The following is a 123,589-nucleotide window of genomic DNA, read 5'->3' as shown; positions in this document are numbered from 1 at the left end:
TAGCGCCTGTCCCAGATGGAGCGATCCCCCATCTGCTGGAGAGCCGGGATCGGTGGCTGTGTTTACGGGTGCTGGTAGCGGTGAGGACGAGGGGCAGTCGGCGGAGCCACTCGATCTGCTTTTCCCGGTCGGTGGCAGCCTCTCCGTGCGGGCTGCGGCCCCTCTACAGCGGTGAAACCCTGGCGGATCCTGGGGCGGGTGCGCGGCTCGGTGCAGTTTTCTCTCTGCCGGAGCCGGGCAGAGACACCGGGGCGCGGGCTCAGGATTGGGCTGCAAGAGGGGCCTTCGGCGGAACTGCCCAGGCCGTCCGTATCCCGACACTGCCGCGATAGCCGCTTGGGGCAGCCTCCCGCCTTGGACTGAATCTCCTCCAAGCCTCTCTGAGAGCCCGGGCCCTCGGCGCGGTCCTGGCGGCTCTTCCCTGCCATCGGCTGCTGTCCTTGGGTGTCTCCCCGGGGCCAGCGCTGGCCGAAGGGGAGGGCAGGCTCACCTGGGGTGGGCAGCTTTCCCGGGGGCCGGGGCCGGGCAGCGGCGCTCGGAGGGACTGGACCCGGTGATGGTTGTAGCAGTTTATCAGCGCCGCAGGAGCCCTGTCCGGACCAGGCTCACAGGCGGCCGCATTGCCTGGGCGCTGCTGATTCCTCATCACCGCCGGCTTCTTTCCTTTCCTGCCGGTTCGCACGGGCATTGGCTGCGGCTCCCGGGCACCGAGTGGCTTGCCCTATCGCTTCCCGGCCGCTGTGCCTGCAAGCCGCCCCAGGATGCCGCCGGGCTGTTTCCCTGTCAGCCCCTCGCTCCGGCCCCCCTTGCTGTCATTTTGCTTTCCCCGGTCTCGGGCACCCCGCAGGTGAGCACTCGGCAGCACGGGCTGGGGACGAGCTCTCTGTTCCCAAAGCCAACAGCCGCCGTGACACCGGAGGAAATGCTTTGGGTTTGGTTTTGCTCTGCCGGGCGTGTCGGCGGTCCTCCTGCCCAAAGGAGTGCTCCAGATGCAGCAGTCCCTTGGCAGATACGGGAGGACTGACATTTATTTGGCCCGATCCGAAGCTCTTGTCTCTTTTTTCTTCTTCTTATTTTTTTTTTAATAACTATTTCCCTCCGACAATCCCAACACTTTCCTTCCTGGAAAACACGAAACTTTTGGACAGCAGAATCTGGACCCCAGTGCACTTAAGGAGGTAAAGAGGTGCCACTGCTGCCCCGCGGTTTGCTTTTTCCTGGCCCCTGGGGACGTTTGTCTGCCTGCAGCCCCGTACAAGGCACTGAGCCGCTGACTCCCATCTCCGGTTCGATGGTACAGCCAAGCTTGATCCCTCCCCTATTTGTCCCACTGCAGACAGTGGGGGATGCTAAACAGAAAAGCAGAGGTGTCGGGACTGCAGAGCCCCCTCCTCACAGCCTTTGCCGGGAGGTAGGTTTTACACAGCAGAGGGATGTTACCTGACGTGTCTGGGATTATGCATCTTTAGATTTTAGTGCTGCAGATAAAGGGAAGCTGATTCGTTTTGACTTCTTTGGGACTATTTTGTGTGAAATATGGCACAGTGATGCAAACTGAAAGGTACAGCTCACACCAGCGGAGGTTTTGTCCCCGGCGGGGGTGGCTTCTGGCAAAATCGGCTGTGGTTCTATCGGGCCCCTTGTTTGAGGGAGCAGACTATCTCTAAGACTAATTTTTTTCCCCCTTTGGTCACTGTGTTGTATTATTTTGATTTGTGCTTGCTAACAAATGCCGTGCTCTAGGGAATCTCCTGATATAAAAGGGAAGTGAGTGTTATTAGAGATTCCTTGGGTTGTAACACTGGGTAACAGACTCAAAATAAAGCGTCAAGCTAATTTCCTATGAACCAGGTAAAACTAACATGCATTTTACTCGAGATAGAAGTTGCTGGAAAAGATGATCCAAATAAAGTTGCTCGGAATTTCAGTATTGGTGTTTAATAACGAACATTTATGCATTGACAGTGTCCTTTTTTGACGTTGACAAAATCTGATACTTGAGAAACGTCAATATGTGATACTGGGAAAATTTAATCGATAATTTAATGGAGTTTTTCTGGAATTTGAGGCATTTCTATTCCTGTTTTTTCATAATAATTTTGATTAAGAAAATATAAAGCAAACTCTCTGCATCCTTTAGATTTTCTTAATGGCAAAATCTCCAGTAACACTCATGTAACTGTACTGAGGCCAATGGAATTACTCCGTATTTTTGGCTCTTAAGGTATCAGCAGAACCTGGACTCTAATACGCTCTCTTCACACACCCTCAGACACACATTCAGCTCAACAGCACATACACGGCTGCTACGTAAAAATAATCTCCCTGACGATGTGTTCCAATTTCGGTCTCTCTCACAAATCCTGAACCGTACAGGGGCCGTGGGAATCATTTTCCATCTGACCGTGGGCAAGCTGTAGTCTTAAAAAAAAATTCTTGCAAAGACAAGGGGGAGAAGGGGGAAATACCGCAGCTCCAAGAAATTCGATTGTTGAAATGTAATGTAAATTGTGTATATCTTTGCATATGTCTCCATTGGCGCTTGTGTTTGTGTATTAAACAGTCGCACAGGCGCAGAGTCCAGCTCTGCAGACGGGAGGCTGCCTATATTTAGCTACCTCCCGCTCGCTCGCAGGGTAATAAAACAGGAAACCACGTTGCTTTGCCCCCCTCTCTGCACACACACACACAAACACACTCAGGTAGAAATCAGCGACACTTTCCCGGCAGGAGGAGAAGCAGCAGAAGAGCCCGGGGCACAGCAGCCCCCCCGGCCGTGCAGCACCTGCCCAGCCTCCCAGGGGCTCCCGGGAGCAGGGGCCAAAGGTGGCCCGAGGTTAAGGGCCTCTCCCCGGCAGGCCTTGGCAGGCTTTTTCCGCTCCCCTGCTGCTGTCAGTGGGACGGCGACGAGGCCCGAGGGGAATCCCGGCCGCCTTTCCAGCGGCTCTCCCGGGGCTGCAGCACCAAACCACGGGAGCAGCCACTCCTCTGGAACGTCTCCGAAGACAAGGAGAGGGGTGCTGGAAAGCCACATGGAAAGCGGGCTCTGGAGATCCAGGGCGCTGCCAGTGGTGTCTCCATCGAGCAGCCTGGCTATTCCCAAGGTGATGGGAGACATAAAGGGCAGGTCCTTTTGTCCCGGCCACATAATCAAGGATATTACCCCTCCCAACCTTTCTGAAAGCCGCAACAAAGTGGACTATTCCTTCGCGTTGTCCGCTGCTGCGGGAAACAGAGTGATTAACCGGGGAGCAAGGTGAACCAGGGAGCAAATGGCGCGTTTCCCAAGCGGGTGTCACGGCGGTCAGTGCCAGGACACCGCACCGCTCCGGGACAGGCAGCACACCCTCCTCCGGGGCCGAGCAGAGGCTCGGGTGGGCCGGCAGGCTCCGCCCGGGGCTCCCGGCCCCGCTGGGGCGGCTGCCGGCGGGACCCGCTCCGCTCCGCGCCCGGGCAGCCGCGCTGCCCCGCACCGGCGCTGGCCCGCTCCTTGCCGAGGGACCGCGGGACAGGGAGGACTCCTACCCACAGGTGGGGCTTGCCATTTTCCTAGAACACGTCTAATATTTGTGGTGTGGGATTTTTGTTTTGTTTTGGGTTTTGTTCGTTGTTTTTTTTAAGGGAGGGACGGAGCGGAGAGAGAGGGCGAGTTCACGGCCGGGCCGGCCCAGGAGGGGCTGCGGCGGTGACTGGGGCAGGCCAGGGACAGAGCTGCCCTCCTCCACCCGCAGCCGCAGACACCTCCCTGGCTCCCTCCTAGGCAGGTCCTACGGCCCACAGAGGAAAGCCCTGGCAGAGCCTGAGGGGTTGGCTCCTCGGTCCGAGGCCCTTGGGGTGACCGAAGAACCATCCCCGGCTCTTTCTCCGGTGTTTCCCCAGACTGCTGCCCCATTGCGGAACCGACAGAGGTGTTTGGCATCCCAAGTGATGCTGGCGATAGTCAGCGTGATCCTCGAAAAAAATTAGAGTAGAGCTGCAGGTTAAGCCCTTTTGTGGTTCTCAGGTGCGCCTGTGGCTTCTTGCCTAAAATCTGACTAGGTAGTTAAGAGGCCACGGCTTGGGCTCCCGAAGGACAGGGATGGCAGCCAGCAAACATATCCTCTGCTGAAACAGAAACTAGCCAGGGAAATCTCTCCCGCAGCAGTGGCTCGGCGCTGCGAGAGACAGAAAGGGGATCGGAAGGCAACCCGCCTTCCAGAACTGGATAACGATGTCCTTCCCACCAGAGTAGGGACACTTAGTAATAGTAATAGTAATAGTAATAGTAATAGTAATAGTAGTAGTAGTAGTAATAGTAATAGTAATAGTAGTAGTAATAAATGGATTTAAATACTCATAGGTTTTAAAATATTTTTTTCTTTATTAAAAAAAAGAAAGGAAGGAAGGAAAAAAGAAAAGAATCATGGGAGCTAGGAAGGCCACACGCAATCTTTTCTTGCACGGCCGATTGACAAGTAAAACAGTGCTTTCACACCGAACAAGAATGGTAGAAAACCATAAAACGGGTGAAAAGGAGAAGACGGGTGTGATTTTCAGCTCTCCGGGTCTGGAGGGTATCGGCTTGCGAGGGGCTCCGGCGGCCGGGGGTGGTCGCAGGCCGGGGCCGGCCCTGGGGGAGCGCTCACGGCACAGGAGCCGCTGCTCGGGACAGGGCGCGGGTTACGGCGTTGTTCCCTAAATTGCTCTGTGGTGAAAGCAAATCCTGCGGGCGGAGACGGCTCTGAACGACACCTCTGCCCGCTGCTTCAGAGCCCGACCCTGCCTGTGGGCTCCGGCGGTCTGAGGAGCCCGCTCAGCAGCGGTGATCCGCCCCCGGCTAGAGCCGACCGACAGCGGCTTCTCTCCCGGGCCGGGGTAAATCACTCTGCCCACGGATCTGCTCCGCGCTTCAACTGGCCAGAGAAACGATTTGTGTCGCAAAGGACTCGAGCGATAATTAGGGATGAAATGCGCGTGGAGAGGACTAATATTATTTTTGGCTTGTGCGGGAATAATACGGATTTGCAAACTGTACGAATAAAGCTGGGAAGGCTGAAAGGGGAGGGAGGGAAGGTGGTCCTGCCGGCAGAGCCAGGACTCGGTGGCGGGGTTTGTGCCGGCTCCTCTGTTCAGGGGACGAAAGCGAGGGACAGGTCGTGTTTGGGAGTTGCCTTCAGGCACTCGACTGCGGTACCGGGCGGCGGCAAGGGGGCGGCGGCCGGGGGAGCCCTGAAGGCACCGCCGAAAAGCCACGGGGACGTTTCACTTCGTGTCGTGCGCGGATTTACGGAGGCAGCGGCATTGCCACTCTGTTCTGCACCGTGGCACAGCACTTAAAATGACCACATCAGACAAATAGTCTTTACTTGACTTATTAATATAATTCTAATTATTCATAACAGTAATAGACTATTTGAGATTCTCTTTATTCAGTAAAGAGTGAAAAATGGTGGCAAAGGGGGAACTTCTATGGACGTAATATATTTTCCCAGAAGAAAAAAAGAGCACGTGCTCATTTGCTGGTTATAAACCCCACTCTGCAGGGGTGCAGATTGTGATTTTGTCAAGCAACTGTGAAGCTTCCTTTAATTTGTCTGAAATTTTACTAAGTTCCCGAGTCAAAAAAAAAAAAAAAAAAAAAAAAAAGTCTGGAAGAAGCAGACCGGTTTCCTCGGTCTTCGAGAAGATATTTTGCTTTTTTGCTGCGCGGATTCGCGGCCACTGGGAAGTTGTGTTTAGGTGTCCATGTCAGGTCGTGGCTCGTGGGAACACAATAACTTAGTTTTACCCAAAATGCCTCCAAAAGATATTGAAATAACCACTTCGTTTTTGCGAACAAATTATTTCACTAAAAAGGAACAGAAAAGAAGGTGCAAAAAAAAAAATCTATGGCAAGCCCTTTTACGGGGCGAACTTTAAAAGGAAAACCCCGACATTTTTATCTTAGAAAATAATATATGCAAGATTTGCAATATAGAAACTACTTGTAAACCGATCTCGCTTCGGGAAGATTGTTGTTTTCAGTGGGGTGCAAAGCCCTCGGCCAGGCAGGCATGGCGGGGGTGAGCGGGGGAAGCGGCTCAGGGATGGAGAGCGCGGAGGGGCCAGGGTGCTGCACCCGCGGGACAGAGACAGCGGGTCCCCGGACATCCCCTCACACCAAGGACAGGAGCAGCTACGCGGAATGCAGCGTGTGCCTGGCAGAAGACATATTCCAGAAGCTCTCCCCATCTTTTCTCTCCTGCACCTCCGGGAGGTGCCTGCTGGCTGCTCGGGACAGCCTCCCATCGCTGCCGCATCCCGCCCGCCTCTCTGCTCCTTGCCTCCCACTCTCTGCAAAGCCTTCTCTGACTGATCGAGCGCCTGTCGCCTGTGCCCTGGCCATGAGCAGGGCCATGCAAGCTCTCGTCCCCGGCCGTGGCAGGCAGCGGGGCGGGAGCTCGGGCGGCCCGGCCCCGGCAGCGCGGCGGTCCCAGCGCCTTTCCCGGGCCCGGCCAGCGCCCCGCGGGGCTGCTCCCGGCCTCCCGCGGCCCGGCAGGGAGGGTCTTCTCAATGCCAGGCCTGTGTATTTGTAGTTTGATTTCGCACGTCAAGGATAATTTCTTCATACAACTTAATGGACGCGGCTTGACATCCATAATGATCGCTAATCATTCAAATTATTTTTGCTAGCGCCCAGACATGTTCCAGTTGTTGTGATAGATCGCGTTTCACCCATAATGACGGACAATTACCATTTCTAATTCGCCGGCTTTTGACACCTAAATCCACCCACCATATGTGGCTGAAACGCGCCGGACTCGGCGGCGAGGTCCTTATGACATTTGCAGCGAGCCCCTCTCCTCCGAGCGGGGCACCTGGGATGCCACCCACCCCCCGGCACCCCCGGCCCTTCTCCAGGCCGCCGCAGCCCGACTGCTTGCCATGGCCAGCCCCGGAGGGCAGCCCCGCGGCCCCGAGTGTGCGTGAGGCGGCCGGCGGGACCCGCAGACAGTCCCAAGAGGAGCAGCCGGGCTCTTCTCTTCTCTTCTCTTCTCTTCTCTTCTCTTCTCTTCTCTTCTCTTCTCTTCTCTTCTCTTCTCTTCTCTTCTCTTCTCTTCTCTTCTCTTCTCTTCTCTTCTCTTCTCTTCCTCTCTTCTCTTCTCTTCTCTTCTCTTCTCTTCTCTCTCTCTTCTCTTCTTCTTCTCTTCTCTTCTCTTCTCTTCTCTTCTCTTCTCTTCTCTTCTCTTCTCTTCTCTTCTCTTCTCTCTTCTCTTCTCTCTTCTCTTCTCTTCTTTTCCCTCTTCTCTCTCCTCTTCTCTTCCTCTCTCTCTTCTCTTCTCTCCTCTCTTCTCTTCTCTTCTCTTCTCTTCTCTTCTCTTCTCTTCTCTCTCTCCTTCTCTTCTCTTCTCTTCTCTCTCTCTCTCTCTTCTCTTCTTCTCCTCTCCTCTCCTCTCCTCTCCTCTCTCCTCTCCTCTCCTCTCCTCTCCTCTCCTCTCCTCTCCTCTCCTCTCCTCTCCTCTCCTCTCCTCTCCTCTCCTCTCCTCTCTCTCTCCTCTCCTCTCCTCTCCTCTCCTCTCCTCTCCTCTCCTCTCCTCTCCTCTCCTCTCCTCTCCTCTCCTCTCCTCTCCTCTCCTCTCCTCTCCTCTCCTCTCCTCCTCTCTCCTCCTCTCCTCTCCTTCTCTCTCCCCTCTCCTCCTCTCTTCTCCTCTCTCCTCTCTCTCCCCTCTCCTCGCCCCCGGGCCCTTCGGGGCAGCGTGGCTGTGCTCTCCCCGAGGCGCTTACACGTCTCAGAGGAATCCCGGATGGAAAGCGGCTCGATCCACGAGCCAGGGCTGTCCCTGCGGGCTGTTCCCTTCCCGCCGCTCTCGTCACCATCTCGGCCAGGGAAACCCGCGCGTATTTTTGCTTCGATCCTCCACGGCCCACGGCCTTGAACTGTCCTTTGTGGGAGAGACAGCAAAGCAGGACGGGGAGGTTTGGCTGCAAACGGCGCGCAGTGCCTTTGCATTGCTTCCATCGCGTTTCCTGGGGTATTTACCTCCGCAGTTCCCCCAGAGCTAGGTGCACACGGTGTGAGGTGTCCCTGTGGGACCCGGTGCAGCCAATGGAAGCAGAATCGGCAGCTCCGCACCTCCGTCCCAGCCCCAGCGCCAGTGGGCCGGCACGGCCCGGCCGTCGGGGCACCCACACGCTCTGGGGACAGATTCACCCCAGTACTGGGTCTCGTTTGGCGGAAAGGAAGCGTGAGGGTGATTTTTTCGGGGTCGTTTTGGTTTTTTTTGGTTTTTTGTTTGTTTGTTTAGTTGTGTTTGGGTTTGGTTTTGTTATCGTTCTTAAACGAATGAAGCCACCGTCGTTTGGCTTTAATTCCCGCACGACGGAAGCGCAATGCGCATCGACCTCAACATCGATGGCACAGCATTCCTGCCCAAGTGCTGCAAGGAAGAAACTCCACGTTTGTACAGAGCGGCAGGCATTGCCTGCTTTTTAAACCCTGGGTATTTCTGCTGCATTAACGTCTGTTGAGCCACATGAAACATTCCCTTCGTCAGGAATAACTGACCGTGGATACCCCGGTCACAGCTGCAGGGACGGGCAGAGAGGGAGCAAAGTCAGGTGCTGATGCTGTGCTCCTGTGCCCGGCTTTGCAGTGCTCCCCGACGCAGCCCGATGAGAGTCAGAGTGACACAGAAACCCAGACAGGGCCACGCAGCCAAGCGTGTTTCCAGGGGGGCTGGTGATTAGCGGGGTGAAGATCACACATCGGAGCATGCCGGGGCTTTACCCGGCCTTTCGCAGTACGCCGGGTGAGATGAGTCCCCAGGCTGCTTCCCCCGAGTGCCCCTACAAAAGCCACTCATGAACTCGTTTCTCCGCCGGGGCGGGAGGACCGACGGGCTAGGCGGGGATGCGGACGGGGGGCACCGCAGGCCTCCCTCCGGCTCGGTGCAGCCACAGGGAACTGTCATTGCCGGGAAAGTGCTGAATCCGGCCTGGCACCGGCCCTGCTGCACCTTCTGCGGCAGCAAAATCTCCCCGCAAAGGGCGAACACCCCGACCCCCGCTTTGGACAGCTGACGTGCAGGAAATGGAGTCTCACAGCCTGTTAAAGCGAGCAAGTGCAAGGATTTAGCCGTCCATTTAAAATAATGCTTTAAAATAAAGACTAGAGGGGTTGCCTGTCTGAGATTTCTTGGATCCCGATGAGATATTTTGATAAGGATTTCTAGTTAAACTAGTTTATTTCTAGTTAAATTTCCAAGCATGTCTGAAGTTCTATTGCACTTTCCCCAAGAATTAAACAAAGTAGTTTCTCAGCTCTTGAATTTGAGTTAATGATGGAAAAAAAAAAATCACCAGCCCAGTGCACACTAAAAACTCCGAGCAACTGCGCATCAACAGGAACCACCCGACTGCCGGGAGCGGCGCTTCTCGCCTGGGCAAGGCAGGCTGGGCTGAAACGCCCCTCCAAACACACTTCCCGGAGTTCCGAGACTGGGGCCCGAACTGCAGCATGCAAAGGAATAGACCCACGTTCCTCACTGGGAGCGGGACTCGGGCTCAGGTGCTCAGTAGTACTAAGGAAGTCATGAAGGACACCCCAGTATGAATCCCTCAAATTCAGCAGAACAGTAATTGCTAATGACCTTTCCTCGCTTTGGACATACAGGTTTGATTAAAGGCTCTTTACAATTATTTTCCCCTAAATTTTCTGGCAGGCGTCCGGACTCAGATAGCTCCATTTCGGGCAGGTTTGGTCTGGGGCTTTTGCCACGGTTTAGATCACATTCACACCCTCTCCACCCTGACCTTCACATGCACACCCTCATCGATTGCAGGGAGCTTCCTAAAAGCAGGAAAAACACCATGGCATTCAAGAACTAGTAAATAAACTTTCCTATATGTTTTTGACAAAGATTATCCTCTTACTCTATGTATCAACTGGTAATATATAAATTTGGGGGGGGGGGGGGGGGGGGGGAAGAGAGGGGAAAAAAGAACTCATATGTTCATTCTCTGCTAGGATAAGAAAAGCAATGTTCCAGAGACAGAAGGTCCCTTTTCCTTGATAAATTTGTAAGATACATGTTACTTTATGCCTTAACACACCACCTTAGACCTGCAGATCTCAGTGAATTGTGTGGAGCAAAACCTATTCTGTAGAGTACACTGTAACTTCATTCCTTCTGCAGAGTATTTTCTAGGTACTGTTGAAACAGAAAGGTCTCTCGGCTTCCTAGCAATTGTTCCACAGTGATATTAAAGAAAGGACGAAGATCTCAGCGCTTCTTGCTTGTCTCCTGTCTCAGGAGATCCCTCTGGACCGTCCCACAGTCCCCTGCTGGTACCTGGCGTCTGACACTGCCATCTTGTGTTCTACAGCTCCAGCTGTTATTTACGAAACCAATTTCAACGAAAACGTGTAGCTACGAACATATAAGGTGTAGCTGAGATAGTTGAACACACGCTCTGAAAGGGAGGTGCCAAGCGCCCGTTTTATTTAAAAGGCTAAATTTCAACATTTTAGCTCCTAGCTAAAGAGCAAAGTTTAAATAGATTTGAGCCTGTGAGACCTTCATGAAATGAGCAGGTTTCTCTGTCTCTGTCATGGTACAACTCTCAGGTACTCTCAGCTCTCTCCAGTGTCGCTTTTCTTCTAGTTATGTTTACCATTCTCTAGGAAGAAAGTAGTAGAATTTATTTATCCTGCGCAGACACAAACCTGAAGGTCATGTCAATATTTTACTGCATATTTTCTGCTTTCACTACCAGCGCTGTAACCTAAGACAAATCTATGCAGACTCACCATGCAGCTTTGGCTTCAGTAGCTAAAACTGCATGAAAGAGAAAAGCTAAGGAAAATCATTCAAATGAGGTAAAACAAAGACATTTTACCCCATCTTAATCATTTGAACTGATAGGCACAGACATCAGGCTAGTGAGGACAGATGGAGGAGAAGTGAAGTTGATATACAGGTTTTATACCCAGCAATAAATGTCAAAACATTTTGGGCAGCTGAAAAAAGAAGAGTGTAACGGCAACAAAATGGGCATCTCTGGAAACACAGAAGTGCTGTCAAATTGTACCTTTATTTTTTACTTGTTTTTTTTTCTTACAGAGAAAGCCTAATGGCATGTCAAAGTTTATTTTATGTTTCCTGACTTCTTTTGTTAATGTTATGATCTTGATTACTTAAACATTGTTTTCTTTCTTCATTAACATAAGTATAGATTGCAAATCACTGTAACTCTTTAAAGTATTAAAATCATGTAAGAATGGTGTGGTTAGAGTAAGCAATGAAAACTTTCTGGTCAGGACTTCAAAACATGTCAAATTCATAATGAACAACTTGAGTAGGGTGTTGCAAATAATGTTAATTAAAAATGTCCATGCACAGTCCCTTTGAGGGCATGTGAATAAATACCCAGCAGTTTCTACTGGGGTCTCAGTTCATACTGAAAATGAGGAAGTCTTTACAATTCATAACTATTACAGAGTCTTGATGAATGCTCTTTCTCATATTTCCCACTGGAAACCATTAGATAATCTGTTTTTATTATATAGACCCAAACATTTGGCTTAATATTTTAGTTTTAGAACAGACCACAGAAGCATGGGGATATTAGCCATCCCATAATTTTTAGGGGTGCCTTAAAGTCATGTACATTTATTCCTGTCTTGAGAGTTTCTTTAAATTACAATCTTTGATCCTTGTTCTTCTAAAAATGTTACCCAAGATACATATAAAACAGAAGTTTCCTACTCTGTGTTTTTTCATTAACCATCTACCTTCCCACCCACTAATGCTGTGAATTTAAGAGTCTACATAATTGAGTCTGTAAATTAACAAAAAAATCCAGACAGCCAGAGCAACCAAGTTGCAGATGGTACATTGGCTTTAATGTTCTTATATTAGCACATTAGGCAAGCAGAAAGGGAGCTTTTCATTCATTATGCTTATGTGTTTTGGTTTGGTGGTAGTTTTTTTTTAATGGCAGCAAGATGCCTTTCTTTCCCTGACCTTCCTTCAAAGCCATATCTTTTGGGGCCAAAGATGAATTAAGTCAAATAGGAAAAATGTGTGATGAATGGATTATTCTGGGTATCTGAGAAAGACTGTGAGTAGGAAGCAATGGATTGCAAGAGTAATTCAAACTGGTTTTCAGAGTTCTAAACTATGAGTTATTCAGCATTTCAAATTGTCAGCTTGTAAATGTAAATTTTATTAAATGCAGAGCAATAAAATTTTGTAAGTTTCTGTCATTTTGAATTTTAGTGGTTGAAATTGAAGCCTCTATCCTTTTAAATCACAACTTGTAGGAGCACAGCTCTATAGCATCCATTACTCCTAAATGTGTGCTTTTCAAAACCTCATTATTGCCTTTGCTCACAAAATATCCTTGTCAGGATCCAGGTCTGCATGTCTCGTGTCAATGATAGGCTGACAGGCTCCTGACCTCTGTTATGTTTACAGTGTATATTGTATAAAGTTTTCTGCTCTTCATTCTCACTAGGCAGAAAATAAAACAGGATTAGCAGTGATATGACCCTTCAGACCAGCCAGATTTTCCCCTTTGATCTCAAAAAAAAATTCTTTGCATGTGCAGTGCAAGAGTCTGGCTCAAGGATCCTTGTTTTGCTCTTGAGACAGACATTGCCTGAATGAGGAAAATGAAAACATAATAACGCCTACTAGTTAAAGCTGAAATCTAGCAGGCAGTGTCTTGGAAAAGTTCTTGCATGACAGAGTGAGATCAGTGGAGAACTTTTGTCATATTTTACTGGATAACAAAGCTTGAGTAGAAGGCAGTTTTGCATAGGCAAAGGATTGCAGGAACTCAGCCAAACAGCTCAGAAATTTATGAGACCAATTTTTTTTTTGACGATTATAACTGCCATCGAAGAACCGAAGTGAAGTGACAGAATTGCACAGCATCCAACATGTTTGTGTTTGCCAGCAGGGATCTAAAATCCAGCCACTTCACTTGATGTGCCCCAGCAGTCACAGATACATACTGTCTGTGCCTGTGGGTGTACATTTGTCCATTTAAAAGGAACACTAGCAACTCAAATATCATATTTCCTTTAAAAAAAAAGGCATTCTACTTACAAGTAAGAATTGAAAATCACTCCAAACATTTTAAATTGTGTCAAATGATGAGAAGGATTAAAGACACACCACATCTCATTTTAAGTCAGAATCTCAATTCTCATAGTAGCCTAGATATTTTTTTAGTATTCTGTTAACTATGCAATAAGCTGAGTAAGCTCTCAATTAATTGAATATATTGTCAAATTGAATACGAATTTGAGTGTGTTATTAACTGGTGAGAATTTTACCAAAGTAAAGTAAGATAAAAACAACTGATGCATTATAAGATGCTAAAACCGTAGGTGGTGGAATTCTCAGGAAATAGAAAATAATACCTAATTTTAATTAGTAATAATTGTTTGTTCTCAAAACCTTAATTGCACTGTTTCTTCTTGGTCTGCTTGAGTAGAGCACTAGATATGCAAATTCTCTCACAGTTTTCTTCCAGCTTTTGCTGGGATTCTTCTCCTAACTCTCTCTTCCTTAGTATTTTCTATATTTACCACGTTGCTAATGCACCTCTATGGTTTGGCTTGACTTAGATCTGAGATAATCATGCCATAAAGCACTTCATCTCCATCAGAAACACCTACAGTTTTGGCAGCAGTAATAAAATTGCCCTCAAGATGTAGAATTTCCTGGGAAGAAATTAGTTTGGAAGCATATAAGCTAGTGTTGAGGAAAAACACTTTGAGTGAGTCACAACTTTTGATACCACATCAGAAGAAAATTGATACAAAGTAGGGGTTTGAAAACCAGTTATCCAAGAGACGTAATTCTGCTGGTCATAGTCCCTTATGGAAAACGGGGGATAGTTCTGATTTTAGTTTGTCATGTGCAATAACAAAGATGAACGGAAAAACTCAGAAATATTAGTTCTTTGTCATTCCAGCTGAGACACATTGACACTGAGCTGTGAACTTTACTGTGCTAAATGATATAAATAATGTCTGAGAAAGTGTGTTTATTAGAGCTAGGACAGACTAGCTTCCAGCCAGGATGTCAGCTCTCCAGTTTGCTGGATGTCACAGCTCACAGAAGCTGCAGCAGCTGGAGGGACTTGTGCCCAGCCTGATTGCTCATGTCATGGCTCAGGTTGCTGATGGAGATGAGCTCAGGTGAGGCTGTGGTGTGGGTGAGGTGTGGGTGCACATTCATTGCTGCAGTGGTGGTAGCAAACCATGGAGAAATTGTGGATGTGACCTCCTGAACTGCTGCAGCTGCTGGCTCCTGAACACAGACGGAGCCCTCTGTCACGGTGGGTAGTGACACACACACCTAGTGGGCACAGAATATATTTCAAAGCTGATTAAGATATTGCATTAAGCTATTCAGATGGGGACCATTTTCTGGCAAAGTTAGTGCTTTGCCTTCATTTGCGGACGTGGCAATGAGATGGCACAGCTGATGGTAGGTCTGTGGAGGAAATGCTCATCCTCCAGAGTACTGTATCTTATATAGACTATTACAACAGGACATAGCTGAATTGGAGGATACTAAATGACACTCCATGGATATTTCAAATAAATTTTGGGCTCAAATAGTTGTTTGCTCAAGAAAATCAGTCTTGGGTGTCTGCAGTCAGTACAAACTTACCTCTCCCGTGAAAGTTTCACAGGAAAGTGCGCATCCAATAACTCCAGACTGAGCTATACACCTGACTGCATTGCCTGAATATTCACAGCAGCTAAAATCTGTAGTCAGACATGAGGATCTCAGTTCACTAGGCGATGTACACAGATATAGCCAACAGATAATATTTGTTCCCTAAAAACTGCAAATTGCAATCTAGGGAAAAAGAAAAAAAATTTCCACAGTCATGGGGGACAATCAAAGAACAATGAGACAATTTTACACAAAATGACAGACAACTGTACTGGATCATCAGTACCTTCCAGCTGCGAAGTACTTATAGATGAAGTTGCACAGTGAAGGAGCAGAGGAGTAGAGGTTCTACAGCAGCCAGTATAATAAAGTCTAGGAGTCTGGGGAACTAACTAGCTGTAAGCACTCCAAAAGCATGGCTGGCATGTGCTGCAGTGAACACAGAGCTGCACTGTCATGACTACGACATCTGCAGTTTAATGTTGGAGATAAATGTATATTTGGAAAGGTCAAAGTAGGAAACCTGGAGCTCTTTTCTCACCTTTGAGGCTAGGTTGTCTAGACTTGGCAGAAAGGGGATTGCAGAGGGTTTCCAATGTCAAGATTCATTCAACTCATGTATGTGCAGTTCCTTGGATGAATATCAATAGTGAATAATTATTGCTGTGAAAGCTGATCATAAAAGTGCTTCAAGGGATATATCCACTATCATATTTATGTCAAATGATATTAAATGTCATTTGCAATTAATAATTTATTCAGAAAATTGAGTTTGTCTTCTGAATCATTCACACAGTCTTCACCGACTGATAGATTATATAAAAGCTTTAATTAATGTATTTCCAAGGGATTTCTTTTGACATATAGTTCAGAGTGAAAAAGAATGTTAATAAGGACCTGTAGGCAAATGAAAAATAGGATACATTGCAACACAGGTTTACTTCACATGTCATATTAATGAGACAGTTGATTTGCTGAAAGATTTTTAGACATGTGCAATTTAGACATGATAATGTATTGGGTTTGCGTGTCCAGGTTTTGATAGCGGGGGTGGGGGTGGGTTCTGTGAGAAGCTGCCAGAAGCTTCCATCATGTCCAACATGAGCCAATACCAGCTGGCTCCAAGATGGACCTGCCACCAGCCAAGGTCATGCCAACAGCAACAGTGGCAGTGCCTCTAGGAGTTAAGGAGAGAGGGGAAAAATCTGCACAAGTGCATCTGAAGGGAGAAGTGAGAATATGTGAGAAGAGCAAACATGCAGACACCAAGGTCAGTGGAGAAGGAGGTGAAGGAGATGCTTCAGGCACAGGAGCAGAGATTTATCCCTCTGCAGCCTGTAGTGCAGACCTTGGAGAGGCAGGTGCTCTGTTGAACTCCTTGGTGGAGCAGAGATCCACCAGCAGCCCCTAAAAGACCCCATGCTGGAACAGGCAGATCCCTGAAGGAGGCTGTGACCCTTGGGTAACCCATGGTGAAGCTGGGAAAGAGTGTGAAGATCCTCCCCTGCAAAGGAAGGAAAGGGAAAGACTATGTGTGATGAACTGACCACATTACCCCTTCCTTATCTTCCTGCACCCCTCAGGGGAAGGAGCTGGAGAATCAGGGAGTGAAGATGAGCCTGGGAAAAAGGCAAGGGTGACAGAAAGGTGTTTTAAGTTTTGAGTTCAATTCTCTGTGTGGGAGTAGCTACACATTAAGGCAGAAAAATGGAAATTGGTAGATAAGGAGAAGATGGGAGAATTAGATAAAGAGAAAATTATGATGGATGTTACTGAAAGAAGTATCAGGTTGCAGGGGATGGGCCACCTGAGCAATAAGTTTCAGGTGCAACATTGTGTAATGCATTTCTTAAAGAACTGCCCACAAAAAGCAGGATCAGGCTGATTAACTGGCTAAGAGGATTTTGGGAAGCTACAGCAGAGGCTCAAGATACTGGGCCAAGAGAACTCGATAACTGTGGCCCAAAACCCTTGATGTGGGGTAAGATTCAGCCATCTAGACTGTACAGTCATACACTTGGAAACTAGTAACTAAATATTCAGGAGTATTCAGGAGGAGATGAGATTTAATAGCTAATAGTTCAAGAGAAGAATGAGATGGCTACTAGATCTACTGGAAATGTGATTTCTGTGTGAAAAAAGCAAATGCAATTATTGTGCATGGTAAAAAAAGCTGGGAGAAAAGGGGAGGAAAGTGGACATTTGAGATTATTGTACTTGTCTTCCCAAATAGGCAGGCTGATGCTCCGCCCTACAGGAAGCATCTAAACATCTGCCTGCTGATGGGAAGTAGAGAATTAATTTCCTTTAAAAAAAATTCGCTTGTGCGTATGGCTTTGTTTCACTTATTAAACTGTGATTATCTCAACTTTCATCTCTTGTTTTTGTCCTGATTCTCACCTTGCTCCTGCTGTGAGAGAGGGACCAAGTGACGGGGGGGAAGTTTCTCTGTCAGGTGGGATGTTGTGGTTTACCCCAGCTGGCAACCAAGCCCCATGTAGATGCTTGCACACTCCACCATCAGCAGGATGGGGAAAGAACTGCAAGGGTAAACCCATAACATGGAATGAAACCACCATGCCTTAGAACAAACTTCCAAGAAGAGTGGTGAGAGCACAGGGCTTTCCTGCTTTCATTATGGAACTTGATGGTATACTTTAGGAATTCAGCAACAGGACACCAGTGATTCAGGTGGGTCCTTCCAAAGCAGCAGTACAGGCTAGAAAATAATTCTAGATTTTCCATGGTGTTATAAAAAGAAAAAAAACCCAGCTTTATTTTGGACTGGTAACAGGTCAAGACTGTGAGAAAGACAGCTTTATCCATTTTTGCAACAAGCATTGTGGTTTAGGGTCAAGAAACAGGAGTTCCCAGTGATCCTCTGTGTTCATGTGGGAAATTCCAGATTAGCATGACTGTGTCAGTAGAAGTTAGAATTACTTAATTTATAAATTAGCTCTCTTTTTGTAGGTCTTTTTGACCCGTTTTCTTTCTGTAACTGTTGTTAGCCTCGCTGTTGCTGGACTTTATACTCTGAGTTACATAGTGTAGTTTAGTGAGAAAAAGTGTTTACCACACTGAAAATGTGGTGTGGCTTTATTAGTAAATTCAGCTAGTGGAAAGACAAGAGAACTTGTTTGTCCATTCACACAACTGGAGAGCAGGTTTCCAATGTGGGTTTTTCATGTTAACTATGGCTAGAATTACTGCTCATGTCTTAAGTACTAGCCAAGTGTCAGTGAGTTATTTCCCTTTACAGGGAAAAAGGTAGTGCCTTACACATATTAAAAAGCTACTGCTGACATTTCTCTCCCCTCCCCAGCAGAGTCAATGCAGGAGGAGATAGTTCCAGTGGGACCACATGCCATGGTCACTATTGCCAGAGGGAGGATGCGGTCAGCTTTCTCCTAAACATTTAGCTTGGCCTCCACAGTCCTGTGCTTGGTGAACCTCACTGGCCCTGTTTTACTGGGCAGTTTGTGGGGAACAGCTGCCTAGTGGCTCTTCTCTGTTTTGTTAGGCAATGTAGTTCATAAAAGTTGCGGCCTTCAGCTTAACCATATTCCTGAGTGGAAAGTCTTGTTCACTGCAGTGTCTGGGCCAGAGACCTTTACATCACTGTAGTCAACAGTGTTAAAAACAGTCACTCCTTACGTGACCTTAGGTTAGCAGGAAGCAAGATGGAAGAATGCCCTTCCAAAAGCAAGGATTTCCAACTTGAGTAGGAACTGTTTTTTACATGTACAAAAACAAGTCATTATTTACCATTTCCACTCAGTTGTCTGTCTAGTCAGGCACATTAATCACTGAGTTTCACTCAAGGCACAGTCATCAAGCAGTGCAGAAGAAAACAGTGTCTGGTAAAGACATTAGAGATGGTATTGGTGATGTAAAAACAATTTGGGTTTTATTTGCAGATCTGTGGTACAATTAAAACCAACAGCTGCTCTCTACTCTGCTCCAGAGATGAGTGGCAAACCCAACATTATAATGGAAGTAAATATATTTTCTTTTTAAATGCCCACTTTTGCTTTTCTTTTCAAGGACACTTTCCTCATTCAAACAAATGGAAAGTCAATGTCCACATTGAAGAAGAGGAGTGTGTGCAGATCCCAGCTACAGAGACTTGAAATAGAAAAACTGATATGAATGAAACTCAAAAGAGAATGAGTGTTGTTGTGTAAGCATGGGCATAGAAAGCAGAACAAATATTAAAAGAATGTCTTGTATTGGTAACAGAGTACACAGTTCATGTCAATCACTCTGAGAAGTGTGTTGTTCCCATCAAGTGCTGTAAGGACAGCACAGATGACTTGGTAGCTAATGACCCTGCATTCTTGAAGAGGATGGCAAAAAGGTTGAAGGCTCTCACACATGCTATTCCTTTTTCTCTCAGTGCAGATTCCACCTCATTCAGCTTGGTTCACACCTTTTCTCAGAGCTTGGGAGAAGCATACATCTATTTCCTATGTAGGCAATGATTTTTAGTGATTTTTTAGATACTTGCATAAGGGAGTACAACCTTATACTACATTCAAAAAAAACCGTCCCACATTCAGAGGTGTAGTTTGCATTTGTAGACTTTGCATTTGCAAACATGGTGGACTGTGTGTGCCACAATTACTTAGTTAGGGTAGCTTAAGAGCAAGGAGGCAAAGGAATCAAAACTGGAACTGTACTATTTCTTCAAACAGAAACTGATTATCAAATACAGTTTTCTAAATAAACTGTAACAAAATGACAGGATTAAAAAAGAGAGTATTTCTGACTTCCAGCTCAAAACATGAGCAGAAATGAAAATCAATGGCTTGCACTAAAAAATTTAACCAGGTTTGTAGGGGAAAATGTGAAGAAGGGAACAAGGGCAACACAAAAATTCACAGGGGCCAGGAATGAAAATTCCTTTAAACCCAAATGAGGTGAGCTGGGTACCTGGCTCTGTCTCTTGAGATGGATGAAGATGTTACATAAAAATGTGGACAGCGAAGAGTGAATACTAAAAACTCCCACTCTTGTCTCTGCCCCTTAGAAATTCCCACAGATTTCACTATCCAGCCCTCCTTTCCTACCTACATGTAAGCTCTAACTCCACCACTGCTGCCTGTCTCCTCTCCTGAACATATCTGGCCTGTGCTGTCACACTCTACTACCTGTGTCTCCAAAAAACTCATTCAGAAGTTGCAGTGATTCTACTTATGGAAAGTTACAAAATACAGACCAAATGTCAAAAAATATATATTTACTTAACAATATATATTTATTGTCTGTGTCACTTGGTGACCCAGGCTCTTTTCAGTGAAAACTCCATTCAAAGTAACTGCTCAAGGATTTTTTCTTAATGTTTTAAATATGCATAAGAGTTTCAAATTATTTCTATATTGCCATCAATGATTTTTTTTTTCACTGCAGTGATCTGTTTGTTAATTCCAGTGCTTTTCAACACACTTCATATATTTCCTTTAACTGTGAAGTATCAAACACCTTGAGACTAGCTTCCTTTCATCTATAAAATGCATATTCAGTAAAGATGGCAATGACAAAAATAGTTCAATTTGAAAGCCTCCAAGAGGGGATGTATTGTAGCAAAAGTTTGTACCACTCTGTAAAACGACCACACCATGCTGTTAATGAGCTTGCTGAACATTGCAAGCAAGATGTGTAAAGATTTCCAGTCAGATTGTTTGCCCTGTTATGCTGCTTAAGTTAAATAATGGTAAGCAACACTCTTTGGTAGTATTATTGTTAAAGCATTAACTCCACCAGGCACCTTTTTTCTTGTACACTTATCTTTTATACATTAAAAAGTGATTTTAGTACATTCCTGTCATTCATAGACTTAAGCAAGGAGGTTTTTGGGAGCTGAGTTGCCCAATTGCATTCCTATGGCATCTCCTGGGATAGTTTCCATTCATTTTTCTTAGTAGCCAGTAGCAAGCATGCATGTTTATCCATACCAAGTATTATTGTACTTCCAAAATTATGTTTTAATATATAACTGCTTATTTAAACAGTTCAGATACACAGGCTCAAGACAAATTTAAGCCCATGAATACAACATCGAAGATGAAAGGGAAGAAGTAAATTAAATTTTGGGATGTTTATTACAACACACACATTTCTTTGTGGTATTTCAAATGAAAATACACAGTCTGGACACCTAGAGCACCTTGCTCTCTTATTATCCTGCTTTTGCACATGTAGCTTCTCATCTTGTGAGTTAAATAGAACCTGTTTCCCCTAAAAATCCAGAAAGCTTTAAATTATTATTTCATATTTTTTTCTTAATGTGACTGAGGTGGCATTTGAGAAATATGAGCAGTTCCACCAACAGTGGTTTATCAAGCATGTGTCTGCCCTGGTGTGAGATGTGGAGCTTTTAAATGTCTAATGCCAACTGTACAGCTATTCAATATGTCAGAAATCATAAAGGGCAAATTCCACATTTGTCCCTATTGCTCTTCCTTCCAAGAAATGCTGAGCCCTGATGCTGATCTTGCTGAAGTGCCAAGTTAAGAGAACTTGCAGTACAATTAGGCTAAATGATTATTTGAAGTGGAAAATAATGGAGAACATATTAAATTTGATTCAAAGTATGGAGTGACAAAGGTGTGTGTCTTGTTTTCCATTAGAATCTAATGTACTTTATGGTGTATCTGCCCCCCTCTTTTAATTTTTTTTTCCCAGAATGTAATTAGAAAAGCATTTAGCCTCAATTATGCAAACACATGAATACATGATCAATACATGATCAATACATGGAACCTTCTTCATCCAACTGAGTATTGAGTAAAACAGTGTACTTGTAATATTGGAAATTTCAGACATACATATCATAAAGAAAACCTGAAAGAGACGGAAACAGGTATGATTGCTATTCAGACATTATACAAACTTGTTCTAAAAATTCTTAGCTTGTAATTGAATCCATTAAAATACATCTATACCTCAAAGAGTTCCAGATGGTTCTCTTCAAATTGTCATACAAACAATGTCCAAAGAATTGTTGTCACTCATACTGGAAAAATATGTCAAATGGAGGCTTGAAGAGATTTGTTACTATTGGATATCATTGTTAATGACTTTTGAATAGAGTATGGTTCTTAGACTTCCAGATATAAGCAAGTCAGGATGGTTGGCATGCATTTTAGAGGATAACATTATAAATAAAATTTTGTAGACAAATGTTGCAAGTTGCCTTAAACAGGATTAAATTCAATGGAGAAAAGCAGAAAGCACTACAGTAAAACAGAAATAAAGCTTCAACATGTATGAAATGCCAATAACAGGAGAGCATCCAGAGGCTCTTTTAGTAAATCAGGACTCATATGAGTCAGCAATGTCACACCGTCAAGAAAACAAACATCATACTGGGATATGTAAACAGAAGTCTTGTATGCAAGACACATGAAGTAATACTTCCACTCTGCTCAGTATTCCCAGGGCCTCAACAGAAGTACTGTATCCAGTTTTTGGCACAGTACTGCAACAAAGTGGAGAGGGGCCAAAGGAAAACAACAAGAATAATCAGAAGTCTAGAAAAGACAACCGAGGGAAAGACTGACTGAAGAGGAGTTGTTTAGTCTGTGGGGAAGATGACAGGCTGAAGGGACACTGGCAGTTCTCAAACTCAGGGAAGGCTGATGCAAAAGAGGAGGTTAGAGCCTGTTCTCCCTGGCTATACAATGTATTTTATATGTAATAAAGTAATGGCCTAAAATTCAGCTAGGGCTACCTTGACAAGTTTTCTTACTGATTGCTTATATGGATAGAAAAGTTCTGAGACTGTGTGAGCAAATGGTGGAGTCTCTAGAATCGGGATTGTTCAGTCTGCAGAAAAGAAGGCTCCAGAGTGACCTTACTGCACAGGCCTTTATGTACCCCCGCTAAAGGGGATATGAGAGTGAGACTTCATACAAGTGCATGCAGGGATAGAGCAGGGGGGACGGCTCTAAACTGAAAGAGTGCAGGGTTAGATTAGATATCAAGAGGAAATTCTTCGCTGTGAGGGGCAGTGAGGCCCCTCTGGGCAGCGGCACAGGTTGCCCAGAGAAGCTGCGGCTGCCCCATCCCGGCAGTGTTCCAGGCTAGGCTGGACGGGGCTCTGAGCAGCCCAGTCTAGAAAAAGGTGTTGGAATGAGATGATCTTTAAGGTCCCTTCCAACGCAAACCAGCCAGCGACTATGATTTGGCTGCCATAACTATTTATTTAGTTGCCATATGTAATTCCCATAGCAAACCCCCGCCGCCCGCCCGATTAGCCCCACACGGGGCGGCCCCGCCCCTCAGCGGGTGCGGCCGGGCCATAGCCCCGCCCCCCGCCCTGCCCCCTGTTGCTTGGTTACCGCGCAGGGCGTCACTGCGGGGCCCGAGCCACGGCGGCGAGAGGCCGACAGCCAGGCTGAACCATCCCCCGATCCTGTGGGGGAAGAAGTGGGTGTGTCCCGAAGCAGTAGATGGACTTGTTGCTGTATCTCCCGCCCTCAATTTACCGCTTTCCCCCCTTTTCTCGGCCGTGTCGTTGGTTTCGCCCCGCGCGGACCATAGCGACGGAGGGCGCGCCGGAGGAAGATGGCGGTGGTGGGTCCACCGTTGGTGCCGGCTTTGTGAGCGCGGCGCTCGCTCTTCTCCCTGTCCCGTTCTCGCTCCTGCACCCGACTCCTCCCGGCTGCTCTCAGCCTCTTCTTTCCCGCCGGGGCCGTAGAGATCATGTCGGACTCGGAGGAGGAGGAGAGTCCGGACCGCCAGCTCAAGCTGGTGGTGCTGGGGGACGGCACCACCGGCAAGGTCAGTGCCGGCCCCGCCGGCAGCTCCTCTCCCTCGCCGCGGTGCCCTGAGCCCCTTCGCCGCCTTCTCCCTCACGCTGCCCCGGCTCTGCTGCTGAGGAGGGAGCAGCCCGCGGCGCTTCCAGTCTGTCGCGCAGCCGCTGTCGCGATACCCGCTGGCTGCTCCCTCTCGGCTCCAGGCCCTCCAGGCACGGGGGTCGCGGGCTCTTCCCGCCGGTGTCCGCGCCGTGCCCGGCAGCCGAACCCTCTGGCGGGCCTTCCGACCCGAGGAGGTATCGTCACCTAAAAGACGTACACGACTGTAATCCAATTTTCTTGAGCCGCGAGCAAAGGAGCGGCCAGTAACGTAGTTCGTGCTGTGCTGACGGAGTTGTCGTGGTCCCCGTGCGCTGCCCATGGCGCAATGGAGGCAGGAGCTGCTCGGCCGGAGCCGCTGGAACAGCCCAGAGCCGCTCTCGGCGGCTGCAGTGCCCCGGGCGGGCAGGGCTGGGGTCCGGACCGGGCACGGGCGTTTGTGGCTCCCCTCCAAAGGGACGAGCAGGGAAGGTCGCTTAGCTGGGGCTGCAGGCGCCCTTCCTTTCGGATACAGAGCTGCCAGCCTCCCGAGCTGGATGTAACACTTTGCATCTAGTGGAGTTACTGTTCAGAGTTTGAAAAGGCACTGCTGCGTCTATTTTAGTTTGTAACTCCTATGTTTTTGTTTTGTTTTTTTTTTTTCCCTATCTGTAATCACCATAATGAAACCCTGTTTATAAACGTTTTTTATCAACAATAATCAAACAATAATCAAACCAATCAAACAATAATCCAACAAATTTCTCTTTGTAAAAGAGAAATTTTGACAAGGAGAGACCAAAGAAGGCAAAAGAAAGGCTGCTTTCTTGACCATTTAAAATAGTTACTGATCCTAACTATTCCCTTGAACATTGCATATTGGCATATATAGCCTGAATAATTTTGTGAGACACACCTGAAAATAGTAAATTTATTGTATGATTGAAGTATACAGTTCTTTCCTCTGTCATTAACTTTTGAAATTGCAAGGAGAAGAAATTCTGCATGCTTCACAGTTCATATGAAAAAAGGAAATGTTCGTAGAGCTGGTTTAAGTGTAGTGCCTTGCATTAATAGGAATAAGCTCTAAGTGAAAGTACATGTGGTTTTGCTCACTTACTTACTCAGAGCTCTGTAAAGAAACAAAACATTTTTTTTGTCTCCAGTGATTCTAAACCCAGTCTGAAGTGGTATTGTGTTCATCTGAGTCAGTACATGGGCAATTCCAACCAGCTGTGTGATGAGAGCATAATAAATGTACACCATTGACAGCTGAAGTGCTGCTTCATGGGTAGCATTTCCCAGGAGTTTCCCATTCACACTGAAGAATCCTTTCACTGCTGCTGTTGAGCAGCTTGTGGCAAGACCGCTTGCCAAGCATGGATTTTCAAGCATTCTTGAGTTTTGATGTATATTCCTGTTGGTTCCTACCTCTCTCACAGGAGCTGCCACTCACTGCATCTCCTGCTGACTCCAGGAATCTCATGCTTCCAGGGCAGGTTCTTGGGCACGAGCAGCAGCAGTACTCTGGTGGGCTGCTTTTCCTCCCATCCCCCCTAGATGATGCTGTAATAGAGGCTCCTTCCCACCATCCCACTGGCCTGGCAGCACTCACAGATTTATTGTAGGGTCTTGTAAAAATAAAGAAGCAGTTGGGTCATGGAATGGGAGGATAAAATGTACCTACTACTATTTTTTACCTCAGAAGACTAAATTGTTGAGGCTTCTCTCTTTTGTTGTCTACTCGTTCCGCTTACTTGTTGAAACCTGTGTATGTCTATGTGTTTTCAGCTCTAAATTGCCTGGCTCTCACATCTGGTTCACAGCTGGTCTTCACACACATGCATACTTACCTCTCTTTTACTGTGCAAGGTGTTGGTTTTTCTCTTCCTGTCACTCTGGGATCATGAGACAGGAGGTGTGTGGAAAATGATGGGATATATCTGAAATGCTGTATCTTGTATTTAGTGTGAGGTGTTCACATTTGTCTTTTACCTCCTCTTTTCCAAAAGAATAATAAAAAAGTTGTTGTTATGGGTCAGGTGGAAACTTGCTGTTTTCCTCACCCATTGCTTAGAAGCAATGTGACTCGAGTTCTGTGAAGGGATTGGTAGCAGCTTAAAAACAAATCAATGTCAGTTCAAGCTAAAGGTAATGTTTGTACTTATACTAGCTAGGAATTGCTCTATCCATGAGGCAAGGGAGGCATGATGTGCTTCTATTAATTTGTTTTGAGGTGGTTGAATTGATAACTGGATACTTAAATTTTTAAGGGTAGCAATAAGCACTGCTGGAGCAAACACAAGTAAAGAAGAGTAAAAGTGGAAGAAGGCATAAGAGAAGTGAGACAGTAGAATGTGTAAAACTCTTAGGGTAAAATAGAGATGTAAGGTAATGGTAAACTGTGGAAAATCAAAATTGAGGGAAGCAAGACTGGTTAGTCAGAAGATAATAGAGGATGATTTTAATGAACTAGACAAACTAGGAAAACAATCTAAAGACCAATCAGAAGTGGGGGCAATGGGGAGATGAAAAAATCCAGCAATTACTAATAGCAGTTGGCTCTTTGATTTTGAAAATAAGAAGGACATATATACACACAGCTGCTTTATGTGTCTAGGTTTTAAATCAACCCACTCTTCCTGGGCCAAAATGATTTTCCATTAAAATAAACCAACATTACTACTAGTGTGGAATTAAAAAAAAAAAAAGATGTTATGATCCAGATATTTCTACTCTTTTTGTGCATAGATTGGCTTAATACTGAAATATACAAGGATGCTGATTTAAGATAGAATATTATGATTTGCCAGTGTTGAAAAAGGTTTTGGGCCTCTGGAAGTAAATCTCAGAGATGTTAATGGGAAGGGAGGTCCTGAAAAATAGGTGTGCTGAGGTTCTGTTTGTTTGCTATCTGTTGTAGCTGGAATTAGAGTATGGTAGCAGAAACATCCTACCTTTCCTTCTGGTAACAGTGGATGATGAAAATGAAATAATGAATGCTCAAGCTATGGGAGTTGTAGGAGCTAAAACATAGGTTGGCATAAAAAGTAGTGTCCTGCTTACTTAAAGATTTTTTAGGATAGCAGATTTTTAAGCATTGTGCCAATTTTGAATTGTCCTGTTACACTTGGGCTCAAAAACTTCATAGATGGTGACAAAAATATTTTTGTCACTGTTGAGTCTCGCAAATGGAGAACTGAATGAAGTGTGCTGTGCAGATTGGCCCAGTTACATCAAATAGACCTACATCAAATGTCAAGAAGTTGTGATAATTTTCTCTTTTTCAGTGAAGAAAGTTGCATCAGTAGTTGGCAGTGGGATGGAAGGACATTAGCTTGGACAGTTATGTGTTTTTATGATAGTTAAAGTGTTTAATCATTTAGCCTCGTGTTTGTTTTAGTTTTGCTTGTCCTAAAATTCTTGCCAGTAAGGTAGGACATGACTGAGGGATTAGTGTAGCTGTGCTTGGATAATGACATTGATGTTCTAGAAGGGAGTGAGAGAAAGGATAGATACACGTGGTTTTTGGAAAATAGATTTTCAATTTGTGGCTAAAGTTTGTGTGTGAATGGAAATTCATGGCTTCAGAGCTATGTGCTTGCATCTAATTTAATTTTTGGTTTAGTTTTCTTTCTTACAACTGTGATACTACACTTTGGCACTGCTTTCTAATTTATAACTTAATTCTATAGGACTTTACTCAAAGAGGTGTCATTGGTGGGGTTTTCCCTACAAGTTTCTGGTTGCCCTGATGAGTAGTCATTGTCAGAGCTGGCTATCCTTGCTTGTTCCATATGACTTTCAGTTTAATTTTTAGTTTATTTCATAGATATTGTTTGCATTTTTCCTCTTTACTCGTTATGTAGGTCTTCAGGAGCAGCGTGTCAAATTCAGTTTATACTGAATTGTTGACGTTGAAAAATAGAAGCAAGGAACTATCATGCCTTTTATGTAAGGTTAAATTCAATCTTTGCTTCTTTCAAAAAAGCCTTCCATAATATCCTATTGTATTTTGAACTTAGAATACGGATTTTTTTTTTTTTTTTTTTTTTTTTACTGCTATCTGGTTGCTGTATATTGCAGCTCAAAGACATTTTCATGTTTTTAACAAGGCTTCTTTAACCCCAACCTTCTTCAATAAAGTATTGATATTTAGAATAGGATGTTGACATTCACTTTGAAGTATTTAAGGCAGGTGTGTGAACCTTCCAAACTGATGGAGTTTTTGCTGGAAATTCTGCTATGCAAGCTGGTGACCTGTTTGTCTTAATAGAGCTGCAAAGGAACAAAGGCCTTCATACTGTTGTATTGTTTTCTGAACCTGACGTTAAGGGGTGGAATTGTATGGAATGCAACCTTTCTAAAAAATGGTCTCTGATTACTTATTTATTTTTACAACTACAGTTCTACTGAACCATTATTTAACTTTCATTAATTCTTATATAGATTGTATTCAACATGTCCTCAGGTAAAACAATTGAGCAAAATCTTTTTTGGCAAGCATGGCAGGGAACACTTCTGGGATTTGAAGGGAGTATTTGCATTGTAGAGGCACTTGCATATGCATTGACATAACTTCTTTGTTTATTGTTGTAAAGAAGTTTGAACTGTTGCTCTTAGCATTTTGTGGATAAATGCTTGTTTTGTGAAAAAATAGAGGACCCTAGACTGGTAATTCAACACCTTGAGCTCTAACATTTATTAGGAAAAAATTTAAGAAGGAGTTAGTCAATGATTTTGTGCTATAAATTCCTTTGCATTCAAGAGCACAGTGGAGAAAAACTGTTTCAGAGGACTTTGCCATGCTGTTGATTACTTGCTACTCTTATAGGTCAGCTGTTAATGGCTATGTGTCATTTCTTGTTACTAACAGCCCTAGAAGTCCTCAGGGATTATTGAATGTCAAAGAATGATGAGCTAATATTTACTGAGCCTTTAAAATAAGAAGGGAGTGGTTGCTTAGTTAATGAGGATCTTAATTAGTGTGTTGGAGAATATAGAATACTGTGATATAGTCAGATGCTACTTGAATCTGTACTCTAGGCACTAGTTACTTTTCCAAAAAGGAAAATTACAAGAGGACTAAATAGTGTATTCATGCAGTTGTCTTATTCTCATCTACATCTTTAAAGTCATAATAAATTAAAGATGTCATTGTAATCTTGACATGCTAACTGTTGAGATTAAATGAATCAATTCTACTGACTCTTTCAGTACTGTGGTCTGAATCTGTATTGAATTTAATTTTGTGTGTGTTGTTAGTATTACTGTCACATAGCTGACGGCAGAAGAATCTTCTTCTCACGATTCGTTCTCTGTGGTCTTCCCCCTTTCCACAGGGATATAAATATATAAGTGTACTCATACTATTTCTAGTTTACTTGCTTTTTTCCCCATTTATTTTTTTATTTTTAATCCTCTTGAGTTCAGTGAAGTAAATGGAAAAGTTTGCATTAGGCTAACACTGACTTATGGAATTGTTTCCTAAACATGTCTTCTGATATGAAAATATCATTCATTGTATATATGCCAGTGATAGGAATATAAATATGATACAGAAACATGAAAACAGTAAATCTTGTTTTATTTATTTAAAAGGAAATCTAATAGTTGAATAAATATTTGCCAATTCATAATAGAGTGTTAATGCTGGAGCTCTGGTGATCATGTTTTGATGCTAAAAAAGGTGGGTTTTTTTCTGTGTACATTTGGCATTAGCCTAATTTAGATCTTTGTTATAACCTTCTATTCAAGGACCTTGCCTATTCTCATATTTCAGAACTATTTGCGTTATTTTGCTATTGCATTTTTGATTAAATGTGCTCCTAACAGCAATTCTGATAACAATTGGTATGACTTATCTCTTCATGGCTTGATAAATGGAAAACTGGCAAGAAAAAACCCTTCTGGCCTGTTTTGAGTTTTCTTAGACAGTGTAAAGGTTTTGTGAGCCTCTTAGTATTTTTTCTTCTTTATATAGGTAAAGAAATATTTAGATTATTTTTTTCTGTAGTTAATTTGTATATTTGTTTACAAATGTCATGCCAACAAAAGATTTTTAAGTGTACACTAATTTGATGTTGCTTGTATTTTATAATTTTTAATATTTAGTATTTTTTTTCCACAATGCAATCTTCTGAATTATTTATGATTGTACCACTATTTTCTCCTTTACTTTTTTTGTGGGCTTTCTTTGTATATTTTTTTCCTTTTCTACCCCCACCTCTTTTTTTTTTTTTTTTTGTCTTGAATGGAGACACTAAATTGCTACCGATAGAATGTAAGTGCCTTGCTTCAGTAGTTTGCCCAGGTTAGTTGTGTATCATTTCAGCCATATGCACTAAAATTATTATTATTATTAGGTTAACAGTGTCTTGGTTTGCTTTCATAAATCCACAGAATACCAATTGAAGAAATAAATTTTCAAATTTCTGCTGAAAGGAATAAATCTATAAATGTGCATTCTTAATATGTATTTACCTTCTTTTTCTGTGTGCACGAAAGGATTGTTCCCATTTAAGAGTTCCTGTAATGCCTGATCCCAAAACTGATCAGTGGCAGAAATCTGGCCACACTCAGGAGCCCTCTGTGGGATTCTGCACTGTTCAGGTCTCTATTCTCTCCCAGAAAATTGGTCTGGGATCATGGTGTTCCTTACCAGGGAGAACCCTTGTTTTTGAAATGAACGCTTTTTAAAAATACTGAGATCTTCAGGTACACATGGTGCTGCCTAGATTTATGTCTGTTTGAGCATACTAATGATGCCTCTTTCAAATCTGCACAGTATTTTGTAATAGAACTATTAGAGTTTTTTTGAAATCAATGCAAATATGCACCTTGCTTCTTTTTGCATAAATTAGTAGCCTTTGCCACCTCCTGTTATTATGTTGAAACTGACTGGAGTGCTTGTCAATCCAAATCCATGAACACTGTTAGCATTCATTGATTTAAAAAGTGCTTAACTGTATTTCATACTTTTGGGTTAACATAAAGTTTGTTGCTGTTAAAAATGACGACTTAATTTGATACTGTTCTGTTTTAGACATCCTTAGCTACCCGTTTTGCTCAAGAAACATTTGGAAAACAGTACAAACAAACCTTAGGACTGGACTTCTTCTTGAAAAGGATATTATTGCCAGGTAAGAGAATAAAAACTAATTCTGAAAGGCTGGGTGGCAGCAGGACTTGCAGAAACAGATTCTTCAGAGTAATGTGTACTAAATAAGCTTAGTGCAGTGATTTTTATGGCAAAGTAAATTAGGTTGTTTGGAGAATATTTTGTTCATACTTTCCTGCCAGGTGTCATAGAGTTATGCATTTGCAACTTACATCTCTAAGTAAAACACTGAATTCAAATAAAAGGAGTGTTATCTATATTGATGAATTTTATAATCCCTGCTTAAGTGCACTCACTTTCCATGTGGGTAGTGTAACATACAACAATGAAATGGAACTTTAAAGATATTAATTGAAAAAGTATATGTGTTTTGAAAGAAATATATATATTTTTAAATGAAATACACAGCTTATATTTGAGTTGTGTGGGAGATGCATAATGCAGCTATGGACTCTCAGTGCTCTAATATGTGAATGCTGTTTTATGCAAGGCAGCATGAAATTGCTGGCATTTAATAGACCACTAAAATTTAGGGTCCCTCGGCACTCATAAAAATACAGTTTGAGCATTCAAGATGTTTCACTTCATGAAGGCAAAGAAACTATTTAGATGCCAGTTGCAGCACACTGCATGGAAAATGCAAAGAAATAATTAAAAGAGAATAAGTGCTGGTTAAGTTTGTCTCTGGACAATTGGGGTTTAAAATACATCTTTTCACTGATTTGTGTGTGCTCATATTCTAAGTATGCAAGTATTTAATTAAAAACATTTGCTTCTAGATTCAGAAATCAGAAGTTAGAAAAAGTTAGTGTAATTATTAAGAGCTGTAGAGAGATTTGATAAAGTTGATGCAAGTTCTGTAGTTCTGTCTTCTCCTGTGGAGGATGAGGAGGGAAAGAAACCCAGAAAGTAAGCATTTTATCTGTAAACTGAAGTTATAAGAAAGTGTATACAGTTCTTGAACTTATTTTTAAAAAAATGATATTGCAAATAATTTCTTGATTGTGTTTATATATTTTCTTAAGTGAAACAGAATAATCTTTTCAGACTACCCCTGTGTTCACTATTTTGGTTTGGCCATTTTGCTGAACTTTTTTAGTATCTGGTTAATGATAAAGTACCAAATCCCAGTGCTTATTTCTTCATAAAATCAACAGAATAATTTTTTATTGTCTTGCTCATGCCTCTAAAAATACCAGTGTGTATAATGCTTAACAGCAGTACTTGCAAGTGGAATGTGGACACAAATCATGCAGTGTGCATGCTGAGAACTTGTATTTTGCAAGTTTTTATTCCAGCTGTTAAGCATACAGAAACTATTAGTATGTTGCTGGGATTCTAAATATCCTTGTTGAGTAGAAAAGTTGGAAAATTATCAACTGTTGCTTCATTCATTTTCGTTCATAGTTTATATTGTGTGTGAATTTCATTCATTCATAGTTTATTTTGTAATAAAATCAGAATGCCAGTAAAAATAGCTCCAAAAAGTCTGTACATCTCTTTTCCTCAAAACAGTAGCATTTGCATTCATATTCAGGAAGAAACATTTTTCTGTAGGTTGTCACTCTGGTTTTGCCTATACCTATATATGTATTTAGGTGTATATGGCTCTCTGTTTCATAGGTAAACTGGATTAGTTGTAGGGAGTAAGAGGGAGGGAGGTTTCATTTCTAAATGCTGGAATGGGAAGCATTACTTTAGTAAGTGGATTTTTCTAATTTCTAGATTAATTCTGGGTTTGCAGAGTTTACTCTATGCTTGTTTACTTGACAGGTTAATTGAGACCGCTGCACAGAAATTATGTGTATCAGTAGGAAAAAGGACTCGATTTCTCTTGTTCAGTAAGAGAATTGATGAACAACTATGGTTCAGTAGTTGGTTTTTTTTTCTTCTTCAATGTAAGCAAAGATTCCAGAAATTAAAATTACAGATTTCTAGAATTACAAAGAAGTTTGCATTGGGCTTCATTGAAATATATTATAACTTACAAAATAAAGTACTGTTTTTCTGGATTTTTTTTGTTTTCTTTTAAATTTTTTTTAAGATAAAAGAGGCATTTTTCTCCAATTGTTTTAGTAACTAATGCAGTTTTGCAGTGAATATAGTAAATATTTTGCATGGTAAAACAGTACAGTTTAATACAAATCAGAAGTATTTTGATAAATTTTGAATGTTTTCAGTGTTGCACAACATGTGTCTAGTATTCAACATGTGAAATTCACTTCCTGCAGTTTGTTCAAAATACTTTTTTTTAAAGTGCTAATCAGTTTCATTATATTTATTGATACAGAATCTTGTATAGTTTGGATGCAGCTGTGGTGTAGGTTTTGGTGCTTAAATAGTGTATCTGTTACTCAGAGGGTCTGCTGATAGAGACTCCTAAGAGCCGTAGTTGTATACTTTTTGGGAGGTTGTGGGTGCAGCTCAGTAAAGAGGATTCTCCTGTTAGAAGGATTTTTTTAAAGTCGTTGGTGTAAAAAGTGTTCAGACCTGTGTCTTGACTGTGCAGCGCTGCAGGTAAGGTTAACCAGTGCACCAAGGGTCCTCCTGCAGGGTCACTGCTGCTGCAGCCCAGTGGCTTCACTCCATGCCAGGAGCAGTCTGCACACCTGCACTGTGCTACCCATGTGTTTCAGCTTTGCATTGTGTGCGTTTTCTACACACAATGCAAAGAAAAGAAGTGCTGGGGATTTTTTGTCCCTTAATAGTGTGTTACGTGTTATTTTGACAGTATTCTCCTGTTATTTTATTGGAGAGTTGAGAATGTTTCCAAGAACTGTCTTATTATGCATGGTTTCTTTTTGTTTTGTTGTAAGTCTCTAGTTTTTATGTTCCTGTTAAATTGAAAAAATACAAGATTTCAAACTTTTCGCAGAGAACTTTGTGTGCTACTATCTCAGTTTTTAATTAAATACTTGCTAGGTAAATTGCCTGCAGTTTTTCCTTTTGTCAGAATAATCCTAACATCCTTCTTTCTTCCCCAGAATCAATCTGAACACAAAGCAAATATTACAGAACCTATTTGGAAAAAAGGGAAAATGCTGCATTTTGTACAGGAGATGATCAGTATGAATTTCATAGTTAGTGAGGTCCAAATTAAGAAGTTCACCTTAAATGAGCATTCCAGTCTTTTTTTTCCCTGTTTCTATTTTCTGTTGTTAATGAAACAGAGTAAATAATTTGTAATAGGAGACTTTTTTAATTGGACAGTCACAGACTATTTAATGTAACTTACTGCACTACAATTTTTAAGGTTATTCCATGCAGTTATCCAGATACTGGGGCCAGAATGCTGTGCATAATTTTCCTTAGGAGGAAAATCAAGTTGAAACTTTTTAGAGTACTTGAACACAAAATTAGGCATCTGAAAATTACTGATTTTGAAAGTGGTAATATGCATAAAGGGTTTTTTTTTCCAAAATAGATGTCATGAATAACACAGTGACTTTCCAGCAGAATACATAGGGGTAGAATATTGCAGCATGGTGAGCCTTTGAGCCTGCATAGTTTGTTTACCCACTGAGGATGTGTAGTCTTTTCAGACTGAGGATGTTTGCGATCATTTCTATTCTAGGCTTTTAAAATAATTAATTAATTAATACATAGTATATGAATTATCAAAACAAATAAGCTTTTTGTTGATTATAAAAGGTTGCCTTGATTGAATTGGGGTGTTTATAATGTGTTTTCTAAGCTCCATGCAGATTTTTTCTTGGTATTAGATAAAACTCAGAGTAGCCTAATAGTACTGTTTCACATTCATCTCAAGGTAGTAGTTTTGGGAATCTGCTCTTTTAACCAGATTAAAGCAAGGTTGCATAATAAAAATATAATGTGGTACCTGTAATGTCACTGGTAGCATATATTCAGCTGTATAGTTATAATTTGCTGTTATTTTCACCTAGTACAGTGATACATTTCCATGGAGCACATTCCCTTGTGTAACCAATGCCAGTGTGTCAGTTACAAATTTACAGCTGAATGGATCATGTGGGGTAAAATCAGATTGTCAACTACATAAAATAGTTGACTAAGGAATATATCTTAGCAAGCCAATGTAATGTGTTTATTTTCACTTGATTTGTAATTGTTGTGATGTGAAATTTGTTGCATTTTTTAAAATCTAGGAGTAAAATTAATAGGCAGTTGTGATTATTTGTGAGTATGTAGAATTTGTATTAACATATAAGTGTCATGTGAGTTGTGTGTGGGTTAGAAAAAAGTTTGTAAGTCCTTACTCTGTTAGAGTTTGGTGCTGCAGGTAATCAGTACAGTTCTGAAAACAGTTTTTACCATGCAAAATGTGAGAAAGTATACTTTAATATGTTTGTATGTATATGGTGCCATACCTTTCTATATATATTTTTGATCTGTGAGTTGCTGAGTTGTCTTGGAGAATATGTATGATTTGTAGGATGTTAAATATTCTACATGATTTTTTGCTAGTTTTGTTTTTAAAAACCTATTAACAATTTCAACATAGCTTAAAAATGGTTTAGAGTAGAAAGGAGGGTCTATTCTTGGTGTAGATTCTTTGAAGATGAGACTATGTAAATCATGTACAATTTAGGTTCATGCCTTGAGGTGAAGAGTGGAGGAATTAATCATAGTTTGCATCCTCAGCTTAGATGGGTGTCAGCATTTCCATTTTTGTACTTTGTCAACTATACAATTCTGTAACTGTATACTACTATCAGCATCACTACCAAAATGAAGTTATCATGAAGATTTTCCTCACTTCTTGATCTGTAAGGAAGATTTGGAGAGGGGATGAGGAAGGAACACACAGTATGAAATAATGTGGATAAGTTGGCATTAATTGTGTTACCTTTCAGTTCCAAGTACCCCACTACAGAACGTTCTTTGTGCATTTTTACATGTTTTGTCAGTGGAATATGTTATATAATTTCTATTCAGGAGTGTTATACTTTATGCAATTCCAATTATTTTATGTCACTATTAGATATGTTAATAGCTAGCTATAGTTTATTGTATCTTAATGACTTAGCTGGACACAAATGACTTTTTTCCCAGATGATACAATTATTTTTGTTTCAAAATTTAGTTCCTGTTTCTTGTATACTTGTTAAAAGCTATTGCTGTTGAATATATTTGTGTCTAAATTGTCCAAGTTACACAATATCTGTATAATTTTTTTTCCAGGAAATCTGAATGTTACTCTTCAAGTGTGGGATGTAGGAGGACAAACAATAGGAGGCAAAATGCTGGATAAATATATTTATGGAGCTCAGGTACAGTATAAATGCTGATAATTATATCTTATAGCAATGATATAAAATTAATTGAAATTTTGTTTGTAAAATTATGCATACATACATTATATTTAGCTTTTAGTTGACTGATTCATGAATCTCAAAAATGTTGAACGTCTGTTCAATCTAAACTTAATTGATATTAATATGCTACTTTAATTTTGGTGTGTAGCTAATTTTTTAGAGCTGACATAAAAAGCAAAGCAAGTGTGTGCATTTATAGAACTGAATAACTCCCAAGAACAGATGGTTGTTTCCAGGCTTTGTGTCTTGAGTTAAGGAAAGCAATCACAATAAATAGTAAAGGCTATTTGGTTATCCACATGGTAGATAGAGTGGCTGCTTTCAGAACAGCTGCCTCCTGGGGGGAAAAGGTAGAAGGAGGAAATTAAGAGCAATCCTACACCATTAAACTCATACATACAACTGAGGTTATAAGGGGGCAAACAAAAGGAGACAACCAGCTAAATATTTTTGCAGAACTCCTGTCCAATGAAAATTAACTTTATCTTCAGGTTAACTAAGCAACTTTAAGTGGATGGTAGGATTAAGAGTTAAGTATTATAACTGCATCTTGAGTCATGAGATGATTTAGGAGTATGTGTTATAAATGCCAAACTTCTTAGCGTGAGTGATCCTAATATGTGTTTTGTTCCTTAATTTGGAGTTTGTAATGAGACCAATAGTCATATAATGTGCTATTTGATAATGTTATACAACACAGGAATGGCTAATGAAAGAGATTGGGATTTATTAGTGAATTGGATAAAGAGAAACTTGTCAGTGCGATGTTTTGTCATTTTCAAAACAATGTCAATATTTTTCGCTGTTGCATCTGTTTATAGCATGTTATTTTTTTTAATAAAACACGATTTGCTAACCTATTACAGATCTAGCAAGCAATAGGAGAAAGTGGCTTCCTTGACAGAGGGAATTTGATTAATCACAAATTGTTGCCATATGTCCAAAGTAAATTTAATGAAGGAAATAAAAGGCTATTAGCTTTGTCTGTATTGAATTTGGTGATAAACTTAGGAGTTTCTTACCAAAAATAGCAGGTCAAAGAGTTAATGCCAGTGCCCAAAAGTGCATAAGCAGTTGATATCAATAAGACTAAAGTTTGATGTTTTTTTATTATTCAGAACACATTAACAAAAAAACCCTATGTCCAATCTCTTTGTCTTTAATCTTCCTCCAGTCCTCATTTTAACCCAATTTTTTTTAATGGACTGGTGATTTTTCTCTCCCAATGTTGGCGTGTATTGCCAATGTCTGTAAGAGGCTTCTTATCATCAAAGTTGAGTTCTAACACACTTTTCTGTTAGCTTTATAACAATGCCTGTTAAAGATGCATAAAATTGTCTCTATTTTCACCTATTCATGAAATGACAATGAGTAGTTTGAAAAAGCACTGCTTTCAGCTTATTTCTAGGCATAAGCTTATTTAATGTTGAACATCTGTACCTTTTTATAAGAAAAATAGGAAAAGCAAAGAAGAACAAGTAGGAGTATTTGTAAGGGTAAATCCTTTTAAATATGGATAAAAAATTCCTGTTAATGGGCAACAAAACAGCAAGAAAGTAACTGCGAAGAGGTAGCATGGAGTTTGTAAAGGTAAAATGTGCACAGCCAGCTTGATTGTTGTCTGTGGTTAGGTGGTTAGCTGCGTGGAGAGGAGAGCAGTGGATGTAATTTATCTTTGCTTCAGCAGGGCCTTTGACATAATCTCCCATAATATTATTACAATATTACAATAAATTTACTGAAAATCTGAATGGACAGCTGGATTTAAAGGTCTGTAGCTCAGTGTCTTACCGATGCCTGATGATAAGTTTTATTTCTTAAGGGTTGGTACTGGGCTTGTTTCTTTTACTGATTCTTTTATCAATGGAGCAAAACATTGTAAGTTTATGAATGGCACCAATTTGGGGAGGAATGGTTGCTATGCTGGAGTGTAGGGCTGCTACTGAGAGAGACCATGACCAGCTGAAGGAGTGGACCAACAGAAACCTTGGGAGGTTCAGCTGATGACAGATGCCAAGTCCTGCACCTGGTACAGAACAATCTTATGCAGCTGGGAATCAACTGGAGAGTGTGCAGTGAAGGGCCACAAAGGTGATTAATGGTCTGGAGCATCTGTCCTGTGAGGAAAGGCTGAGAGAGCTGTGACTGTTCAGCCTGGAGAATAGAAGGCTAATCAATATATATCCACCATGCAGGAAGGATGCAAAGAAGAAAGAAGCAGGCTCTTTTGTGTAAAGAACCAGAGCAATAGGCACAAACTGACACAGGGGATTCCTTGTGAACATCAGGAAACACATTTTCTGCTGTGGGGATGACTGAGAACTGGCACAAGTTGACCAGAGAGGTTGTAGAGTCTCTACAAGTCTATAGTCGGTTGCCACAGCTGTACTGATAGAGAGTAAATAATTCAATTATGGCAATTTAATCACTTAATCACATGTATTTGAGTGACCATGTCCTCAGGATCAGCAAAGACAGGAGTGGTTAAGTTTGTGTGGACTGTAAGCTGCTTTCATTTGCAAAAAACTCTGTTTTCATCTGCACGTTTCTGCAACAATTACGTTGCTCTTTACTAAATTAATATTCTGTGACTAGAAAAAATACTCTAGAATTTTGGCCTGACTTATTTTATAATATTAATGAATATTTGAAAGTTCCTTGATGCAAAAGTCAGTCATAGGACGAGGGTAGCTGAGGATAAATGAAGAAGAAAACATATATTTTTAATTATTGTTTTCTCTAGCTTCCTTTTATTGTGCCAGATCTTGACATAAACTTGGCATGTCTTAAATTTTGATTATCACTACAAATATATTGCCTGGTTACAACACATCCATACTAACACTTCAGTTTTGAAATAAGGCTGCTGCTGTTTGCATGGTAAATCTTTCAGAAGCACTCCCATACTTACCTGTAATTGCTGCCCCTACCCACATATCTAGTTTAAATTATCATTAAGATCTGGTATATGCTACATCATAAATTGGCTTGTTAATAGGAGTACTGCAGACTCTATTTTCTCCAGGGAGCAGCAAATAATTTCTGCAATATTTTCAGTTTCCAGTGACCTATTTTTGAAAATGCTCTGTAATTCCTAAACAAAAAGCACTCACATGTGCACTAACATAGACAAAATGTCTCTTACTAGAGTGTAATTATGCAAGCAGGGACTATTCACCATGTTGCTGGAGACTAGAGAATCAATGTGCTGTTCTTGGCCTGTCGTCTACCATGTGTTTCAAACCTCTTTCATGGCAGGGAAATACAGCACTTTTGTGTAAAAATGGCAGTGTTAATTTTCCTCCTGAATTCCTCACACATAATAGGGAAACAACAGTTTTTATGTTGTCTACTTGGTCTGTACTCCATATACTGTAAGTTTGTCGAAAATACTATGTATTTTTTTGAAAGAAGTTATGGGATTTCTCTGTTAAATAAAAGAAAAAGATGAAATAAATTTTAGCCATGGAGTTGTGACTAGTCTTTCATTAATTGTCTCTATCATACTAAGTTGTTTATAGAGTGCTGTTGTGGTGAAAATCTAAGCAGAAAGTATTCTTTATGACCTGGATGCCATGCTGCCTTTTTTTTTGCATCTATATGATGTTATACCTGCCATCTTTGCTTTTTGAAAGTGCAGCAAATTTTGGCAAACTAAAAAAAAAAATGTTTAAGAAAAGAACGTGCTTTAGAAGCAGTGTTTTAGATCACAGAGAAAGGGACCAAAAGGAAGTGAAGTCAGCCCTAGTTGCAAACTTTGTTAAATGATTTCTTTGATGGTAAATCCACTGTGAATACCCTTTCATCCAAAGGGGTAGGTAGGCTACAGTTGTCTAGAAGACATGAAGCAGAGTAGAATTTTGATGAAGAATTGGTTAGAAAGAATTGGCTAACTTTAAATGCTCACACATTCTTATTTATTCTCCATCAAACTCTGATTAGTGTTGAAGATTGTTTAGATGATCTGCTCTTCTGCAAGCTGGTGAAAGAACTCGACAGCTGGTGAAAGAAGCATTGCCATGTGCTCTTTCCTCATTTACAACTTCCAGCATTATGGCTGGTGTTTTTTTTTACCATGCCGTAGATTGAGTTTCTTTTCCACTGAACATTTAATAACTTAAGTATGTCCTTCCTAGAGCAAAACTTAGATTGTGAGACAATTTAATTTGACAGTTTAATGCCGAGTGCCCAGGCATTTGGGTAGTTATAAAAATAGTCAGGAGAAATTAACTGAGATTAACTTGGAGGTGTAAGATAATAAATAAATAATAAATAAATTGTACCAAAATTGGAAGAGGGAAGTGGATGTTTAATCTTCTATTTGATTAGTAAAGGAGGAAAGATAGCAAGAGGAAAGTTGGGTGTCATAATTCTTAATTTCCTTGAAGGAACTGATGAAAGCTCTTCCTCAGAAATTAATAGCAACTATATAAGGAACAAAAAAATCAAGTTTGCCAAGGAGTTAGTAACATTGTAGAAAACAAGATAGGGTGGTGTTGCTGTCATAAGAAAGTAGTTGGAGGGATCTCAGTAGGATCTGTTGCCCTCCTTCAAAGCTATCCATGTGTAATGACTTTTATCAACCTTCAAAAATTTTTTTAGTGTTGGTGTACACGACTGTTATAAGTGGTGTATTTCAGAGCTTTGCTATTCTTAGTCTCCATAGGGTTTTTTGTTTTGTTTGTTTGCTTTTTTTAGTACTCTTGCTATAATCTTCTTGCTGTGAGTTAAACTTATCACTACATGTTGTATTGATCACAGGTTTGTAAGAAAGTGCAGGGTGGAAGGATGTCAGGAGGTTGGAGTACAACACTCTCTAAGTAGGGTCAACTGAGAGATGGAGCTAGGCTGCTCAAGGATCTATTGAGTCCTGCTTGTAAACTTCTAAGGATGGAGACTGAGCAACCTCTGGTCAACCTGCTTTATTTTCCTCATGGTGAAAAAGCTTTTCGTTAGTTATAGTTTGAATTTCTCTTATTTCAGCTTATGCCCACTAGGTTTTATCTTGCTGTGCACTGCTGTGAAGAGCCTGGCTCCATCTCCTTAATTGCTTCCTCATGGGTATGGGAAGGCTGCTTTTAGGTCTTCCCAGGGCCATTTCCTCACCATGCTGAAGAATTTGGGTTTATTCATCTCTTCATCATAAAACAAGTGCTCCAGCCTCTGATCATCTTGCTAGCCCTCTGCTGAAGTTACTCCACTTTTATCTTGAGGGACCTAAAGATGTGTTCTGACTGGATGTGTTATTTTAGCTATGACCCAACAAGTGCTGAGTAGAAAAGTTTACTGGACTGGTGGCTGTACTTCTGCTAATGCAGCCCAGGGTTACATTGGCCATCCTTGCTGCCAGGGAATGTTGCTGGCTTGGATTTGGCCTGCTGTCTGACAAGACCTGCAGGTCATTTTTAGTTGCTCTCCAGCTAGTCATGTGTTGCTCCCCTCAGGCTGTATTGCTCATTCCTTCCTAGCTGCAGGACTTGGCACTTGTCCTTGTTGAATGTTGAAAGGTTCCTGTTCACCCATTCCTTGAGCATGTCTACATACCCCTTTGAGATAACCTTGCCCTTGGGCACATTGGCTGGTCTTCCCAATTTAGTGGCTTCTGCAAACTATGTATAAAAGCATATACAAAGAGAGCTCCTGTTATCTTCTCTTGAAATTTGTTACCAGTATCATCATGCCTAAGTCATGCATTTGTTGAAGCAGACAGGTTTTTTTTCCCACTTTTTCCATGTCAGTCATGGTTTCCAAACCTGTGATACTGTTCTTCATTTCTTCTATTGTACCCTTTTTTGGCATTCAAGTGTCCAAAGATGGATTTTTTTCCTGGAATGTTTTATGCCAATGTGATATTTGCAAAATAAGTTTGACATATTCAGCTGTGAGCTGTAACTCCTTGATCCTATTATATGGAACTTGCTGCAGAGCCAGATGCTTCCTATTGTGCACTTGGCTATTGCTTCCTTTGAACTTGTCATGGTATTTCTTGAATTGCATCTTAATATTTTTACACTGTTTGTCATCATAAAATCTGAGCTTTCCTCAAATAGTCTTGCAGTCTATACTGATTTGTTATCAAATGTGAAGTTATTAAGTGTGCACTCTGTTTTGTGATCTAAGGCACTCCTTATGATCTGAGACACTCCTTTTAACTATCAGTTAAAACAGGGCCCAGACAAATGCCTGAAAAAACTTGAAAAATCTTTTCTATTGAGAGTAGGTCTTTCACCAGCTATTTTTGTATGGATCATACTGTTTTTTCAGAATATTTGTGAAAATTTCATGTGAGAAACAGTGTGCAGATGTAGGGTTTTTTTGCCAGGTGTGAACTTCATGACAACAAGTGTGCCTGAAACCAATTCCGACTTTACTCCTCATTTACAAGATATTGATTTTATTAGGGTGTAGTGGAAAGCAGGGGCAGAAGACTCAATAAGATCTGAGAGCTGATCTTGAAATTGTGGAGGGGACAGGGATGACATTTGGACTGTTAATAGACTGTGCTTTATAATACTGAATATTTGTGCTGAGGAATCATCAGAAGTGTCTGCTTTAAGTATTTGTCACCTGTAGCTTGGCCGAAAACCTTGGAAATATACGGGACTCCTTTTTGAGTTCTCACCATGTGTTTAGGTTCTCTTTTGAAAGTTTAAAGCTCACCCATAACTTCTTATCTTCTGCAACACTGAAGGAATGGAATCTGGCCTTTATCCCCAAAAGGCAGCGGAAACATGACAGACAATGTGCAGAAATGTATAATTGAACTGCCTTTTGTTTTTCTTTCAAAAAAGGGAACATTGAAACTACAACTAATATTTGTTAAAACAAAAGACCTTCTCCAGTGTAATTTTTATTTTCCTGTTCGTGTGAAATGCTATTTTGGGTTTATCATAAAGTCTATACAGTTTGTAATATTTCTGATATAAATAATTGTGCTCTTGACTGTATTGCCATTTATTTCCCGAAATGTGCATTTGGAACACATGAAATGCAGGAGAAATACTGTATGTGCATAGTGTAGAAATTTATAATTCCTTTAACTGACCCTTGAAAGATATGATGCCATTATTTGTTACTGCTCTATTCTATGACAATAATAATTTAGACTGCTGCAAATCTTACCATGTTAAATTATTTTCCAATCTGTAACATTTTAAACATGTCTTTTTATTTAGGGCATTCTCTTGGTTTATGATATTACCAATGGCCAGAGTTTTGAAAATTTGGAAGACTGGTATAATGTGGTAAAAAAAGTGAATGAAGGATCAGAAACACAGCCACTTGTGGCCTTGGTTGGAAATAAAAGTAAGTTACTCATATTTACTTATAATGAAATACTCTGGATGTGGTTTGCTATTAAAGAAATGACATAAGCTATATGTATATTTAGCAAAATGCAACTGAATACTATCTTGTTTGTTTTTGCTGTGTACAGATGACATATTTGGGTATACTTCAGAATTATGGCTGCAGGCAGATAGATTATGTTATGGGATTTGTTGCATCCTGCTTTGCCTAGCCTGCAGCCTCCCTCCCTCTGTCCTCTTTGCTTGGAGAGCAGCACACAGGAGGAGGGAGATGACTCCCCATGTTTGAATTTGATAGACCCCAGGAAATAACCATGGCAATGGAGAACTGGGGAGCATTTCTGGGTGTATTAAAATGTATATTTCATGATTCTGTATGTTAAGAGACTGCTGCATTAACTACTGGTATACGTTTAAAAAGCTACACTATGCAATAGGCATAATACCTAGGAATTGCTTATCAGACTTTTTTCAAGATTATCTGTAGTTGTGTACATCAGGTGATTTGTGTTGTTTTAACCTCCTTTTTTTTGATCACATAAGTATAATATAACAGTGTTCCTCTGACCACCAAAATACGTCACTTTATATAATAATCACTTAGGTAGTTTCCTAATTATATAGATTCCAAATTTCCCCATTTCCAATTAAAAAATCTTACACAAACATTATTATTAACATACCTGCTGTCTTGATCTTGGCTTTCTTACCCATTTTTCTGTTGAAGATGGTAAAAGCAACATATAAAAAGTTTAGAATCAAAGTGATAGAAGTGAGTACATAATTTTTAAACACTACAAACATGGTATTTGAGCAACAGAAAATATTTGATATTTTTTTCACTTCGCAAATAATTTGTGTTACAGTGACCATGTCGTCAACAAACCTGAGAGAAGAACCTTATCCAGCATATTAGAATTGTTTAAAATAATTTGAAAACAATGTAGAGACAACACTTTCATTCAGAACCATTAATTGTAATATTGCTACAGTGATGCTGTAACATTTTATGACATTAATTATGAAAGACTAATTTCCTGTGAAGAAAACAGAGAAGGTCTTAGAGTTACAATATATAAATAGCACTTCTGAAAGCATAACACTGACAGTGTTGTACTCTAGCTGACCAGAGTCAATAATACAAATTCTGTTGAAATTCAAATGAAAAGTATTTTTCACTGGTTTCTATTTTGCCCTAAATTTGGACTTCCTTGCTGGAGTTCTGCAAATATTACTAAGTATTTGCAGTAAGATACACTGTAACATAGCATAAAAAAAAAGTTCCTTTGCTGAACTGGCACAATAGGTGTAGAAAACGATACATTGTTTTTGATTTGGAGGTTGGTTATTTCTTTTTTTTTTCAAATATATATGCCCACAATTCTTTAATATTTGATGTTTCTCTGGGAGCATCTGGAAGTAGAATCTGGTTTCCTAGGTGAGTTTTCAGACAAATGCTGACACTGACTAGTGAAAGGGCTTTCATTTTATGGAAATAGCAGTTGAAGGAATTACTTGCTGCCTTGTTTTCCTTCAGAAGCTGTGTATAAAGAAAAGCAGCAAAATATTGATTTCATGTGATGCTAAGGATGTTTCTTGCTGTTGCACATGTTGAGCATTCAGGGGATACTGTTTACAGAGGGATGTTTTTGCGTTATTTTTATTTCAGCATGATAAAAATTAGACTTTGAAAGTATATTGCTTTTCTGAATTCTGTAGTAGGAGAAGAATATCTAGGAGGGCTTCCACCCCAATACTAAAAAATTAATAGTAGGCTGCTGTCATTATATAAATGGAAAACAAAGTGTTTATATAGAAGCATGGTTTTGACTCTCACATATTATGAAGAGATAATACTACTGGTACTAGCAAATTATTAAGGAGGAATCACTCTATTCAACTTCTTTGCTTAGTAAGTGATAAAACATTCAGATGCAATGCAAGAGCAATAATAGGTTAAGAGCCAGGAAAAGCCATTTGATGAATTGATGGACTTTCTTGACCTCATGCATCATTCAGAAGAATTACTCCAATGAGTGGTTTCTGTCTCAGGATTGTACTTGGTTTTTTTGAGCTGTACATGTCTTTTAGGAAAATATCCAGGTAAGCTCACTGAAAGATTAGAAATGTCAATATCCACAGGCAAGTTATTCTAACACTTAACTTTCTTTCTGATAAAAGCTTTTAAAATTTGCCAAGTATGCAGTTATTTTCATTCATAGCATTTGGAAAGCTTTGGGCCAGTCTTTAGACTGATAAGAATTTGGAAGCTCAGCCTCTGTTTTGAAACTTTGGCTAAAACTTAGTTACTTAACTTGGGCTGTCCTTTGTCTGTTTTCTCTTAGTAACTCTGTCTGAAATACATGTGTATTTTTTCCATTTGGGGGAGACATATCTGGATTTTCTCTAGGGAAAAAGCTATAGCTTGGAAGAAAACAAAAATATTTCTCTACACAATATGATACAGAAAACTCTACACTTGAATTCTATACAACTTCCCTGAGTAATTTTGTCATTGAAAGCAAATTATTTGATACCTAGCAGTATCTGGTGCATAATTGTTTACTACTGTTAAGTCATGCAGTTTTATAGGTAATTTATTAGTGGTTTCTAGTATAAATTTGTAGTCATTTTGTTAAATGTTAAGTTTGTGGGGATTTCTCTAGTATTCCATAAAACTTAAAGAAACTGTTCAGTGCTGATTTAAATGAAACAGTGCTTGTTTTCACTGTTCTGGTTTATTGTACATTGCAATAGATTAGCAGCATGAACACAGTAAGCTGCTGTGTCTGTTTAAAGCATGATAATTAGCTTCAGAGTGGTGTCAAGCTATTAAAATGTCCTGTTGTGTTTGTAAGAGGTTAAGATTTAATCATGAAACATTTGAAAGGTAATTTCTACTTAAAAAGCTCCTATCAGTTGCTGGTGTCTCATCCATCAGAGATTTATTTGAAAATAGTAGAGCAGTATGAATTGATACCTAAGTTCTGGAATTCTGGACCTTCCCACCTCTCTTTTTTATTTTCCCTTTTTTCCACTTCTCATTTTATTGGTTTGTTTTGGTTTTTGTTTGTTTGGTTTTGATTTTTTTTTTAATTAGATGAAGGCATGTTGTTGCCCATTAATTTATTCAAAAAAATTGGGAGAGCAAGAGCTTTAGAAATGCTGATCTCCCTTGTAAAACCAGGACTTTATTGAAGCTGTCTGGGTTCCCTCTGGGTGCTTAGTTTCAGCTTCTTTCTTTTTTCCTTCCTGTACCTTTTTTCTTTTTTACTATAGCCTGTCCGACACGTTTGATCAGACTGTAGAAAGCTGATTTGAATCAAGATCCTGCCCAGACCTGCTTTCTGCACCAAGGATCAATTATCAATTGTCTTTCCATAGATTTTTGTCTGTGCATTTGATGAACAACAGAAGGAATTATAAAATTTAATGTAGAGATATTTTTTCCTATTAATTCTAAGTCATAAGATCTTAATAATCCTGAACTTTACAGCTGACATTGAATCTTACAATTGACTTTCCTAGTAGCTTACCTTGTGTTATTTTATTCTTATTGAATACAAAGTATATTTGAAGTGTGCTTATATCTGTGTTGCTAGTACCACTTGCTTTGCACTGCTGATTGGGAAGTAACCCTTACAGTTAATTTTAACTTTATGTTTTGGAGTTTCTATGCAATAACTCAAAACTTTTGTATATATATGTTGCTGTCAAATACTTTGATTTGTATGGTATAAATGAGGCTATAGTTATCAAGTGAATGAATTGTGTTTTGTGCACTTAGGATTGTTGCTTAAATTAGGTACTGATAAAGTTCAGTGATCACAATGGATCTTCTAGTCATTAAGTGTGAATTAGAGAGGGTTTACCATGTTTCATATGATTGATGTATTTGCTTCCTTTCTACCTTGATGGCTTTATGTATTTTCTTCTGCACTAATCTATAAGCAGTCTCCTCAAGTGTCATACCAGCATTTTCAGTGGATATATTGTAAACAAAAATTAACCCAGGTTGCATGGGAGCTATACTCATTGTGATTTATAGCTCCCAATATGGTCTTAGGGCGCTGGTTATCTGTAGCTTATGTAGGGGGTAGGAATTATCAGGTACTGGTGTATAGTGGCTAGATGAATGATTTCTGTTCTTAGAGATATTAACCAGATCCACTCCTCAATAAAGACTAATAACTCAGATTTTTAAACAATCTTCATGACAGATGAGGGCACAGAGGAGAATGCATCAACACTAATTAAGAATGTTGACCGTTTGTTCGTCTTGGCCGTGATTAATTGATCTTGGAGTGCTATCTCTGAACAGGAAGTGGGATGCTGTTACATTGTGAAGTTTAAAGGTTACATTTTAGTGTACCCTTTAACTTGCCCTTACATACAACATAAAATGTTTTTACCTATCTTATCTGAGCACAGAAAGAAACATTTTCCAGCCCAGATACAAATTAACATTTGGTGTTTTGTGTACTACTGTGAATCTGGCTAGTCATGGGACTTGCCCAGTGTGCTTTTTGACTCTGTTGCTGCATTATATACTTAGCCTCCTCCGTTGTACTCAGAAAATTTCTTCATTAATACTCACTTTGATAATCTGTTTTGTTTAAATTCAGAGCTGTGCATTCATTCTCTTGCCCCTCCCAACCGACCCCAGTTTTCTGCTCTTGCTTCCTGTGGGCTTGCCCTTTTAAGGTCCTTCACCTGTAATTAAGACAAGTGTTGAGCAGCTAATGCAAAGACCCCTGTTCTTTAGAGTCTTATGCCTGATTAAACTAAAGTTCCTGTATGCCCACCAGCAGGTCTGGTCACCTGAGCCTCACACATGCTCTTGAGATTGGAGGGTAAACTACTTACATGCAGAGACTCCCTTAAAAAGAAAACTTTGTCCTGTGCTACAATAATTTTACCAACTCATTTGAATAAATGTAGAATGATACCCTGTTTTAAAATATATATTAAATGTTGGTCTCAACCTTGTTTGTCTCAACCTGTTTGTCTCAACCAAACCTGTTTGTCTCAACCAAATGTTTGTCTCAGCTTGTAAGATTAATAGAAAATTGGAGTCCTATGGATTTGTTTCAAAGGTCAGGTAGCTTTTTAACAAGAAACTTAAATTAACGGAAGAGAAAACCACACGTAAAAATGATCTTTTATTTGCCATAATATTTCCAACCCAGTATCTCAATATGCTCTGTATTACTTTAGCAGTGGGAGCAACCTAGGAGCACACACATTTTTGAGTGAAAAAATTACCTTGCTTGTCTGAGAAAGCATTTGTCTTGCAAGATTTTGATCCTAAATCATGCTTAGCTTAACTTTTATAGGGCTGAGTACCATCCATACTGAAGGGATCTATTAAAGTATGTCTGTTAAATTGCCATGTGGACAAGTCTACTAAACTGTGATTAGTAGACAGAGCTTGAGCCTCAAGTGCTGTTCTTTGGAAAGGATCTGAGCTTACAGAATTTTGCACAGAAGAAAAGAAGGAAGGTTTATTGCTCTTGTGTAGTATTTACCTTGCCATTTTGTATTGTCTGTGAAGGGAAAACACCTGGCAGGAAAGATTACAAGGATCTGTGTGTATGTATTGCATTTTGGCTCCTGTCTTCGTGTGACTTGCTGTGATCTGTTGCAAAGGGCTGCAAATCAGCCCATGTTTTACTTCAAGCCTTCTTTCACTAAATGATGTCTTGGATGAGAAGGCAGTGGACACAGAAGCTGATTAGTAATCTGGTTAAAGGCAAATTTTTAGACTTCTGGACTTTCTTAGAGTGCTGCAGCCATTATTGAAGCATGTATACGGTATAGTTTTTGATGGTGAATCCTTTTTTTTCATGCTGCTCAAAAGATAATTAACAATCCTTGTCAAATAATTGAGCCTGTATTCAGCCCAGATAGCATTAGTTAGTAGTGAGCTTCTTTTTTCATTTGTGTTCTGCTGCAGTCTGGGGTTCATGACAGAGTTGAAGCTGAACAATATACACAACTTGCACACAGAAAGTATGTTACTGTTGTACTGCTTGTCTGAGTTTGAGATTTGTACAGCTAGACAGAGTCCTGACATAAACAGGTGTAGTTCTATGAAAATCAATGAATTTACATTCAGTTGAACCAGGGCAGTTCAGATCTGTGCAAACTATTTGCAGAAAAAATGTTTTCTCCTTTGGGTCATACAGTGCTTGTACAAGAAAGTGAGTGAGAAAGTGAATAGTCATGAACTATTCCAACTAATAAGCAGTTAAGTTATGCTACACTTTTTTTTTTTATTTTAATGACAATGAATAAACTGGTTTCTTCTTTCTACATTTAAAAACTTGAGGCTGCACTTGAGATTTTTGTTTTGTGCCCTTGAGTTTTGCATGCTATGACTAAGCAAGAACCACAACCAAGTTGAAGGACCTGGTAGACAGTTGTTAGTGTACTTGGAACTCAAACACCAGTGCTACAGAAGTTACAGTAAATAATATATTCTCATTCCCTAACAGTTATGCTTAAATTGAGAAAAATCTGTAGAAATGTCATTGAAAAATGCAAATAGAAGTAAACTGTTTAAATACAAAGGTTAGAACAGTATATGTATCATATTTTTATAATAATACACAAATGAAATGCTGAGAGATTTCTTGCTGTTTCCATGGATTTTGTCTGTGGTTTATTTAGCAATGTAGACATACGCCCAATAAAAAAAGATGCTGCATAAACTATAGTTCAGGCTGAATGTGCTTCTGTTTTTGGTTTAGGTAGAAATGTTTTTTCTGGCTGCGTCCTTCATACTTAGGTCTTCTTACAACAAATGGAAAGCCCTTAATTGTACCTAAGGGAATAGTTAATCTACGGTGGACATATGGTGGACAAAAGCTGAGTCTAGTAAATGAAAAAAATTATAAACAGAAAATGTGTGAATGTCTGCACAGTCTGAGAGTCATGGGAGATATTGTGCTGTTGGATTGGAGCTTATTTTAGGTTAATTTGCTATTCTTTTCTATTAGTATATTAATAGAAGTCAGTGGAGCATAATATACATAGTTTTAAAACCCAGTCAAATTCACGTCTGTTTTATTAGATTAAAAAAATATACCTGGTTTTAAAACAGGGCAGAATTTCTTTTCTTTACTGGTTGTCCTGCTCCTACCTTTGCCACATGACATAAGTGCAATTTCGATTTCATTAGTGGAGGGAAACTCTCTGAAATTTTTAAAAGTTATAACATTTGATTGGGGGTAGTTAATCAGTGTTAACCCTGAGCAGCTCTTGGGCTTTATGGATTCAAGCATTATATGTGGTTGCACTGCTCCAGCAAAAGGTTAAGTATTAATGGAAAATGTTCACAGCTCTTTTACTCAAAGAAAACATGTTACTTGTAAGTTTTCTTTTGATTTTACTTTTACAGTTACATTGAATGTCTTCATTCATTTAGCCATCCATAAAGCAAATATTGTTGCACATGCAGTGGATAATGAGTCTTTTTAGGACTACTTGTGTGGTATGTCACAGATCATTAACTGCAAGTAACCACCTGACTTGAGGGAAGTCTGGAAGCATCATTACAGTGAAGTAAGCTTTTATTTCTGTATCACTGCAGCACAGTGATCTGTAGGAATGTCTCCATTAGCTACTGTGGAAATATATTCTCATATATTATTATTGAAGGAAGTTGATGAGAGAAGATAAGCAAATTTTGAATGTGAATAGGGCATTACTATTAAGATTTGGGATAAAATGGAGAAAAAGACAAATGTTATTGTAGCATTATTTTCTATTTAAAAGCTAGATAAGTCAGTAAACTAATATTTTTTTTAAAGCTTTTGAGTTTCAGAGTCAGACTGATAAATGTAGTAACAGTTGTACAGTGTTTTAGCTGAAATGCAGGTAGTAGTTGAATAAATGTAATACTCTGTATGGGCAGAGAGTGTGGAAGAGAAATTTATTCCTAACCAACAGGGAAAACTTCAGCTTGTTCCACTGATTTCAATCAACCAGAAAAAGAAAATCAAGACTTTTATTGGAAGTAAGCAGTTATTATTCCAGTTCAATTTAGAGATTGAGGGATAGTTTATGCTAATATGGGAAATAATCATAATGGATAACCTTCACTTTCTTTGTGGTATGACTGATGTGCATAGAGATTGAAGAACAAAGAAAAATTACAGGGAATGCATTGTATGTACATTTTTTAATTGTGTAGTTGTCAGGACATCATCATGTTTATTGGGGTTTTTCTAGCAAAGTGGAAATTAATGGTGCCATTTTGAGTTTAGCCCACAGTAACAGCTCCATTCCTGAGACACTGTGGGTTTATGATACCCATTTCAGTACAGGAACATGTGCTCTGCTAAATGTGTGGCTTCTTTTGGGTAGAGCTTTAAGCATATTAAGCACTTATGGTTATGAGTTCAAATATTGTTCCAGTATTTGAGAAGGCATGTCTTGATGAGGTGCCAATTGTGCTACAGTTTCTTTCTGCATTCTACTTAGGTCTTTTTTATAGATCATGGTTTTTTGAGGGGAAAATTTGTATTTGGGAAAAAAAAAAAAAGTCATTCCTTTTGTGTGTGTAATATGAGACTGTGAAGATGTTACCACAGAAGTAACTACTAGGCCAGTATCAAACAGATCACCGAGATAAGTCTGTTGGTTAAATGCAGAGAGTGTTGTTGTTATTTACACTCTGTGCTTCCAGCCATTGTGGTTTGGAGGATAACTTCAAAATAGGCTTGTTTTAGAAGGAAAGGTTTAAGACTCCACATTAAATTCAGTTTAAAATCAATTAAGATTTACTGAAATTTGTTGATTAAGGAGGGTGGAGTAAAGTGATGATAAATGGTAAATTAGTAATCTAATTTATTTATTTAAAATAAAGTTGTACAAGAGGAGGCCTTTATGTACATTACACATAGTTTCTATTTCAAAAATACTGAGTTCCCTATGAAATTTTCATGATATATTTTTGGCTTTTTAACTCTAGTTTTTTTTCAGAAGTAGTCTAAAGATAAAAATTTTGTTTACATGGGTGTAAATTTATAGCAGAATTAGTGAGCTACTCCAAGTTTACTCTGGTGTTCCCGTGCTAGCCCCTAGTTTATAATATTCTTTTGGATTACCTTTTTTAACATGTATACTATGAGGGTTTTCTTTGGTTGCAAATATTGTCCAATATTTTTACCTAATTATGTGTGATGACAGGAATATATTGTACTGGTGTAATACTAGTATGTAGAATTCTACACATGGTAGAATTCATTAAAGTTTTGAAATATGTGTACAGAAAGAGGAATAACATTAAATCTTTCTGACTTTGACTGGAGAACTCAATCATACCTAGGTCATACCATTTAAAAACTGCCATCAGGACTATTGCTTTTTGTTTCATATCTAAACAAAAAGCATTAAAATAAAGGTACGGCCTAAATAGTTGAATGGAACGCAAGAACAGTAAAATGCCTTGGGAAAGGCTTGCTTTGGAAAAATCCAGGGATATAATCATGATGGACAGCTTTAAATTGTTGGATTTTGTAACCAAGCATTTTTTTTGTGGTAGATAATTTAACATGAAGGCTGGAAAAACCAAGATTTGTACAGATAGCACACCTTTGATGCTGTGGACAGGAAGAGAGACCCTCAGTTCCTAAAACCTTACTTCATACATTTCCAGGAGCTTGATGTGTTTTGTTCTGCAAATGCCAGTGATGTCTCATGGGATGTGTATCTTTATGCTTCTCTTCATTCTTCATTCTCCTACAGGCTTTGCTGCTGATGTTATGGGTAGAAGGGCTGGTTTAGTTGTTGTTTTGTTTTTCCCATTATATTTTCCATGATGTAGGTATGCCTTCCCCTTAGGTATGATAGGACTTTGTGAGAGTAGTGCACCAGGAATACTGTCCAACTGGCAAATCTAAACTTGGGAGGAAATAACAGTGTAAGACAAGCAAAAAAATTCCTCTCACAAGGCACCATACTGATCCTTCTGATTGAAGCTGTTTGGTTCTCTTGACTGGAATTTTTTTTTAGGGAGTTAGTTTTGTATGGAAAAAGGAATCTTTTTGAGCAAAAAAGGAGTTTTCAATGTAATATATGAGCCCTAGTAGTTATGACTGATAGTTCTGAACTAGTTCAGCTGTAGAGAATTTCCAGAGTTTTTGAGTTTAATTCATTGTTTAATTCTAAATATACTGTTGTGGTAGTTTATTTTAATAACATTACCCCGTCTACTTGCAGATGCTGGAGAAAAGAAGCTTAGTCTGGTTGTATTGTAATTTTGCAAGGTTGAAAATGGTTCAGTGTGAAGAATACTGACAGTTCTTTGCCAGTAATATTCAGTACTGCTTTAAAGTAAATTTTTAGAAAGCACTCCATAAAGCAGCTCTAAAACCTTTTATTTCTTAAGTTGTCTCAAGCTGTACAGAAGAAGTAAAGGAAACAATATAAAGAAAGATTAAGGAGCAGTCATTGTAGAGATCTCTATTGCTAGCTAATATGCTGCCTAATTAATAATTGAGCAGTTTTATTGGGCTGACTTCTTAAAGTACATGTGCTAAGATGACCTGCTTTTACACTGTAAGTTTTGCAGTTTTATTTTGGGAATGGTGTATACAAAAGTTTATTACAAAATGGTTACTGGTCTAGTTGCGTGTTTCAGTGGTTGATCACAAGGGCAATAATGCTGGTTTCTGAGCACAGCCAGCACTTTTTCCAGCTGCTTTATAGTGATATCTTGAAGCTTAAAATGTAATCTATATGGGTAAGCCACAAAAGCCACTATATATTAAAGCAGACTCTGACAGTAAATCAAAATTGAACAGCTGGCAACACTACTAAAGTCATAAACTTATTTATTAAAAAAACTAAACAGAAGAATTATATTAAAAAGAGAGGAATATGTTCTACAGACCAGTGGATATAGCTTAAAACCTGGAAAGTGCTGCAGATTAAGGGCCCAATTTATGAACATCTGTTCTGGCAGTTTCTGCGAGATTCTCATGTTCTTTACAATAAAAGTGTGAAACATGTTTTTCCCCCATACTAATCATGCTTTTCTGCAGTTCATAAAACTTGCATTGAGCCTTATGCAACTGGGCCTGTCTGCTTTACACACTTGCAGAGTAATTACTGTTCATGAAAGAGTACTATAGCAACATCACAATCCCACCATATACACTTACCCTCACTTGTTCCAAGCAGTCTCATTGCCTTCAAAAGCACTGAAACAAGACTGCAGTTTCCTTCATATTTTTCAGCTTAGAGCATGGCAATGAACTAATAATGGAAGCAGGATGCTAGAGAGCAAACTGGATAGGAAAATATCTTGTACGTTGTTTTTCTAAAATTGAAGCATGCTTACAGGCTTTCAACTGTTAACTCCCCTTATCTCCTAATTTTGAAATAAATGATCATAGAAAGATTATTTTATTTGTGATATTTACATGGAATAGTACCCTACTTTTTTGGTCATATTGACAGATATGTAAGGGTAAACTTTAAGATCTGATCTGCTTTGAGAGGGAACGGAAAAATCAAAAGTTTAAAACTGTCTAGTTCCATTGTCAGTGGTACTGTTTGACTTTTGACATCACTGTGACTAAGATTTGTTTCAAAGATTTTAGCCACAAGCCTTCTTTCATAATCAGGCTTGGTCTGCACAGTACAGGACATATTTTGTTCTCTATCTTTTACTTCATGTCCAGTAATTCAGATTGAACTAGAGCAGATCATTTTGGAAGGCCATTAGTTTTTCTCTAAAGCAGTACAGACTGCTAACATCCTGCCATTACCAAACAAAGTCAGGTTCCTGACAAAGTCTGTGATTAGGAAAACAATATGTAGAAGGAATACTGAGCAAATGTGCAATAAAATCACTTTCCTTGTCCTAAACAGATTATATTGCTTTATTGATGGAAATGATTACTTTTTATTTTAATGCTTTCTTTTAATTTGAATTTGATTACTGTAACTGTGTTATGCCTTATTTATTAGGTTGCAAAACCACATGCTTTTGTAGTTGTTTAATCTGAGGGCAACGCTTGCAGCTGAGAATTCTCAGGACAGGAAAATTTCTGTGTACCTTTTGGGAGCTACTTTCTTGTACATTTAGGCTCATACTAACTGACAGTAGGGAAAAGAAGGGATATCTGATAATCCTTTGGACAAAGAAGTGTCTTGTAGCAGCAAGGCATTTTCTGTTTCTATGTCATCCATTTTGGAACATTTTATAGTGTGGGTGTTGATAGTGTGTATCCATTTTTAAAGTTGCTTGGCCAGTTTTTTCTCCGGCTTGCTTGTGGAATATTAAGAAACTATATTTCAGCAAAATGTATATTGTCATTGATAGTTCTTTCTGTCTTTCCATTGAGTGATACTCTTATGATTAGTTCATTTGTAATGCTGAGGACATACTATTAGGAAATAAAACATAAAGTGACTCAGAGTATTTTAACAGTTCTGGATCTTAAGTTTTCATTTTGCTCTAATACAAAACTTGAATTGGTGCACTCTGGATCATTTTATCTGCAAGTGGTGTTCAGTATATTAATGTCAGTTCTTAAAGCATGTTTTTTTTTTTTTTCATAGAAGGGTCGGAGACATGAATGCTGTATGTGCTATATCCTTGTGTTTACCTGTGGTAAATTTTTATTTTTGGCTTTTGATTTGTTAAAATGTACAAATGTAATTTGTGTGCACCTGCATGACTTGATTTGTGCCCTGGACTTAGCAAGGAACTAACCCAAGAGAAATCAAGGCTTTGTATCATCAAAGACAATATCCCAGAGGCTATTGTCCCAGAGGAAACCCAAGGAAGGGATCTAGGTTGCAATATTTTTTATTGGACCTGACGAGAATGTTCTGGATTTCTGGTTTTGATTAGCTCAGATTTTCATATTTATAGTGAGCCTTTTGTATGTGGGTGAACAAGAGATTCCAGCAAATGACTGCATCACTGTAATTTTCCATCTGCCTCTCTCTGTTAGGCTCTACTGTCCAGGCTGGATTACTTGTCTCTCTTCTTCCACTTTTTCATCTTCCTCATACTCTACACCTTGTCTCTTGTGCTTGGTGCAAAGACAATGCCCTCAATGTTGTTGGTTTTCTTCTCATCCATAGATGACCAGGATGTGTTACTTCATCAGCCCAATATAGCAGGGTTTTTTCTTTTTTCTATTTTCTTTTTCTTTTTCTTTTTCTTTTTCTTTTTCTTTTTCTTTTTCTTTTTCGTTTTCCTCTTTTTTATTCTCTGGCTTACTTTGCATAATTTTTTACTCTATTACAGAAGTTCTAACAGCTTCTTTGAATAAACTTGATGGATGAACTACTAAATTCTTTTGGTTTAAGTAGTAGCTCTACTAGTGTACTGAAGAAGATTTCTTTTGGAGCTGTTACAGTCTACTGGGTGCATAATCTACATGAATTAATGTGGTATTTCCTTCATAATCCTATGCATTTTCTCCCTTAGAGCTGCTTTTATGTTTTCTGTAAGAACTTTAGTAGAATGTACTTTAAATATGTGTTGATATCCAGAATTGTTATATTGTCATAGTGTGCTTTTGTACTTAACATGTACAAGTAGAAATAAGCTGTGCTATTTTTATTCTTTCTGTGGGTTTTTTGTTAGAATTTTGTATTTAGTGCTGCTTGTTAAGTAATTAGGCCAAGAGGGCAGAATTTTTTTGAGTATGCTGGTGTTAAAAATGTAGACTGCTGTCTGGTGGGGTTTTCAAATGGGCTTAAACCATTGCCTAGCTGCCCAGTTGCTTTGGTACTTAAAAAAGTGCCCCTAGGAATGCCTGTTTTCTTCTTTCAATCTCTCAGTACCATTGCAAGTGTGACTCTAAATGTTTAATTCTTCTAAAGAGGAGACGTCTAAATGTAGGGGAACTTCAGTTATTTTGATAACCAAACCAGTAAATATCTGGCAATATTAATGAGCTAGTTCTGACCTGAGTGTCTGAGTTTTTTGAGTTTCTAAAAGAATTTGCGAACAGCATTGGAACCTGTGAAGCCACTTCATTCTGGAATTAATTTTAGGATTGGTCCAAGGGAAAAGTATAGTAGACATAGTAACATAGAGTTAACTTCTCTTTAGCAAATAAAATCACTTGAGTGTGGTGTGCACTTAGTGTGGGGAAACTTATTTTGTGTGTTTACTCTACCTCACTTCTTGTTCTGGAATTATTTTCCCTAGCATCAGCACAGCTGCATCATCCATTTCCATAGTCCTTTTAACCTCCGCTTTTAATTAAAAAAAAAAATTAAATCAAATGCTGTTTAAAGCTTCCCATTTAGTTTTGGGAAAATAAAAGTTCACATCTAGCTTAGACGTGTGTGAACAGCTGTTAAAAGCCACAAGCAAAACGATACTTATAAAAAGTGCTGGGGGGAATTTTAAGAGCAAGCTGCCAGTTTGAGTGTACTTTTCAATAGCTCTTCACTTTCAGCCAAATGGTTTTAACAATAATTTTCTTTGAAAAAACCCTCTTTTATAGAACCAGCAGCCCAAGCAGTTAGGCCAGTGGTAATAGGAGGCAAGTTGCCATTTCTCTTTAACTTTTTATGAAATTTTTCTTTGAATCTGAGGAAATTGCTCATTAGAGAGGTTGGAGGGGCTGATGTCCGCCCATGCCCACCCACATGTAAGTACATCTGTCCCCATTTGATTCTAATGAGGGATCTTGTTCATTGAAATTCCCAAGTTCCAAGTCTAAGCATAATACTTCCCTTGTGTCATATTTTGCAGGCATTATAGTCCTGCTCATGATTTAAGTATTTTGAGGTAATCGTAGGATTTCTCTTTTTTAGTCTAGGTTACTAAATCTGATTAAAATCAGTTGGACAGAAACAGGCAGAGAGTTCATCTGATGTTGAATATTTAAAAGAAAGAGGCAAGACATAGACTTTTCCTTGTTTAATCTAACTTCTGATAGAGGAAAAGCAAAAAGTCATTCCTTCAAGAACATTTTCTCTTTACTGATATTGGGGGTCATGGGGCTAGAGTGTAAAATGCTCCATAACCTTATATCCATGTGTACATATCTCTGGGATTTGTTTGAGCAATTTGTTTTTGTCCTGTCCTGGCTGGTCTATTCCATAAGTGATGCATGGTCACTTATGATGTGATGCGTGGTCACACTGCAAAACCTTCCCAGAGGTTTGGTGGCACTTGGAGCAGATGTGACTTGTTCCACCAGGTTACCCCATGGCAGGGCCATACTGAGTTCACTTAGCCTGAGTTTACTGTGTCAGTGCTCGTTCAGAGCATGCATCTTGATATGGAATTGTCTTCAGACAGCTGGGGAGCATCTAAGGTGTAGTCATTGAATGTTTTGTGTGGGAGCAGAGATGCTACTGAAGTTTCTTCAAAGCTGAAATTTTCTTCTTTTTATTTTTAATTGAGGTTGTTGGAGTGTCTGTTGGCTTGTAATCTTAGCAGATTACAGCCTGTCATAACTGGTGCTGTCACTGGTCTTGGTACTTGTTGCTTTGCTGTGTTGTGGTTTCCACACTTGTGGAAATACCTTCAGTATCACTTTTGCTCCCAACAGTGTGGACTGTGGTGTGCAGCCAAATACTTCATGTTCAAAGGCTTGGTGTGGCATTCATTTAATACATCTGCTTTTGGAATATGCCATTGTTTGCTTTGCATAGACAGCTGGTGAGGATGAGTTGGGTTGCAAGAATGTAAATTCTTTCTAAGTAACTTGGTCATTGTTTTCTCCTTATATGTCTGAGTGTGTTTTGATTTCATATTATTAGAAAGTAAGAAACCAAAAAGCTTTTTTATCACTTCCAGTTTGTTAGATATCTCATTTTTATGTTTAGCTTGAATTCCCCACAAATTTCCCGCCATCATTTCTGAAATGAAAAGAAGAAACAAGTAGGACAAGCAAAATCCCAGGTGAGTAATTTCTTTCCAACACAATGTGTATCCCTGGTGTCAAACTGCAAAGCTCTGATAAGGCTGGGATTAGAATTTTGGCTATGAATCTCAGAATTATCCTCAAGAATTGAGAAAAATTTTGATGATCCCAGTTTACAAAGGAGAGCAGTGGTGACCAAAGGAATGAAAAAGCTTTTATATGAGGAAGAGCAAAATAGATTGAGTTTCCTAGAAGTCAGGAAAAGACAAACAGGTGTATAAAACCATGAAAAGAGGGTAGAGAACAATTATATGGCGTCTTTTCAATACAAACCCAAGGAAATCTCATGCCTTTTGTTTAAGCAACAAGCTTAAAATAAACATTTAAATTACTCTTTTCACATTGTGAACAACTAAATTGTTGAAGTTCTATTCATTGTAGAAGCCAGAAGTGCACATGGCTTGTGAAGGGCTGGCCCACCAGTGGCTATAAAACATTTCAGCGGTATTCCCGGCAACCTGGAGGTGGAGTGTCAGGCTGAGGAACTCAGGCTGCCTCAAAGTGGGGTGTGTATCAAGGAGTGATCACTGTAGTTGTACTGTTTCTTATTTTCCTGCCTCTGTACCTGCTGCTGAATGCTCTTGAAGGAAAGTTGCTGGAGTGGACTGTGTTAGACCTTCAAGCATTGGACTTTAAAAAACCCCAAATTCACTCTCTCAAGCTGTTACAACTCCTTCTCCCCTACTGCAAGCTCCAAAAAACCTTCTGGGACAGTGAACAAAACACCTTCACACATCCTTGCAATTTTGACCTTGGTGCCTCAGGTTGTGTTTGTGTGCATTACTTTGTAGCTGGTTGGTTAGAACACTGCAAGTGAGAGAATGTGATCTGGATTCTGCTGGTTGCTCTACAGTCTTAATTATTTTTCAATACAATTGTCTTTGGATAAAGTAATTAAGAAGGCTGGGGAACAAAGAGAGGTACTGAGTACTCGTAGTCCCTGGTTAATTAATTTTAGGCCTTCAAGGTCATTATTTTAAAGTATCTGCTCTTAACCAGTTAAACTGTGTGAATCTCACAGACTCTTCTGAAAACCCTGTGTCTTGCCTAGACTATATTAAAGAAAATTGTGATACTGAAAGGTTCTAAGAATCTAACATGTTCTTTAATATATTTTTATTAATATGTTTTAAACGGAATTTTGATGTTGACATAAATTTGTCAAAGAGTGGTCAAAGTATGGCCTAAACAAATGTTTAACCATTAGGTAAAAAAGTTTATTTACTATCTTAATTTAGAACACTTCACCCATGGAAATTGTGCCTGTGGAAACTCTTAAGGTATATTAGAAGAGGAGGAGTATTCTAAGTCACAAAGAAATTAGGTTGTCAGCAGGGCTGTGCTAAAATTTTAGTAGATAATATCTTGGGGTTATTTGCAAGGGACTTGTTAGCTTCTTGATGCAAATTCTCCTTTCCTTTTCCAAACCTAGCAAAGCAAGTTCTGCTGATCCTTGAGGACTCCAAACTATAAAAAAATAATTGGGTTTGTTTCACTGTTTGAGGTCATGACTGACCAAATAGTCTGGGAAAATACACTTTCAGCAACTAAATTCTGCTTTAAGTCAGATGTAGCTGATTTCTCTAAGTTAAAATGGAATAAAGCAGAAACTCTTAAAATCACCTTTGGTTTTAGGAAGTCTAAGAAAAGAAATGTTAAAAAGTTCACAAAAAGAAATTCCAGCTGAACCCCAACTTACTTAATATTTTCAAGTCAAAATGAATCCTGACAAAAACTTACGAGAGCATGTATTGTGTTCAAATTTAGCTGTTCTCAGTGATGTATTTCCCACAACACAGCCTGGTCTGAGGTGGTTTTGTCATTGTCTTCACCCACTTTCACTTTTGTCCTCTGCAGTCATGGCAGCACTGCATGAAGTCAGTTTTGTTCACTAATCCAGCCTCAAATGAGCAGAACAAAGACGAGTTTTCTTTGAACATGTGGATTCCTTTTTTTCTGCAGTGGTGCTGTCACTTGAGAAGCTTTGGAAGTGCTCAGCCAGTAGCCTAGGAAAAGCCAGGATCATCCCTTTGATTTGAAATTATGGTAGCTTAAACTACTAAAGAAACTATCACTTATCTAACTGATTTGAGGCCTGCCTTTTCTGCTGAACCATCTACTTTCTTGATGATAGTCTTTTTGGTGTGAGGTTGGTTTGGTTAATTTTATTTTTTTTCTTTTTGTGTGTGAGAGAGAAATAATAAGAGAGAATTTGATTGCTTTGCAAAGGCAGATGTCTGGGTTTGCTTTGATAAGAGTATGGGCCTTCATTTGTAACAAATTGTATATAAAGTACTTTTCTTATTCCCTTGTTTCCTTTATGCATTATATAGCTTCTAAAGTCTTGGAAAAGGTTGTTAATGATTTTTGTTCAGTCCCTTGTAGATTGCCTGATGACTTCGTTCTTTCTGCTCATCTGAGACTGGTTAATACAGTAAAGTTACAATATTAATATAATCCATCTTACTGTGTCCACTATTTGATGTTTTAAATTTGTTTGGGAAAAGGCTTTTGTAGCTTTTCCTCAATACCTGAGTAAATAACAGCTTTCTGTTAAGCTAATGAAGTTCTGGACCACATGTTCACATTATGATAGAAATTTATGTCAGGGAGAAATGAGCTATATACTCACTCTGCTCAGAGGTAAGAACAGTTCTTCAACACAGTGATGAACCAACTGATGTATTGATTAAAATTCAGGTAGGCTTTTTTGCCTGCATGACTAGATTGTGATGATGAAGTATGTGAGTTGGCAAATGCATAGGATTTCTACTGTCTGCTCTGAAATCATCATATTGTTAAGTATAAGTAGCTTGAGTTCAGTTCTTGTAGTCTTTGAAATGCTGTGGCTCATTTTAAGAATTAGCTGATAAATTTACTATCATTGATCTGAATGTGCTTGGGTTTAATTTCTCCTTCTGTAGTTAATTGAAGAATGTTATATTTATTTACTAAGCAGCCTCACTTTTTTGCTTATAAAAAGTCATTTGATATAAATTTCATTTGGACTATTAATTTTTTAACTGCCAGTTGAAATCAGTTTGGCTTAGTAATAATTCGTTACAAAAGCTTCCAAATGGAAGAAAAACTGGGCTGCTGTTAAACAGGATTTGATACACATGGAACAGTTAAGCAGTAATAAATTGCCTAGTAACTGAGTAATTTCTCTCAGATATGTGCCAATCTTGTCTCTACATTGAAAAATTTTGGAAGAAGAACTGATGTTTGAAATTGCTTAATGCTGGAGGTTTATTGTAATAACAGTAATACTGACTTGGCCTGATCTTTGAACATTTAAGGCTTGCTTTTATATCCCAGTGAATGATTTCATGTTCATTTATAATTTTTGTTGTGGGAGAGTTCCCAGAGGGGTATGTAGGAGAAGCACTAAGTGTCTCCAACTCCTTATTACATCTGCTGGAACCACAAAGGAATCAGGCATGGAAGGGCCCTGGAGTTAACCTGGGTTGGCTCTGGTAGGAGCAAGTAATTCAGAGTATTGGATAAAGGCATCACACTGGAGAGGATAGCCAAACACAGCTGCTGGCCTGGTGTCAACAGAGGCATACCTGTGGAAACAGTCTGTGTGGATGGATGCAGCAGTAGCCATCCAGAATGCTGGCATGGGCCCTCTGGGGAATTGCGGTTTTTATAGGTGAATGCTTTTTATAGAAGTAAGTTTGATATTAATAGTTCATTTCTGTGGCTTCATGAAATAGATTACTCTGAGATATGTTCCTATGCATTATTTTAAAACTCTGTTTTAGGAACTGCTAGGTAAGGATAAGACTGTTTTTTGATGTTTTAATATGTCCAGATTTACTATTTTTTGGAAGAAAGTATTTGTCCAACTCTACTTAATATGGAAGGGGCTGTAGAATGTTTGAATAATAGGCAAAACTGGAAATTGGTTCCAAGATTTTGTAGGGGTTTGGTGGGGGGAGGGCAAATGGAATTAGTTTTGATTTCTGTCTAGAGCTACAGATTGCATCTCATATCTTAATAAATAGATATCTGCCTTTAATAATATGAAAAAATTAGTTTTTCATATGCAGTAATGAGACTGACTTTGTTAACTTGCCAGCTCTTTCCAGTGCTGAGAAGGAATTCAGCCCTTGCAAGCTCAAGGAGGAGGCTGCAATTCCACAATTGGTTGGCCTTGTGCTGAAGTACGTTTGCAGCTTGAAGTTACCACTGCTGCTCCATGGGAAATCGGATCTGAGACCTGATCTGGGTTAAACGGAGCAGCCAAATAGAAATGGCTATTTTTAACATGGATCAGCTCACTGAGCTTGGTAAGCTCACAGGAGCTGCATGGCCTCCTAAGTAGGTGAGGAGGGAATAGTGACATGCCAGAACTCTGGCATGAAGGTGGGGATGAAGAGCCAGGAGTGGGACAGGTGAGGCTTTCCAAACTTTGGTGCTGGCATCAGTAGGTCTTGGAATTGTGACTGCAGAAGGAAATAGATGTGAGTGAAGGAAGGATGTAAGAAATGCTGTATAAGTTTTCATAAAGATTGCAAGATCCTGAATTTCTGAAATTATAGTGAGCTTTATATTTTATGCCTGTCAATCCTGTAAATCTTCATGAATTTCAGAATGGTATTATTTGGTAGTCCTCTTAGTACTTAAATGATGATGACTGTACTTTGTCCTGGTATTGATAAATTCTGTGATAATGTAGTAGATACGTGAAAACTAGAGAAGATTTTGAAGGAGATGAAGAAAAGCTGATCCACACATGCCTTGTGTATATATTAGACTAGCACCATCTTCTGAATATTTAGTACACTGCAACTTCATGTCTTCAATAATGCACTTAAAGAACACTTAAAATAATATTCATTCAACTTAGAATTTCAGAAATTGCCTTACTATAATATTTTTTTTTTTTACACTCTGTTGACCTTTTGGAATTGTTAAATTCAACCAAAACAATGGACATCTCTGTTTGACTTAGTAGGAAAAACAGGCTTTTTTTTTTTTTTTTACCCCTTTCAGCCTCTGTCCTAAAACATAACTTTAATAATATAAGGATGAAATTTATTTTTGAAAAGATCTATTGAGCCTAGCAGTTTGTCACTGTTTAGCTCAGCTAAATCAATCTAAGCATATTTTTTGACTTGCAGTAATCCCGATAAAAATAATTTCATGTTGAATCAGAGAAGAGTTTCTTTTTTTTCTGTCAGCAAGTCTTGTTTTAAAGTGCTGGGGCAGTCATTGAAGTTCATTACAGGGAACTTTGGAAACTACTGTCAAACTCAATAATGTCTAATCTAAAGAGAAATGTGGTTTTTGAAGTTAGGCACATAGAAATGAACTTGTAGTGCATATGAACATTTAAAAAATATAGTGCAGCCATTGCAGCATTGAAAATACTCTCAAAATATTATGAATCAAATGTTTCTGTGTTTCTTATATGTTGCTCTATAAAGGATAGTCTTAGACTGGTGAGGGAAAATCTTCATTTTAAGTGGTATAACTTTTCTTGTTGGTATTGCTAACACGTTAGAATTAGAACATGATGTCTCACTTGAAACTTGATTTTTTTTTCAATGTATATGCCTAATTACTGTGTTTATGAAGGATGCTGGATCAAAATGTGAAATATCATATGTATTACTTACATAAAATTCTAAGAATGTGAGAAGAAATTCTGCAACTAGAGTTTCAGAGATACAAAAGAATTATTACATATTTTCATGTTCTACTGTATTTGAGTTATGGTTCTTCATTAACAGAATTTCTATTTCTCAGAGATGGTTGAAGTAATGCTATTGCAGTATAATTTATAATTTCCTTAACATGTCCTTTTCTAATGTCAGTGTTTTAATGTTCCTGTGGAGACTGGTATTGGGCATTGGGATTATGGTTTGTGTGAACACAGCGTATTTTTATTTGCCTTGCTTTCTCAGCATCATTTAATAAACATTTTCAACTGTGTTCCTGTCCTGTGCTGGTCACTGTGCCTGCCCTGTGATTTTTATAATTGAACTAATATAGGAAGATAAATTCAGCTGGGTTGTGTTCTCCTGTCCTAGACTTTTTCTCATTTCTCCTTTTCTTTAGGAAATAGGCACTCATAAAGATGTTTGAGTCTAGATTAACACATTTAACTTAACTTTATAACCTAAACTTCTGATTGGCACAAAGATCAGGAAGTCTGAACACAAGTGTGAATGAAGGTGAAAGATGACGCAGTGCACAAAGCAGTAAATTGATGGCTCAGTGAAATTTCCTGTGATCTTACACTAGGGCCATATAAGAGTCTGACAGACTGGATAAAAAGCAACAGTGAACAAATTGTCTTCTCTCCAGGAGTAGCTTGCAATCTTTGGACATGTTTCTGTGTGGAAAGTAAAAACTAATTAACCATAGGTGTGAAATTAGGGAACATCAAAATCTTGTGACACAATACTTTTGGGAGAGTAGCATTAGTTCATTAGTTTGCTGGAGCCAGCCTGTTCATTCTCCATACCAGAATGCACAAAAGTGTTTAATGTTCTTTTTCATTCACAGCCCCACTTGGTTTGTTGGGCTTATCCAAAGGATGTGTTTGTTTATGTCTGTACACTGCAGTGAACAGAGATGCATCATAAAATCATCTGCACAGAGGTGTGTGCACCACATCCAAACTCCCTGTGCCTCAGCTGATGTGTTCTGAGGTCACTGTCTGCTGCCTCAATAGATCTTCAGTGTACTTGGCCACTTGAGTTGCAGGATGGGGAGAAGGCAGTCAACAGTGCCTTTCCTCCACACCTCTTGCTTTCTGTGACCTTACCCTTTCAAAAATAAAAAAAGCAGAGTACTTCCAGTTGTTTTAATCCTAAAATAATATTCAAGGTGACTCAAATTTGTATTAGTTTAATAATATAATCTTTTCTGAATACTTGTTTCCAAAAATGTCAGCATTAGGGGTAGGGGTAAGTGGTACAGGTACCTAACAGAAGAGATCAGATTCCAGCTGTCAGTGTAGTCGTAGTCCATTCAGCCAAATGAGAAATGGTTGCAAGAAATTCTGCCAAGAATTTATTAAAAATGAAAATGGGAAATGTCTAGCTGGGAAAAAAAATTCTTATTTTCTCTTTAACTGTCTCTTTAGCTGTGTAAGCCAGTCATCTGTCATCCCAGTTTTGAAAAGAAACTTGGGTGTATTGTTTTTCCTTCATAAGAAATTTTATTTTTGTATGAAAATATGCCTGCTCTTTGTATTTGCAAAGGTTAACATCATCTTAAAAATGACCTGCCATCTACCAGACATTAAACATGCTTGTTATTAGGCAAGAATCCTGTCACACTCTTTAGTTAGCTGCACTTGGTGCTGAGAGGGAGGCATTTGCTTCTGGCTGGTCTTCTTGTTTTCTGTTGAAACTTATTCTAAATCTTGCAAGTGTTAACCTCATTAACCTAAGATGCTCAAGAACCACTGTTTTAGTGCTTTAGCAGAAGTGCTGTAATTGTTTGTTGTTTAACAGCATTTGAAAGTCTCATTTAACATGGGGTATTTTTTGTAAAGAGAAGTTAATGTAATAACTGCAGCTACTTTCATAAATGCCAATCACAGAACTTGTCATGCTAAACACATTATTTTTTTGTTATTTCCCATGTTAGAAGAAACTGTCAGCCTCATCAATTTTATTTTAATGTGTGAAATATTCTTATTCCAAGAAGCTCAGATTTTGTGTCTTTGTATGACATTTTTTTGGACAAGAAAGATAATTTCACATAAGCTTTGTACAAAGCGGAGGCCTATGTGAGAGTTGTGCATAAAATCAAGCAAACCTCATTCACAGGCATGAAGTCTTTCTGTTTTTAAGCAGAGACCTAGGAATTGTTCACCTTTCTTTTCCCATATTAGGCATACATTTTCATGTCTTGTATCTGTAGGAATTTGTCTTTTGGAAGGCACTCAAATAATAGATTTGTCATTTAGAAAGCTTTATTTTTCTTATTGTAATTGAGAAGCATATTTGCTGATAGTTCTAATTTTTTTAGAGGAGGATGTGTTACAGTGTTTTGTGTAAATTACAAGAGATTTTAAGCTATCATTTTTTTGCTTTCTGAAACCAGTGATTTCCTGTTGTAGCTGGAAATGTTAAGTGTAGTTTTTAAAGTAGTAAAGTGCAGCACCACCTATTATTCTGCCTTAGCAAGTCTTCTAATACAACATTTGATTTGTTACTATGTGCTCATAGGAAAGCATCAGCAGTAGAGTGTTCATGACAGTGAGAAAGTAAACACATGCTTGCAATCAAATTAATGTATTTCATCTGTCTTCAATTAATAACAATCTGTCATGCTATCTATCTGAGAAGTGGCATAAACAGTTTATTTTGTGTTTGGAATAACTTCCTGGAGGTAGTTAATGTGACATGTAGTTTGTCTGACATGAGTATAACCAGATCAACACTCTAGATGTTTTCTTGATAACCTAAAAAAATTACTGAGAAAATCTGTACTGGAACTATATTTATATTTCCTTTTGAGCTTCCTTAAATCAGAGTAGGGGCATAGTTTTCAGGACTTCCATGAAAGAGTTTTCTTTTCTTGGCAGTTACACAATTTTAGTGTGAGAAAAAGATTGAAAGTATTAACAGAAAATTAACTATGAAAAGCAGCAGTTTGCACTCTAACATTTGGGATTGAATATTCGGGAATGTGTGCTGTAGTTATTTAGAAGTACCAAATCAAAACAGATTTTCAAAAAGCTAGTTGATACACAAAGTCTGCTAGTGCTTCAGACCAGTTTGTGGGCAAGTTAAGTTATTGTTATTTCTGTATAAATCTGATTATATTGGATAATAATAATTAGATATTAGATGCTTTCTATTTACACAGAAAGAGCCTTTGTGTCTAAATAGAAAATGAAAGTGCAGTTGCTTGAAATTCTAGGTAACCTATTGAAATACTCTTTAAAATTCTAAGATATAATGAAATAGCGCTATCTTTTAATGACAAAAATAAAAATAGGTTGCTGGTAAACTGTACCATAAAAAACAAGGGGGGGTTGTTTTTTTTTTGGTTTTTTTTCCCCCCCTTTTTTTATTTTACTTTTTTCTTTGGCTTGATGGTAGAATTAGGATTAAAACAGATAATATTGCTTATGGCAGAAGAGGCTTGAAAGGGGGTTCCTTCTGGCCAGAGCAGTGGGCCATGCTAAGCTATTCTCTGTTGACATGCTGTGATGAACTGGAAAGTAAATCCTTTTACCTAGAATGTTGTTGTCAGAGTTCAGCTTGATTTCTGGTTTATTTTTTAGAGTAGTGGATATTTGGCACCTCCTGGAGAAATCCCTCTTTTAATTCCCTTTTTCATACACGTTTGCTTACGCACGGAGGAAGCGGAACCGTCACGTTCTGGAATTAAACTGACTGTGCTTGTTGAGCAGCGTGCACTGCATGAGGACAGTGCTGCATAACAGTGGTGTTGTCCTCAGTCTGCTAGGTTTTCAGGTGCCCAAGCCAGCTTTGTTCTTAAGAAATCAGTCAGAAATTATAGCAAAAAATAGGTTGAAAAAGACATTGTCATATACAGACCCCTTTTTTAATGACTCTGGAGTATTTTCAGAAGAGAAAATGTGTACATAATTTTAAGCACATGTAAATCAAATTAATAAATTATTAAAGCATTTTACTTGTCATGTCTGTGTGGGCTAATCGTGATAGCTCATTATTTAAACATTATGTAATTGTATACCTTGTGTGCACAGCTGCAAATACTTTGCAGAAAGATTTATATTTCATTTTTCACAGCATACTATAAAAGAACATTTTTGTGTGGTACTGTAGATTAATAAAGATGTTTACTCATAACTTTAAAACTACTCTTAGTTATATTGAAATATGAAATAGCTATAATATGAAAGATAAGTAAAAACCAGAGAGTTGTAACTTCATTTATGTCTTACTACCAGTTTTAATGGAAAATACTGTTATCAATTAAAAGAAAGTTCATCTTAAAGAGAACTGCGCCTTTGCAACTGAATCCTTTGCAGTTTTTACAATTCAAGGTCTGAAAGCAGGAGGTTGTCAGATTTGGGTGGAGAGGCATCCCTGCACTGAAACTCTAAACTGTTTCTTGTTTCTTTCCAACACATATGGTTTAGAAAGTGGATGGGTTAGTTATCACTGGTACAATCATTGAAAACAGCTTATGGTTTGCAAGTATAATCTCACAATCCAGGGGAAGTCCCAACCAAGTATTAAACACTCAGACTTGCTTCACATGCATTATACTCAGTTGTCCATGCTGTCATCAGCAAGTACTGTTACTAGTTTCTCAGCTGGTTGGAAGTACCTGTACAAGTTACAGACAGTTTTTGTGTTTCTTCCAAAATTAAAAGGAACATTCATGCAAAATGGATGTTCTCCTACTAAAAAAAACCCTATAATTTTACATGAAGCTCTTCTCCCATGATGTTATGAAAGAAGAGACTTGCAGTCCTGGGGGAAAGAGAGAGAAATAAAATGTGCCTTTACATTCTGCACAAATGATGCTCTGTTGTCTTTTTTAGAGCATGTGCAGTTATTTACTTACATAGTTTTGAAAGATTATAAAACCAGAACATTCATCATTCTTCTGACTGATGATACATATTTTAAAGTACTTCCTGGCTTTGTCATTGTACCAGTTGTTTTAGGTAAATAGTTACATGTAGTTTATTATTACCTTGATTTTAAGACAATACAGTTCTGGGATTAGATATCCCACTCTAGTCCTCACAGCAAACTGCTGAGATAATTATATTGGTCCTAGCTCCTGGATTTTAGAGAACCAGCTGAGTTAAAGTAGCTTTTAAGCTGCTACATCAGATATGGTGTAGTGGAATGGAAATGATAGTCTCTGCATGGTGGTGCTGTGTGGTTCATTGCAGGACATTTTTTAGCTTATGGAATGACACAAGCATCTAAATAGTGGAAGAGAAACAACTTTGACATTAATTTATTTACCATTAGTGGTTTCAGAGCCAAAAGCAGCAGAGCTGTTCAATCAAGATGGAATTGCTGTTGAATGGCTGGGTGTGGGTAGATTGTAAAGCACTCATTTGTGTTTTATCTAGTACTTTTAAAGGTTTTTCCATTCCCTTGCCACAGCCCAATAAACTAAAATTTTAGTGACTTAATTTCTCAAGTAAATTCATATAGACTTTTGACTTTGAAGAAGAATTTATGCTGTCTCGAGTGTTTCCTCAGAATTTTTAAATCATAAGATAGGTATCTTGCCTTGCAGTATTTTAAAGTATGGTTTCCTTTTCCATTTTGATTTAGCATTGTCCATGAGATTTTCACTGCAAATAATTGATGTATAATTGTAATTTGAGGGGTAGTTATTGAAAATCCTTCTGTAGATCACCTGAAGATATAACCTAATCAAGTCTCTCTGTTTATTACTTAATCTTACTTTTTTGTCCTTCTTTGAAATGTCACTTGTAGTGTTGTTCTTACAGGTGTTTTCTTTTTTTCTTCTTTTTTTTTTTCTTCTTTGTTGGTTTTGGCTGGGACAGAGTTGGTTTTCTTCCAAGAAGTCTTCAGGAATGCCTTAGAGGGAGTATCCTTGGGATTTCTGTGGGAGTTCAATACTTTCCTCCTATATTCTGTTTTCTCTTTTCACCTCACTAGATCTCTGTTTAATCTCACCTATAAATCAAAATGGAACTCCCTGGAATTTATGAGAAGTAAGCATTTTAGTAAGTCTTACCTTACTTTTGCAACAGCAGATGTTGATCTGTGCTTGCTCAGAGATTTTCATTGGATCTGTTTGCCTTGCTGAGAGCTGCATTTGAATTCTCAAAGTTTCTATTCTGTTTTTGTTGTTCTGGTATCTTTATGAGATACCCGTACATACAGATGTGCATCAACCTGTTATGGAACAGCACTTTTTCTTGCTAGTGTAATTGAAATGACTCTTCATACTAAAAAAAGCTTAAAGATGAGTGTTTAGTCTTATTTTAGAGAATCAACAAGATGGGCTCTTTAGAGGATAAGCAAGGCAATGGAGATAAATTTTGGAGAATATCTGTCAGCCATGTATTGTTTGTATTGTCACTTGAGGCTTTTAGTGTGTATTTCAGGCATAAAAATGAGCAAAACTGCAACAGCCTATATTGTGGATGCCTTTTCTTTGAAAGGGACTTTGGAGGCTGATGAGCCCCCTTTTCCTGTCCTCATCAGGCTAGTCTGGGGAACAATACTATCTCACTCTCTTTCCCCCATTGCTCATGACGTCCCTCTGCTTCTCTTGATACAAGTTTTCATGTAAGCATTCCATTTAGTGTAAATATATTAAGTGGTTCCATTCTAGCCAGGGAATTAGCAATGTACTCCTTTGATATTTTAACTATTGCTTTCATAATGTATACTTTTAACTGCCCCTTCTGCCTGTTGATCCCATTTTTAAGACATTTAGAATTTTTGAAATCGTAGATCAAAGAAATACCCTCACTGCCTTCTCCAACATTTACACATCTTGGGTGTGCCTTAGCTTTTCATGATCAGAAAATATCCTTTAATGCACATAAGAGAGTTTGTATTCAAGCACTCAATCAAAAATACTGGTGTGAAACATTTGTGTGCTGTAGTGTGTCACTATTTGCAAATAGTTAAATCTCTTTCTACTTTTCAAACTTGTGTCTTGTGTCCTTTTGTCTCCTTTATTCATCCCATTGTGAATCTCTAGCCATCAGTTTGTATTCTACTTGGTGAAAATAAAGCTATTAATTTTGTCCTGCTATTACCCTCTTTCTCATTCCTGAAGATGAAGAGGTTGACTGTACCATCTGGCACGTAAACTTCACTTTGGGCCTTTCTCTAAATGTTTGTGTTTGATGTGTGGCCAAATCTTGCAGATTCCTTCTTTGAGACCTTTGTTAGATATAGCCTAGCATAGCCATTACCAGAGTTAAAATGTTCTCATTTTGTATCTAAATTTCAATAATTCCTTTTTCTTGGCTATTGCTGTGTTATCTAGTCATTTAGAATATTCTGCAAGATCATTTTCCAGGTTTATAAACTCAAACGGTATTTATGTATCTTATTAGCTTTCTTTCTATCCAAAACTTGTCTTTGCTGTTAAACTTTTCATGGCTTAAGTGCATTCTCATGTCATTCTTCATCCCAAGATACCTATTCCTGCTGTTAATTGGCTCATCATATGAGCCCACACTGGCCAGCTGTTAGTTTTCTGTCTGTAAAGTCCCTGCATTCCTTATAAACATATTTTTTAGAAAATCCTTTTTCTCCTCCAAATCTCTCCCTAAAGTCTTTTTGCTGTGATGTCTAAATAAAAGCTGGACAAGACTTATCTCCTGGTGTGCTAAGAATTTTGCCTGTTGAGCTGACCAATGTCAGATGTTAAAGTAAAAAGACTGCTCACTGTCTTCAGCTGATCTTCAGTAACTCTATGATTATGCCCTTGGCCCGAGGGCAATGCAAAGCAATTGGACTTAGGGTCATTGTCCTTCATTGACTTCAAACTGCAGATTTGGGTAGTTGAATATTTATTAACTCTTGAAACACTTCTTGTGCTAAAAATGTGCCCTTTTTCACCAAGAGCTAACCTAACATGAATCACCTGGCATTTTCTGTGGGCTCTGAATGCACATATAGACTGTCACCTGGCAGTTCCCTGGCATGGCAGTGCCTCTGCAGTTGAGAGCAGACAGCCTGAAGCTCAGGAGACAGAAAGTGAAGTACTTGTGTCTGGGGAGAAGGACTGAGAAACACACAAAGTTCAAAAACATAATGACACCTTGATTTTTCACTTTCAGTCTGTTTGTTTCTATGATCTCGTGTGCTTTAATTTCTCTTCTGTAGTAAAGGATATACTCTACTGACCATATATTATTATTGATGTTTCTTTATAGGAAATAAGAGGCATTTGTGGATGATTTCCAATATGCCGGTGGCATTTTTTTCCTGGAAATCCATCAACCTTTTAGCCTGTTGTTTTCTTTGTACACTCTCTATTCTTTCCTTCCTGGGAAAGAGAGTTTGAGAGAGATTCTAACTAGTGAACTTGTTTTTATGAATTTATGTAAGCATGTCATGGTCTTGTAAAGGAATATAGTGTAAATGCTGTGTATTTATTTATTTAGTTCTATTGTAATTGTGTGTAGGTTTTTGGAGTTCAGGTATAATCAGAGAAGTATAATGAGTGAAATCTGGAAGTGGGGTTTAAGTTCCTTTAAAAGTTCATGAAATGAAAATAAAGAAAATACATTTTTATTTTTCCCAAAAGAGTAATCTCACTGTTGTTTTTTCTAAGCTGCACTTAAAAGTAATATATGAAGCATAAAAATAATAGTTAATAATGAAATGTTTTAGTCAGTATGCTGTATTTTGTTCTTAAAGGCATTTCAAAAGAGTCTATCTTTTATCTTGGTAGTTATTTTTCAGAGAATAAAATTAAATGCATGAGTTTTTAACAAAATTGTTATTGATTTCAGGCTTTATTTTAGTAAATGTATTTGTTCTTCTCTTTTAAAATGAAACTTTATTATAGAATGGACATTTAGTATTATAGAAAAACTATACTAGAAACATTAGTGTTAATAGCTTAGTATTTTAGTCCTTCACAAATTAATGTCTGTGGTAACTGGATGATTTTAGGCCTGTTCTTACAAACAAGGCCTTACTGATGTGCAAGGAACAGTAATACGTGTCAAAAACTCCACATTAACCAAGGTAAGCAGTATAAATGGGGTGTAGGAATCCCCTGTTAGGCTAAAAATCTCCAAGAGAAAATCTCCAGAGCCTACAAATTAAAGACCTCCAATATAATTTAAAAATAAAGCCTTTTATGTAGTAGGAGAGCATTTTTTCAGCTGATAATCAAATAACACTATTATACAGGCTTACTAGATTTGCAAATTTACAAGTTTTTACAAGTCAGTTGGGTCCCTTCCTCAGGAAATCAGTTGAAGTTTTTTTTCCTGTATTAACTCAAAGAGCTTGCTTGTCCTTAAATCCTTCTGAATATATTTGCCTTATAATTTGACTACATTGAGTCAACACCCTTATAGGAACCGTAATGTAATAAAAAAAAGAGAAACTGTTCAATATAGTTTCCAATTACCTTAGGATCAGATTGGAGAAACTGGAATGTACACAATAAAACCTGCACAAGGCTTGAGTTCTGTGAGATTTTGGAAGCAACCAGTACTTTTCAGCATAAAATACCATTTGAAAGCTTTACTCTGCTTCCAATGGTTGTAAAGTGATAAAAATAAAAATATGTATGTGTCTTGAAATGTGCATTTTACTCTTTAAAATTTTCTGAACCACACCTTTGTGGAATTGAAAGTCTCATATGTAAGTAACTAAGCATCACTGCTTTTACTCAGTCAATTTTTTTATTATAGTGAATGTTTTTCCTTTGCCACGTTCTGCAATAAAATTCTTTATAACTTATTTACATTTTTACTTTGGAAAAATATGTCGATTCAGATGTGCCTGGTGAATTTATTTTGTATGAGTCTTCAAGTTACACTGGAATCCCCAATATGCATCTTGCTTCAAACAGAATATGGAATATTAGTTCTGTCTTGTTTTAGTATGTAGCTAGCAGCAGAGTTTTACAAAGTATTTGAGTGTATGCAGAAATAAATTTGTACTTTGAGATATGATTTGTTGCATTTGGCCATAAAATTTTAGTTGTGGTTTTATTTCAGTTTTGCAAATAAAATTAGTCTGATATAATTAATTGCTTTTATTTTAGCAAATTATTACAGAGAGAAAGAGACTTGCATTTGCATCTACCTGTAAAGGAAAGTATTATATCTGGTGTGTTTCCAATGAAAAATTTCTAATGTCAGTAACTAAACAGGATCCAGTGTAACAATTTTTCATTTCTTCAACTTATTTTTAGTTGACTTGGAGCATATTCGCACAGTGAAAGCTGACAAGCACCAGCGATTCTGTCAGGAAAACAACTTCAGTAGCCATTTTGTGTCAGCCAAGACAGGAGATTCTGTAAGTAAGGAAAAACCCCAAACTTGTAGATGTCCGTGTTTTTTTTTTCAAGATGCAGCAGTTATATTTTTCTTCACAACTGTTGAGAACTCAGAGTGCTGCAGGCCCTTTTTTGACTCCCTTTGTTGCATGAAAAGTAGATTTTTGTATGAATGTGTACTATTCTTATTAAATTACAGTGGTTTCTCATCTGATTTTCAGTTTGAGGTACAGATTTTAATGGAAATGATCTGGCTTATACATCAGTGTGAAAACTGAGACCAGCTAAATCTCTGTTTGCTGTCAGCCTGTAGTTAAGTATATTTCTTTATTCCAGGTGGAGTCCCATCTATAGACCATCAATATAGAATTTTCCAACAATTGGTAAATAATGTGACAAGACCTTGTTGCAATAAAAGATTTTAATATGAGTCCTGAGCCATGAGAGACATTCCCTTTGCAGCTCCATTGAAATTTGAACATTCTGACATTTGTAGCAGATGCTTTGCAGAGTACATTTTTGAACAATCTTTTGACTCTGAGCTAACTGGGTTATTTGTTTTAGTTGGAAGCATATGAAAGAAAAAGTTCTTTTTCAGTTGACACTATCAGTCAAATTAAATAATTTTGTATTGTTTTGCTTGATTTCTGTCTCATGCCTAATGAGTTTGTCATTCCCATAAAACAGTCTTGTATCTGTCTCCTTAATATTACTGTTGACAAGAAAGTTTACTTCACTTTAATGTGATTGAATAGCAAGACCATGGTCAAGTACATGGAAGTATAGTCCAAAAATGGAATGCCTTGTTCAGTTCTTTGATGAATCTTGTGCAGTGAACTGCCTAATTTTGTAAGATAATGGTTTTTCTGTAAAGCCTAAAAATGCTGCTGTTATAAATGCAGTGAGTCCTGATTCTCTTTATAGTTTGTGTTAAATTCTTGTTTTAAGTGTGAAAATACAAGCTTTTTATGCTAGAAACAGAAAAAAAATTTGTAATACTACACTTAGTAAAATGTGCATCTAATAAAATATATTCTTTTCACAAGGAGACCACCAAAATCAATAAATTTTATAATTGATACATTTTTCATTTCTAATTATGACAGAATCTTTATTTCAGCTTTTTAAGTCATTAATTACATCAACATTCCACTATATATACCGATTTTACTTTTCATAATTTACTGTTTAAAATAAAAGTAAATCTGAACATGACTAGAAAACATTAACAGGAAATCTCTGCCTAAATATCTACTAACAAAAGAAGTAGTTTCAATAGTACATTTTTAGTTTCAGTATAAATTTGAATTATCCCTTTCACTGCTGCTGCACACTGATCATTTAGAACATGGAGTGTTTATCCTAGACAGTGATTTTAGAAGAGGCATCCATTGCTACTGTGAAAATAGACTAGAGGTGTCTTAGTTATATGATTTGTTTTGTTTCTGTCAGATCTTTTCAACAGACTTATTTGCAAAAGCTGATTTTGTGTGTATAGAAAAATCTGAAAGTCATCTCAGGGGCAAAAAAATTTCATGTAATTTCATTATTACAGTTTTATTATTACTAACTGTGTTACTGTCCTCCAAATCACATAGCTGAAGCACTGCACTTGTGCTTGATGTTTTTTGCAGCGTGTCCTCAGGGCAGGTGATGTAGCTCAGAGCTCCTGAGCTGGTGTGGGTTAAACTAGGTCTCTGAGCCTCAGAATCTCTGTTCAGTGTGCCCTTTCTTGTTGCGTACATGTTGGTAGAACAGACCAGTACTACACCAAGGAGCTGAGAGAAAGAGCAATTGTTTTGGAAGTGACCACGCTTCATTGGTTGTGCCACTAATTTATTTCTGGTTCCATCTTGGGTGTTGGAAGAGATTGTGTAAATAGTATTTTTCTTAATTTTCACTGGAAATGACGGTGAGCATGTACATAGATTTTTTTTTTTGTGGGTGGCAGCTGCATGATGCAAACCAATGTTTGTTAGGTGTTTAGATGGTGAGCTCAGACATTGTTAACGGCCCTGCAGATAAAATATAACTTGTAGCTTGGCAATACAGCGTTTAGCAGGACTGCACACTTAAGCTGCTTCTCTTGAACATGTCATATTCTTTCATCATATTTAAAATGCAGTTTTACCTAAACAGTGAGATAGGTAGACTGTCATGAGATGAATTAAAGCACTTGTTTAAAACAGCATTGCCACCCAGTATTATGTGTTAAACCATGTCCAAAGTCTAGCTCTGCCAGGCTGCTGCTGCAGGCTGTACAACATCCTGCTTGTTCCTAATACTTCTATTCAGTGAATGTTTTGTAGGAGTCTTCAGAACTCTCTCATACTGCTGTTTTTTGGACATATGTGGTAGAAATTTTTGTGATGTAGATGTACAGTTCTGTTATTCTCAGTTTCAGAAACCTACATCTCTTATTTCACAATACACTGGTAATACATTTTTGTGCTCAACATTAGTGAATACCCTTATTCATATTTTATAGCACCAAGAGTAGGATTTGAGAGGTGGGTTGTGTAAAAGCTTGTTTAAACTTAGGTCTCTGGAGGCAAAGTAGAAGTGTTGCTTAACAATCCAGCATACTGTTCATTCCTTGTACCATTGTTGAGTTATTTTCTCAAATTTTTAAACAAAATTGCAAGTACCAGATGAGGTTTTTTTCAGATCTGTTTTGCACAGGTCATAATTTTGTATATCACTGTTTACTGTTCAGGAATGGTTTGATATATTTGAAAGAACCTCAAGGATGTCTGTTTTTAATCATTGAAATGCAATTTATTTTCTTTCCATAGGTCTTCCTGTGTTTTCAAAGAATTGCTGCTGACATACTCGGCATCAAATTAAACAAAGCAGAATTGGAACAATCACAGGTGATTTTTCACAAATACATGGATTTTTTAGTATTTTATTTAGTATTAAAAGTGATCTTGTGGATTTATAACTGTTCTTTAAATAAATCTTCATCTGTTGTTCTGAAGGTAAATATTTGATTTCATAACAGCTTTTTTGAAGCATGATAATTCCTTACTTATCCATCATGATCAACTCCCTGAAATAAGAAAGAACATGTTCAAAAATGAAGAAAAAAATTTATTTCTAAGGATATTTTTTTAAAAATAGCGCTTAGGACTAGTTTGGAAATTAAATATGTGTGCATATACAGGTAGCATGGAAGATATTAATGAAATTATATGTTAATGATATTATATGGTATTATATGGTTTAAACTGAAAAATTTTTCTACAACCTAGTTTCAGAAACCTCAAAAAGAAAGATTAAACTACTGAGGCAACCCTGTGTAATGACATTTGAGATTACAATTATTTAAATTTACTTAGTGAACCCAAGTGTTGCTGTTCTAAAATGGTATAATATCCTAGATCTGCTTTTCAATACCAGTATTAAACAAGTACCACAAAATAAGCCTCTAAGTTTATTTAAAATAAATGGCAAAGCATTTCTTATGCACAGCTTGGTCTCCTTCTTTTTGAATTATACAATAAATATGTAATTTCTGAAAGTGCTTTGCCACAGCAGTGTTTGCAATCTGTGTTGAAGTGGTTAACTAGAAAACTGTATTGCAAACAGTAAAATTTTAAAATAAACTTACAGAGCACACTTAACAAACAAATTAGTTTTAAAAAGCTGTAATTTATAGGCAGAGAAATACTAAGTGTGTCTTTTAAATGTTCTTTTACTGCTAAGGTATTATCCATCTATTATTTTGAGCTCTGTGATTATTTGTCTCTAAATAATTGAGCACATAGAGGTCTTCAGTTTTTCTTTGGTTGTTTAGCTAGCACTGGACTATCAGTCCAAGACCTTTCTGTGCTATGAGTGATGTTCTGTAACTCAGGTGTAAGATTGTAGAAAGGTGTGTAATTAAATTTAAAGGAGATAATAGGTTATACGGAAAACTTTATCATTCCAAAGAAAGGGTCTGGTTATAGATTGTTTTTAAAGTAGGAAGCTCCATATGGCCCCAGTTCAAGAGTACATAATTATATCAAACTGGTATCAGATTTAAGTAGGCTTCCTTCTACTTTAGTATTGTAATTAGCTTTTAATTTTGTTGAGTAGATCAATGGAATATATGGGTCAGTTGATATTACACAAGTTGCATTAGCAATAGACTATAAATAGTTAATTTGCATAAATTAAATGTTGTGGCATATATTACTGTTGATATGAATCTAGGCTCTAATTATCAAAAAAAGGATAAAAAAAAATCTCTGAAAAACCACCACCACTGACAAAATAAACAACAAAAGAAGAAACAAAGCCAGTAAATGAATTTGGACAGAAAATGAACTTCACTGTTACCTTTCAGGTACAGCATAAGTCACTATGTGGTGAAACATGTGTTTGTAGCTAAGGAGAGTGAGATGCTTAATTTGCAAAGTTCTGTTAATGGGGCATAATTTTAATCTACTCCAAACAAGCAATAGCTCTTTGTTATCAGTAAAACCTTTGCTCCTTTTGAGAGGGTTATTTTGAAGGGATTCTAAGAGTTTCCCCAATGAGAAAGTTGGAAAGTCTGTTAGCTGTATCTTAAGGCTCGTTGTTGTATGGAACCAAACACCCCCACTACTTCATAAGAACAGAAAAGTGGAAGTCTCTTCATAATCTGGAGAGTGAAAACTTGAACCTTCATATCCTCAGGAAGATAAATTCACTTGAGAGAAATTAATTTGTCTGCAGTAGAGAAGTCTAATTGAAGTGATGTGCAGATGCTGTTTGCCAACAGCATGGGGCTGTTCTCTTGGCTGGAAGGAGGTGGAGTTAGAGGACAATGCCATAATCAGGTTTCTGTTTTACAGTAGACTCTGGTATGACAAATGCAGGTCCCTTCAGTGTGGTGGTGGTGTGAGTTTTTCCCTCTTCCATCTCTAAAATGGGCATGTGTGTTCCTTAATTTGTGGGTCAATTATATGATGTGTGTTCCTTAAAGTTTTTAGGCATTGAATACTCTAGCTACTGGGCTGTAAAATTAGATCAGTGGATAATCAGATGCTAGATAAATGCTATAAAGAATCTAATAAATACAAGACAATAGTAAATGTGACTTATCTGTAAAGTATACAAGTGTTGACTTGGATTCAGTCTTTAAATAAGGATTTTGGTTTTTACAAATGTGCATTATTTACACACTGGATTATATATTTGCGTTTTCCATATTTTATGTAATGTGAGATTTCCTTATTTTAAAAACTGAGATCATTCTTGCTTGAATCTGTCAGACAACATCAGATATGTTCATTCAATCTAGGCATTAAATACTGAATTTGTGTGAAATGCCAACAGTCAAATGCTATATGTGTATTTTTATTGTCTAGTATTGAGAACATGCTTTAAAATTATTTTTAGTGCTTGATTTTGTGCCTGTAGATCTTATTTCTTGTGTTTAGAGTCAGTTATGATTATTATAGTCTAGAAGATTTTAGATATGACTCATAGGTGGGTACAACTAAGTAATAGAAATCCCAAACATAGTATTTTAACTTGTATGAATTTGTGGGGTTTAGCTCATGACTTTTGAGCTTTGATGAGTAGCAGAACTGCAGATGCTCTTGTGAAAAGTATGTGAGGTTCTTGGTTGCCTTCAGATTAGCAGCACAACTTCTGTTAATTGACTGCAAGAACAAGCCTTGGAGGTTGAATTATATTTACTCTGCATTGTTTCAGAAAACAGCTGCAGCAGTTTAAGATATTAATGCAGCCCAAGCTATTTGCTGCTGCCCTTTTGTTGGAATGTATTGCTCCCACATCAGAATCAGAACATGGAAGGTGATCATGTGCTTTGGCCACATCAGGGTGAAGTTGAGCAGCTTAGCTTAAACTGCTGCTGAAAGTTGTTTTAAAGAGAAGCTGCCAGACTGTGCTGAAGTGGATGAGGTGCAAGTACACGTTACATTCCAGCAGCTCTCCTTTGGCAGCAATCATCTCCAGGAGAGGAGTAGGACAGACATTTGGGGGTGGTAAGTTTTTAAACTATCTCAGCTAGAGCTACTAAACCTTGTCTGTTCATGTGCTGAGATGGCTGTTAATCAAACCTTTATTTGGACAAAACTGGTGAAACAAAGAACTAGATTACTCTTCATGTGTGACTGGAAAGTAGAGCATGTTTTTTCAAATAGAACAGTTTCAAAATGAGAAAATTGCAGAGTCTGACTTTTCAGTCCTCAAAATACTCTCCCTTTTAAATTGCAAGGGTCTGATGCACTGTGAGGAAATAGCTCCTTTATTAATCAAATGTTTTTCTTTCTGTATTTTTTACTTCCAACCATAGTGTAAAAACTGCATGGGGTACAGCTTTGTTCCTTGGCATTGGCAAGAGCTAGCATTTTTGGAAGTGATGTGTAGTTTTCTCTCTAACTAAATACTGGTTCAGCAGACCAGTGTGTGTGTGCCAGCTTTGTACAATAAAGTGTTTGGCAGATAAGTCAGAACTGGAATACAGAGCACCTGGACCAAGAAAGGTTATTTCTCATTATTGACAGTGATTTGAACCATGGCAATGATACACTTGATGTAGGATCTGATGCAAAGAGGCCCAAGTTTTTAATTACCAAAAAGTTAATGAAAGAAATGTTGCAATGATATTTTTAAACTGTTATTTGGATGAAATTCCATTAGAAAATCCAAGTAATTTATGATCATCAGGTTTTTGCTACAGTGTAGCTAAGCATAGGTCACTAACCTGCCTGTGTTTACACGATGGGATTTAGACCAATGTTTGAGGAACAATTAATTGCCTGCTGATTGCAGGACTTTTTCTCTTGGGTTTTTTTCTTGCCCCTCAGCTCTAGTCAAATGATTGGTATGAAGAAACTAGGTCCTGTGAGGTCAGATAATGCTGTTTAATGCTAAAACTCCTACTACTGCCCTACATGGGATTTGGCAACCTTTCTCTTGATAACATCAGGCCAGGAGTCCAGTAAATCATGCGTGTTGTCCACTAGATAAGATAATATGAATGTGATGAATTAAGCTCAAGAAGAGTACTTCAGCAGCTAATAAATCCAGGTCCTTTGCAAGCCTATTGAATTATTGTTGCTTGTTTGACATACAGGTTTTATTTACAGAGGTAATCTGTAATGTATACTGTTTATATATTCCTAATCCAGTTTATATATTGTTTCCTTTAAAATAATTTAATTTAATTATTTATGAATTCATTTTAACTTTGAGAATATATTGTAGGAAAGTTGAAGTATTTAAGAAAAAGTATTAAACTGGTTTAGGGTATCTTTCATAGCAGACTTACCTCCTCTGCTGCTTCTTTGCTGAAATTGTTCCATGAATTTTACTTCCCTTCGCATGAACCCTGTATTGACCCTGTATTAATAATGAGAACCCTGTATCTATTACCTGTATTAATAATAAGAAAACAGTTTTGTTGGTTTGTCTCTAAGGGGAAAAATGGGAGACTTTTATTTTTAAATGAAGCAAAGATAAATCAAAACTTAGAGCATTTTGATATGTGGTTGTTAATTTGGTCACTGCTTTTGGATTAGATATTTAGGTGTAATGTGATAGGTATGTGATGGAAAGATGCATGTGTACAGCTAATGCACTTGTTATGAGCTAAAAATGTAGTATTTAAGTATATTTGATTTAAAGTAGGAATAGGCCACTGTCATCTTTTCTTCCACTAAATTCCCTGCCTTTTTATCCTGTCCCTTCTCTAGCTTTAATACATTTTTGCTGATTGCATGTATGAGCCTTTCACTTTGGTGCTTTGAGAGGGCATGTTCTGGAAAAAGCTCAACAGGCAGCCCTGGTGCTGAGTGCCGCTTTCAGCCAGACTGTTGCTCTTGTATCTGCCTAAGGCCTGAAAATGCACTTTCCTTTTGCTTCTGCATAATCTTATGTTATCCATTCATTCTTTTCAACTACTGATTAATCTCTCCATTGTTTTCCTTCTCTTTTCTTTTTACATTCTTCTTCTTGCCCTCTATCCATCATGTTGATACATGGTTAACAGAATGTTGTCAGGGCAGAACTAGTGAAATATCCTGAAGAAGATAACCAACATCACACTTCCAACTGCCAGAGCAAAGTCTGCTCAATGCAGTAGTTCAGGTATTGATGGAAAACTTGGTTTGTTTCTTTTTTATGAGCTGCATCGCTTTTACATGAAGTAACAACTGTTAAAGTAAGTTCTTTTGGAAGATTGTGTATTGTACGTGTAAGTACTTGTAATACTCAACATATTATTTTGGAACTTTTTAAATTACAATTAATTATGTAGTGTTTCTAATAGTCAGATAGTTTGTAGAAACTTTGAAATGCTTCATGTTACTGTATTCAGTGCTGTACATTCAAAATATTACATAGCTGTCTCAGATGGAAATGTATGCAAAATAGTGCATTTCTGTCTCCTCATGTAGGAGAGAGCATCAGTCTTATCATGTGCTTTGTAAATAGAATGTGTAATATCTGTTAGATTGTACTAGAGAATAAATATAGTATGCAGAGCTTCTTTTTAGGTTAATACAATCTTTAGCCAGTGTGCCTATCAAAGCTGTTTAAAAATATTGCTGTATTTAAAATTTACTTTGAATTCTGTCCATATTTTCTGATGAAATGCTTGGAGTAAAGACAAAAAGACTTAGAATTTCCAGTTACAATTTAGGCAGTTATTATTAAAGAATGAATGGCACAACTTTTGCAAATAAATTCTGTTTTATTACTCTGACACAGAAAAATTTTCATGGAAGTAAAACTTTATTCACTGCTTTAGGAAGAAAATTCTAGTCCTTTTGTAGTGTTGTGATAACCTACCAAGGCACTTGCTTCTGCTTAGCATGAATAAACCTAGAATTATAACAAGCATTAGCACCTGATAAGGTTTCCTGTAAGGTAGTGGAAAAAAAATACTGATTTGTTTGTTATTTTCCCCTTTGTATTTCATCAAAATCTGTTGAATGCTTTGCCAGCATGAAGTTTCTGTTTTCTGATTGTTACTGTGTTTTCTTTTGTGACAGAGAGTGGTGAAGGCAGATATTGTCAACTACAGTCAGGAGCCTGTGACAAGAGCCGCCAATCCTTCCAGGAGCTCAATGTGTGCAGTTCAGTGACCACCCTGTTCTTCTCTGGCTCGATACCTTTGCAGTGCTCCTGCCTTGATGCAGGCTCTGGGATACCAGGAACTTGTTTTAACAGGGACCAGCACAACAATGCCATTAGAGGTTTCAGAAACATCTTCACCATTGTCCATTAGAAAGCAGCAGGCAGTTTTTTGACTGGCTCAAATTCAAACATGAGACAACACACTTGAAAAATTTCAGTCTATATTCTTTTAAATTATATTTCAATGAAACTGTATAACTGTGTTTATGTTTCCTCCTCTCTATTTGACTGATACCAGAATAAAAATAGATGAGGAAGCCCTGCACTCAAAATGCTTTTAAAGACATCACCGTGGAATGGTATTTTGCCAAAGCATTTTTAATTTTTTTTTCTCCAGTTATTTGAACTAACACTCAACAAAATGTTACTTGGAAAAGCTGTTGTTGGAATAAGTTTAAACACATAATATATATTTTATCTAGGGATAATTTTGAAAGTGTTCTATTAATATATATACACTTAGCACAAAATGTATAAGTTGTATCCAGTGAGAAACAGTGCTTGAAATAAAGCTGTTATTATAAAAATAGTTATTTCTCTGAAGTCTCAAATTGTCTCCATGGATGCTCTGAAAAATGCTAGTGTTTTTGTGTATTTTTATCACCACATCAGCATTTCTTCTTGCACTAATAAATAGGCTTATATGTCTTTATGAATATGGATGAATCTCAGTCAACAGTTTGGTCTGTAAATGATGATTGGTATATTCATCATGCATTAGAAACTGTTGATGGATCAATTAGCATCAGTCACTTTAAATAACTAACAGAATGACTTTTGGCCTGGTATTCTTTTCTTTCGAATGTAGAATAAATGACAAAGAAAAAACTGTGTGCTCTGTGATCTTCACACTTGTTCCCTGCTGCTTTTCTAGCAGCGCACACAGTTCTCTGCTGGCACATCTAAACAGAAAGCTAAGAAGAGAAAGAAGTTAAGCCATCTCGATGCCCAAACTAGAAATCTTTTCCTGTTTAAACTCTAGAATGTGCTTTCTAATAACTACAAGGAAACATTTGGAGATTCGGAGAGTAATGAGGCTATGAAGGAGGCTTGTATATTGCAAGTGAAAATTAGGTTCTTCAAGTGAATGTTAAGCTGTTTAAGCAAGTACTTATTAGTTGGAACAATTAAACTATTAGTAGTTTAACAAAATAGCTAAAATATTTTAACTATGTCAAAAATTGCAGATGGCAAAAAATCCCATTTATTAGCTTAACACATAATTATATAACTCTGTGATATGACTTAGTGTGCATTGTTTAGCATTCAGATCTGGGGAATTCTAAGAAGCTGAGATATTGAGAAATTATGCTGCACTAAGGTAGGTGTGATTTGCAGTAAATGATTCATTCTAGCCTGAATTCTTGCTCCTTCCCATAGTGTCCCACTGCATTGCTTTAGTGTATAGTTAACTGCAACTATGGAGGAGAACTCTATTCCACTACCACCACATGAGAACTTCTCTTCAAAGAGTTTTTCTTTATAGTTACTCACTTCACAAGTTTATGGCCTCCAAGGCAGGTGGAACGTTTTTTAAATCTTTACATTTCTTGGTGTGTTTGTGGCCTCAGCTCTGCTCGAATGTTCAGATATTGATAAGAACTGCCCCCTCTGAGAAGCTGAGCACAGTGTAGCTCAGGCAGATGGCTGTGGTCTTTCTCTAGTCCAGGTGTATCATCTTCGTGGTCCTGCTTCCCAAGTCATATGTAGTATGGTCATAAACACCCAACTTCTTTAGTTAAGTTTTTTTCTTTAAAAAATTTCTGTAATTTTACTTTTCAAAAGAAAATGCTTTTTTATAACTTCATATGCAAAGTCCATTATCACCTTGAACAATAAAAATTTTTGCTTTTATATTTTGGGTATTCTGCAGTACGAAAAATGTTATATGTGTCCCAGTACAAGCTGTTTTACAGATGGATTTTATGTCTTGGTCTCATCACAGTTTTTTACTCTCAATGCCTATTTTTCTAGCTGTCTTTGACTTGTACATCCTTTTGTATTTTATTCCTCTTGATCTTTTCACCAACTGCTATGTTAAAGGCCTACCTTCTCTGAAGATATTTTTGTTTATGTTTCCAGACTGCCCTCATTCTTTCTCCCTAGCATACATGTATATTATTTACACTAACCAGGAATCTCCTCTCTTCTGTGCCCTCAGCCCCTCCTTTTGCTGCCCCTCTTAACCTCCTCAGCTTTTTGTATTGTATACTGACTTCCACTCTCTCTGCTTTTCTCTCTCCTTCCTGCCCCACAGAGATCCATTACCTGTCCACCTTTTAATCCTTACAAATGAGCTTTGCTCTTTTTGCTCAGCCCTGGGGACCCCACCTTGAGCCTTCAATTTCCAGCTGCAGTCTAAATCCTGGGCTGTGGTAGCTGCCTTTGAAGTGCTGCAGCAGCTATGGTTGAAGATGCAGCGCTGCTGTTGCTGGTGCTATGGCACAAGTTCCTCCAGGCAGAGCAGCAAGGTTAGAGATGATTATGAAGCTTTAAGCAGTATATGGAGAGAGGGAATAGACAGTGTTCTGCAGGGAAGGCAAGGGCTCTGGTGACTGGAGGGATAGACAGAAATCTGCTTAGAGAAGGACTGTGTAAGGACTCCTCTGGGTCCAGGTGCCTTCTGTAAGTAATGTCCCACTACTGATTCATGTGATTCATGTATAGTAGAGTTGAATTGTACCATATTAATGCACTTAAAGAGTTTTTTCCAAGGTGAGAACTGGTGGAAGGCAATTCAGCAAACAGTTACGAGGTAAAAAAATGCAGTGCTCTCCAAAAGTGAGGCGACATGTGCTTAATGTCCACTGACATGGGGAGTGGGCTGGGACAAGTGAAACGTGTTTTTTCCTGAAGCTGAGGCCAGATGAAGGGAAGAAACATGTTCAGGCCCTGATCTTACACAGATGCACACTGGTGAAGTGATCTGCCTGCTCAGAGCTGTTGTAACTAATCATTTCAGTAACAGCTCTGCAGTTAAAGGTTGTTGCTAAGTTCAGCTCCTTGCTAAGGTCAGCCTCTGTGATGTGGTGGATACCAGGAGGTTCATTGTGTCTGGCTGCATGGTCGAGTACCAGTGCTTTTAAAACATGGTTCTGAAGCATTATTAGACTCATGCAACTTGTCTTTTGTGGTTCTAAAGTTTGGTGAGTCAAATTGAATCTGTTTCACAAACAATAGTGTGAAGTTCTTTTCCCTTGCAACATGGGATGCTGTGAGTGCCGGACCTGTGATTAGTTCACAATCTCTCTGAATACATTGTTCTTTTGACAGTTCATAAAAAGTCATGTGAAGCTGCTTTTTAACTGGACTTTTTTTTTAAGTTTAGACACATTACAAGGTCACCAAATTATGTGAAATGCACTTGTTTGAGGAATTTGATAATTGTCAGTTCTATCTGCATCATTAGGCGTCTGAAACCCCCATTTCTTTAAATCACTGCTTGATTTTCACTGGAAGAAAAGGAATTTTGCATCAGGCAGCATCTTTTAAATGCAGAGCTAATTTGCTTGTCAGCAGGTGCACCTGATAGCCTGATATCCAAAATTTTATAATAATTTTGTAAAGAAAAATATAGTAATATTTGAAGTTTGTTATTCTGCTTTTTTTTGAGAATGACAATTTAGATAAATTGCAGTTGTATTTTTCCCTTAAAAATTTATTTTATATCAGGAATATGGTTGCTTTTTCACAAAGATTTATAATCTTTGCTTCATGATGTTCTTGACATTTTTACAAAGTTGTACTAGAGGGTACAATTTAGTAGGTAAACATTGGTATATCTAACTTGGACTGTAGTGTGCTGCTAATGTTTTGACAGAAGATTGAAGTGCTGTTCTGTAACATAACTAACAAGTTTATAATAATGGGAAATTTTCTGCAGGGGAATTTTTCCTGTTTAGGATACTTATATGCATTTCTGATGTAGCTTAACAGTTTGTTTGAGGGGCCTGATAGATGTATTTAAAGCAGCATTGACTTTTATAGAAGTTATATTTACAAAGCTGGCATGATTAACTACTTTTCTTTCTGGTATTTGCACATTATTTCCCAAGCAAAGTTGTTATTCTACAAGGCTGTATTCTTTTCTTTCTCAGTTCAAATACTATTGCTTAACATATAATCTGATTTCTTTAGGCTGTCTTTATTTAAAACCAACTCATAACCACTTAAAGTGTCAAAATAGCTGAATGTTGCTGAAAAGAAAAAGCTAAAAGTTATCCATGTTTGCATAGGGGTAATGGCATACGTATAAGATTAAAACTCCAGTCCAGATAATTATCTGTAGGAAGCAAATTTATACTCTGATTTCAGATGCTATGAATAGAATGTGATTAGAATTTAATGTGCTGCAGTTTTATTTGCAAAATACACAGGTCCTGTATAAAACCTCTTTTTATAAAGTACTTTCTAGAAGCCTTGGGGATCCCTGTTTAACTTGCAAATGCCGAAGTTTGATCTTCCCCAAATAGAAGATAGTGAAGCTCCTGAGTTCCATGAACTGATTTCTATTTTCAGCTTCCCATAGAGAGCTGACTGTTCAGCCAATTTAAACTCTTTTTTTTTTCCTACTCCACTTCATCTTCATTCATTTTGGCACCATTTTGAACTGGAAAACTTCCAGTTAGCTAATTGGCCATTTGCCTTGTTTTATGTGGGGGTGATGTCAAGTGCTGAAATAACCGATTGACTGAAAGCAATCTTGTTTCAAAGGCTGGTCAGAACCAAACCTCAGAAGGTACAAATTTCAGGTTTGTTTTGTGTTTAACTGCTACACAGCAGTCCTTATCCTAGTGGACGAACCTCAGCGAAAAATATAGATTTGAGGTCAAGAGTTGGTGTTTGCTCAGATACCACATTTAGAGCCCTGAATTCTGGAGGAAGTAGGAATCCAGATCTTTTTTTAATATCACTTTCATGACTTCCTCTACTTCTACTCTGTAATATCATACTAGCAATCAATGCTTTTAAGAAAATATTAATTCAAGTTTCCATTTAAAAAAAAAGTGGTAAGCATACTTTGGTTCAGGAAAGTTTTTTCTTTTGAGGATGAGTGGAAAAAACTGCTTGTTGTATGAAGTATCAGTGGCATAGTTGAAGATATTTAATGCACATTAATATTCATATTTGGTTTTTATGATCTGTTAAATATCACATATTCTGCTTTCTCCTTTTGTTATTTAAAGTATTCTTTACATGATAATAATTATAAATAGAAAACAAAATACCAAAGCAGTTTTAATTAATTTGCAACTCAGAAAAAGTTATTCAAATTGCTTCAGGCAAGCATTTTTTCTTTGCTAGCTAAACTTCATTTCTGTCCTTTCCTGGGCTGATCTATACCAGGTAGCTTGGAGGATCATGACCTACTAATCCTTTTTGATTTCTGGTGAGCTTTTAAAAACAAAGTAGACCAAGAAACATCAAAGGAGGATTTAAAAAATACACACTGTGCCCTGAAAAGTAAATATTGCTTTGGAAGGCATTCTCTCCTTTAAAAAAGAGATTAATGCTGTGGTTCAATACTATTCGCCAAAAACACTTAAGCATATGCTCAAAATTAAGCATGTATTTAAGTTCCCTTGAAGTCTATGCTGTTTAAGCACACACTTGAAGCTAAATACATTCTGTCATACTTTGCTGACACAGAAATTCTGGCTCCATTGAAATAAATGCCTTTGAGGATAAAATTCTTTCAGGAATTTCAGTGTTTCTTAGATTTTTTACCCATTGTGAAGGGTATAAAGCCACTACATAAAGCCACTCCCAAGTTAAAAAGAAAAAAAAAAGAAAAAAAAAATGTTTCTCATATGATCAGTTGTTTTTCTGATATTTTCTCTAGCATGAATGATATGGAAATTGCAAAAATAGAAGTAGAAATGTGGTTCAGTTTTGTGAGCAGAACATTTACTTGACATTGGGCAAGTGCTGTTTTTGGAACAAATGCTTCTCAGATCCATAATGAATCAGAAAAAAAGAATCTGGAGGCATTTGACAAGTCTCATTGCAAACTGAATTCCTACTGATTGTGCAGGAAAACATATCAAATTCCCATTTGTAGTGTCTGAATTGCAGATCTGACATGGAGGATAAACAAGAGCTGGTACTCTTTACTCAGATTTGAGGAGGTATTTGATCACCATCTTGGAAAAAATGAAGTGTGATTTCTGGAAATATTCCAGTATTTGTCAAAGAATGGTGAGGCAATGTTTAACTGCATAATGGAAACTGGAGAGAAATGTTGACATCCCACTCATCAATCCAATTGCTTTTTTATCTCTCCACTGTCTTGGAAAGAGAGCAAAGTGTAAACCAATGTTTGGCACAAATGGGCTGTCTGTGCCATTTAGGAGCAATTTGCATGTAATTGGTAACAATTATACAGACAACCCATTTATAACAGGGAGTGAGCTCACAACCTAGTATAAACTACAAGAAAACGAATCATATCCCCCAGGAATCACACACAAGAAAGGACATGGAACTTTTTCAGTTGAACCTCTTCAGTAGTTTTATCATGCAGAAATTCAGGGATGCAAATAGCCTGTATTCAACAGGTTATGCAAAAGTGCAACTTGTGTTTGTGCCAATAAGCTTGGATATAATCAGGAGTCTTAAAGAGGGTCCTCTCTATCTTTTTTATTTTCACTCAGGTTCTGCTAATGTTCCTGACTAAACAACCAACCTCTGAAAATTCAGAGTCTAACTGTTTCCATATGGTCAGCTGCTGAACTGATGAGGTGGCTTCCCAATCTCCTTTGTCAAGGGCACCTGGTGCCAGCCAGGTCCCCAGCAGCAGAGACTCAGGTGACAGGTAGTGGTGACACTGAAGTGCAGCTGAGCAGGCTTGGAGAAGCTTCAGCCAGATACTGCAGCTGGGGAAGTGTAAGTTAATTGACTGAGACACAATTAGTTTGATTTGCACATGTCAGCAGCAGTTGAATGTCTTCCACTGTCTTTTGGATAAGACACCAACTGACTTTTAAAAATTATTATTTGTTTTTGGGTAGGTGTAAACTTACTGCAGTTGTTCTAGTTGTGACAACAGGTTGGATGTTTCTGTGTCCTCCTGCTGTGGGCAGTCTTTTCCTCTTTGGTTGAGAGCCATACTGATTCAGATTGGACACAGCTTCAGGTTTTGAGAAAGTCTGAATCCAGATGCTTGTGCAGGCAATTCATTAGCTGACTCTCTGAGGAGCATTCAGTATGGTGCTGCAGTATCCATTCAAAGGGTTTGCTAAAAGCAGCTCATGATAATTCTGGTCTTTGTGATTGTTTTTCTGCCCCTAACTTCCTAGCATGGTACTAGTGCTAGGCAATAAAAATTGGTGATTGGTGAATTGGGATTTTTTGCCTGTTTATAGGATCTTATTAGTCTAATTGGCACATATTCACCAAGAAATTCAGATGACAATTTCTTTGAATTTATTTGGAACAGGACACTGCAGACCAGCATTTTCAATGGAAATAGGCAGAATCTTTGGCTCTGAATTAGAGGAGCTGCAAATGCTCCCTGTGTGCATTTGTACAAACCACTTAAGCTGTCTATGTCTTGGAGCTCTTTGCAGGCTGACCACAGCACTCCATCCAGCAAGCTGCCGTGGGCGTTTGTGGGAATGTCCTGTGCCTGTGTACTGTGGTGGAGCGGGAGCTTTGACTGGGTCCTTGTTTAGACATGGGAGGCATCAAGCAATATTTTCTAGGATTCTTGTCAATGCTTCCATTGAGCAAATGTACAGTCTGATGGTATCCCTCATGTAGCCAAATATTTGGGACCTGGACAAGGTGTATTTCAGGTGACAAATGGGCCCAAGTTTATGAGAGTTATCCCAGCAAGGTCAGTTGACTGTTTACATCATGCAACTCATAGACATTGAAAGATGTTGTCTATTTCTGCCCTGAAGACACACAACTGGCAGCTGAAGGCTAATGCAAGTGATCACTGAGGCATTCTGGCAAAGCCTGGGGATAGATGAATGCTTTGCCTAAGTGTGCCTTAATCACTTCAGTCAGTCTTGGGATTCCTTTAAATTAATGAAAAAATTAGTCTTTTTTTCTGGGGTGTTCCTTTCCCTAATTATTTTTGTGAAAACCAAAAAGTTACCAAAACCACTTTTAAAAAATATTTTTCTTTTACTGTTCCGCTCATTGGAGCAGTGGTTTCTGTTGTGCCCTTCACGCCTGCAGCCACCCTCAGCAGCAATCATTCTGAGCTGTTTCTTCTATCCCTGTGTATTTTAGCAGGACATTGTGCTCACACAGACACACGTACATCTGTGTGCATATAAATACATAGCAGCCTCCAAACACTTTGGCACATAATGAGTGTCTTGGTAGTTCGTGCTAGCAAAGTTTTAGGTGTTGGGTTCTCTCTCCACCTATCTCTACTTACTGTTTTAAGCCAAGGGTTTCAGTACTGCTAGAAGCATATATCAGACTACATGGCTAAAATTTGGAAATATCTGCAGTATTTAGTGGTAGATAGTAGATATATCCGTCTCTAAAGGAGCACTGGAATGTTGTTGTTTGCTGTGGAGCAAAAATGGCCAGACCATTCCTGACCAGAACTCTCCTTCTTCTTTTATTTACATGGTGCAGAAAGAACTGCAGTGGGAAGTAGGGCAATAGGAAGATGGTTGGAGAATGGGAATGCAAACCAACTCTCACTGTCATTTCACCAAAGCACTTGGATGTTCACAGCAGTATCAGATTGCAGTATTTCAAATTCTCCCTCCACTTCACTGTTATTAAGGCAGCACAATTATATATGTTACAATATAAACTGGGAAAATGATCCAGCTTAAAAAATATGGAAGAGGAGCATTAGAAGACAGGATCCATGTTGCCTGGCATGCATTCTTTAAGCATGGCTGAGGTGGCAGTGAGCTAGAGCAAGAGGCACTTCTGGTCAGTGTTTAGGTGAAAACAACTCATGGAATCACAGACCTGGGAAAATGTACACCCTTTTAGGACCTGCAGTCCTCAGGCCATGCAAAAGTTGTAAAGACAAGTGACAAAGACATCCTTTCCTGGGCTCCAAGATATTCAAGCCATCATTTGTTTTCCCTTTCATGTTGCTGTTAATGGCATAAACACAACAGATACTGATTTTCAAGTTTTTTTAATCAGCTGCCTCATCAAAGAATATCTGGCACCAAAAGACAGGTTTCACTGTGTTCCATATAGGAGATATTTCAGATGCCTAAGATGAGATGAGTACTTGAGCATCTGATTGCAGGGCAAGGGTTACCTCAGGTTTTGAAAATTGATATCTTTAACTTCTTTTTATATAAAATAATTTGTGTTTTCTTTTAAAATACAAACTTCAATGAAGAAAGATGATTACCTTAAGCACAAAATTACCTACCCCTTTTCTGTACCTCTTTAGTGGTTTCTTGAAACAGCAGAGAAGAAAAGAGAGGACATGCACAGAGTCCCCTTTCAGCCAATCTGAAATCCATTGCAAAGAAACACTTTACATTCATCCCTGTGTTTTCTGGCACTTTTTTCACAAAAGGAACAGTTGCAGTTTCCAGTGTACCTTTCTATTCTCTTGTCCATCTGAAGGTGAATAAGTGACTTGAGGAAGGGAGTGTAACTTTATGGCATATATGACTCAGTAGTGGTTAGAAGCTTTCTTGTGTAGTTTTGTTCCTGCATCAAGAACAGCCATGAGGGAGAATCGTGTGTTTAGTATATGGCTGTCACTAACTAATGTCATTATGCCCACCTGCACCAATGCTCAAGTTGCCCTCTTGTATGGAAACTACAATCCTTAGGAATAGCCTGCTAATTTGTATTTGCAGTGTGAGTATGTCATGTATGTAAATGTTTATGCCACATAAGTGAAGATGCCATGTAAATGATCTACATTTTGTCAAATCAATCAAATATAGACATTCCTCTTTGTGATTTGGAGGGTGTTGTTTCTTTGCTAGGGGAATCAGAAAAATATCAAAAAGTGCTAAAACGCCAATGTTGTTCTAGAATTAGCAAAATTTGATTGCTGTTCAAATGCAAAAACAAACGACGGCATTGTCACAAAGAGTTTGCATTGTAACTAGGAGTCAGGAGCCAAACACGGATGCAGAGAGATAAGGGGGAAGAGAGGTTCAGATGTACTCTTAGAGGGGGAAATAAAAAGCTCTGTAGGTGGGATTTGAACAAAGGCAGCCAGCTCTTCTGTGATCTGTGATGCTTCTTGACACTGGGTTTGGTCATTAAAATTACTTGTTCAGATGGTAAAGGCTGAGTAGCCCTTCTGTTTCCATTTTTCAAGGTGGAGGCCAAAAACGGCTTCCTGGATTCCCAGGGGAAGCAAAGGAAGTCTGTCCATAAATTTCTGCTCTTCAAAATGCTACATTCATGTGCAGTGTGGATAGCAATGCCCACAATATTTTTTCAACATGAAGAAGTTACATGGTGGCATTGCAACACTGTCTTGAGTAGGAGGGAAGAGCTAGGGACATGACTGTCATGTTTGGTGGCACTGCCTGAACCATCACTGCTAGGATCAGAGGACGCCTTGACTGTATAGGAACTTCTGTGTTATTGTATAAAAAATCCTTTCTTCAGCGCTAAATGGTGACACCTAGGCAGATCCCCATTAGAAAGGAATTCTGGTTCAATGCTGTTCATCAGGCACTTAAAAAGAAGGCCATGGACAGAGCTCTTGGATCAGGGCCAGGAGATCAGGACTTCCCCCTGGTTCTGTGACAGACATGCAGCAGCAGCTCAGGAAATCCATACGTGTTGTGCTCTGAGATTACAAGTTTCCCATTCCTTCAGATCAACACATCACTACCGAAGGAGATGGCTGGCACCATAAGGAGGGTTTATGTCCCTTGTCTGCAGAATGGCTCTTTTAGAAAGTGTTATAACTATGAGTAAAATAAAGTATTATTTATAAAATAATTATGGACAAAAAGCAGACGCTCCTTGATCCAAGGTTGTTCCTATACTTAGGTGATGTGGCCTTCAAAACATTTATTAAATTTTAATAAATAAGAGTTTATCCATGGAGATACATATTACTTAATCTCCTCTTAGTAGAGTCAGGAGATGGATTTCATAATAGTTGGACTTATGCCTTTGATTTCTAATTGGTTACCATTTACACTCACAGAGTCATTGACCTTTCAATTTGTTATTTATGAGAGTCTTATATCTGATGATACTTCAAAATATTTAAGATATTACATTTTATCCAGAACAGCTGAATAAATGTTCCAGAAATTTACTGGGATTTGATAATACTGAAACAAACCCCACTCCATTTTTTTTCAGTATGCTGCTAATTTTTTTTTTATTTTTTTTACTTGACATATTGTACTTGCTCTTAAAGCTGCAAGTAGAAAAGATTTATCTGCCTTGTTCTATGATGTTTGGAGGTGGGGAGGCTTCCTGTAGAGTCTGAATGCTCCTGATTGCTGTGAGTTCTCTGGAAGCTGACATTGCAGGTGGAATTCTTGTATAAATTATTTAATAAAAGATTAGTTTTGTTCATGCCTGTAACAGAGATTTGCTACCAGAGGTGAAACTGCAGAATGAAAGGCCAGTGTGTTTATGCTGCCGTGGCATTTTTCAGTCTACATAAGTGAAAGTGTTTTGTTGTTGGCCATGGGAGTGCACTGGAGGAGCTCAGCTGCAGCGCTGTCCTCAGCAGGGGAGCTCCAGGGGACAGCGGTGACCCAGGGAGTGCACACAAACCTCCAGCACTTGGATCCAAGGCTGCCAGTCTTGGTCCCAAGCATCTGTGCTCAGACTGTGAACTCTGAGATGCAGAGACAGTGCCACACTCTGAGGGCTGCAGAGGCATCTGTCCAGAGGCCAACAGAGGACAGACCATTAGGTTTTAGGACAGTAAAATTTTGAATTAGTGTAGTGTTCCCCATGTGGCTCTATGGTCTTCTCTTAGGAGCAGGCACTCTGAGGATAGAATCATAGAATCATTAAGGTTGGAAAAGACCTCCAAGATCATGAAGTTCAACCTTGGAATATGCAGAAGAGATATGTTTGGTCCCAGATATGCACCCATGTCTGGCTTGTCTGAATTATCCAGATCACATCCTGTAATGCAGCTTTGTTTGTCAGTTCCAGAAGAGCCTGCAGGCAGGGATGCAGAGGAGCACAGCCTTAGTAATGAGAATCTGGATTTGTGTTTGTGAGTGACCAACTCATCAACAGAGGCTGTTCCTCAACATGCATGAGTGCGCTGATTTAACCACCAAAATGATCTTAATGGGAGAAAGTTTCCAAGAATATTTTTTTAGTTACTGTAGAGACAAGAAGTTGTAACATTGTGTTTAAACATTACTCTTGCCCCCCAACAAATCCAGTAATGAAGTGTCATTTCATATTATTTTCTTTTTTTTAAAAAACCTCAAATCTGAAATGATAGCAAGAGTCAATTCAGAATATGTAATATATTTTGTTTTTTGAACTAGAAAATACATATAAATAACTTCTCACTACAACTGTTAATGTTGCCTGCTTTCTATAAAATTACTTTTCTCTCCTTGGCATGTTTTGCTGAGAAGTGGTCCTTAAAGTGGTGCAGAATGAAGTATCTTGAAAGTGGGTTTTGTGAGCTCTTCCCTCTACTAGGGGGTGTTAAAAACACCCTCCTCTACTAGGGGGTGGTTTTAACCCTATGTGCTGGGGTTTTTTTCAGTTCAAATTTATTTTTCCTAAAAACTGATGTCTTCTTGTATAAAAATTATTGGCATAGCTGCTGCAACTTCTTCTGTAATGATTCACCACATTAAATTATCCCTTCCAATTCTCTGCACAGGATTTTAAAAAAAAATTGCTAAATTTTGGCTGTTGTGGATCAACTCTCGAGTGGGTCTTCAGGAGTTGGAGAGGAGCTCATGAGAAGAAATTCAAGGAAGTCTGGGTCTAACCCCACCTTTTCTAAATTTTGTTTTTGCTGGAGTCATGACTTGGATGGAAACCTTATTCTCTAGGTGTGGCTGAGACTAAGATTGTGTGAGGAATTGGGTGACTGGGGCATGAAACTGTGGAAGGGGACAGGCTGCCAAAGGGATTGGGAGCAAGCAGAGTGATGGAGGATGGAAACAGGGGTGTTGTGAAAATGCACACGTGGTTGAAGTAGTCAGTTACTATGGGGATGTGCAACACCACATCCACCACTGAGGAAATGAATCCTGCCCTCCCAGCAAGGCTTTCAGGCAGTAAGGAACAGAATGTGCCACACCTTTCTGGGTGAGGGAGGGAGAAAATATCTCATCCAGTATCTGGGTGAGATTTTCTTTACGGGAAAGAGTAAGTGGTTGTGTAATGAGAGGTAGGGTCAAAATGTATAGGCATGAACAGGCAACTTTGCCTTTTTTGCTAACTTTCCTGTTTCTGGTTTTGGAGCCTTAAGGTTTTTCCATATGACTTTCTTGATTATTATATTTATATTACATTATATTATATTATATTACATTACATTACATTACATTATAGATATAATATAGTATAATATAATATATATGTTGGATATAATATACATGCATAAATAAATAAGCTATGGTGAAGCCAAGGCTGCCAAGAGAAGTTTAGCAGACTTTAATGCAAATTATCCTATATTTTTGTTGGTTTTCAGTTAGATTGAACTAGCAACATTGTAAAAAGGGACCTTTTCATCTTCTTAAAATATATCCCTCAAGATTATTCCAAGTTACCACAAACAGGTTGTGTTGGGAATGAGTTCATGTTCTTAAAGTTCCATCAGTAATCCATGCAAATTAATTTTAGTCTGTGGGTTTTTTTTCTTATGCTGGTTACTGCAAGTTTTTCGTGCCATAGGATCATTTGTTGGTTTTGCACATTATTCTTTTTGTTTCCTTATGAAAAGCATAAGACTGAAAAATGTGCTATCTTGCTCCCTGTTTCCAAGTTGAATTTGTAATAGCTATTTCTACACTGTGAAATAAGAGTTGTTTTTTTTTTTCTCTAAATGCAGTTTGACCGCATGTATTCATGGTCTGCATGAGATGGCTTTTGATTCATGCACAGTCCCACTACCTGGCTCCATGTGAGCAGCAAGTTCTGTCCACAAGCTCCAGCAGGATCCAGGGCCCAAGTAAAGAAGCAGGTTGCAAATACCAGAGCAGAAGAAGCAGAAGACATAATCGACAAGGGAATAGTATTTGCAAATAAATTTTTATGTATTTGCCTAGCACTATGAAATAAAAAATCTGGTAAAATCAACTGCTGTGATTATCTGACAAGTGAGCAAAACTGCCAATAGTCACTACCAGTAAAGCTTGGAATTAGTTAGTCACAGCAGACTAAAGAGTAAAGAAATTAAAGCACCTCTATGAAATGCCAAAAATAACTGCAGATAAAACAGAAAGTTTTTTTTTTTTCACTTCTTCTAGCCCTCTTGCCCCTCCCCATCTGGTATTAATTTTGATTTGATCTGCTTTTCACATTGAAGTAAAAAGAGTATACCTTTGAAGTCCACTCATGGTTCAGAAAGGAATACCCCCACCCTCTCTTTGAGAGTGAGTGAACCACAAATGGTTTTAAATTTTGGCTTGATAGGTTAAGTTCAAAAATATTTTGGAGCAGTTTTGTTTCGTCTTGAGCTTTTTGTCAGCCTTGAGTGGGATGCTGCTGACTCAGAGACCGATGGAAAGATGTATTTAACAAGTGCAAGATTTAAATGAAATTCTTTTTCCCACCCAATTCTACATTACACTGTCTGAATTGCTCTGCATGTTGTCAGCTCCTTAATTGTTGTCAAAGCTCCTATTACTTGTCACAGAGCAGAATGCTGAAGGTCATAACCAGGAGACTATATTTTTATGCCAGATAAAATTTCTTCCTGTGGCTTCTCACTTGTGCTTAAAGAAGTATTGCCACTCCAAGGTACCAATCTCAAGGCACACTGTGACAGCAGCATGCTCTGCTGAGGAACAAGGCTTCATTTTGAAGGTTGCCTGAATAATGAATGGATTTGGCATTCGTCTTAGCCATGGTGCTCACTCTCATAGCAGGAGAGAGCTGCAAGTTTAATTCTTCCCTTAGTTTAAAGCTGCTTGAGCTGGTGTGTAGGAAGGTGCCAGCACCCAGCTGATCAGCAACAGCTGTGTACAAGGCAGCAGCAGTTCTGATTATCTCTATAGGGCCTGCATCTCTGTAGGGCCTGGCCTGCATCTCTGTAGGGCCTGCATCTCTATAGGGCCTGCGTCTCTGTAGGGCCTGGCCTGCATCTCTGTAGGGCCTGCATCTCTATAGGGCCTGCGTCTCTGTAGGGCCTGCAGGCACTATAGGGCCTGCATCTCTGTAGGGTCTGCAGGCACTATAGGGCCTGCATCTCTGTAGGGCCTGCATCTCTATAGGGCCTGCGTCTCTATAGGGCCTGCAGGCACTATAGGGCCTGCATCTCTGTAGGGCCTGCAGGCACTCAGCTGCAAGAAAACCCCCTTCCCTGGTGAGATCTGCTGTGTGTCTGGTGTGTCACTCCTCAGGGGGGTAGCAGGAGCTCCCGTGGCTGCTGAGGCTTTGGGTGTCACTGTCAGCGTGGCCAGGTGGGTGTGTAGGGGCACGGGGAGCGAGGGGGTGACACATGACCTGCAGCAGACCACGGCTCCTCAGCTGCTGGGTGTTTTGGTTAGTGGGGGAGAAGCTGTGAGTTTACTTTTCCTTCTGAGGGCAGCCTGGGAGGTCCAGGCTGATCTGAACTGAGAGGCTTTCAGCCCATACACCCAGAGCAGCTCTCAGAGCCCTGACTGCAGGTGAGCCCGGCCCTGGTGGTGCCAGTGCCCCGGGCACCAGAGCAGCAGAAACTCCTGGCCAGGGACCGGCAGTGCTATGGTGACATCTGTCACAGGCAGGGGCAGCAGTGACACAGACCTCTCTCCTATACAGCACAAATCATCTTTTGGAGCTTTTCCTACAATACTGACAGCTTTCCTGGTCAAATTTCATTTTCATATCACAATTTTTTGCATTTTTTAAAATGCAGTGAAAAATCTGAAACCAGAGCAGTGCCTGTGCTTTGACAGAATGCTGTGAGATAAGATGGTGACTGCGGGTCTGTCTCTTGGGGAGTTTTACTGTTTGTTCATCAGTGTTACTGTGAATTAATTTGCTGTAGTGCAAAGCTATAAAGTTCTTTACATTAATAAAAGAAAATTACTTAACAAGAATAACACATATTAAACCTATCCTTTCTTTGCCACGGTTAAGAATGCTGTATCATTAATATTCTCTATATAGTAGATAGGAAGGGAACTATTGTAAGATTAACAATTCTGTTGTCTAACTTTGTGAAACAACATTAATATTTCTTTGCCTGGAAGAAAACATGTCACTGTTGATTTATAGCCTTTGGTCAAATACTTGCATAAAGTTTGATCCATCTGTTAGATTATACAAATTTTTGTAAAGATTAATTGAAGCATGTATCTTGTTGAGGTTTCTCCTTGTCTGTGTGTCTGTCAAATAGATAATTACACTGATTAAATTTGTCAGAGAAAAGGAATTCCAACCAGATGTGTGAGTAAATATTTTGTGCTATTTTAGCAATTAAATTCTTCAGTTGAGGCTACAACTGCAGGAAGCATTGAATTTATTAGACTTAATAAAAAGGGGGTATTTCCATGAGACCACCTGTGAGATTTTACAGCAATGAAAATATTTAAGATATTTGTTATGTTTCCTTACGATAGTTTCATTTTTTTTCTTGATGTTTCTTTCAGCACATGTAGAAATACAGTGCTTTGAAGGAAGAATTGTTCACCTGTCTCTGGTAATCACATGTTCAGATGGGTAATGTCAGGCCTGTCGTACCAAATATGTTATACAGTGGTAAGTTTATGGATTGAATTGCTGTATTTATTTAGGAAGCAATAAAGTTCTTACCTAATAGCAGAATATGAAACTATAAGAATCTCATGGGCTCTCATACCCTATGCAAAGCAGATGGGCCTCACAGATTCTTTGCATAAAGTCTTTCCATAAAGGCTGATTTCAATTTTTCAGAAAATGTTTAATGCACCCTGAACTTCATATCATGACCTAATTTCCATATCAGACAAATATTAGAGCATATTAGTTCTAAGTGAGGCCAGAGTAAGTCCTCTTAAGAGACACAAAACTAAAAAACTTAAGTGTATAATTTTACCATTTACAGAGTTGTCCTGGGGAAATTCAATATGGATGTGCACATGGATGCCTAGAAAAAGGAATTTAAGGTGTGGAGTCTGGGAGCCAAATCTTTTGTGAACTAGTACCATGTGAATTTTACTTTTTCTTCAGTAAGGGAAAACATCCCAGATGTGCTCTAGTCTCTTAAGTAGAATGATTGCTGCCAGTTCAGATAGTTTTTTTTCAAGCTTTGCTTCTTTATGTAATCAGAATTCTTTAAAATTTCTTACTATAGGCAAGAATATCTTGCCAAAAGGAGTTTTATTTTATGTATTAATGTAACTAAAAAGGGCAAAAGATGATTTTGTCAAATAGAAAGAAGATGAGAATATAAAGCACACAGGTAAACATACTTGTGGAATTGGCCCCAACTGAATTTCAGAGAAAGAACTGAAACAAGTGTAAACACAACATGGTTTTAGGTGCCTTCCAATAGATACATTAGTAGGATAAATATCAAGAAAAATAAGTTTAAAAATAGACTGTTCACTTGGTTATTGTCATTTGCAAATAGTTTGCTTATGTTTGTGTCTGTGCAAGTTAGCAGAATTTTAGATCACTAATCCAAATACTGTAACTCCTGAATCCTTACAAAATGCACGATCCTGATGTTTGAATGCTCAGAAAACTGAGGAAAATATTTATTACTTTTACTGTAATTCAGCCCTGGGAATGAATATTTTGTTTAGTCTTACAGCTGGTTTTCATCAAAATGACTTAAAATCCTGTAGCTATATCCTTTTAAGGGAAGTGCCCTTCTGAGGACTTGTTTTGCCAGAGTTTATTCCAGCAAGAGGGTAACTTCACTTTTAATAGTTCAGTTGTTTGCTATAGTCTATTAATCGTTATTGAAGCTCTATATCAGGGATATGTATCGCCCAATATTTATCTTGTGCTTGAGTATGAAGGATAATAATAATTCCTAGCTATTATTTTATTATTATATAGAATTCAGGGTTTGGCAGTACATTTGCTTTTGATTCATGGCATGGTGATATTTAGTCTTCCTGAATAAGTTCTCTCTGAACTGCTCAATGATATTTCTGTAGAGAAGAACAGAAGAATTGTGTTCTATTGAGTTTTGCACTTAGCTTGAGAAACATTCAACTTCTGATAGAAGAGTAACTACTACTAGATTATTTCAAAGTACATAAGTGCATTTAAGACAAATGAGTTATTTTTAGTTCTGTCTATCATAAGGAATTTTACATGACAGCTGGCTGATGAGGTATAAATTGGCATTCTTCAGTGTAACTGAGACGACCCACCCTTGCTTCCAGTCTTTGCAGTCCTGCTGTTAATCTGACAGCTCAACAAAGGTGACTGCTGTCTTTGGCTTTAAAATGAGTCCAGGTGATCTAAGCCCAACAGCTGTGTGTTTTTGGCCAGGAACATCTGGCACTCATCATGGTATGTATTGTTGTGTGTTTTGTTTTACATGTGCCAATACTGCCTTTAAGCTACTAGAAGGCCAAAGTTTATTTTGGCTGAGTAGTCAACTATTTAGAATACACAATAAAATCAGATTGCTCATTTCTCACCAAACTCCTACAGCTGTTTTGATAAGATATAGAGCAAAGATGAAAACCTAGACATGACTGTAACTAGAAGATGAATACTTTGGTGCATCTGCAACAGGCTCACAGCTTGGGTGGTTGCAGGTCATATATATAAAGGAAAAGAGATTGTTTCAAACTGGTATCCATCATTAGTAGTAACTTAGGACAAATATTAATATTAGTGAAATCAAAGCTCCTTGAATTTTGAATGGGCTAGTTACATGTAATAAACTACTTAACACATGATGAATAGCTTTAAAATGGTAGCCTCTTCAGCAAATAAATGTGCATTAAATAAATGTCTGGAACTTTTTAATTATCAGAATCAGCTATTTAATATTCAATATATGAAGATGAAGGCACTGAGGGCAATAAGGGTAAACTGCTTAAAATGTAGAAAGCTTTCCTGAGCAATGTACATGTGACAGAAATATTATTCTGAGGTATTCTTTCATTAAAATGACTTTTAAATAATTTTAATAGGGCAAGAAACATATATTTTTGCAACAAATGAGAATCTCCATCAAGATCTTAAATTTATGCAACTTCAATCAACCAGTTAAACCTTAAGTACATGATTCCTGAAAGAAAAAAGCTAAATTACAATAGGTCTGTTAGTGGGTCACAAAGGGGAAACTATTTCAGTCTGTTCTGGAAATCAATATTTAATGTCTGGGTATGAATTTAGTCAGTGGTATGCAATGGAAACTTCAGGTGGTATTTTCCCTTGTTCACTTTCACGTATCCATCACAACTTACAGAGCTGCTCAGTTCCATGTGAGATACAAAACAGAACCAGTCCCTTGTTCATTCAGTTTAGTGCTTAAAGGTGGAAAGAGAATATGCACTGGGAAACATGCTGAAAGGATTAATTTCAAGTTACATATTTGGGAAGAAGAAGATGGAATTAATTCAGAAGTGAAGGTGGCATTATATTTATCATAAACTTTAGCTTTGTTTCCATGTCAAGCTATCCATTGGAGCCATTTCAGTCATAGGCCCTACAGGACCTGCCATCTTTGGGTATCATCTAAGACAAAAAAGGTAATTTAGCACAGTACAGAAACTGCTCTCTATTAAGTGTAGCAAGGAGAAATTAGCTTGCAACAGAAATACTTTAAGTGGATTCTGCCATGTCTAGCTGGAAACTCAGCTAAACTTATGGTAGTGTGGGAAAAGCCATAGTCAGAAATGGGGCAGTTAGGAGACACTGCTGTCTGGGCAAAGGGATGAGGTGATTGCCAAATGGTGCCTTGAAGGTAAAGGGAAGCTCTGGTTTTGGTGGAAATATTTAATACAAAGGTGTTAGGAGAAAACAGTAGTGGGTGATTGTGTTAAATGGATTGCCAGGGAGAGGCATGGGAAAGTTATGTGTGTTTTAAGTGACTCTGTGTTGTACTTATACTTTCAGAGCTGCTATCCTGCCTTTTGGGTAAATAATGTTTAGAAAATGTTTATAACATATACAGTCAACTTGATGTTTAGGTCTTTCAGAGCCTAGTAAAAAAAAGGGAAGTAGCAGTACTGTTAACATAGTTCAACCCTTGTGTATTTAAATTGTAAACTCATGGAGGAAGAATTGTACAGGGATATGTTTGCACATTGCTTGACACAGTGGGTTCCTGGCTTCTGTATCTTATTATACTACAAAGAGCAAACAAGAAGCATAACTGCATTACAGTCACTATATTTTAGAATTATAGTTCAGGCAGTAGTGATCAAACCAGTGGTAAAATGGGATTTCAGTCTGGTTTTGCACATGTATAATTTGAAATTAAATCCTCCAACAAGCCAAGAGAACTATAGCTGTAGGGGGAGCAGATGATCAGAGTTCAGAGGCCAGATAGTTAGTGGAAGGAAAAGTGGGCTCTGGGGTTTCCTTTCTTTTACCCATATATATATCTGCAACCCATACAGATGCAAAATTGCATTAGTTTGGGCAACTACTGACTCCCTCTTCTCTCCTCCCTTCTGACACATGGCTTCTTTCTGCTTGTACAAACTGCAGCTGCACAGCAAGCAGCACACAACAATACTAGTCTTGTCATCCCTGTACTCTTCAGCACCTACATGTAACCTTCATCACTGGAAATAAAGGCTTTATAAAGTGCTTTTGGGTGTAATTCTTAACCCATCCCTGAGCTATTACACTCAGGTATGTGTTGACACACAGGACAGTGTCTTTCCTTATCCAGTAAAAGTGTGGTGTGTTAATGATACAATGAGGAGATAAAATCTTGGTGAGGAAGGGGAATGAAGCCACAAAATTTTTTCACAATCTTCCTGTTCTTCCAACAGGAATGGGTACATGCATTCTTGATGCTGGAGGGAGTTGAATGTAACAACAACAACAACAATAATAGTAATAATATCCCTTCAGATCTTCTTGGGCAGACTTGTTAAAATAAAACTTCTTTCCCTGAGGAATCAAGAGATCATGTCTGCCTGCTCTGCTCAAGTGGGAATCCCACTAACTGCCCACAGGAGGAGAGCAAAAACAGTAGAGATGAAACCCAGTGTGATGTGAAAGGGGAAAATTTTGCTTAAGGCATCTGAAGTATCATGGGAGGCTTAAGATAAAAGTTCTTTTTGTGTTTGGAGTGCAGCTGTGCAATATCGACCTCAGGCTCAATGGCTACCAGGGACTTTTAACTTCACCATTTGTTGGTATAAAGTTTCAAGAACCTTGATTCTGCACTGCTAAAATGAGATGCAATGGATGCTCCCTCTAGCTCTTTAGCTGAATTAGCTACAGGGCATAAACTCAAGAATTTTTCTTATTGTTTTATTGGGTAGGAGAGACTGACACTGGCTTTACATGCAGATGAATTTTAAGTATCAGTTCTTAAAAGTCTGTTTTCCCAAGAAGCCTACAAAAAGAGTATTAGCACCTGGCCCCTGAGATTGCTGCCCTTCAAGATGACTTGTTCAGTTTTCTTTATGCTTTTCTTGCACCTCTGCAGTTTCTGTACCTTCTTGTCTGGTACTGGAATTGCAATGTTTCTGTCATGGAGATCATTCTTCTGCTCAGGGTCAGGCTACACCTAATACACTGATGTCCACATCCAGTGAAGTCAAATACAAAGAATAATGTGTTTAACAACACTTGAGGGACTGCAGTCAACACCTCTTACTCTGCAGATGCCAATGACTGCCCTTGCTTACAGGCACAGGCTAAATCCTCAAGCTGGAATTCCTCTTGTATCCGTATTTATTCTTGTATCACTATCACCACAATGCTTTATGTTACTGGGACTAAAATTTTCAGAGGAGAGCAAAAATTGTTCCCCATCTCAGTGGGATAAGCAGCCTGAGGAGACATATTTTTCCAGATAAGGACAACCTTCAAAAGAGGTTCTCATAGTATTTCATTTTTGGCTTTGCTTTGATTTTTTAATTGCAACCATGCAGAGGTGATATTAACTGATAAACTCATTGCCTATAAAATGTCCCAAGTAAAATAGGAACTCTGTATGAGTGCTCTCAACACTGGACCCCTCTGTGCTGTGGGGTACAAAATCCTTCTGCAATGACTCAGTATCCCAAATACTGCACAGAATTCTTGTAAAGACATTCTGTGCTGTTTGAAAACATAAGTCAGTCTCCACATCTCTCTAAACAGGTTTATATCTTTTCCTAAGCAACTGAATGAAGAATTCATTTTGTCTAATTTGAAACCTGTTCAGATGTCGTCACTTTCAAGGTTCAGCTCAATCTTGAGCATTACTAGGTTCATGTTTCATTTCAACAGTATGGTAAAAGGGCAGGGAAAAAAATCAGTGGAAAAAAAGCAAAAAAAAAAGTAATGGAGTTCTTATCTCTAAAAAATAAAAAAATATGGAGGTTGAGGATGATAAAGAAATAGGACTAAGAAGGGCAGAAATTTGTATGAAAATGTCTGTTCTCTCTGTATTATATGAGAAATCACCATGCTGGGCCCAAACCAGTTTCCGTATCCATGGAGGACAAGTTTCCATTTAATGGCAGAGTGAAAATAAATTGCCCCTAGCATAATAAGAGAGGGAAGAAAGAAAAAAATTTAAGACTTTTATCCCTTCCAGTGTTCAGCATGAAGATTTTTCACAAACTTTTCAGCTTGGAAAATTTTTTCCATCTTTTATAAATGTACTTCTTTACTGTTCCAACTGAACAGCTGCTGCATGTCCAAGTCTGGCTGATAAGGTGAGCTAGTACTAGACCTCAACTATTTAGAATCTATTATTTTGCCCATTTCTCACCTCTCTTTCGTGCATAATGTGATATATGGTGCTAATTGTTAAATTTCATAGGTTAAAAAAATTGTGAAGTATGTTTGTCTTGTTTTCTTGCAAAATGTTGCTTTTTCTTGCAATATGTTGCTGTACTCCTTACTTGCAAAAGATATGGTATGAATTGTTGCTTGAGCTTTCTACAGTGTACCTAAATCCAAAGGACTGGCTGGGAGGAGCAGAAAGATAGAAAATTTGTTCTCTTTCAACTGAACATTTCTCTGTGGTAACCCTTTTCTGTTCAGCTGCACAGCCAGAGAAATGTGGAGTGTGGAAGCTCTTGCAAAGAAGATTGGAGAATCCAGAGATTGGTGCTTAAATGAATGCACTCAGTTCCTCTCTCGAAGAGTATTAACAGTTAATAATTTCTCCATTTTGTAGCTCCAACTAACTAATCAGAATCATCACTTTGTGTCTGCATCTACTGCTTCTCTACCAGGACAGATTGACAGTAACCATGCTTTTTGACTCCCAGAGTCAAAATCTTGTAAAGTTCATTAATCTTTTCATCCTGAATCCACAGGTTTTACTTTCATGATGCATTTTAACTGACTTATAATATACCAGCACCCTCTCTCTGCATAGATCCTGATACTATAATCCTCTAACTGTATTTAGGGGCAACGGTGTTCTGATTGGCTTCCAGTGGTGATTAATCCTTTTTACCCCCAGATGACAGTTGTTTATATCATTGGTGGTGCTCTTAATTCTGGCCAGCCTTTTCTTATCAGTCAAGTCCTTTTTCAACACCTGGACCTGGCAATGGATTTCATGCCTCAGTGCATAAGAGCTATTTTAGAGCCATTAACCACACTGGTGCTTACAAAGTAAATATTACATTCTCCAAGCAGCATCCTGCTTCCCAGTCCCTGTGTTCTTCTTCCTTCCTATCCTCTCCCTGTCCTTATCTTCTCAAATTATTTTAAAGTAAACCTGTGATTCAGACTAGCCTGGGATATTTAGCAGTCAGTCCTGCCTTTACAGTTTCCAATCATACACTGACTTCCAGTAGAAAAAAAAAAAACCTAAAAGGAAAGAAAAATAGCTTTTATTGTACTGAGTCTGACTTAAACATCTGCCTTCTCTTGGCACTGTTGAAGCCTGGGAATTTGGGAATTTAACAATGCTGTACGTGGAGTTGGCCAGTAGGTGTCAAAATAACCTGTCATTTGTACCACTGCAGTGTGACATCGATCATGGTTTCTCTCGTGCAGTGTTCATGAAGAGCGGGCTCAGCGAGGGTCTTGTGTCCTTACCCAAGAATGGAGCTGATGTTGTGTCAATTTATCAAGAGTGGCAATGCTGTAAGTGTCTGTAGTACAGATGCTGTGTCAAATCTAGTGAAACCAGCAGATACTGAACATTTACTCAGGCTGGTAATGCTGCAGAAAGCCATGCGCTCCTCTGACCTTCCTTCTCCCCCAGTAAAACTTAGCAAACTGGGTGTATACTTTCTAGTAGTTTGCATATCGTGCTGCCATAAATTGAGATGAAAGCTTCATTTTGCTGGCTTCTCGGCTTTGTTTTCTGTCCTTTTGTCCCACCACATTTGACCTCAAACCTGATTTTTCTGAATGTCTTGACCTGAGAGCAGACCTGATGAGTTTTGCCCTCAGGGGTGTGTGGTGGCTTCTGCTGACATTAGCACTCAGGGCAGCTCTGTGAAGTGAAATAGTTCAGCCCCTGCATTTGGTGTGTCACTGAAAAGTTAGGGAAGCCCTGCACATACTCAGGGCATTTGGATTATAAACAATTCTCATGTTCTTCAACCACTTTACTTTCAAAGACAGAAAAATAATTGATGTTTTTGTAGAGTTTTTCAAGTCATCAGCTTGCGTAACATTCTCATATGTGTTTATTCTTTTCAGCCTGAAATTTTCCTGCTTGTTAATTAATATAGGAGCATTCTGTGGTCTCAGTTTATCAGGGTCAATGTAGGCACAGGTTTGCTGCCCTAAAACTCTGCATGCTTCTACAATTTAGTTTAGTATTTTGAAGGAAAACACCTGAGTATATAATTGGAGATTTTATAAACCAATTTTTTGTGTTTCAGTTTACTGATGAAACAAAGCAAAAACATAAGCAATGAACAGATTTAACCCATCTTGTTTGGGAATGGAATTTTTTCTGATTTTCTAGTTTCCTCAAAATGCTGTATGTGCTCCCTCTGTGATGCTGCAAAGGGGCCTGCATTTCTGATGCAGGATTGCCTGGTGCTTGGTGCCACTCAGGAAATAAACTGAGCAATTAAATTAGGTTAGCAGCCACTTAGATTAGCAATTGGTTGAAATCTGTTGGTTCCTCTGCCTGTCAGACTGTGCCAACTGGCAGAAATGTGACACTGAAACACCTCCCCCAGTGTGACACTGAAACACCTCAGTGGCCAATTTATCTAGAATAGGGCTGGTTGTTTTGGATTTGACCTAGGCCAACCCTTCAGCTTCTGTGTGCATGGCTCATCACAACATGGCTTCCTCCATACTGCGTATGTTTATGGGTGATTGTGGTGGAAAATCTGTGTTCAGCTAGTATGAGATCAAAACCAATAGAAAATATGGAAGTATGGGGGGAAGATGGACTCTAAATGAGTCCAGAAAGTGCCTTGGATAGGAAGTGAGCTGAAGCACAAAGACCAGTGAAATGGAGCCTCTTCAACTGAGCAGAATAATCAGGCAGGATTTGGTTTGAAACAGAAGGCTCTTATTGAGGGCACCTCAGAAGCCATCACACATCTGGGAGATCTGTTTGTACCTTGACCTTTTGGGAAAATATAATTTATTTTAATAAGATTTTCAATGTAATACAATGTAAATTGACTCCTGCCCTTTCAGCTTTCACTTATTTCAGATGAGTTTCTGATCCCTAATGCCACACTATGGTAGCAATAAAAAAAGTTTTTAAGTTTTTATAATACCTTATAGTAGCTGCCAGTAATAACACTGGTCTATAATGAAGCCAACAAATACTGAAATTTGAACAATTTGTAAAGTCAGTAGAAAATGTGTAACCACATACTCTGGCAAAAAGACTTTTGTTACATAATAATCTTACAAAAAGCAGATGCAATTTCAAAGCAATAGAAAATATGTGTTGCATACTGGAATAGGCTTGTTTCAAAAATCATCTCTTACAAAGCCCGTGGCTGCATGTTTACTGTCCCCGCCTTCTTCTTCTCAGCAAGATTGTTTTCTGGCTTGCTCCTCGCCCCCCATGGAAGGTGAACACCACCCACCACGATCATGCTCCATTAAGATCTTGCACTAAACAAAAAAGTTCTATGGAGCTTTCATTTATCAACTTTTCCCCAAAGTGCTTTTTGCATTTCATCTGGGATTTGCAAAACTATTCACAGCTCCAGAAACCCAGCACTGGAGCATCATGATCGATGGGAGAAGAATTCAATAACCACCCAATGTTGTTGAGCAATCCTGGGTAGTCGATTGGTACAGGAAGTGAATGAGCAGGAGATGATGAGCCAAGGTAGTTGATTAGGGATGGTTGATTAGAAACAGGCTGGGACTTTTAAGTGCTCTTTGCAGTTACAGCCTCGCTTTTAGGCCTTATTAAAAAAAAGGTATTTTTAAGAAACATGTAATTTAACATGCTGATATGTATTGGTTTAGGCCCATCCCAAGTATGTATTTTACCTTGCAAAGATACTTGGGATGTAAAAACATTTCATAACTATATCTCACTTATTTATATACATTGATTTTACAAAAATGATTTTTTCCATGAATGGACAGTTTTAAATGCATATGTAAAATTGTGGACAAGATAGTACTGCTTCAAGACAGAATGGTGCCCTGAAACCAACAGAACTCTGTTATCTGGAGTTATTTTAGTGCTCTCTGTCTGAATACAATTGCGGTTTTGCTTTGTTTATCTTAGCTATCCTATAAATCAAAATAGAAATGCCTTCATTGACAACATTGCTCCTTCTCTCCTTCAGAGCCACAGCTGGTGTAGCATGGTGAGATCTTTCAGTCCTGGAATAAGAGAGTTTGCTTTTGCACACAGCTTTGGAGTGTGTCAGTCTGAGCTCTTTTATTTTACATTGTAGATGTCTGGAAAACTGCTGTGTCTCCTCAGCTGGGTATTCTCATTGCTTAGCACATTCCCTACAGCCCCCGGCAAAGCCGTTACTGTGGGAACAGGGGAATGTCCAAAGCACACGATGTTCTGGCAGATCCCAGCTGGCAGGCAGCCCTCTGGGGTCGCAGATACTCAGATGGGGCGTGGGTTGCTTTAAATCAGACCATTGGCAAGCTCCAAGGATGAAGAAATTTTTTGCTGCATCCACTTACCCCCAGCAGATACTGGGGCAGCCAAGGTTAGAGGCCAACACAGCCCTTCGTAGCAATGTCCAGGTGGAACATTAATCAGGGATTTCCATGAAGAACTAAATGGTACATTCAGTTTATTGACAGAAGAGGCTGTATAAAAACATACATGAGAGATAAAATGATAATGCTCATTCATTTATTCTATAGTTTTTATCACATAAAACAAGGGGTTGACACCAATATTTTTTACAGACATATTTAACTAGAGTTAAATGGGACTGTTCTTGTGGCTGGCCATGAGTAATGATGAAGTCACTAAAATTAGAAGCTGAATTGTTTCTGAATCTCATAACCAGGATGGAGGTCCTGTTGTGCTAAGTTATTTATAAACATAGAGTTGAATATTCCATTTCTGAGCATTTCTGAGCATGGTAAAAAAAGACAAGACATGACATGGAGAAATAATCCAATAAAAAGTAGGATAACTAAATGAATGTAATACATTCATCACGAGATGATGATGTATTACATCAAGAGATGATCCTCACATTAATATGCTTTTACAGTCATAGCTGAAATTTTAATCCCACTGAACAATCCATAACTGTTTTTTTAAAAATTATTGTATGCTGTATTTAAACAATTTTTTGCTGGAATGAAGACTGCAGAATTCCATTAAATTTTTCTTCATTACAGTTTGTTAATTCTTATGCAGAATATATTTTTGTTATGTTATGAACAGTTATTTGCATTTATTATTTAATTAAAGCTGCCATGATTTTTAAAGTCTCTTAACTTTCTTTGACTTGTTTAGTTTAGTTGTGTTTTAATCACAACCTAGTCAAGTGGTGAAGAATAAATAGTAGATAACAGTGATGAATGAAGCTGAGTATCACAGAAAACAGGTGTCTGATCAAGCTTCTGCTGAAATCCAGGAATAGATTCCTATTGACCTTTGTAAAAACCAAAAGAGAAATGATCTTTCAAATCCAGTTGTAAGCTTTATGAAAAATTAGCCTGGGCAGTTAAACACACTGAAACCCCCAGCCACAAGGCACATTAGTAGTATAATTTTTACACCTGAAAGGGAATATAAATTGAAGTTTTATTTTTCTGAGAATAGAAGAGTTGTCCTCTTATGTTATTGATTATGGATAACGTAGAAAGTTCTGAGTGGTCTTCTGAAGGACAAAATAAATTTTGACAGAATATGTGTAGATGAGGTATAACTGTATAACATATCATAACATGCCATATGTCAGTTAATTATATATTGCTTTGATGCTTACTGCTTAAAAATACCATAGCAGTTCTCAGAACAACAATTTTATATGAAAGAGAGAGAGAAAAAAGGACAAAGAGGGGCTCTGCTTTCTCTGCAGTCTAGGAACATTGCTGTTTACAGAATGACAGAATTCAATACTAATTATTTTGAATGTAGTGAATTTGACTCTTTAATACACAGCTGATAAAATTATTCTGCTCAAAAAATTGTGTGGGTTACAATTTTAAGGTGGTATGGAAGGTATGGAAGCTGAAAGAGAAAGGGCATAAACAGAAGATGGAGTGTTGGGATTCTTTGTTGAAAGTTGGAAAGAAAAGGATGATGTGTTGAATGCCAAATCAAAACACAAATAACAAAGGAAGGCTGGATGTAAGGAGAAGCATGAGAAAGAGATAAAAATTGAGGGACTCTAAAGGTGGAATAACAACATCTGGATTCAGGTAGGAGGTGTACTTCACTGTATCTGAAAGGATGAAATTTCAAGGGAGAAGTCACACTGGACTGGGTAAAGAATGAGGTCAGTGGGGAAGAATTCAGAATGCCTGTTCATGGCAACTGTTGAAAAGGCAGGATAAAAGGATGGAAGCCAGAATGGGTTTTGTGCATTTCTTCTTCAAACAGTGAAGGAGAGTAAGGCACATTTCTGTCAGAAGTGTGAGGAAACTAATGAGAGTGAGAGGTTAAGGAAAGGCAGGGAGAGTAACAGGGCAGCAGGAAGAATGTACTGGATCACTGTCTGATGGTGGGAGTTAGGCAGTAACAAGTTCCAGAGTTCCTGGGGTAAAATAAAAGAGGAATAAATTTAATACCAATAGCCTTTCTTTAAAATGTGCTCTCATTTCTTAGTGGCTTTGCTTTATAACACTGCTGATAGCCTTGTGCCTCCTTGATATCACAGACAAACCAATGCACAGGCAATAGACTCCTCTCCTGTTATGCACACAATGTAGAGAGTGTGTTCCAGTGCTGTGTCCAACAGGGATGTTGAAGTAAGGTTCTGCTTTTTATTTTCAAGGGCTTGGGCTTTCAAGACTTTGGACTGAATGCCAAAAACAATTCATCAGGAACGCTTTACAACTCAGCAATACAAAATCTGTTAGGAGACAGACACCCACAAGACAGAGTTTGGGGAGGAAATATGTAAAGCACTGGTTGACCACAGCATGATTAATGGTTTTTAGCACATTGAACTCTGTTGCTTACAATGTGAATTTTACCCTGGCTCACCCATAGTTGTTTTTTTTTTTTTTTTTTGGAAGGAGGTGGAAACTCTGTTTGTGAAACTTTCATTCATATAGTAGTTAATGACAGTCCACATACAACAGCAAAATATTTATACTGGGACACTACTGTCCCAGCTGATTCTACTTCTCAGCAGTTTGTTCCCTTTAAAAGCAACCTTTAATAATTGCAGATTTTCCAGGGTTTATGCCAATCATCTCTGTCATGAAAGGATTATATGAAGCTCATTTACTGGAGTAGAGCACTGAATAAGATATCTTCCACCACCATGAAGTCACCCCAGACCCAGCTCCTTGGATTAATAATAACCTGAGTTTGAAGGGACCCCTTAGGATCAATGAGTCCAAACCCAGTCTTCAAAGAGCAATCTTGAACTGAAACTATTTGTCTAAGAACATCACCCAACCACTTCTTGGACACTGACAGCAGCAAGTGTTCCAAGGTGGACGCTCGCTGTCTCCCCTAATCCAAGCATTCTGGTCCTCAAGTGTTGCTGAGCTGTGACATATTTCCAGTTACAGACAGGGCTCTACCTTTTGCTGCAGCAGGTCCTGCATTCAGAGGCACTTGGTCACCTGCACACAGTGAGTGGGATTTGTGACAATGTGCTGTAGCTGAAATGAACAGGGTAGGCCTGTTTCTGCTGACCATGGCTGGGATGAGGCTGTGCAGCAGCTGACAGAACAAGAGCTTCCAGCCTGTGAGCACTCTGAGGCTGTCCTGGACCATGGGTCAGCTACGTGTTCCAGTGTCTCAGGGCCAGGCATGCCAGACCTGGATAAACTACACAGCACATGGTAAGCACTGCTTACATCTTCTGAGCTGATTTGTTGGCTTTGTGACAGGATTCACAAACCCTCAATTCAAAGGACTCGACTTGTCCTAGTTTCAAGAAGGCCAAAGAGATCATAATTCTTTTGGGGCTTAGCTGCACAGGAACTATGCTCTCTTTCTTTTCTGAGCAGTATTGAGAAGGGAGAATAAAACAGGGGACTGCTATTAGCTATGAGTCACATATGGAGTAAATAAGTAAAAAAGCTGGTTCTCTCCCAAAGGCTAAAGAATTAGAGCTCCAACCTTCAAGTCACTACAGTGTCATAGCACTGAAAACCAGCAGCAGACAAAACTCCACTGTGTTAGAAATGCTCTGGGAGTAGAAGAAAAGGAGGAAGGTGGCACCTGTTTCATAAATATGTACCTTTAACCTGGAGCTACAGCTTTTGTCTGGTTGACCCATTATATAAGCAGAAAGTCCAGACCTGTTTCTGTAAGCTTGTACTATGCATTCATCTCTCAATATGACAGTTTCCATATTTCACCCTGGCTCTGACTTGTGTTACTTGTTAATCCTGAGCTAAGTTTAAAAGAATGAACGTATTCCACAGGGCTTGAACTTAGTTCAGGTGTTAGATTTCAACACTTTACATTTCTTTATATTTACTTTATGATATTTTTCATAATTGTTGAAGTGCAAGTTCAAAAGATGTACGTTTAAGCTCTGTAACAAAAAGGATGTTTTTAGAAACATCACCTAACATTTTGGAAGGTTTACTGCCTTTTTCTTATGAAGTTAATGCAATTGAAATCTACAAAGTTCTTATTCACAGGAGTTATGTTTTTGTATTTATCACTTGCTGCTTTGAAGTGGTAAACAATTCTGACATAGTATTGAAAAATATTAAGATTAATGTAGAAAAATTAATGGATAGTTTTCCATGCAGTTCCAATGCTGCCATCATCATTGTAGCATTTCATAGTTTTCTACACAAACCATCCTAACCGTGTGATAAACATTTTAAATATTAAGCATAATCTTGACGTAAATGGTACTATATAGAAATATTTATATGCACCTTGCTGGTCAAGGCCAATGATTAATTCAGTGCCTCTTCAGACCTACAGCAAATTGCCTTCCCCAGCAGTAAGACAAAGAATGCAAAATACCCCAGATTCTGAGTTTTATCATATCATCTGCCTTTCTTTCTGAAGGTTTCTCTTAATTGCATGTTTATGAGGAAACATGAGGTTAATGTCCAAAGAAAATGTGGTGCATGCCCATGGACCAGAAGGGAATTGGTGAGGAATGGAAACTTCAGGAAGCAAAGAAGGTAATGGAGGGGCTGAAATGAAGGGTCACGTTTCAGAGGAGGTGATTTCCTGGTGATGCTGCTGTGCAATGGGATGGTTTTGGGGAGGGTAGAGGGGAGGGTGGGACAGTAGAGCAGGGCTGAAGTCTTAAGACCCATTTCAGGAGATAGGAGGTGGTTGAGTCATGACTCATTTGAACTCAGACACCAATTAATTATCTAAGATTTTTCCTTCTCAGTTCTGGAAATAACAATTACATCTTCTAAGATATATTCTGCGTATCTATTTATTGGAAAACAACAGCATATAATGGAAAACAAATGAGCCTATCCAAAGAATAAAGTTACTTTGAGTAGTGCAATTTTAAAGAAATATACTTTTATTTTTTTTTTCCTGTAACCATTTTTAAGATAAAATATTGGGTCTTTTTTTTTTTTTTTTTTTTTTTTTTTTTTTTTTTTTTCTGTTTCCCCCCATGTTTCCAATAGAAAGTAAGTTTGTTTTCAAACTTTAGTTGAGTTCCAACATGAAAAATGTTTAATATTTAACAAGTTAAACAACAAACGGTATGAACCTTTCAATTGCTGTGTTCTGAAGAAAAGCAAATAAGAAAGTTAAACCTTGTATTTGAGTTACCAGATGTAGGGGAATATAATGTAGGTAGTATAGAAAGTAATCTTATTCCATAAGGAGTTACAGCTGAGCCAATTACTAAAGATTAGGAGCAGGCCTGATGTTAACAGGCCACAGCTGTAGCCAATCAGAAGAGCGGTATAAAGGAGTGGGTTGGTTGGTTGAGGGGAACTGGAGTCAGTGGTTGCTGTGAGGACAAGGTGGAGTCAGTGCCTAGAGGAGCTGCCTGCAAGAAACATCAAAGAGGTACAAAACTTTAGCATGTGGAACCCTTGCAATGTAATGATAATAGAACTCTAGCACTATAATGACAACAACCTGTGGTGAGTGGGATAAAGATGTGATAGGTGTTACAGGGAAGTGGACATTTTGAATTCTGGAGTTTTTTTTTTTTTTTTTTTTTTTTATTATTACAGCTATCAGAGCATACAAGACCAAATTTGGTTTCTGGTGTCTACTTTTTAATGGAGCGGGGACACAGTGACATATAAAGGTGGCATATCTTTGGAGTTACCAGAATGCTGTTGTGACTTGGTACAAATCCTGCCTGCTTCTGGTTCAAATGTGACTCTGAAGCAGGAGTAAAAGCAATGCTGTGTGTCTGTTCCTCTGCTCTTTCCATGTTTCATGGGCTGAAGTCACCCAAATTCAGCATCTGGGAACTGCTGAGCTCCTGCAATAGGGGTAGGTTGCTGGTTGAGGCCAGACTCATATATGTTAAGTAAAAGGTGTTTCTCCTAAAAAGTCTGGTTGTGCTCCATGAAAACTCAGGGAAGTAGATTTCAGCCACGGCTTTCAGCTGTAATTTTGCCAAAATACTGGGCTTGCTTTCCTTGTAATTCTTCCATCTTAAGGTTGACTACTTTGACTGTTAATTCAAAATGAAGCTTTGGGCCAGTATGTCTGCTTCTGAAAAATGGGAAAAAAAAAAGAAAATAGCTGAAATCTCAAATAAAGGATTCACTTCCATTAGAGAATTTTATAAGGTGATATGTGGCATATAAAACCTTGTATTGGGAGCTTGGGATCACATGCTTGTGTTTCTGCTTTCTCTCATCTGGAGTGAGCGTGGACTATCTGTGTTATGGTTTGGACTGGAGATGGTTTTTCCCTTTCACTTAAATTGGTGACTACAGGATGTGGCAGTTCTAATCATACTGAAAATTGCTGTAATTGTTATCAGGCAATAAAAATTCAATATATTTTTGTAAGAAGTGGAGCTTAGTGGAAATTTTCCAGTATTTGAGAAAATAGCTGGAAGCAAAATGGTAAGGATACAAATTGAATTTGGACTTTAAATACTGAGAAAGTTGGCCTGGCTTATTCTCTTAAGAAACAGGATTACTGTAACACGCAGAGCAATGCAAGACATGTTCTCAGCTAAGGATGAATATGAATGTCTTTTTCATATAAAAACACATTGTAAGTGCTGCAGGAATGCATACCTGTCATAAGCATAACTGTTGTACAGAAAACAGAACAGGATTGTGCATTAAATGTTCTTACAAAGGACATAATTTTCCTCTTTGGTTCTCTCAGCTGCCATATATGGGCAACTTTTACCAAATGAGCCTGCAATAAAAACTCTGTATTTTGCATTCACCTTAAAACAATCAAAAGATAATGTCCATATAATTTAGGTGAGAGCTGTTATTTATTACTCTGAAATTATAGTACTTTTTAAAGTATTCCATATGTGTCAATGGGAGGGAAGATTCTTAAGTTGTTAACATTTGATCTCCTGTTATAATTAATCAGATCCAGAATGTAGCTTAAATAATGTGTTTATATAGTGTTGTCTAAGAGTTTTACTTACAGTACCTCTTTGAAACTGTCTGTATTGAATGGGACTAAATATAGGTGCAGTCTTTTTCCTTTTGATAAAACACATTTCCACCAGATAATCCTCTTACTTTATTTTAAGAATTGATGATTTTAGAAAAGGTAAAACTAATTCTGAAATCCCGTAAGTATTTTATAGGCCTTGTAATGTCCATAACTCATTTGCTGGAAGCATTGCAGGATGGGAATAAAGTTCTTGGATTATAAAGTTCCCTTTTAAAATAAACAGGAGGAAACATAGGGGAGAGACAGAAGAGTGTAACTTGTTTAACATTTAACAAGCCTCTTGATCCATTTTCTGGACTAACTGCCGTGCTTTTGAAGATAAAAACAATTACATAAGGTATGGGGGTGGTTTTCATGCTCTGGGGGTTGAGAGAATTTTGGTTCTTTACAGAAGCAGGAATGTGACTATTTGACTGAGTGTCGAGGCTGATTTTTTTTTTAAAACATTTTTCTGAGTGCATCTGTGAGAAATCCAGGTCTTGCTGAAATCAGTGAGAATTGCTCATTCCCTTTAACAGGGCCAGGATTTTGTATGTGAATGTTCAGGATTTCAGTCACTGGCCGGCTCCAGTGGCACAACGTTTCAGCTTTTCTTTTTTACTACTGCAAGCTGCCTCATTCCTGGCCCTAGACTGCAAAATGACTTCCAGGAAATTTTCTTTCTGGACAAGTACAATGTTGATGATGGTAGCATGGACTCTGGTTAGCTGAAGCAAAGCAATATTGTGGTTAAGGACTGGGAGCCCACTAATAAAGTCTGTACATTTGGTAGGCCGTGGATGATGTTAGACTGAGTTGGGTCAAAGCTCACTCTTGTAAATTTTGGCCAACAAGTGGGAAACTCTTGCATGGGATCCTAATGTTAGACAAAGAGCCTTGGTCAGAATTGGGATATCTGATAATGCTGTAATGCAACTATCAGAGAGAATGGATCATGCAGGAGAGGAGACCTGGAATCTCTGGATCTCTAACAGAATGAGGATTTGCTTTATGCTGCCCTGCAGACAGACACCCAAATTCAGTCAGCTTGACCCTCTGACATATGCCTGTCTCCAAAATGGATTGAAGGAAAAAAATTACCAAGGTCAACTCAGAGATAAGGAACTTAATACATTTTTCAAAGTCTCAGTGGTAGTTAGACCTGACTTTATTGCAGACTAGTGAATCTTGAGGTTCTTGATGCCTAATTTATGTCTGAAAAAATGGAGCTGGACACCAAAGTCATCTATCTACTGATAAGCAAATGTAAATGTTCCTGTGTATTGTATTTGTGGGGACCCTTGTAGCAGGGAGGAGTGATGAATCTGACTCCATGTTCTCAGAAGGCTAATTTATTATTTTATGATACTATATTATGTTAAAAAATGCTATACCAAACTAACTAAAGAATATAGAAAGGATACTTACAGAATGCTAAAAAGATAATAATGAAAACTTGACTCTCTCCAGAATCTTGGCACAGCTTGGTTGTGATTCACCAATGACTGAAAACAACTCACAGCAGAAATTAATGAAACGATCACCTGTGGATAAACAATCTCCAAACATATTCTGCATGAGCAAAACACAGGAGAAGCAAATGAGATAATTGTTTTCCTTTTTCTCTGAAACTTCTCATCTTCCCAGGAGAAAAATCCTGGATGAAGGGAGTTTTCAGAGAATGTGAATGCCACACCTGTGCATTGTCTGCGACTGACTTCTGGGCTCTACTCTTTGGAAGAGACATTCTCAAATTCAAGGTAGGGGCCAGAAGCCACCCCAGACATTGAATAAAGGTGCCAAACAATGGGTTTGAAGAAAGTGACTGAGAGATGAGTTTGTCCATTTGCCTACCAGGCTGTAGTTTAGCTCATGCCTGAGAGCTGGATGTGGGATTCCTAGTTTGGCAACCTCTAATGAGGTTTCAGGTGGGAGGCTGGTGTTAGAGGTACTCACGAGGCCAAGGTGGGTCACACGGAGTCCTGCCCTTGCACAATGCTCCCAACATTCCTCCCAGCAGGTCCTCTGTTCAGTCTGCATTGCCACTGCTTTCCACTGGGCTGCAGTCTTTTCAGGGCTGACCTGGAGTTTGTGTGTTCCTCTGTATGGCCTTAAGAAAACTGGGGTTGAATGAAAAGTGAATTCCATAAATCCTTCCCCTAGGATGTATCTTCAGTGGAAGAGAGAACTGTCCTCTAAGACAATTCAAATACCATCATTCATCACAATGGTTATATTCAGATTTTAAGGTACTCTCCTAATACAGTTATAAATGCATTGTGCAGTCATCTGGTGGTTGCATATTAGGCAGTGTTTCCCAGAAGTTTCCACTACTCACAGTATCTTTCATAATTTTGGGGGTTAGGCCAATTTGTGATTTTGGTTACAATCCCATTTTGTTAGTTACTGCAAGCATAAAGAAATAGATGGTTGTATACAATCTCCAAAAATGGGAGAGTTGAAAAGGTAATTTTAAGTTATACTGAGTGCAGAGGAATGTAGAATAAGTTGGAAGTCTGAATTTTTCTTTTTTTTTTTTTTTGGAAGACGAACTCTACATATTTGCTTTGAAACTCATACATTAGATGATGCTCATGCTAGAGTTTTGAACATTCCATGTGCTTGAAATTGTATATTTAAAATGTAAGCCTCTAAGAAGATGTGTATTTTGCCTCTCTTAGTTTCCTCTCAAAATCGGTAAAATGTTTTGGATTAAGCATATTCAAACAATTTGTGTCTGCAGAAACTACAGTGGATGCTCTGTGTGTTCCAGTTTGCCATGCTGCCATTCAAATCTCAGATCTGGTGCAGTAAACAGAGGTGGTGTTTTTGGTTTCCTCAGTCCCTGAGCAGCTTCCCTGCTGTGTGTTAGCCACACCACTAACTCTGTTGCAGGTCAAAAGGAAAGTTGGCAACTTTACAGCTTGGACACCTCTGCAAACAGCGTAGCCTATTCCCATCTCTTTCCTGGATGATACTGGAATTTCCTACTCCTGGTGATTCATGTGGCTATTTTCCTCCTCCCCAGAGTCTCTGTCTATGCCTTGGACTTGGTTCCTCTGTTCCCTTACCTGTGTGAAGTAGCTGGGGACAGGTCTGTGAGGGAAGGCAAAATACTTCTTGCAAGTGGACAGTTTGTTTCAGATAAGGAAGTGAGGGGTGTGAGGTGGCTCAATATATTGCTCCAGGAGGGGTTTGCTGGAGCCAGGAAAATCCAGCTCCTGCAGACTGGCTCCACTTTCCTTTCACCCCCTCCTGTGAGTAATGTGAGTTGTTTATTTCTTCATAGGCGCCCTTGCAGAGAACAACTAGGCGTTCATTTCTGTTCCCACCTCCTCCTTGCCTCAGCCTCTCATTTTTCCTTGAAGAAGTGGGCAAAGCTGCAAGGGAAGACACCTTCACTGCCTGTCCTTGTGGGATCACAGGGCACTGGGGCAGAACCAGATGAGCTGCCTGAGCATGGGGAGGAGTAGGACACTGTGCTGTGTAGGATGAATTTTGCTGAGGCTTGCAGCCCACTCCAGACTCGTCTGCTCCCAGACCCTGAGGAGAGATTTAGATTCTTTTGCTGCTGCCCATGTGCTTGTGTGCAATATCCTACCATAGATTTCATACATTTTAAAATGAATTAGAACCTTAACCTCCTCTTCCTTTAAGAGTTCTCTGTAGTAATTGTATCCTTCTGCTATTAAAGTTCTAAATAATGACTGAAATAGATGTTTCTTTGATAATTTACAGTTTGAAGAGGATTTTGAAAAGAAATTAATCTCTTTACATGGGAAGACACTATGTAATCTTCGAAGACATTCCAAGTTTCCTCAATATTTTACAGTCTTTTTGCTGTTTATTTTGTATCTCTTTTCTTGAAAATGTTTATTTTGGGTAGGTCAAAACAAAATTCTCCTTATGTCTCTCATCAGCTGTAAGATGAATGCACACAGTTGGAACATGTTCCATTGAAACTCTCACGCAGAATAAACAAAGTCCTGACCAAAGGCTTGACTCATGATAGATCTTTAATGACTATTGTCATGAAAAAGTATTTAACATATTCTCCACCAAAAGAAGGGTGTAGCTTTGCTGCAGAGTCAGCAACACCTCAAAATTAGGGACAAGGAAAGATTGAAAGGGGAAGGCTGATATGAAACTGGTGGGCATTGGAAAGAAGCTGGGCAGCTGTGGGCTCATTCAAGAGGGTGAAATAAGCGTGTTGGAGGTCAGGTGTGTCACAGGGAATTTCTGGTGTCACTGGTCAGGCTCTCCAGATGGAGTCAGCCTACAGAAATGGGTGTTATCCCAGGGTGTTGCAGGGGTGTAGTGACCACTTGAGCTCCTGTGGGCTGTGTCATGCCAAACTGTGATAAAGCAATTTTGCCTCACATGTTCACACAGTCTGTGGGGAATCTCAGGGATTGTTTTGGGAAGAAATGTTTGGTATTTTGATGGATGAAGCTGGAGGTGCCTACAAAGTCACTGCACATCCTTAAACAAAGCTGATCTGTTTCCTCTGCCTTTTCTACTTGTGTGACAGTGAGTGTAACACTTGGCAGTCAACAAATGCTGCATGCTGCTCTTGTCATCATGTGGTGGGGCAGGAAAACTGCTGACATGTAAAAGTGCAGAGAAAATCAAGCAAAAGTGATTCATAGCTTGGAAGGCTCTGTGTCCTGGGGAAAGATTAATCAAAATGGGCCCACAGAGCCCAGGGATAATAATATGCATGCATGTTATAGTTACTGGGTGATAGAAAATATCTTTGGGTGAGCTGGGCCAGATTCACAGATGTTATTTTAGGAGGTACATTTATTATTTTTGCTATTAAGAAAGGTCTCTCTTGTAAAAGTCTAATCTCTCTGTGAGTGAGGGGTTAGGAAACCTGCACTGTATAGATTACAGACCCATGGTATTCACAGCAGTCATAAGGAGGACTGAGTAGAAAGTCCAAGAAAATTACACTTTCAGACCATTGCTTAGTGAAGAAAGGATGCTATGAGAGCTGTGGGACAGGCTT

At 38.7% G+C, this 123,589-nt stretch overlaps 1 protein-coding gene and 1 long non-coding RNA gene across 4 annotated transcripts in view; both read left to right on the top strand.

Annotated features, from left to right (window-relative positions):
- Positions 1-23,173: 23,173 nt before the first annotated feature.
- Positions 23,174-84,753, top strand: RAB28 (RAB28, member RAS oncogene family). Of its 2 annotated transcripts, XM_064711799.1 has the most exons (8): positions 23,201-23,444; positions 30,543-30,639; positions 35,781-35,869; positions 43,090-43,219; positions 75,003-75,106; positions 77,882-77,959; positions 83,077-83,174; positions 84,080-84,753. In XM_064711799.1, the coding sequence occupies exons 1-7, from the start codon at positions 23,367-23,369 to the stop codon at positions 83,167-83,169; spliced, it is 669 nt and encodes a 222-aa protein (XP_064567869.1). In that variant the 5' UTR covers positions 23,201-23,366; the 3' UTR covers positions 83,170-83,174; positions 84,080-84,753. The 2 variants fall into 2 exon arrangements, with proteins under 2 accessions (XP_064567870.1, XP_064567869.1); XM_064711800.1 differs by lacking the exon at positions 83,077-83,174 and having other exon boundaries at positions 23,174-23,444.
- A 32,168-nt stretch (positions 84,754-116,921) lies between these two features.
- The window catches only part of LOC135447470 (uncharacterized), a 14,472-nt gene continuing 7,804 nt past the window's right edge, over positions 116,922-123,589 (top strand). Inside the window, exons 1-2 of one of the 2 annotated variants that reach the window (XR_010440148.1) lie at positions 116,922-116,997; positions 121,868-122,573. This is a non-coding gene — a long non-coding RNA (uncharacterized LOC135447470). Of the gene's footprint in view, positions 116,998-121,867; positions 122,574-123,589 lie in introns of those variants that run through there. The other variant, XR_010440149.1, reaches the window with a different exon arrangement.

The sequence above is a fragment of the Zonotrichia leucophrys genome, chromosome 4, assembly GCF_028769735.1.
Source record: "Zonotrichia leucophrys gambelii isolate GWCS_2022_RI chromosome 4, RI_Zleu_2.0, whole genome shotgun sequence".
In the NCBI taxonomy this organism is placed as follows: Eukaryota; Metazoa; Chordata; class Aves; order Passeriformes; family Passerellidae; genus Zonotrichia; species Zonotrichia leucophrys.
The sequence above is the reverse complement of the archived record's forward strand: the minus strand, read 5'-3'. Positions and strand labels throughout refer to the sequence as shown.

What these genes read in the sequence shown, in the direction of transcription:
- RAB28 (XM_064711800.1), top strand. Translation starts at nt 23,367, where the DNA reads ATGTCGGACTCGGAGGAGGAGGAGAGTCCGGACCGCCAGCTCAAGCTG. An exon ending in GGGACGGCACCACCGGCAAG is followed by an intron (nt 23,445 to 30,542) that starts GTCAGTGCCGGC and finishes GTTCTGTTTTAG; the next exon opens with ACATCCTTAGCTACCCGTTT. An exon ending in CAGAATTGGAACAATCACAG is followed by an intron (nt 77,960 to 84,079) that starts GTGATTTTTCAC and finishes CTTTTGTGACAG; the next exon opens with AGAGTGGTGAAGGCAGATAT.